At 43.9% G+C, this 144179-nt stretch overlaps 1 protein-coding gene across 1 annotated transcript; it reads right to left on the bottom strand.

Annotated features, from left to right (window-relative positions):
• Positions 1–5094: 5094 nt before the first annotated feature.
• On the bottom strand, positions 5095–115461 carry LOC122939261. The gene is made up of 6 exons (XM_044295322.1): positions 114870–115461; positions 48662–48798; positions 36511–36597; positions 34544–34621; positions 32756–32902; positions 5095–6554 (listed from the first exon to the last, which is right to left on the bottom strand). The coding sequence occupies exons 1-6, from the start codon at positions 114877–114879 to the stop codon at positions 6405–6407; spliced, it is 609 nt and encodes a 202-aa protein (XP_044151257.1). The 5' UTR covers positions 114880–115461; the 3' UTR covers positions 5095–6404.
• Between the last annotated feature and the right edge of the window lie 28718 nt (positions 115462–144179).

Genomic DNA, 144179 nt, shown 5'->3' on the forward strand with positions numbered 1-144179 from the left:
TCAGCCCCCCTCCTTTTCTATTTCATCATTTCATTGTCAATCATTGTCATTGTCAATCAAGGAGTGGAAGGGGCTGGCAGAGGAAGCAGGAGAAGCATGGGTGCACAGAACGGCTTTGGCCCTCCCTTGGTGTACTTATTTGCACTGCTCAGTTGCATATGGATGAATCTTTTTTTCCCCCCAAAATTAAGCAATGGATTATTAAGTGAAAGGTGACATTAGATTCAGCTGAGCTAGGCCTACAAGGCCTTGAGTCAGGTTTAACAAGCAAATTCCTGGGGCCAGATTCTCTTTAGGGCAATGAAGAGGCTGACTATAATCTTCTTCTTGATGGGATTAGTTACAGGAAGTCCAGAGAGATGTGAAATGATTGACTACATTATCTCCCTCCTGACATTCATGCTCAATGTAAAGTCTTGACAAATGCTGCTGTAGACCATGCAGTAGCTTAGACTATAAACAGGTTCCCCCTTTTTATTTGTTTTTTTGGAAAGCCTAGTAGGCTGAGCCTTGTTAGAAAAAAAGTTTTATGCTACAGGATTAGAAGCCTTATAAACTAAACTGTAAGAGTTTTAAGTGACTTCCAGAAAACATGTTCCATTTTGAGTCTTCTTGTCACATGAACTTTGGTTACTGTTGGCAGTAGACCATCTCCATGTGACATTGGCTTTCTCTTGCCAATTTGTAAACACAGCTGGTCATTACTATAAGAGTTTCCATGCTTCCTTGATGGTTTTTGCATCTCAGTCCAAACTACTGAGTCACCCCAGACATTGTAATAATATGAAGTAAAAAAAATGAAGTTTCTTCCAAGGAAGTCATCATGTGATTACTTGCCTCTTTTTATCATTACTGTAAGAGATAAAGATATTTCATTCCCAGAGGAAATACAATGGCTAAGCACGGAAAGACATATAATCATTGTTTAGTACATTGGACATCTACCAAATTTGAGAAAGAAAAAAAAAAACGGCAGGAGATTCCAATATCCCACACATCCGACTATATTCATCTTTGGGTTTTATTTTACCCTTTACCTACAGAAGCCTACTGGGTAAACAGGATAGTCCAAAAAATAGGTTACTAGGTGACGGTCCAAGTTATTTTACTGGGAAAATATCACATTGTAGTCCTACCTGGAGGCAGCACATTGTAAAGGCAGGAGGAGCTGAGTAAATTGGTACTGTTGTTTTGTAAAAAATAAAATAAAAATCAGTATAACTTAATTTATTCATTTAAATTCTTAAATTAATTCTGGTCAAGTGGGTGGTCTTATTAAGTAGGTTCCGTTTAAACCAAAAGCTGGACTGTACATATCACAAAAGGCCCTTATGGACCAATCATGTCAGTAGAACATGAATACTTAAAAAGACCCACCTGAAAGAATAATATCCATGTAATAGCACCATTTACATTTAATCCCTAGAATATTGGAGTTTTTTTTTATTTTTACGTTTTCATTTTTCTTCCCTGTCTTCTCAGACCCATAACTTTTTTATTTTTACGTTCAAATAGCCATATCTTTGTTCATGCTTGACCACAGCATCTAAAGGGTTAAATGTATGCAATTGGCCTCATTGCCAGTCACAGACATTAGCCCCGGGCCTCTGCTGTTTGAAAAAGCAGAAACCTGCCTGTTATGGAGCCTGCTGTGTTTGCGAGCGGGCACCTTATTTAAAACATGTACTTCCGACTTACATGTACAGTGGCTGTATTTAAGGGGTTAAAGTAACCTTAAAACATTATGTAGGTAATGAGATGTGTTGAATTAAAAAAAATTCTTACAAAGAAATTTCACTTAATTTGAGTTACAAAGTATCTTTGAAATCAATGAAAGAGGAGAAAAGGCGGAACTCTTTCTTTAACATTCATTGGAAGAAATCTCAATGATTTGAAGGGGTTTTTCAAGATGTAAAAAAAATAAAATACAGAAAGCAGTAGCGGCAGGTATAAAATACAGGAAACATCCTTATTCACCTTTTAAATGTCCCCCATTTCTGCTTGAACTTCAGCGGTCACGTGCCATTCATTATTCATGTGATCGCTGCAGCCAATCAGAGCTGTGTTTTTCCTTTCATTTTGTACCACTTTCTGCTCTCTGCCAATCTTTTAAAATCTTGTAAAACCTTTTTAGCTTACTTTCCATTTCATATAATAATAGCAATTATTAATTAGATGTGCCATTATATCCACATTTTCTGTGCAAGTATTTTTCAAAAGTTAAGATTATTAGACTCAATAGAAGTAGAGTGCCTAATCAGGCCAGCGATATCTATCAATGAGTCTGTCTATCTATCTATCTATCTATCTATCTATCTATCTATCTATCTATCTATCTCAAAGGCAAAGGACTGTTAACAAACACGTTGGTGGTTTACTTTTATTTATGACATGCAATTGTCCTTAATTATTCATTTTTAGTTGATTTCACAGTCTTCTATCTAATCTGGCCTAATGAACACTTGCTTAAAGGGGTTGTCCCACACGATATGCCATAAATGCCCAACAGAGGCAGATTCCACCTCTCTGACCCAATCTCATGAATGGGTCCCTGTCTCACTTTTCCAGAAAGAGGTGGTCTTGCATGCGCAACTCTCTTCATTCATTTCGGCGGGACATGAGAAAATCGCTTACTCAGCTATTTTCAGATCTTCCCTAGAAGTGAATGGAGATAGCCATGCAGGCACGGCCACCTCTCTATTCGCATCAGCACAAGACTGGGCCAGGTTCTTTGCATATGTCCTGCATCTGAAATTTTTTAGCGGTTTTCCCTCTACAATCTGTCGTTAATTCTATTATTTTAGATCAGGTGGGTGGAGGCTAGCTGGAATCATGTCTACCCATAGACTACACATGGATTTTCTTTGCAATTTTCTTGTGCATAAAAACAGCTAAAAACTGATATAAATATAATACTTAGTACAGTTTTGAGCCCCACCCTATAAGAAAGGCAGGACCTATTCTTTACATGCGGAGGAAAGGCAATTATTTGTTAGTGTAGGGAAATGTTCTTCACGGTAAGAGCAGTCTACATTTGGAAAGCCCTACCACAGTGCCAATTTGGCACTTATTTCACTGGTCGTGTGGCAAAGTGTATTACATGGACTAGCTACATGGACGTGAATTTTAGCACAAATTCTATTTATTGCATATCCACATAGATCACTGCTGTAGGAGATAGTATATAGTGAAGAAGGAGCGGCACTCACTTTCTTGACAGTATGGAGAAACTTTTTTTCAAAGCATAATAGCATCATCATCGTCAAGAAAGTGAGTACCGTTCCTGCTTCACTACAGGTGAAACTCGAAAAATTTGAATATTGTGCAAAAGTCCATTTATTTCAGTAATGCAAATTAAAAGGAATTGCATTAATGCAGCTTAAAATTAGAATATTGTGAAAAGGTTCAATATTCTAGGCTCAAAGTGTCACACTCTAGTCAGCTAATTAATCCATACCCCCTGAGCAAAGTTGAGACTTTGGGGTTTCATAAGCTGTAAGCCATAATCATCCAAATGATACCAAATAAAGGCTTGAAATACCTCGCTTTGCATGTAATGAGTCTATCTCATATATTAGTTTCACCTTTTAAGTTGCATTTCTGAAATAAATGAACACATTTTTTGAGTTTCACCTGTATATACTAGTGGAACGCTTTCCCTGGATGCGCGCACCATGTGCAAACTGCAGTGCCGACCCATCTTCTCCGATACTATAGGACATAGCTCATTGCTATGAAATGCAGTAGAAATTGTCTAAAATTTTGAACCCTCCTAAAACATTCATCCGTCGATCTAGTGCATCCATTATCTACTATCTGCAATCATTTTAATAAATAAGACATACTGTAAATCTGCATCATACAGTGAAATACGTACTAGCGTACGTGACTAGCATGTTTTTTTTTTTAACATTATAAAGTGTTAATGAACAACTCACAAAGCCATTAATAGTTTTCAGAGTGATTTGAGAACTATTTCACAACAAAACATCAAATATTAACCAACTTGACACTGAAGTCATTGCATACAGTTTACCTGGGTCCAGAATATTTTACTAGAGGGGGTGGCCTCACTGTACAGTATATTAAGAAGTGATGCAATTTTTTCGGATTTACTTTGTGTATAAATTCCTTAAAAAGGGGTTTCCGGGAATTTCATATGACGTATCCTAAACACAGATCATCAGTAGCTGATCATTAACGTTCCGATTCCCAGCACCCCCGTCAAACAACTGTTTGACCCCCAGCGAACTCCTCCTAGGATACCTAGCACACTGCTGTCCATTGTATAGTGACTGTGCTTGGTATTGCATCTCAATCCCATTACTTTAAAGGGCTTCTGTCACCCCACTAAAGTCTTTTTATTTTTTTTGGGGTACTTATAATCCCTATACTGCGATATATCAATACATAATGTTATTAATCATTTTGTTTCAGTAGATAATGCAAAAAACAGACTTTTATCATATGCAAATTACCTGTCTACCAGCGAGTAGGGCGGCTACTTGCTGGTAGCAGCCGCATCCTCCTCTCATAATGACGCCCCCTCCTCATGTTGATTGACAGGGCCAGCGAACGAGCTTGTTCTCTGCTGGCCCTGTCTGCATTCAAAATCTGGCGCCTGTCCCGTACCTGTCTTCAGTCGGCGCAGGCGCACTGAGGGGAGGACGCTCGCTCGGCCGCTCCATCCTCAATGCGCCGATGACGTCACAGCTACACCCGGCGCAGGCGCACTGAGGAAGCAGCAGCCGAGCGAGCATCCTCCCCTCAGTGCGCCTGCACCGACTGAAGACAGGTACGGCGCAGGCGCCAGATTTGGAATGCAGACAGGGCCAGCAGAGAACGAGCGCGTTCGCTGGCCCTGTCAATCAACATGCGGAGGGGGCGTCTTTATGAGAGGAGGATGCGGCTGCTACCAGCAAGTGGCCGCCCTACTTGTTGGTAGACAGGTAATTTGCATATGATAAAAGTCAATTTTTTGCATTATCTACTGAACCAAAATGATTAATAACATTATGTATTGATATATCGCAGTATAGGGATTATAAGTACCCCCCCCAAAAAAAAGACTTTAGTGGGGTGACAGAAGCCCTTTAATGGGACTGCTGCACAAAGGCTATGAGACCAATGGACGTGAGGTCACTGGCCGAGGAAAAGGCCGCAGTTGGTGCCAACTGTGTAAAAGAGCCAGTATCCACTTTGTATGGAGAGGGCTCAGCTCCTGAGCCTGCACCATACACCCCTTGCCCACCTGTGACAAGGAGTGTATGGAGGAACATGTGCAAAAGTGCGAATAATTACAAGCAGAGATTTTGAAAATCGAAATGAATTGATATACAAAGTACTGAAAACCTGAAAGAAAACCAGTCTTTGTTGGCCATAGCAACCAATCACACAGCAGGTTTCATTTAATATTCTGCTCTAGACAAATGAGGGCAACAAAGACAGTTTTATAATTCTGCCTCTAGTTTTATGCAATTGTCGGCACCAGCTGTTTGTATGGAGATTATTGTATAAAGGTTGCCGATCTCCTCATCTGCTGTCCTAGAATCAGCGAGTGGGGCCCGTATTTCTTCCATTCTGATATAAAACATAGCACTTTTTGGTTAAATATAGCAGAGTTGGTTTGATAATGAGTTTCCCAAATAACTATGGCAAGTCAGCAGGGGTTTTACAAATGTGCTCATTAAAGGGATTGTCTCACTTCGGCAAATGGTATTTATCATGTAAATAAAGTTAATATAAGACACTTTCTAATGTATTGTTATTATCTATATTGTCTCATTTGCTGGTTTTATTCATTTTTCCATTGCATTATAAACTTCTTGTTTCCATGGTTACAACCAGGAAAAAGCGCTATCCTATCTGCACTCCCATGGACCTGGCTACCAGATAGGCAGGCTCTTTTTCCTATAATATGCAAGCACGACCACCACTGCCATATTGCAAGGTGGTCGTAACGATGGAAACAAGAAGTGTATAATGAAAATGAATCAAGCCAGCAAAGGAGGCAGTATGGACAATCACAATACATTAGTAAGGACAGGCTCACATCACTGTTATGAATTCTGTCATTGTTGTCTATTATAACATGTTTATAACGGAAAATAACGGAATTAGTTAGATGGAATTCAAAACAGAAACTATTAGAGGCATTCCATTTTGATCCATCTTAATACAGGTTTACGGCCATTGTAACGGATCCGTTTGGTTTGCTCTATGCAGGACGGAAAAGAAAGACCTGTCAATTTGTCATCTATCATCTGGAGTTTTCGTGAAAAGAGAAATAGGTTACCATTTGTTGAAACCATGATAATCCGTAGTGATCACCCATTGTTCAGTAAAAGTTATATTTACAAGTATATTGATTTCCTTCTGAGAACCAAGTTATTTGATAAAGACCATTATGTGCAGTCAGTGGAAGCGCTGAACTCTTGCCAGCTTGCTACGTATCTTTGAAGGGTGTCATTTAGTTTGCAGATTTCCCTGCGACACTTGTGATTACGAGGAGTCTTGTGCTCTTGCGTGTGTCTTTTTCTTAGTTGTTTCTGTTTCTGGAAATTAAATGGAAAAACAGATCATTAATTTTATCTGGAGTTAAAAGTGCAAAAATGAGGAAAAGTTATTGCTGTTTTTCCATACAAACTTCAATTACACATTTTCCCCAATTTAACCACCTAACCCAGAGTCCAGTTCCTGCTCTGGGAAAAGCACTTAACTGTTCTGCCCGAGCACAGCTTGGGCAGAAAGGGAATGGGGGGGGGGGGGGGGGGGAGGTATCTGCTTTAGTTCCTCATATCTCCTGATTGGTAGCAGATAGAGACATGGCATTCCAGGCTTTCAAACAAGACCAAAATGATTAGCATTAGCACATCTTCATCAGGAGATATCACTGTTAGAATTCAAGTTGGGAATAAATGCAGCAAAACCTGCCTTTACTTACACTTTCAGCTGCATTCACTGCATCCCAAACAGTAATATCTTCCCATGTAGAGAAGATAATTCGGGTATTGTTCAAAAGCTTGTAATGTCAGCTTTTAAACAATACAAAGTCCATATCTCTAGCTGCTACCTATGCAGAGATATGAGCAGCATAAGCAGCCACTCCCTCCCCTTTGGTCTGGAGGAGGTGGGGGGCAGTGAGGGAACTGCAAGCGGAAAGACAAGATAATAAAAAACATATAGAAGTTTGACATTATCATTATTGTAGTGACCCACATACTAAAGTTATGCTAGTTATACCACACAGTGAACGCCGTAAATAAATTTCCCAAAATAATGTTAGCATTTTGTTAATCTTTCCCCCTAAAAATAAAATAATACAAGTAATTCAATACACTATATATACCCCAAAATTGTTCCTAAAAACCTACTACTAATCCTGCAAAATAAAAAAATTAGAAGAAAAAATTATAAAAAGTTAAGACTGCTGGAACATGAAGGGGGAAAATATTACTGGTCCTTAAAGTGGTTGTCTCATCATCGACAATGGGGGCATATCGCTAGGATATTCCCCCATTGTCTTATAGGTGCGGGTCCCACCGCTGGCACCTGCACCTATATCGAGAACGGAGCCCCGCAAGTGAAGGAGGGCACACTGCGCATGCACAGCCGCCCTACATTAATTTTCTATGGGGCCTGCAAAAATAGCCGAGCGCTATTTCCGTTGGCCGCATAGAAATGCATGGGGGGCGGCTGCGCATGCGGCACATGGCGTGTGCTCGAGCACGATGCTCGAATCTCCTCCCTGCACGTTTGTTGGCTGCTACGCAGCCAATAACCAAGCGAGTAAGTACTGCCACTCACTGTAATGCCATGTTGGTTACTGCCATTACAGTGATTGGCTGGCTGGAACGCGTCATCAGGTGCTATAAAGCACCTGATGACACGTAGTTCGGCTAGTTTTAGTCAGGGAGAGCTGTGCTGTAGAAGGACAGATAGTGTAGGGAATTGAATAGAATTTTTTTGTCAAGCAGGGTTGGTGTTAGAGACCCAAAAGTCCCTTTAAGGACTATTGTTGTATCTGGCAGCAATATATATTTTTTCAGAGCAACCTGCGCTAGATAACTTGCAATTGTTTATCTCCTGTGTAACGTGTGCGCAGCCAAAAAATATCAGTGACATCCAGTGTTCTTTTTCTGTAGACTGTGTTCGCTGCGGACAGTGACATTACCTGCACTACATGTCCAGTATAACATTTGCGCATCCTAAAAATATCTGTGACATCCAGTATACTTTTTCCGTAGACGCTGCGGACAGTGACATTACCTGCACTACATCTCCTATAAAACGCTTGCGCATCCTAAAAATATCTGATATTTAGTGTACTTTTTCCGTAAACGCTGCAGACAGTGACATTATCTGCGCGACATATCCTGTTTAACGTGTGCGCATACAAAAAATATCTGTGACATCCAGTGTACTTTTTCCGTAGACAGAGTCTGCTGCGGACAGTTACATTAACTGCGCTACATCTCCTGTATAACGTTTGCGCATCCCAAATATGACCATGACATTCCCTGTAATTTTTTTTTTATTACCCGTTGGTAACAGCAGCGACATTACCTGCGCTACATCTCCTGTATAATGTTTGCGCATCATAAATATCAGTGATATTCAGTTACATTTTTTCGCCGCTGCGCTACATCTCCTGTATAACTTTAGCCACTGGTGACAGCAGCGACATTACCTGCGCTACATCTCCTGTATAACGTTAGCCGCTGGTGCCAGCAGCGACATTACCTGCGCTACATCTCCTGTATAACTTTAGCCACTGGTGACAGCAGCGACATTACCTGCGCTACATCTCCTGTATAAGGTTTGCGCAGACTTCAGTAATGTGTATCAATACAATTAGCATTTGTTAGTAGAGTCTCATTCCATCTATTGACCAGCGCAGGTATGTAAATCAGATTTATTTACTTATATCTCCTGTATAACATTTGCACATCATAAATATCAGTGACATTCTCTGTAATTTTTTATTATCCCCTGGTGACAGCAGCAACATTACCTGTGCTACATCCCTTGTATAACGTTTGAACATCATTAACATCAGTGATATTCCCTGTAATTTTTTATTAGCCGCTGGGGACAGCAGCGACATTACCTGCGCTACATCTCCTGTATAACGTTTGCACATCATAAATATCAGTGACATTCAGTTTAATTTATTTGCGCATACACTTACAAAACCTGCGCTAGTGTACGTGTGACATACTTGCAAGCATATATACCAATAAATATGCAGAAGGCGAGCAGTAAGGGACGGGGAAGTGGCCGTGCTGCTGATGGTGCATGCAGAGGCTGTGGCCTTGGGCGCAGTGAAACTGTGTTTGCTGCCAGAGCACAAGAAACACACTCATCCACGATACCTAGCTTCATGTCCCAGTTTGCAGGGCGGTGCAGGACACCACTCTCGTAGTCAGACCAGTGCGGTCGGTTGGATTGCAGCAGATAATACTTCCAGTCGGTTAAGCACCACCCTGTCTTCCACGAAGTCCAGTCTCAGTAGCCAAGAGTCTGGTCAACAGAATCCTCACCCTGATCCTCCTTCCTATTAACATGGAGAGTCTTGTCAAACAAGTGATCCCACACTCGGATATTCCACCATTCCTTAATTTGGGCCTCTCGCCAAGCCCGCTTGACGAGGGACATGAGGAGATCGTGTGCACCGATGCCCAAACTCTTGAGCAATCACAGTCACAAGAAGATGACTATTGGGAACGGCAATTAGAGTTTCACGAGGTGGATGATGATGATGAGACACAGTTGCCAATAAGTCAATGGCAATTAGCGTCTAAAGAGGTTGACGATAAGGATGAGACACAGTTGTCAATAAGTGAGGTTGTTGTTAGCTCAACAAGTCAGGAGGATGACCAGAGTGAGGAAGTGGAAGAGGAGGAGGCGGTGGACGATGAAATCACTGACCCAACCTGGGAAGGTGGCAAGCCGAGCGAGAACAGCAGTACAAAGGGGGAGGGAACCACAGCACCGCAACAGGCTGAAAGAGGCAATGGGGTGGCAAAAGGGAGAAGGCGGGCCACAACAAACAGGCCCGCAACTGTTCCCCGGAGCACCCCCTTGCTGCAATCTCCCTTGCCAAGGGGTAGGTGTTCAGCAGTCTGGTGCTTTTTTTAGAAAAGTGCGGACAATAAAAGAATTGTCCTTTGCATCTGTGCCGTACCAAAATGAGCAGGGGCGTGAACACTAGCAACCTCACCACCACCAGCATGATCCACCACATGGCATCAAAGCACCCTAATAGGTCCCTCATTACTCAGTCGCCACTATTTTTCCCGGTGTGCCGTCCCCGCCTTACACCAGCATGTGTTCCGTAACATCACTTGTGACACATGGACAAGTGCTTGTGGCCAGGGACGCTACATTTCCCTGACGGCACACTGGGTGAACGTTGTGGCGGCTTTGGAGCTCGGCAAGCTCACACACATACCATCCATAAAAGATGAGCAATAAAAAGACGGACAGCACTCACCACTGCTATAGTTGATCTCTTTATTCTTCATAGAAACATAGAATGTGTCGGCAGATAAGAACCATTTTGCCCATCTAGTCTGCCCAATATACTGAATACTATGGATAGCCCCTGGCCCTAACTTATATGAAGGATGGCCTTATGCCTATCCCATGCATGCTTAAACTCCTCTGTATTTGCAGATATCACTTCTGCAGGAAGGCCATTCCATGCATCCACTACTCTCTTAGTAAAGTAATACTTCCTGATATTACTTTTAAACCTTTGCCCCTCTAATTTAAAACTATGTCCTCTTGTAGCAGTTTTTCTTCTTTTAAATATTCTCTCCTCTTTTACCTTGTTAATTCTCTTTATGTATTTAAAAGTTTCTATCATATCCCCTCTGTCTCGTCTTTCTTCCAAGCTATACATGTTAAGGTCCTTTAATCTTTCGTGGTAAATTTTGTCCTGCAATCCATGTACTACTTTAGTAGCTCTTCTCTAAACTCTCTCCAAAGTATCAATATCCTTCTGGAGATATGGTCTCCAGTACTGAGCACAATACTCCAAATGAGGTCTCACTAGTGCTCTGTAGAGCGGCCCTCTTTCTACTGGTAATTCCTCTCCCTATACACCCAAGCATTCTGCTAGAATTTCCCGCTGCTCTGTGACATTGTCTGCCTACCTTTAAGTCTTCTGAAATAATGACCCCTAAATCCCTTTCCTCAGATACTGAGGTTAGGACTGTATCACTGATTTTATATTCTGCTCTTGGGTTTTTACGCCCCAGGTGCATTATCTTGCACTTATCAACATTAATAGTTGCCAGATTTTTGACCATTCCTTTAGTTTTCCTAAATCCTTTTCCATTTGGTGTATCCCTCCAGGAACATCAACCCTGTTACAAATCTTTGTGTCATCAGCAAAAAGACACACCTTACCATCGAGGCCTTCTGCAATTTCGCTGATAAAGATATTAAACAATATGGGTCCCAGAACAGATCCCTGAGGTACCCCACTGGTAACAAGACCATAGTCTGAATTTACTCCATTGACTACAACCCTCTGTTGTCTGTCCCGCAGCCACTGCCTAATCCATTCAACAATATGGGAGTCCAAGCCCAAAGACTGCAATTTATTGATAAGCCTTCTATGTGGGACAGTATCAAAAGCCTTACTAAAGTCTAGATAAGCGATGTGTACTGCACCTCCGCCATCTATTGTTTTAGTCACCCAATCAAAAAAAATCTATAAGATGAGTTTGACATGATCTCCCTGAAGTAAATCCATGCTGTTTATCATCTTTCAATCCATGGGATTTTAGATGTTCCACAATCCTCTCCTTAAGTATGGTTTCCATTAATGTCCCCACTATTGATGTCAGGCTTACTGGCCTATAGTTGCCAGATTCCTCCCTACTACCTTTCTTGTGAATGGGCACAACGTTTGCTAATTTCCAATCTTCTGGGACGACTCCTGTTGCCAGTGATTGGTTAAATAAATCTGTTAATGGTTTTGCTAGTTCACCGCTGAGCTCTTTTAATAGCTTTCGGTGTATCCCATTAGGCCCCTGTGACTTATTTGTATTAATTTTAGACAGCTGACTTAGAACCTCTTCCTCTGTAAAGACACATGCATCAAAAGATTCATTAGTCTTCTTTCCTAACTGAGGTCCTTTTCCTTCATTTTCTTTTGTAAAAACTGAACAGAAGTATTTATTGAGGCAGTCAGCTAGTTCTTTATGTTCTTCCATATACCTTCTGTAGGGGATTAGCTCTTTCCCAGGGGTTGCAAACACAGATACGCCTCTTGTTTGGGGGTCATTCGCACAGATATCTTCAGGACACCAAGTTTCAGATCCAAACACGGTGCTTTATTGCGGCACATCCGCATGAACATAAACAATAATACAAAAATAACAAACACTTGCCCGGCTAGGCTCTAACTAAACAAATAGATGCCTGACTCACCTAAAGTGTAGCACAGTTCACACCCGTGATGAGATGCGGCTTTCTGAGCCCAACCTTCAGCCTCCCGGCTGTACGGAGCACAGTACGCCCACTGTCTCCAGATTAGTATTTCTTGTGGGGGATTGGGGCTCAATAGTCTGCCTGACTATGGCCCTGCGACCCTCCCAGGCGTCGCCGCGTCCCCCAACTCCAGGCTACCACCCAGCCTCGTGGCCCCTCAGCCTTGCCTGGCTGAGACCACTCTCACAGAGCCTCCAGGCCTCTGTCACAGTCTCTGTCCCAAGACAACACTTCCCCCTTGCTAACACCCTGGGAGGTGCTTTATGCCAGCCCTTATTGTCTCCAGCTCGCCTCACCTGTGGTGGAATGGGGGTGTGGACCGCACTATCCACCCCTTCCTTTCCTCTAAGCTGCGTGAGACCTGTCACTGTCTCACATACCCCCTCCCTTTGTTCAAGCCCGTGAGGGTGAACACCTGCATAACCAAGGGAGGCTGGTGAGAGGGCATCCACCTGGCCTGGACGTGGGGAACAGCCACCCACCCTGCTCTTTGGCTGCTCCCAATAAGAACCGGCCCAGATTGGCTTTACAGCCACACTAAGTAACACAGTGTCAGCGAGCACTAGCTGCTGCTGACACAGAAAATTACCGGTTCTTATTTCACCGAGGCCAGGACCCTCGGTGACACGTACCTTCCCCTTGTTCTGCCAGACCCACGCCAGCAGAGCTTGGTTTATCACCCAAACTAGCCTCTTGCCCAATCTAATCTGCCTAACGGCCTCATGTCTTTTCTTGGACTGCTGCCCCTCTTGACTGAACTGTTCCCAGTCATGGTCACGTCCCGACACTTTCTCCTTTGCTTTGCAGGGCTCCTTCAGCAGAGCATGCTTGCACCTACTCGCTTCTTTTACTTGCATCTGGGTCACTTCTTCCTTCTTTCCAGCAGTAGTTACCCCAGCTACAATGGTAGTTTCAGAGACCTCTGTTCCTTTAGTGGCTTTTTCCACTTTGGCAGCGGCTCCCTTTGGTTTAACTTTGGTCTCTGCAGCACCTGGGGACTTCACGTCAACCAACACATCGGCCTTAACTTTTTCAGCCTTTGTCTTCTCAAAGTCTCCAGTCTCTTTGACCGCCTTCTCACCCTTCTCGGACATGGCACCATACACTTGCCCTGTTAATGCCTCCCCCTCTTTCTCACCGAGGCAGGAGCCACCAGGGTTTTCAGCAGACTCCTCGTCTTCTGTCATTTTCTCCAGAGGCTCACCCAGGATACTGTTCTCCTTTTGGGGAGGAGTCAGGAGATACAGCCCATCGTAATAGCCCGGATCCAAAAACTGATCGTTCACCTCCTCGTACTTCTTCCCCAGCAGGCTGCTGGCTATTTGGAAGGCCTTGTAGGCAGAGGGGACGTCTTCCAGGCCTGGGCTACACGCTACCACGGGTTTGTGGTCTTCGGCATCCACATCAGCCCCATCAACTGGTTCAGCAGAAGCATCTTCCATCTTCTCTGCCACAGCCAGCACCCCAGTGCCACCATCTCCAGTCCCATTTTTAACAGGATCTGGCTTCGTGACGTCTTGCAGAGAACTCCCCTCTTCAGGCTTCTCACCTTTCACCTGCTGCTCGAGAGCACCCTTCGATTTCTCCAACTCATCTTTTAAGCTCATGAGATTTTCCGTCTCTGCTCTGAGTTGCTTGTTCAGCCTCTCCAATTCAGCACGCTCACCAAGCGCGTCTTCCAGGGCTCTAGCCAAGGAGAGGGCCTTGGTCTCCTTTTTCCAAGCATCAGTCTCTGTTTGGTCACGTTTTTCACCATATCGAGCCGAGATGTATTTCACTTCAGCTAGGAGCCAGTCGAACTTCTCCTGTTTGCAGCTGTACTGTCGTGTCAGGTCATCTATAACTGCCTGGACATGGGCCTCAGACCCTAGGCTGACGTCACTCGACTTAATTCCCATCTCGTCAGATATAACTGTCTGGTTGCTACCGGTCACAGCACATAAGTCACCTATACCGCCCGTGTCATTATTACTTCTGACCTCTAGGAGCACCGATGAGCTAATCCCCCCCTGGGACACTTCCTTAGTAACCAACCAACCCTGTGGAGACTGCATTTCCACCTCTGGTACATGCGGTACACCCTCTAACCCCATTATATTTTCCTGTACTTTCAAACACTGAGCTGGAGCTGGGCTTTGCTCCACACTATTTATATGCATGTCTTCAAACCTTTTGATTAAGTCATATAGCGCTTCATGAAACATAGCAGAGGCAGAAAATAAAGTTTCATCATCATTTACATTTTTACCACCAGGGGGCGCTTCTCCCCTGACCACAACCTGCAACGAAACAGGTATATCACTCTCACCACATATTTCATATGACATATTTTCCTTATGCATTTCCGCACTTTTGTCACCATCACTTTTCACTTGACCAGCACCATTGTTTCCAATGGTCAATATTCTTTCCCCATGCCGGTCAAAGTGCAGCTCCCTTAGATCCTCACTTAAAGGGACAGGTACAGGTTCTGCAGGAGTTTCGTCACTATCTGCAGAAGTGTCTACCTTACCCCACAGCAATAAACCGATATCACGGCCCAACACTCCCTCATGCATGAGTGTATCTGTAACATCAAGTTCACCCGTCTCTGTTCTCATTGGAGTCTCACGCTCAGTGAAAATCAGTGGACAGTCCTTATCCGCACGACTGTCCAGCATCTTTACTATTCCACCAGTCTCAGGTTTCAACATTGTGCTACCCCTTACCCGGGCCAGCATGGGATCCCGGATCCTAGTCATCCCAAAAGCAGCTTTGGTCATGGGCAACTGAGGAAACACAGAAACCTTCTCCCCTGCCGGTTTCTGCGAGGGAGCAATCACAGCAGGCTTATCCGCCTGTTCAGACACAGTTTTTTCTCTGTGTGACTTATCACCTACCGGCCCAGCAGGTAGCAACTGCCGCCTGCTCAATGTCACTGGGTCTGTTACACCCGGGAAAATCGGAACGGTCTTACCGATTGTCGTCACGGATTCGGCACTCACGGGAGATGAGGGGAGTCCAGGAATATCTCCAGCACGGTCATCACCCTTCTCCTTAATACAGTAGTTGCCACGGGAAACGCCTTGGCCTTGACTCCAGCCATTCTCCAGACAGTCACTCCATCCGCACCCTTTAAGACTTTGCGCACACGTGCAGGAAACATAGGATCTCCTGAGAGCTGCACCACTCTCCACCTCCTTTTCTTCCCGACGGTTGCCCTTGGCAACGGCATATCTTTGCTTTTTCTCCGTCGTTCCCAGCACACTGCCGACCTCTTGGAACTTTGTGCAGGGTCCATACGGCGTTAAGGACCCTCTATTCAGGGCTAGCTGCAGCTGCGCCTCCAGATTGGCCTGCCTCAGCTGCTCGGTGAGATCCTCCATCCACCCCATAGCAACAGACAGCCCAGGCACCAGAAAAATTTTCAGCGGCAAGTCCACGAACAGAGAGCCGGCCTCCAGGTGTCTCACTCTCAAGAGACAATTTCAGCATTCACAGTCTCTTTTGCATTGCAGACATTAAAGTTTCTTTCCCAGGGCTGCTGGCCCTTTAAATCCACACAGCAATTTCCTTTGCAATATAGCAGAGTTCAGCAGCACCTGCTCTTGCCGTTGCCCCTAGCAACCAGTTATCTTCTTTCAGCAGGGACGCTTGCCCGCATCCTCCACCAAATGTAGGGGATTAGCTCTTTCCCAGGGGTTGCAAACACAGATACGCCTCTTGTTTGGGGGTCATTCGCACAGATATCTTCAGGACACCAAGTTTCAGATCCAAACACGGTGCTTTATTGCGGCACATCCGCATGAACATAAACAATAATACAAAAATAACAAACACTTGCCCGGCTAGGCTCTAACTAAACAAATAGATGCCTGACTCACCTAAAGTGTAGCACAGTTCACACCCGTGATGAGATGCGGCTTTCTGAGCCCAACCTTCAGCCTCCCGGCTGTACGGAGCACAGTACGCCCACTGTCTCCAGATTAGTATTTCTTGTGGGGGATTGGGGCTCAATAGTCTGCCTGACTATGGCCCTGCGACCCTCCCAGGCGTCGCCGCGTCCCCCAACTCCAGGCTACCACCCAGCCTCGTGGCCCCTCAGCCTTGCCTGGCTGAGACCACTCTCACAGAGCCTCCAGGCCTCTGTCACAGTCTCTGTCCCAAGACAACACTTCCCCCTTGCTAACACCCTGGGAGGTGCTTTATGCCAGCCCTTATTGTCTCCAGCTCGCCTCACCTGTGGTGGAATGGGGGTGTGGACCGCACTATCCACCCCTTCCTTTCCTCTAAGCTGCGTGAGACCTGTCACTGTCTCACACTTCCTTCTTTTGTTTTTAATTCCTTGTTTTAGTTTCCCTTTTTCATTTATGTATCTGAAGAATGCCTTATCGCCTTTTTTCCCTGACTGAACAAATTTCTCTTCTGCCTGTGCTTTGGAAGCTCTTATAACTTGTTTGGCCTCTCTCTGCCTAATCTTATAAATTTGCCTGTCATCCTCGTTTTTTATTTTATTTTATAATTCCTAAATGGTATCTTTTTGTTTTTAATGATTTTGGCCACTTCTGCTGAGTACCACAGTGGTCTCTTCCTTTTTTTGCTTTTACTGACAAGCCTAATGCAATTTTCTGTTGCCTTCAATAGTGCCACTTTTAAGTAGTCCTATTTCTCCTGGACTCCAATGAAACTGTTCCAATCTGATAGGGACTCGTATACCACTAATCTAATTTTAGAAAAGTCAGTTTTTCTAAAATCTAAAACTTTAGATTTTCTGTGGTGTGACTCAGTCACTGTACTTATAGCAAACCACACTGACTGGTGATCACTAGATCCCAAGCTTTACCCTACAGTAATATCAGATACCAAATTCCCATTTGTGAATACTAAATCTAAAATGGTCTCCTTCCGGGTTGGCTCCTCAACTACTTGCTGTAGAGATAATCCCAGTAGGGAATTTAGAATATCTGTACTCCTGGAAGAACTAGCTATTTTGGTTTTCCAGTTTACATCGGGAAGTCTCCCATAATGATAACTTCCCCCTTCAATGTCATTTTAGCTATTTCCTCAACTAGTAGATCATCTAATTCTTTGACTTGGCTAGGTGGTCTATATATTACACCTACACGAGTTACCTTATGATTATCAAGCTGCAAGGTAACCCAAACTGACTCTAAAACGTTCTCGCTAACTTGTATCAAATTAGATTTTATGCTATCTTTCACATACAGGGCCACCCCTCCCCTTTCTTGCCTTCTCTGTCTTTCCTATATAGAGAGAACCCTGGTATTGTTATATCCCAGTCATTACTCCCATTTACCATTTCTCAGTAACAGCCACTAAATCTATATTCTCAGATGCCATTATAGCCTCAAGTTCATTGATCTTATTCCCTAAACTGCGAGCATTTGTAGACAAGAATCTGAGCTTGTCATTTCTTAACCTTTTTGCTACTGGCATCTTGTGGAATTGTTCCGGGGGGCAGTTGGACTACTGGATTATAACTCTTTTGCCCCCCTTTCTTAGTTTAAATGCTCCTTAGCAAATACTTGGAACTGTTCACCGAGGACATTCGTTCCCTTGCGAGAAAGATGCAAACCATCTTTCTTGTACAGTTCTTTTCCATTCCAACAAGAGCTAACATGAGACACAAAGCCAAACCCTTGGTTCAGACACCATTCACCAAGCCATACATTGAATTCCTGTCATGCTGAAGGTTATGCACAGAGAATGAAACAGTTGATGAAACCTCCCATATATCCTTTCCAAGTGTGTGAAAAGCTTCTTTCACCTTTGAAACCTTATTGCAAGCCAGATCATTTGTCCCAAGATGGAAAATAACATCCACCTCCATTTCCTGCTTTGCTTGCCTAACAATATTAAGGATCCGTCGTCTATCCCTGCTAGCGGTAGCACCAGGGAGACATCTCACAACACCATTCTCCTCAAACTTCACATCTCTTATGATGGAATCGCCCACCAACAGCTGCTTACTATCAGTCCTCACCTTCTCCTTTTTGTCTTTGGCTGCAGTCTTGCATACTTTACGCATGGGAGATGATTGTTCCTCACCCACTGTGCTTGAGCCATCCTCCATGTTGCTCTTGCACTCTGAAAGTGCTGCAAATGAATTATGGAGAGCCACAGACTGTGGGACATGTCTTCTATCCACAACTTTCAGTCTACCAGAACCTGCAGTAACCCATATTCCATTTCTAGTTGGCCTCTGTGGCAATGGCATTGCAACGTTCTCAGCCTGAGTTTGTTTAATGGTTAATTTACAAATCTCATATTTCAAAAAGGCATTTTCCTGCTGCATTATGGAGAGCTGTCTACAGATCAGACAGTATCCAAACCTCCGAAGAGTGGAACCTGAAATAAAAGCACAACAACAATTCCTGCACAGAACCAGGTCTGCCATTGTAAAGAGGGAAACAAACAAATCTTACTTGTTTAGATTGTATCCATCTCCAGATTACCTCCTGAGTATCTCCTGAATATCTCCAATGCACTTATAAAAATCTGCACTTGAAAAATTCAGCAAGCTATAATAAAGACAGATACAAAGAATAGGGCTGGGGCGTAGTTATTCTGACACAGAACGCCAAGCGGCGACGGCCGTTTCACGCTACGTCGGGCCACTGACCTAGAGGCTTCGTGTTCTATGTCACAATAAGTCCGCCCCAGCCCTATTGTTTGTACCTGTTTTTATATGAAGAATAAAGGAATTAACTACAGCAGTGGTGAGTGACGCCCGTCTGTTTTTACTCATCTTTTATGGATTTGATGCAGTGTTATTAAGGACTGAGCACCACGTACACTGCTATATAACAAGGCACATAGGTAGCCATTAACTGTGAGAGAGGCATTGAGCAGTGCCGCCCCATTTCACATTTTCTTTGGATCACACACATACCATGCCTATCCCACGTGTTCAACTTAGTGGTTCAGGAGTTTCTCAAAACCTACCCCAATTTGCCTGAGCTACTGGCGAAGGTGCACCGCGTGTGTGCCCATTTCCGAAAGTCATCTACAGCTGCCACCGGTCTTGCAACTCTGCAGCAGCACTTGCAATTGCCAGCTCACCGACTGTTGTAAAACGTGAGCACGTTCCACATGTTGGCGAGGCTTTGTGGGCAGCAGAGGACAGTTGTGGAATACCAGCTGCAACATGGTGTTTGCCTTTCAAGTCAGTTTCCGCTCTTCACAAGTGACGAGTGGGCATGGCTGTCTGACCTCTGTGAGGTTATAAGCAACTTTGAGGAATAAACACAAATGGTGAGCGGCAATGCCGCTATTATCAGCGTAACCATCCCACTTTAACGCTCGCTGCTCACAATGATGGAGGACGCTTTGCATGTGGAAGAGGTGGAAATGGGGGAAGGCAGTACACAGGGTTATAGCCAGATCACCCTCGGTTCGTCTTCTCAGCGTGAATTGGATGATGAGGGGGAGTAGGAGCAGGAGACGGTTGCCTCCGCTACAGAGGGTAGTACCCACAGCAGGTTTATTCCATCTGTTCAGAATGGATAAGCTGAAGAGGAGGAAGAGGATAAAGAGATTGAGAGTCATCCTCCCGATGAGGACAGCGAAGTCTTGTCTGTTGGGACTCTGGCACATATGGCTGACTTTTTGTTATGCTGCTTTTCCCGAGACCCTCGCGTTATACGCATTACTGGTTTTTCCCCCTTCTCGACCCCCTGCTACAAAGAGAACTTCTCATCTCTCATTTCTGTGGTGGAGAGGACTAGCAAAATGGTGCAATACCAGAAGGTCCTTGTGGAAAAATTGCTCCAAAAGTTTCCAGCTGACAACGCTGGCAGCAGAGTATGTAGTTCCTTGGGCAACCGAGGAGGGGACACAAGGGGAACACACAGCAGTTCCAACAGAGGCAAGGCAACACTGTCCAAGGCCTGGGACAGTTTCATGACACCCCGCCAGCAACCTCACCCTGGTGCGTGGCCTAGTGTCTCAAGGAGAGTAAAGTTTTGGAAGATGGCGAAGGAGTATGTAGCAGACCGTGTCAGCGTCCTCAATGATCCCTTTGTGCCTTACAACTATTGGGTGTCCAAGCTGGCGATCTACGCCTTGGACGTGCTGGCCTGCCCTGCCGCCAGCGTTTTGTCAGAGCGGGCATTTAGTGCTGCTGGGGGCATAATAACTGATAAGCGCACTGTCAACTGAAAATGCTGACAGGTTGACTCTCATCAAAATGAACAAGGCCTGGATTGCCCCTGACTTCTCTACTCCACCAGAGGAAAGCGGCTGAACGTAAAAGCACTTTAAATGTGGCTTTTATGGTGTATTGAATACACTGTATTCCCATGCACCCCTTCCACCACAAAAAAGAGTATATGGTTCAATCTTCCTTTTCTCGTCCTCCTCCTCCATCATATCAACATGCTTCTTAGGCTGCCCTCGCTTCTAATGTTTTAGAAGGTAAGCTCAGCAGCAGGCCCTCAACCATAATTTTTTGGATGGTCAGCTCAGCAGCAGGCCCTCAACCATAATTTTATTTCGATGTTCAGCTCAGCAGCAGGCCCTCAACCATAATTTTTTCGATGGTCAGCTCAGCTGCAGGCCCTCACCCTAATGATTTAGATGGTCAGATCAGCAGCAGGCCCTCGCCCCTAATGTTTTAGATGGTCACCAGCAGGCCCTTGCTCCTAATGTTTTTGAGGGTCACCAGCAATCATAATTTTTCAAGGGTGTGTATGATGCCCTCCTTTTTGCGTAATAAAGGGTGTATTTGAGTACCGCTTCCTTGTAATTTTTGGCAGCCCTTTCACTTAGTGCATAGGCTTTATGAGTGTAGGAGTCCCACTACCTGAACAATTGTACCACAATGTTAATGAGGCCCTCCTTTATGTGATATACAGGTTGTATCGGAGTGCCTCTTCCTTGTAATATTTGGCAGCACTTGCACTTTATATACAAGTAAATATACAGGAAAGAATGTTTCCTAACAACTTTTCCTCTAAAATCGATTTTATCTTTGGTTTTGTGCGTATTATTGTCAGTCTGTAAAATTGGCGTATTACTCGAACAACATCGTTCCCAGCATCGACCTGGGAGTCCAAGATGCATCCAGACATCCTCCCAATGCTGTTCCCAAACCATTTCAGTCGTGTTTCCCATAAATTTCCCCTGACTTTTTCATGTGAACCAGACACCCTCCCTTCTTCAGAGCAGGGGGTGCCTGGTTTAATGCTCGGGTTCTCCCACTGACTTCCATTGTGCTCGAGTGATGTCACATTCATCAGTTACATGACCTATTTGCAGTTCAGGCCTATTCAAGTGAATTGTCCCTGGCTGCAACTGAAAACACATCTGTAATACAATGTACCAAACAGCTGATCAGCACAGGGGGTGGAGGGTGCTATGAGCTGGACAATGATCTGATATTGATGGCCTATCCTGATTATATGCCATCAATATTGATTTCAGGGAAAACCCCTTTAAAGTGTAACGGTCATGTTTCTTCTTATACCACTGTTTTCCTTGAGCCATTAGTTACGGCTGTTTTGAACCCTACAATATGAGGATCTTCTCAAGATGGCTCCAAAACTGTTTCCCTCACTTCACGTACACACTTGCTTAAGCCAGTAGCTTCCGACCAGCCAATCATATTAAATTAATGAGAGACACGTCTCCTTACTCTGAAGCCTAATGCAGGCATGCAGTGGGAAGGAGCTGGAGACAGACAAGCCATAGTAACGGTCTTTTAAGGGAGCAGTGGAAAGGGACAGGGGACATTAATGAAACTGTTATTATAAGGTAATTACAGATCTTTTGACAATCATTGACAGACTAACTCACGTATGCATGCCTAGCTCTAATAAACGAGCAAATAAAAAAAATATGACAGTTACACTTTAACTGTGTTTATAGGTTGTAAGGTGTAAATCAGTGTTTTCAAATCTCTCACTCCATGTAACATAATAATATAGTAACATAGTTTATATGGCTGTCCATCCAGTTCAGCCTGTTATCCTGCAAGTTGATCCAGAGGAAGGCAAAAAACCCTGTGAGGTAGAAGCCAATTTTCCTCATTTTAGGGTGGGTGTAGGGTTGGGCGATATACCGGTATCACGATATACCGCGGTATTAAAAAAACGGCGATATGGCGATATCGCCGTTTCCTAAATACCGCGGTATTTCGTGACGTCATAGAAGCGGGCATGTGCGCTGACCGCTTCTAAATCCGCAGCCGCCCGCCCCAGCATGAACCGTACGGCACATTTACAGAGTACTTGTACGCTTGCGGCGGCGCTCTTATCCATTCGGCCGGCGTGAGGGAGGGAAGGAATACTGTGACTCGCATTCCCGGCACCCGACCTCTGAGAGGACTCTGTGATCCGCGCAATTAATCCCAGCGCGGTGATCACAGCGTCCTCTCAGAGGTCGGGTGCCGGGAATGTTCTTAAGTCCCTGCATTGGTGGCAGCAGTGGGCAGTTCCGATCGGAGCCCCAGCAGTGTAATGCTGGGGCTCCGATCGGTTACCATGGCAGCCAGGAAGCTACTGAAGCCCTGGCTGCTATGGTATGTTAGTGAGCGGCATTATACTCACGCGTGCCGTGGCCGCCGGGCGCTCCTTTTTCTCATAGGTCTGTGCGGCGCATTGCTAATGCTATAAGCATTAGCAATGCGCCGCACAGACAGAAGAAGGAGCGCCCGGCGGCCACGGCGCACGTGAGTATAATGCTGCTTACTAACATACCATAGCAGCCAGGGCTTCAGTAGCTTCCTGGCTGCCATGGTAACCGATCGGAGCCCCAGCATTACACTGCTGGGACTCCGATCAGAACTGCCCACTGCCACCAATGATGGGGGGACAACCCTGTGGCCTCCAAAGATTAATATTGGGGAGGGAGGAGGGGGGGCCCACTGCCACCAATGATGGGGGGGACGACCCTGTGGCCTCCAATGATTAATATTGGGGAGGGAGGAGGGGGGGCCCACTGCCACCAATGATGGGGGGACGACCCTGTGGCCTCCAATGATTAATACTGGGGAGGGAGGGGGGCCCACTGCCACCAATGATGGGAGGGGGACCCTGTGGCCACTGCCACCAATGATTAATACAATTAACGTCTCCTTGTGGCTGCCTGGCTGCCCCCATACAGTGTAACGTCTCCTTGTGGCTGCCTGGCTGCCCCTATACAGTGTAACGTCTCCTTGTGGCTGCCCCATACAGTGTAACGTCTCCTTGTGGCTGCCCCCATACAGTGTAACGTCTCCTTGTGGCTGCCCCCATACAGTGTAACGTCTCCTTGTGGCTGCCCCCATACAGTGTAACGTCTCCTTGTGGCTGCCCCCATACAGTGTAACATCTCCTTGTGGCTGCCCCCATACAGTGTAACGTCTCCTTGTGGCTGCCTGGCTGCCCCTATACAGTGTAACGTCTCCTTGTGGCTGCCCCCATACAGTGTAACGCCTCTTTGTGGCTGCCCCCATACAGTATAACGTCTCCTTGTGGCTGCCCCCATACAGTATAACGTCTCCTTGTGGCTGCCCCCATACAGTATAACGTCTCCTTGTGGCTGCCCCCATACAGTATAACGTCTCCTTGTGGCTTCCCCCATACAGTATAACGTCTCCTTGTGGCTGCCCCCATACAGTATAACGTCTCCTTGTGGCTGCCCCCATACAGTATAACGTCTCCTTGTGGCTGCCCCCATACAGTATAACGTCTCCTTGTGGCTGCCCCCATACAGTATAACGTCTCCTTGTGGCTGCCCACATACAGTGTAACGTCTCCTTGTGGCTGCCTGGCTGCCCCCATACAGTGTAACGTCTCCATGTGGCTGCCCCCATACAGTATAACGTCTCCTTGTGGCTGCCCACATACAGTGTAACGTCTCCTTGTGGCTGCCTGGCTGCCCCCATACAGTGTAACGATTCCATGTGGCTGCCCCCATACAGTGTAACGTCTCCTTGTGGCCCCAAGTGTTTTTTTCTTCTAAATGGGCATTTATCGCGATATATATCGTTATCGCGATAAATTTCTTAATATCGTTATCGTGGGTATATTTTTGATATCGTCCAACCCTGGGTGGGGGGGGGGGGGGGGGGGGGGTCCTTTCCGACTCCATTGAGGCAATGAGAATAACTCCTTGGATCAACAACCCTTATCCAGAAATCTAATAACTATAAAATAAATAAATAAATGAATAAAAATACGGTGAAAAACTGTTCCATGTCAAATGCCCTGAAACTACAAGGGGGCACTGCCTCCGACTGGAGAAGAAAAAGTTCAGGCTTCAGAAGCATCAAAACTTCTTCACTGTAAGAACGGTGAATCCGTGGAATAGACTTCCTCAGGACGTGGTACCAGCAGGAACAGTAGACAGCTGTATAAAGGGTTTAGATGAATTCTTAAAAGTAAATAACATTAATGCTTATGAAAATGTGTAGAAATCTGTGTCTCACTTCCTTCTGGGATTTGCGTCCCCATCTATCCCTTGGTTGAACTTGATGGACTTAAGGAATCTTTTTTTCAACTGTATTAACTATGTAACCTGTAATATTATTACACTACAGAAATACATCCAGACCCTTTTAGTGAGTTCTCCCTTACCCCCTCCTCAGACAGAGAGTTCCTTAGTTTCACTGCTCTTACAGTAAAGAATCCTCTTCTATGTTTGTGTACAAACCTTCTTTCCTCCAGACGCAGAGGATGTCCCCTCGTCACAGTCACAGTCCTGGGGATAAATAGATGATGGGAGAGATCTCAGTACTGACCCCTGATATATTTATACATAGTTATTAGATCTCCTCTGAGTCGTCTTTTTTCAAAAGCGAATAACCCTAATTTTGATAATCTTTCAGGGTACTGTAGTTGCCCCATTTCAGTTATTACTTTAGTTGCCCTCCTCTGAACCCTCTCCAGCTCTGCTGTGTCTGCCTTGTTCACAGGAGCCCAGAACTGTATGAAAGAAGACTGAGGGCTGGGCCCACAGGTACAGAGGGCACACAATGCCACACAGACAATGGTTCTTTCCCAGCAGTTGAGTTTATTGAACAATGTAGCGAACAAGAAGCTGAGAATATATAAAACAGATTGGTAGACAGAGAATAAACCAAAAGTAAATTTAACACTGTCTAACAATAAACAAGTAACTGTGATGTTTTCCCTAAAGTCCATTAAGCAGCCTAGCTGCACTTGTATGTTCCTGGACGAGTTCCTCATTGGGTTGCACCCTGAAGTATTGCGCAATACTATTTGTAATCCACAGGGAAATGATGTCTCTCTCTTGTAACTTTAATCCTTACTCCAGCTCCCAGTATATAACACCCTATGAGCAGCCAGTGAGATAGGACAGTGTTAATGTATGAGTCCCTTAGGACTATGCATTAGTTTGCAGCCCGTACACTGCAATGAAACTGTACTTGGAGCATTATTGTATATTGTATGTCCAAATGCCACTTCAACAGTATGGTGCAATGTGACGCGGCACTTCATCAAGCAGGTTCTTGGTGCTTTTTCTTATTTCCTGGTCCACTCCAGAACTGGATCCTACAGACACGACACTCCTGGGGTCGTCGCTAAAAACCTCCCCTTCGTGCTGTTGCCAGTCTCCACTGTGAGCTGGTCCATTCCCTTCCAGATTCAGCAGAGATGATGCCTTGTGGTTTCCAACAGCACCAAGCACAGCCTCCGTCAGGGGCTGACTGGCAACTTTTGGCCCAGGGGGCAAGTAACACGGAGAGGCCCACTGAGCCCCCCTCCTGCTTACCCATTTCCCCTGCCTCCTCCGCCCCCCCCCCCTTGACACTTTCGTCAGCCATGTAAATTACAACACAGGAAAACAAAATAAACTAAGGATGCTCCGATATATCAGCCGCCGAAACATATCAGCCGAAAATGGCATTTTTGGTATAATGCCGAAAGTGTCATTTTCTGGCTGATACAGTGTTGCATCCGTGTATTCTCTCCTCCCCGCTGGGCGCTGCTCTGTGTCTCCCCCCCCCAATGACACCTGATGATTTTTGCAGAAGAAACTGTATATTGTGGGGCACGGTATATGCTATGTGTGTATAACATAAACATATTTCATATGAAAACTTACAATTACTTGGCTTGACTGGACCCTTGGGGATCTCGGACACCTCCACACTTTGGCCGGGGGCTCGGCGGAGCTGATGTGTTTTATCCTAATGAGAAAAATATCATAATAAGGATTTGGAGAAGGGGCAGAGGGATAGCAGAGCAGGGAGAGGCTGGTGCTGCTACTAGGGGCTCATACCATGGGGGAGTAATAAAGCCCACCATAATGCCCCCTTCTCAGTAGTAATAATTCTCCTTATAATAGACAGTGCCAAAAATACACCCTTGTAATGTCCCCAGTTGAGCTAATGTCCCCATAGTGCCCCCTATAATGTGCCAGTAGCCAATAGGCCCCCCTATAATGTGCCAGTAGCCAATAGGCCCCCTATAATGTGCCAGTAGCCAATAGGCCCCCCTATAATGTGCCAGTAGCCATAGGCCCCCCTATAATGTGCCAGTAGCCATAGGCCCCCTATAATGTGCCAGTAGCCATAGCCCCCCATATAATGTGCCAGTAGCCATAGCCCCCATATAATGTGCCAGTAGCTATAGCCCCCCATATAATGTGCCAGTAGCCATAGCCCCCCCTATAATGTGCCAGTAGCCATAGGCCCCCCTATAATGTGCCAGTACCCATAGCCCCCCTATATAATGTGCCAGTAGCCATACCCCCCCATAATGTGCCAGTAGCCATAGCCCCCCTATAATGTGCCAGTAGCCAGATAGGGCCCCCCTATAATGTGCCAGTAGTCATAGCCCCCTATAATGTGCCAGTAGCCATACCCCCCCTAATGTGCCAGTAGCCATAGCCCCCCTATAATGTGCCAGTAGCCAGATAGGGCCCCCCTATAATGTGCCAGTAGCCAGATAGGGCCCCCCCCCTATAATGTGCCAGTAGTCATAGCCCCCCTATAATGTGCCAGTAGCCATATAGAGACCCCCCTATAATGTGCCAGTAGCCATATAGAGACCCCCCTATAATGTGCCAGTAGCCATATAGGGCCCCCCTATAATGTGCCAGTAACCATATAGGGCCCCCCTATAATGTGGCAGTAGCCATAGTCCCCCCTATAATGTGGCAGTAGCCATAGTCCCCCCTATAATGTGGCAGTAGCCATAGTCCCCCCTATAATGTGCCAGTAGCCCATAGGCCCCCCACTATAATGTGCCAGTAGCCAGAGAGGGCCCCCCTATAATGTGGCAGTAGCCCATAGGCCCCCCCTATAATGTGGCAGTAGCCCATAGGCCCCCCACTATAATGTTCCAGTAGCCATAAAGGGCCCCCCTATAATGTGCCAGTAGCCAGATAGGGCGGCCTATCAGTGACAGAAATGAGAAGAAGGAAAAAAAGCCAGTCAGACTTATACTTACCTCCTACCTCCAGCACCTTCACTGAAATACTCCCGTCCCGCCTCCAGCGCTGCTGTCGATGTCCTTACTTTACGGCTCAGTCAGGCGGCGCGATGACGTCATCGCGTCGCCTGCGCCGGTCCGGCGGCCTCTCTGATAGGCTGCCGGCCGCACGCCTCCCCCGCTCCCCGTCTCCCTCCGCAGGCTGCAGTCACATATCATTCCGGCCCAGCCGGCCGGGACAATGAGCTGACAGAGAGGCCCGGGGGGCAATTGCCCCCCGGCCCAGTCCGCCCCTGGCCTCCGTCTGATCACTTTCTGCTTCTAGAGGAGCCTCCTCCACTTATACAGGGAGAGTCTGATGCAATAAGTCATTTTCTAAGTGCAGTGTCAAACCTGCATATTCAGTTTGCTATCACACTTGTAAGGGTCCTAAACAGCCCATAAATTAGCTATTTTCAAACTTTGCAAACTAAATAGGTTATTAGTATTCCTCTGATAGACAGCTCCAATGTAGACTTTTATCATCTCATCATTTGCTGCCATCTACTGACCAAAGTAAGATGTTGCAGTAATTATACAATTTACAACATAGCAGAGTAATACATTTAAGGTCCCTTGCCCAACATCCTTACATGTACACAGTACATGACTAGTGATTTGTAAAGTGGAAGGACTATGTACTCATCACGGGCATCTATGCCCCTTTTATTGCAAACCATACTCTTAGGGTCCATTCACACGTCCTCAAGTGTTTTGCGGTCCACAAATTGCGGCTCTCCGGCCATGTGCGTTCCGCATTTTGCGGACCGCACATGGCCGGCACTATAATGGAAATGCCTTTTCTTGTCCATGTCTGCGGACAAGAATATAACGTGTTCTATTTTTTTGTGGGCACCGTGTGCTGTCTGTATCTTTTGTGGCTCCATTAAAAATCAATGAGTTCGCACCCGTTCCACAAAATTGAGGAACGGATGTGGAGCCATTTTTTGGACATGTGAATGGACCCTTATTGGTCTTGCCAGCAGCTCCTGACACTGGTTTCTACAGTTTAGTTTGCTGTTCACTAAAATTTCTAAGTCATTTTCCATGTCAGTGTTACCCAGTGTTTTACCATTTAGTATGTACGGGTGACTTGCATTATTCCTTCCCATGTCCATAATCTCATCTACCACTTCTCTGCCCAAGCCTCCAATCTATCAAGATCCCTCTGTAGCAGTATACTGTCCTCTTCCATGTCAATTACTTTACACAGTTTAGTGTAAAAGTTTATATTTTACTGTTCAAGTCTTCTACAAGATCATTAATAAATATAATTAAAGAGAAAAGGGCCCAATACTGACTCCTTTTGTACCCCACTAGACAGTGACCCAATCTGAGTATGTACCGTTAATAATAACCACCCTCTGTTTTCTATCATTGAGCCAGTTACTTACCCACTTACAGACGTTTTCTCCCAGTCCGAGCATTCTCATTTTATATACTAACCTTTTATGTGGTACAGTGTCAAATGCTTTGGAGAAGTCCAGATACACGACATCCATTGATTCGCCGCTGTCAATTCTAGAACTTACCTCCTCATAGAAACTGAGTAATTAAATTAATTTGACAGGACTGATCCCTCATGAAGCCATGCTGATACAGCGTTATACACTTATTTGTACTTTTTGACAAAATAAAGCAGCGCTCAACTGTGTGCACAATTTATGAAGCACTGACACGTTCAGGATTATTGTATTTGTATTTATATGTATTATATGCATTTTGAAATAATGGCAGCTGCTCTAGGTTTTGTATTTTACCCCAGTATAGCAATCACATGACACCTTATCCTTTTTAACAGGTGTGTTTGTTTTTTTTTACTTATTTTGAATATTGGCACCACATTTGCTAAGCACTAATCCTGTGGAACACTCCTTGTCAGAAAGATTATCAAAATTAGGGTTATTCACTTTTGAAAAAAGACGACTGAGAGGAGATCTAATTACTATGTATAAATATATCAGGGGTCAGTACAGAGATCTATCCCATCATCTGTTTATCCCCAGGACTGTGACTGTGACGAGGGGACATCCTCTGCGCCTGGAGGAAAGAAGGTTTGTACACAAACATAGAAGAGGATTCTTTACGGTAAGAGCAGTGAGACTATGGAACTCTCTGCCTGAGGAGGGGGTGATGGTGAGTACAATAAAGGAATTCAAGAGGGGCCTGGATGTATTTCTGGAGCGTAATAATATTACAGGCTATAGCTACTAGAGAGGGGTCGTTGGTCCAGGGAGTTATTCTGATTGCCTGATTGGAGTCGGGAAGGAATTTTTTTCCCTAAAGGGAGAAAAATTGGCATCTACCTCACATTTTTTCTTTTTTTTTGCCTTCCTCTGGATCAACTTGCAGGATAACAAACTGAACTGGATTGACAAATGCTTATTTTCAGCCTTTTAAACTATGTAACTATGTTATTATAAAATCCTTAAATATCAGAAATAAGAGTCTGTATATGAGATTATGTAAATCTCTTATTAGGTTATTATTTTATGGTCACTATTTGTACTTTGTGCAACCTGCACATCTGTTGTTCTGTCAGGTCTATTGGTTAGTAATAAGTTTAGTATGGCCATCTCTCTAGTCTTATCCTGAACCAGTTGGGAAAGGTAGTTGTCTTTAGTTATTGCCAAGAACTTTTTTCCTTTGTGAGATCCACATGTTTCAGTTTCCCAGTCTATATCTGGGAAGTTTAAGGCCCCTTATAATAATGACCTCATGATTTGCCGCTTTATCTATCTCGTTTAGTAGTAGATTATTTGTGGTGGCCCAACAGAGTACTAGAACCTCCTTTCTATTATCCATTTCCCCAATACATTTTTCTTTCACTCTAATATTATAATCACTTACTTGTATCATCAATTTAAAAATAAATAAACATCATGGGCATCACCACCTGTGAAAACGCCCGTACTATGGCCGATTCGTTGTTGTTTGGTCCCACAAAATATTCAATAAAAAGTGATCAATGACTCCCAAATGGTATCATTGGTATAATTTATCACTGATCACCCTGCAAAAAAGATTCCTAGCACTGCTTAGTACACATAAAGTGTAGTCAAAACTGTGGCAATTTTTTATTTTATTTTTATAATTCCACCCCATTAGGAATTTTACTCTCGCTTCCCACTACATTACCTTATTTTTCACCCCATAAGACACACTTTTCCCCTCAAAAAGAGGGGGGAAAGTGTCCCTGCGTCTTATGGGACGAATGCTGGCAATTTACATTGCAGACTGCGATGTATTAGTGAGGAGGGTCTGTAGTAGGCAGGGAGAGCTGCGGGGCACTGAACTCTGGCCCCGCCGCTCAGTATGTACTGTATTATACGTAGTGTTAATCATCATATCTAAACTGCGCTCCCCATGTGTACTGTACTTACCGGTACACATGTCACGCTCCTGTAGTAAGCACTAGCAGCTAGCAGGCGGGCCGGGCTGCCGTAACTCACTGAGGTCACGTGCCTGCTCCGCCTACTTTATGAATGAAGTAGGTGGAGCAGGCCTGTGACCTCAGTGAGTTGCGGCCGCCCGGCCTGCCTGCTAGCTGCTAGTGCTTACTACAGGAGCGTGACATGTGTACCGGTAAGTACAGTACACATGGGGAGCGCAGTTTAGATATGATGATTAACACTACGTATAATACAGTACATACTGAGCGGCGGGGCCAGAGTACAGTGCCTGCGCGGCCCCGCAGCTCTCCCCGCCTACTACAGACCCTCCTTAGGGATCTGTGGATGGGATAATAATGGGGGGGGGGTCTGTGGATGGCATTATGATGGGGGGGTCTGTGGATGGGACTGTTATGGGGGGATCTGTGGGTGACACATATAGCAGTGTCATCCACAGATCCACTACCCCATAACAGTGCCATCCACAGATCCCCCCCCCATCATAATGCCATCCACAGTCCCCCCCCACCATCATAATGCCATCCACAGATCCCCCCCACCATCATAATGCCATCCACAGATCCCCCCCCACCATCATAATGCCATCCACAGATTCCCCCACCATCATAATGCCATCCACAGATCCCCCCACTATCATAATGCCATCCACAGACCCCCCACCATCATAATGCCATCCACAGCTCCCCCCATAACAGTGCCATCCACAAATCCCCCACCCCATAATAGTGCATCATCCACAGATCCCCCATAATAGTGTCATGCACAGACCGCCATTAGTTCAAACCCACCAAAAGCACATTTTTTGGTTAAAAATAATTTTTTTCTTATTTTCCTCCTCAAAAACCTAGGTGCATCTTATGGGCCGGTCCGTCTTATGGGTTTAGGAAGGCTGGTAGTAAAAAACAAAAATAAAAAAAAAGAAAGTCGCCCAGTCATGAAGATTTTGAAGCAGACTGCATTTATGTCTGTAGATCATTCAGTGATACCGAATAAATCTTGCAACAATGGTTTTCAGCTTATCGCTTTCCAGTTGTTGCACACATGCAACTTCCATCATGCTGGGAGTTGTAGTTTCACCACAGTTGGTTAACCACAGGTGGCAGAATTTCACTTTATACCTTTCTGTTTTGCTGATACAATCAGTGCGCTACCTTGCTCCATAATTTGCATTACGATAGTCATACAAAGTGCACAATCCCCTGAAGACACCGGTGTTCTGACGAATCATGTCGAGAGGCATTTATACTTTTAAACTATCTTTTAGGAATATTTTTAATGTGCTTATGTAAAAGTTTGGCGTTTTGGAGTCAGATGACTAATTGTAAATATACACCCTAGTAGTATGGCATAGTCATTGGAAATTGCTGCAAAGTCCCCTATATGCTATTCTAGCTTAGGAAATATAGACTTCTTTCTCACCTTTCTTATAGGTTTGACGCAGAGATAGTCATTGTTGTGCTGTACAAGATCGTTTAGTCTACTTTTCAGTTCAGCAATTGCAGATGACTTATTGGGCTTTAGATGTCTTGTGTAGTGCCCGAGTAAGCAGCCCACGTAAAACAAGTTCTGTCAAATAGAAGAAAAAGGCAAACATAAGGTATTTACAAAGAACTGAAGATGACTGACCTGCATGGTTTCACCTTCAAGAGCTTTACTTGTCAAAACTGCTCAATGCACATACAATGCATGCACCCTGAAATCAATGATGTGATGATCCAAAATCTACAACTCTACTTTTTCGTTTTTACAGAATGCGCAATCTTTATCATTTAATTTTTAACACAGCACAGAATATAAGTAATAAAATGTGTATCAATTCAGTTAAAAGCAGAAAATGTGTGGACTGAAATCAAAGCAGTAGGAAAAACGGTCAGAATTGTCTAATTTTGGCCTTCAGAATGCAATAGATTTTTTATTATTTAATGGGCATCTGTCAGCAGATTTGTACCCATGAAACTAGATGACCTGTTACATGTGCACTTGGCAGCTGAAGACATCCATGTAGGTCCCATGTTTACATGTGCCCGCATTGCATAGGACTAACATATGAACATGGGACCAACACAGATGCCTTCAGCTATAAAGTGCACATGCAACATTTCAGCCAGTTCCATGGGTACAAATCTGATGTACTTCAAAATTCAAAAAGAAGAAAGAAAGAACATGGATCCACCATCCATATGCTATGAATTGATCTATTGCTTCTCAGCACAATTCACATTGCCTAACAGCGTAATTAATTGTACACAACACCATCATCTATATGCAAGGCCATTTGTATATGTTTTGATCAAAATGCATAAGCCTACCCACCACATCAAGGTTGCCTCTTTCCAGTGGATCCCTACTTGTAATTTGGTGCAGCACTACGTGACAACCTCTGTTGCCTCCACTCCACACCAGCTGGAGGCTTGATCCAGCAGTCCAACAGCACCCATGCTGTCATACTCAGCCCCCTTAGTACTAGGCCCCTCCAAACCACAGGCACAGCCCTGCAGCAACAACAGCAACCATGCAATTCTACTAATGGGTAAGGGTAACAGATTATGTGACAGATCATTGGTTAGATGACCTAATACACACAGATCTTTTGTTATACACACCAACTATTGGTCTGATTGAAATGATATTGATCAGTTAATCTGTTGATGTAATACAGTCCTAATGGAAAGCGCCGGGGACATCAGATTCCTTGTCCCTGTCCTGCAAAAGGGTCTTGGACCGCCACTAATCAAAAGAATGGGAGAGCTCAGTCCCCCATTGTACACATCTGAATGTTCTCACATGTGTGGTCAGCTTTTAGTTCCTCTCCGCTCTGAAGCCAATTGCTTTGCCTAAGGCTTACTATTATTCCTATTGTGTCTGCGACAACATTATTGTTTCATCTGTGACAATTTCCGTGCAGGATCAGTATGTTTGTTTTTTGCGTGTCTTATGTTTTTTACGTGTACTGTTAACTTGAAAAGGGGATTTCCAGAGCATATCTTGCAAATGGTCAGTCAAGACCACTGTTAGGACACAGGTACCATCCACATCCTCTCTGTGGTTCTCATGGATTTATAGACTTCAATGGGCATGGAACACAAAGGAGGAATTGATAATATATTTTATATACTTTGCATATGACAGAGGGAAATATACTGAAGTACAATTCACAGGCATACAATTAAATATGAAGAATGGATTCATAATAACTTTTTTCTTTACCTTGAATTGACAACAATATGTTTTATTTCTGGAATTATTGTAGCAGTTTGAGCTAAAGTTTCTTCGTGTCTCGTCTACCTAACAGGAAAAACAAAATGAAGACACTGAAGTATAGAGTTAATTAGAAAAGATTTGTTCTCTTCATGGTACTCCAAGACACTGGCAAGAAAATACCATAAAACATAATTACCTATAGCAGTGAGTGTTTGCAAGTGAAGGAAAGAGCAGCTGTTAAATACCAGACTCTAGTATTTCTTAGGAAAATACACCAGAATGTGGAAAGAAATCTGAATCTAGTCCTTTCTAGTAATCAAATTTGTATGAAATATATAAATATTTATTCTATGCAAGTCCCAGGAGTTCACCTGTTTATCCCTGTTCTACTCAAGGGCATAGCTAACAGAAAGGACAGGTGGGACACGTGCCATCGGTGCTAAGTGTGGCTAGTAGGAAAGTAATTAGAAAGTGCTGGGCACCATGCCAAGATTTTGAATGCACGCACTCACACCTCCCTACAACTTCTGCTCACAAAGTCACTTCTCCCTATAGTGTATAAAAACCAAGGAACATAAAATATGGCATGGGTAACACACAGTGATAAGGCTCTCGGTAGTAGATGTTACCTACAGCCCTATGTACAGGTAACACCACCAGGGACATTGCTAGGTATTTAGAACTGGCCTGTGCTAAGGTTACAAGCATATTGCCCCAAACTTCCAGCCAGGAACAAAGCTGTTGCTTGAGTACACTGACTCTTCTACTGCAGCTGGGCAGAAAACACTCTACATTAGCTATGGAGGTTAGGGAAACCACTGTGTGAGAGCAGGAAAGAGGAACTGGATGGATCGGAGCTGCTGAGAAAAAACACTGTCTGGTGCACCCATGCCCCTAGTCACTTCTGACTGGGACCTGATCAGCTCAGCTTCTGTAGAGGAAATATGGTAGTCTCTTCCTTTACTCCAAACAGAGCCCTTGCTCCAGTAGAGCAGCCTAGAACAGGTTCTGGTATCTGCTTGTAAGTCCTCACTGTGCTGTGCCACTGACTGACATTCTTCCCCGTTCCCCCATGCCCCTGCCCCCTCAAAAACATAGCCACTAGACAATGGCTTAGAGAAAAATTCTCCTCCCTAGACCCCAAGTGGGGCACACCCTGATTCTGGGGCTCTTGTTTGACAGTAGCTGTGATGCTTTGATTAAGGTTTTTGGATGGGTACAAGGCAGGGCTTGTAGAGTGTAATGGCCAGCATATGGTATGGGAGTCAGAAAACCAAGCCAGAAAGTTGTAGTACATCCAACTAAGGCAGTCACAATTCCAACTGTAAACAGTGCCATTCTCTCCTAGATTACGGTGTATGGATTCTGGCAAGGATGGAAGTTATGACCCTATTTCCTCCCTACCTTGCTAAAGTCTCTCTCAGTAGAATCTAGTAACACTACCTTGGAACTAAGAGCAAGGGTTTCCCAGGAACGTCTCCTACAGATTGCAACACATCCTTGGCTTGCTGGTGGCCAGATTTATTGCAAATCACACATTTATGGGCCCAGCTGGGATGCCAGCTTTGGGAACCTATTAGTGTGCAGGATCTACAGGCCCAGAAGCAACAATCTGTGGGTAAATGTGCCACAAGATAACATAGAACCAGAACCATATGCCCAACTGTATCTCATCTTGAATCCAAACTATAGGTGGCCCAACAGAGTACTAGAGCCTCCTTTCTATTGTCCATTTCCCCAATTAACTTTTCCTTTCGCGCTAATATTGTAATCACTTTCATAGTTTTCACACATGCGTCTAAAACGCAGCTTTTGCACTACACATATACACAATATGCTAAAATTGTGCCATTGCGCCTGTGTATGCCTTATGTTGTTAATATTTTATTATTATCATTACTACTGTAGGTTACAAGTAATTTGAATGCTAGTTCATCTAAATGACTTAATCTACAACCATTTTCACCGACTACCTTTGTGAAATTGTTGCATACATCCACAAACGTTGTATCTTTTCTTGTGTTGCAGCAAGAGCTAAAATTCGTCTTCAGTGAATCTTCCTAAAGGAAAGAAAAATACAACATTATATAAATGGGCGGGACAATTAGAGATGAGCGAATTTCTCAAAAATCCGATTAGTCTGGTTCGCCGAATTTTCAGAAAAAATTTGGTTCGATCCGAATTTATTTGTGGCGAATTGTGTTAAAAAAAAAGGCTATTTCCTGCCTGCAGAGAGCCTTTATAGTGGTGTAGAACACTGTGCCTGGCAGGAATACGCATAGGAAGTCTGCTGTGGTAGTGAAACAAACTGCAAGACAGTATGACATGTAGATGACAGGGGTCGCTCTTAGAATCACTGCACACTTCACTTATTTGGGCGGTTACGGGGCCAAAACTGACCAAATAATAAGTGTAAACTCAGTCTTACAGGTCAATGTTAGCGCCAGACATAAAGAACTGTGCAGAGGCCCAAGTTCCTACTATAGCGTGAAAGAGCGCACTCCTTTTACACCAATTCACTGATTCCACATAGATGTCTACAGAACCTGTTCTATTAAACGCTTATACAAGTAGAGCCCCCTGACAGAGTGGAGAGGGTGTCAGCAGTAAGTTTGTGTTGACGCCACTGATTATTTTGCCCTCCCTCTGATCTGTCGGAACAATAACCCCAAAAAACAGATCCTGTCTGTGGAGCATCCGCCTTCACTCGGTCAGTAATCCATCAGTATTGCTAAAGCCCCCCAAAAAAGGAGTGGATCCAAAAGAGAGATAACACGTGAATGGAATATTTGCATGTCCTATGTGTTTTGTACCCACTCCTGCTTTTAGCTACCAAATCATAAGCCAATTCTGATGCAAAATAGGGACCATGTCATGCAGGCCTTACAGCTGTTACATAGACAGGATCCGTTGTGCATCTCATTTTTCCTTCCTTCTGACAGATCAGAAGAAGGGTCAAATAAATGATGATGTCAGCCAGGCCAAAAGGCAAAATAGTGGCCCAGTTACGTAGTTGGGAGGGTGGGAACTAGGGATCGACCGATATAGATTTTTTAGGGCCGATACCGATACCGATAATTTGTGAACTTTCAGGCCGATAGCCGATAATTTATACCGATATTCTGGGAATTTTCATTTTTGAAAAAAAAATAAAAATTCCCACAAATCTGCTGAAAATTAATGTTTATTGTTAATGTGTATTTTATTTTTTTGTAAATCTTTCTTTTTCATTTATATTTAATATTTTGGTGTTTTTATTTTTATAACTTTTTTTTTTTTTAACTAACTTTTAGCCCCCTTAGGGACTAGAACCCTTGTCCCATTCACCCTGATAGAGATCTATCAGGGTGAATAGGAGCTCACACTGTCCCTGTTGCTGTGTGCTTTGTGCACACAGCAGCATGGAGCTTATCATGGCAGCCAGGGCTTCAATAGCGTCCTGGCTGCCATGGTAACCGATCGGAGCCCCAGCATTACACTGCTGGGGCTCCGATCGGAGGAGCAGGGGAGAGGGGATCCTGTGGGGGGGCGCACTGCGACTGGGGTGGGGGGCCCTATGCGCCACCACTGCTTAATACTGGGGGGGAGGGGGGCGCACTGCGCCACCAATGCATAATACTGGGGGGGCTTGGGGGGGCGCACTGCGCCACCAATGTCTAATACTGGGGGGCTTGGGGGGCGCACTGCGCCACCAATGTCTGATACTGGGGGGCTTGGGGGGCGCACTGCGCCACCAATGAAGCTTAATCTCTAATTTATTCATATACAGGAGGCATGAGCTGCAGGATCACATAGCCGGCTCCCGACCTCTATGACAAGTAGCTGCGATCCGCGGCACCTGAGGAGTTAACTACCGCAGATCGCAGCTACAGCTCTTAGAGGCCGGGAGCCGGCTATGTGATCCTGCAGCTCCCGCCTCCTGTATATGAATGAATGATAGATTAAGCTTCATTGGTGGCGCAGTGGCCATAGCTCCTCCCCTCCTCTTGTCCCCTGCCCTCTCATTGGCGGCAGCAGCAGGAGCAGCACAGGGGGAGGAGACACTGCTCCTTCTCCCCTGTGCTGCTGCTGAGGGAACACGGAGAGCGCTGTCAGCAGCGCGATCTGTGTTCCCCATACGCTATCGGAATATCGGCAAAATAGATGCCGATACCGATAGCGTTCAAAATCCTGAATATCGGCCGATAATATCGGTAAATCCGATAATCGGTCGATCCCTAGTGGGAACAGCATGAGAAGTCCACAGAGTGGCCCTATGACAATGTGGTGAGGTGAAAGCAGCATGAAGAGACCACAGAGTGGCCCAATGACAGTCTGGATGTGGCAGCAGCATCGGGTGGAGGCTACAGAGTGGCACAATGACAAAGTGTGGAGGTGATGGCAGCAGCATCAGTGGGAGGTCACAGGATGGCACAATGACAGTGTGGAGATGGCAGCAGCATCAGGGGGAGGTCACAGGATGGCACAATGACAGTGTGGAGGTGGCAGCAGCAGCATCAGGAGGCCACAGATTGGCACAATGACAGAGTGTGGAGGAAGTGTCAGCTGCCTCAGGAGACCACAGAGTGGCAAGGTGACATAGTGTGGAGGTGGCAGCAGCATCAGGAGACCACAGAGTAGCACGGTGACATAGTAAGGAGGTGGCAGCAGCATCAGGAGACCACATAGTGGCAAGGTGACATAGTGTGGATGTGGCAGCAGCATCAGGAGACCACGGAGTGGGATGGTTACATAGTGTGGAGGTGGCAGCAGCATCAGGAGACCACAGAGTGGCAAGGTGACATAGTATGGAGGTGGCAGCAGCATCATGAGACCACATAGTGGCAAGGTGACATAGTGTGGAGGTGGCAGCAGCATCAGGAGACCACAGAGTTGCAAGGTTACATAGTGTGGAGGTGGCAGCAGCATCAGGAGACCACAGAGTGGGGAGGTGGGTGGCAATATCAGTACCAGCTGAAGATGGTGGGTGAAATAAGGTGCACTTGGCATCAGGTGTGTGGCAGCATCAGAATAGTAGCTGAAGCAGGCAGCTAGAAGAAACCGGTCTCTTTTGTCAAAGTGTTGGAGTGACAGCATGGATGATCTAATCTGATGCATCAGGCATTGGTAGGTGGAAACAATGGCTGATCCATCCCTAATTCATCTTGACAAAGGTCAGCAGTCTCTCCACATTTTGGGTGGACAGGGGAGTTCTTCTTGGGGTAACTATGGCCCCCGCCGCACTAAACACCCGCTTTGATGCCAAACTACTGGCAGGACAGGAAAGCTTTTCCAGGGCAAACTCTGTCAGTTGCGGCCACAAATCCAGTTTGGCTGCCCAGTAGTCCAGCAAATCTTCAATGACGGCTGGCAGGGTGCACTCCAAGTATACCACCACCTGCTGGTTCAGGGTCTGCTCTATGTCTAGCTGCTGGTGAGTAGTTTTTTCACTATGCAGGTGAAGAAAGCTGCTCATCAGCGACTGTAGACTCAGGCCGTTGTTGATGGAGCTGGTACTGCAGCCGCCACCCCACCCCTCTCCAGCAGCCATGGCAGTGGAAGAACGTTTTAGAACATATAACTGCACCGCCAGTGTCGGAGTGGGGTACCTAGGGACCACCAGTAAAATTTATTTTGGGGGCCAACCGTACGTATACATTCAAATATAATAAATAATCTAACTTTTTTTTTATATGAACATAAGCTGGTTGATGTGCTGTACATTGAAAATATGTATGTAGTGTACAAAATCTAATGGGTTATGTGCCACTTGTGCAGTGGGTGGGAGACTAGGGGCCCACCGGGGGATTCCCCTGTACCCCAGTCCGAGCCTGGCACAGCTGAACAGCAAATAGGCCCTTTTTTTCCCACTTATACACGCCACAGACTGCTTTAGAACATATAACTGCACCGCTGAACGGAAAATATATTTTACTTTTGCCTATAATACACAACAAAAAGGGCTGTAATTTTTGCACTTCACCACACAACGGCTAATAAGCCCTTTTTCCCCACTAATACAAGCCATAAAATGCTTTAGAACATATAACTGCACCGCACAACGGCAAATAAGATGTAGAAATATTTCCTTGTAATAAAACCTGTTAATGGCTGTATCAAACAGCACTTGCACCCCAATAACAAGAACAGCTTGCAGGAATTACAGAGCTGTATAATGGCAATTTGGATCCCCAGTCAGTGCAGCAAGGTGTAATAGGATTGTTCCTGTTACCCAGGCTGTAACCTCCCCTACTTAACCCTGTTCAACATAAATGCTGTGGAATGATTCCTCCCTATCCTTCCCTACAGCTTGAATACTCTTTCCCTGTACTTGTAAATGTTTTTTTTTTAGCACAATCAGTCTTTCCTATCACTGTCCCTAGCACCTGCTGACGTCTCTCCCTGCACTAAGTACACTGGAAAATGGCAGAATCCAAGATGGCTGAGGCTATTTAAAGGGCTGTGACATCACAGGGGCTGGCTGGCTGATGATTGGCTGCATGCATGGCATTATGGGTTATCCCGCCTTCCCAGAGTTCCTTGCTCCATGTCCTCACACATGCAGCAGCCATTTTAGGAAAAAATGCCATTCGTTACCACGAAGCGTGAGGAAATTCGGATTCGGTGCAAATTGAATTTTTCCAGAAATTCAGATCGAATTCCACTTTGTCAACTTCAATTCGCTCATCTCTAATTGTGAGCCAAAACCAGGTGCAGGTCAAAAATACTAAACAGGTGCAGGTCTTTCCATTATACCTTATCTCTATGTAGACTTCACTACTGGTTTTGGCTCACAATAACTGATGGAAATAACTGATGTGTGAACAGGGCCTTACAGATGTTAATTATATATGCAACTATAACAGGAACATCAAGCTGTTTAGAGATAGAATAATATAGACAAACATGTTAAAGGTAAAGGCTTTCTCAACTCTCCCCTTAGCTTTCTTTGGTCCATGTTCAGTGTGGTACACACCATGGCACCAAACAGCACAGTGACTACTTTTCACCCTTTAAACAGACAGACTTATTGATTACAAGTTTGAAGACACCTGTAATGCTAAACAGAGGACACAACTTAGGGTGGGTTCACATCAGCGTTATGAATTCCGTTATTGTTTTCCGTTATAACATGGTTATAATTGAAAATAATTGAATTCAAAACAGAAACCTTTAGAGGCATTCCGTTTCGATCCATCATAACAGAGGTCTATGGGATCCTTCTGGTTTCCATTTTGCAGGACGGAAATGTCTCTAAAGGATCAAAATGGAATGCCTCTAACGGTTTCCGTTTTGAATTCAATCTTACGAATAAGGTTATTTTCCATTATAACCATGTTATAACGGAAATCAATAACGGAATTCATAACGCTGATGTGATCCTGCCCTTAGTTTAACATATCCCTATGGTCAAATTATTTTCAATCTTTTCTAGGGATACCATCTTTGTCCAGGCCAGTTTCATTACTTAGTTTTTTTTTATTATTCTGTTGAACCACAATTCAAAAGCAATGTCTGATTTCCATTAGTTGATTTTCAGTACATTTTTATTTATCATTACTTTTATCAGTTTCAAGTTATTTCAGTGACCATTGTGGGTTTTTCTTTCTTTAATGGAAGGGTACTAAAATTTTTGTCCATGTGTGTAGCTCTGTTATACACTGACGAGCAAAAGGTTAACAATGTTTGGAACTTTTGACTTTCAGGCTCCATATCTCACCATCCACTACCGCTTCGAACGTGAGACTACCATAATTTTATTGACAATCATCTTGGCTATCTCATACACAAATTGGACTTGCAACTATTTAGCATATGATTAGTTATGCAGATTCTTGGCATGTAATTGCAAAGTTACTGCTTTGCTCCTAAAATTATAATTTAACATTTTTATTATCTTGTTAGTATTTTGTAAATCTATCTTTGGCTTTTAACACTGCCTGAATCCTTCTGGCCATGCTCTCAATCATATTCAATCATGTCTTGACCGAAATCTGTTCCCAGGTCTCTTCTAAATGTTTTTAATGTTGGTGTATACTGGTCGACTCACTTGAGTACGAATACAGTTTTTTATTCAACTCTACCCACAAGTTTCTACCTCTACTTCATTGTCATTGAACTATTTATTCGCCAATCTCAACGTATGCTTCAGGTCGTTGTCCTGCTGGAACACTATGTCATCCTTTTCATACCCATAGTACTGGAGTGTACGTAGTAACTCGTCTTGTAGAATACTCACATACAGTTCAGCATTGAGACCACCATCGATTCTGGTCAAGTATCCAAAGCCTTTGGCTGTGAAACACCATATGATCAGGCTTCCTCCAAAGAACTTGACAGTTACTTTAATTTCTCGATCCATTAGACCCTTTTTCCCTTGTTTCTTTCAGACCCATTTGCACCTATCAGAGCCCAGTCTATTGAATTTTGTCTCATCGCCCCAAATCACCAGGTTCAAATCTTCTACTGTCCACTATTCGTACATTTTTTGCAAACTCAAGCCAACGCTTTTTATGACGAGGCTTGAGGCTTTTTCACCTTTTTTGGGCCACCATTCCAGACTTCTGTAATGTGCGTTGCATGGCGCTTGGATGGACGTCTGATCTCATTATTCCGAAGCATATGAGCCACCTTCACTGCCGTGTTTGTCGCACCAGAACTGATAGACCTTGTGATGAGTCAACTTGTTGACTCTGACATTTTGCCTGGACATCCACCTTATTGCTTTGGAATGGATGGACGGACTTCATTTCGTATTCTTCCAACTGTCATGGCACTCACATGATGCAGTATGGCAAGTTTCTTGGCTGACATACAGCTATCTATGAGCTGGATGATACTTTTTCTCTTTTCTTGTGAAATCTTCTTCATGGCTGCTCCTCGATTCGAACCAGTGACCTTTCGCTTGGGAATCAGCCTAATAACACACTGAACTATTAGGAAATGTGAGAACAGGTAGTAATTTGTAGTATACAAAAAGAAAATGATTGTTCGACCACCAGGAGCAAAACAGTAACAATGCAGTTCCATGATAAGAATCTGCATAACTAATTATATGCTAAATAGTTGCAAGTCCAAATAATAATGCACGAGAAGCACGAGATGATTGTCTATAAAATGTTGGTAGTCTCACGTTTGAAGTTGTAGTGGATGACGAGATATGGAGCCGGAAAGTCCAAAGTTTAAAATATTGTTACCCTTTTGCTCGACAGTGTAAATGGAAACTATTATATACAGTGGATATTAAAAGTATACACACCCCTGTTAAAATGTCAGGTTTCTGTGATGTAAAAAAAAAGATAAATCATTTCAGAACTTTTTCCACCTTTAATGTGACCTATAAACTGTACAACTCAATTGCAAAACAAACTGAAATCTTTTAGGTAGAGGGAAGAAAAAATATAAAAATAAAATGCATAAGTGTGCACAACCTTAACTCCTTAAGGACACGGCCTTATTTCACCTTAAGGACCAGGCCATTTTTTTGCAAATCTGACCAGTGTCACTTTAAGTGCTGATAACTTTAAAACGCCTTGACTTATCCAGGCCATTCTGAGATAGTTTTTTTGTCACATATTGTACTTCATGACACTGGTAAAATGAAGTAAAAAAAATTCATTTTTATTTATAAAAAAGAATACCAAATTTAGCAAAAATTTGGAGAAAATTGCAAAAAAAGTTTCAATTTCTCTACTTCTATAATACATAGTAATACCTCCAAAAATAGTTTTTACTTTACATTCCCCATATGTCTACTTCATGTTTGGATCATTTTGGGAATGATATTTTATTTTTTGGGGATGTTACAAGGCTTAGAATTTTAGAAGCAAATCTTGACATTTTTCAGAAATGTTCAAAAACCCAATTTTTAGGGACCATTTCAGGTCTGAAGTCACTTTGCAAGGCTTACATAATAGAAACCACGCAAAAATGACCCCATTCTAGAAACTACACCCCTCAAGGTATTTAAAACTGATTTTACAAACTTTGTTAACCCTTTAGGTGTTCCACAAGAATTAATGGAAAATAGAGATACAATTTCAAAATTTAACTTTTTTGGCAGATTTCCATTTTAATATTTTTTTTTTTTCAGTTACAAAGCAAGGGTTAACAGCCAAACCAAACTAAATATTTATGGCCCTGATTCTGTAGTTTACAGAAACACCCCATATGTGGTCGTAAACCGCTGTACGGGCACACAGCCGGGGGCGCAGAAGGAAAGGAATGCCATACGGTTTTTGGAAGGCAGATTTTGCTGGACTGGTTTTTTTGACACCATGTCCCATTTGAAGCCGCCCTGATGCAACCCTAGGGTAGAAACTCCGAAAAAGTGACCCCAACTAAGAAACTACACCCCTCAAGATATTCAAAACTGATTTTACTAACGTCGTTAACCCTTTAGGTATTCTACAAGAATTAATGGAAAATAGAGATACAATTTCAGAATTTCACTTTTTTGGCAGATTTTCCATTTTAATATTTTTTTTATTTTTACAAAGCAAGGGTTAACAGCGAAACAAAACTCAATATTTATAGCCCTGATTCTGTAGTTTACAGAAACACCCCATATGTGGTCGTAAACTACTGTACGGGCACACGGCAGGGTGCAGAAGGAAAGGAATTCCATACGGTTTTTGGAAGGCAGATTTTTTTTTACACCATGTCCCATTTGAAGCCCCCCTGATGCACCCCTAGAGTAGAAACCCCCAAAAATGACCCCATTTTAGAAACTACGGGATAGGGTGGAAGTTTTTTTGGTACTAGTTTAGGGTACATATGATTTTTGGTTGCTCTATATTACACTTTTTGTGAGGCAAGATAACAAGAAATAGCTGTTTTGGCACCGTTTTTATTTTTTGTTATTTACAACATTCATCTGACAGGTTAGATCATGTGGTATTTTTATAGACCAGGTTGTCACGGACACGGCGATACCTAATATGTATACTTTTTTTTATTTATGTAAGTTTTACACAATGATTTCATTTTTGAAGGAAAAAAAATTATGTTTTGGTGTTTCCATAGTCTGAGAGCCATAATTTTTTCAGTTTTTGGTCGATTACCTTGGGTAGGGTATGATTTTTGCGGGATGAGATGACGGTTTTATTGGCACTATTTTGGGGTGCGTTTGACTTTTTGATCGCTTGCTATTACACTTTTTGTGATGTAGGGGTGACAAAAAATGGTTTATTTAGCACAGTTTTTATTTTTTACGGTGTTCATCTGAGGGGTTAGGTCATGTGATATTTTTATAGAGCCGGTTGATACGGACGCGCGATACCTAATATGTATACTTTTTTTATTTATGTAAGTTTTACACAATAATATCATTTTTGAAACAAAAAAATATATCATGTTTTAGTGTCTCCATAGTCTGAGAGCCATAGTTTTTTCAGTTTTTGGGCGATTATCTTAGGTAGGGTCTCATTTTTTGCGGGATGAGATGACGGTTTGATTGGCACTATTTTGGGGTGCATATGACTTTTTGATCGCTTGCTATTACACTTTTTGTGATGTAAGGTGACAATTTTTTTTTATTTAGCACAGTTTTTATTTTTTATTTTTTACAGTGTTCATCTGAGGGGTTAGGTCATGTGATATTTTTATAATAATATAAATATAAAATATAAATATAAAGCCGGTTTATACGGACGCGGCGATACCTAATATGTATCCTTTTTTTTTTATTTAAGTTTTACACAATAACAGCTTTTTTAAAACCAAAAAAATGATGTTTTAGTGTCTCCGTATTCTGAGCCATAGTTTTTTTATTTTTTTGACGATTGTCTCAGGTAGGGGCTCATTTTTTGTGGGATGAGGTGACGGTTAGATTGGTACTATTTTGGTGGGCAAACGCCTTTTTGATCACTTGCTGTTGTACTTTTTGTGATGTAAGGTGACAAAAAAATTGTTTCTTTAGCACAGTTTTTATTGTTTACGGTGTTCATCTGAGGGGTTAGGTCATGTGATATGTTTATAGAGCCGGTCGATACGAACGCGGCGATACCTAATATGTATACTTCCCTCCCCCTATTTTTTACCAATTTTTTACTTTATTTGGGGAAAATGAAGTTTTTGTTTATTTTTACTTGAAACTTTTAATTTTGGGGGGGGGGGAAACTTTATTTTTTAAACTTTATTTTTTTCAATTATTTCTTTTGTCCCACTTTGGGACTTGAACTTTTGGGGGTCTAATCCCTTTTACAATGCATTCCAATACTTCTGTATTGGAATGCATTGGCTGTATGAGTAATACTGTGTAGATCTAGGGGGCTGGATCTCACAGGCTCTTCACCGGAAGGCAGCACAGATGCCTCAGGAAGGCATTGCGCTGCCTTCCATGCCATCGGGTCCCCCGCACAGCCCCATGGGGACCCGATGGCACAGCTGACCACCGCCGCCCGCAATAGATAAAAGCTGCAAACCGCAGGTCTGAATTGACCTGCGGTTTGCGGCGATCACCGACATGGGGGGGGGGGGGGGGTCACGGGACCCCCCCGGGCATTTAGTCGAGGTGCCTGCTCAATGATTTGAGCAGGCACTGGCTTCCGATCGCCGCAGCGGGAGCCAGTACCAGGACATAAGGGCGTACCTGTACGCCCTGTGTCCTCAAGAGATTAAACTAATACTTTGTTGAAGCACCTTTTGATTTTATTACAGCACTCAGTCTTTTTGGGTATGAGTCTATCAGCATGGCACATTTTGACTTGGCAAGATTTGCCCACTCTTCTTTGTAAAAACACTCCAAATCTGTCAGATTGCGAGGGCATCTCCTGTGCCCTCTTCAGATCACCCCACAGATTTTCAAACGGATTCAGGTCTGGGCTCTGGCTGGGCCATTCCAAAACTTTAATCTTCTTCTGGTGAAGCCATTCCTTTGTTGATTTGGATGTATGCTTTGGGTCGTTGTCATACAGAAAGATTAAGTTCCTCTTCATGTTCAGCTTTCTAGCAGAAGCCTGAAGGTTTTGTGCCAATATTGACTGGTATTTGGAACTGTTCATAATTCCCTCTAGCTTAACTAAGGCCCCAGTTCCAGCTGAAGAAAAACAGCCCCAAAGCATGATGCTTCCACCACCATGCTTCACTATGGGTATGGTGTTCTTTTTGTGATGTGCAGTGTTGTTTTGGCGCCAAACATATTTTAGAATTATGGCCAAAAAGTTCAACCTTGGTTTCATCAGACCATAACCCCTTTTCCCACATGCTTTTGGGAGACTTCAGATGTGTTTTTGCACAATGTAGCCTGGCTTGGATGTTTTTCTTCATAAGAAAAGGCTTTCGTCTTGCCACTTTACCCCATAGCCCAGACATATGAAGAATACGGGAGATTGTTTTCACATGTACCACACAGCCAGTACTTGCCAGATATTCCTGCAGATCCTTTAATGTTGCTGTAGGCCTCTTGGTAGCCTCCCAGACCAGTTTTCTTCTCGTCTTTTCATTAATTGTGGAGGGACGTCCAGTTCTTGGTAATGTCACTGTTGTGCCATATTTTCTCCACTTGATGATGACTGTCTTCACTGTGTTCCATGGTATATCTAATGCCTTGGAAATTCTTTTGTACCCTTCTCCTGACTGATACCTTTTAACAATGAGATCCCTCTGATGCTTTGGAAGCTCCCTGTGGACCATGGCTTTTGCTGTGGGATGCGACTAAGAAAATTTCAGGAAAGACCAACTAGAGCAGCTGAACTTTATTTGGGGTTAATCAGAGGCACTTTAAATGATGGCAGGTGTATGCTGACTCCTATTTAACATAATTTTGAATGTGATTGCTTAATACTGAACACAGCTACATCCCCATTTATAAGAGGGTGTGCACACTTAGCAACCACATTATTTTTATTTTTTTTGTTTTCTTCCCTCCACCTAAAAGATTTCAGTTTGTTTTTCAATTGAGTGGTACAGTTTAGAGGTCACATTAAAGGTGGAAAAAGTTCTGAAATGATTAATCTTTTTTACAGCACAGAAACCTGACATTTTAACAGGGGTGTGTAGACTTTTTATATCCACTGTATAAATGTATCCTTTCTTACCTTTGCTCTGGATTTAAATAGTTTTCCAAGATTATATAACTGATGACCTATCCTGAAATAATTTTTTATAGTAACTTGAGAAAATAACATAAACAGTTGTACATACCACATTCTCAATGATCCTTGTCAAGACAAACCGATGAGTGATCAACATTGCGGTTTTATTGTATACACAGGAATGGGAAATGGTTGTTGTCAACAATATTATAAGGAAGGGAATGGCGATACTATATTTGAGGAAAACTAAAAAGAAAGTAAAAGAAAAATAGTTCAGAAGAGTAATAATTCAGTTGTATAGCAATTTTTGTATGGAACGCAGCCACAATTTTTGCTTGCATTTATATCGGACACATTTAGGTTTATCATGCCTACACTTCAAAATTCTGGCTTCAAAAAAATTCACTTACACCACTTACTCCAGTTTTGAAATGTGGGTGGAAAAGAGAGCGTGGTTTGAGTTTCGCTCCAGATTTATCATTGAGCCTTTTTTTAAAAGTCACAAAAGAAGTTGCAGTCTCACTCCAGGAGGGCGCAGTACAGAGGCAAAATACAAGTTCTTAACTCAAAACGTCAGTGTTTATTCACACTTGAGGCAATTGCACAAAACAGCACGTAACTTTGCAGTCTTGGTGTTAATTCACACCAAGTTCATATAACACAAGTCTCCTTGCTGGCAGTTCTGCCTCCACAGCAGGCTTTAGGGGCCTGTTTCCCCAGCGTGCGGCTCTCAGCCCTCCAGCACGGCGCAAAGCCTCAAATCTCCAAAACAGAGACCTCTATGCTGAGCCCAGCTGCCTATTTAAGGACAGCCAGGTGCTGTAGGGCCCCTGCCACCTAGCCAGGAACTTACGGTCCACGGTCGGCACCAGAACCAAAACCCGATCACCCGGGTTAAAGATCCAGACCCGAGCCTGCCGATTATAGACCCGACTCTGGGCTCACTGAGCTGCCCCCATATGCTCCCTAACAAGAGGCAACACTGTCTCTATCTGATCTTGCATCTGGGTAACGTACTCAATGACAATTTTATGTGGAGTGGGTTGTTGTTCCCATGCCTCTTTGGCCACGTCCAAGAGACCGTGAGGGTGTCTGCCATATAGCAGTTCAAAGGGCGAGAACCCAGTAGAGACCTGGGGTACCTCTTGCACTGCGAACATGAGATAGGGCAGAAGGAGGTCCCACTCCTTCCCATCTTTAGACACTTCCTTTTTCAACATATTTTTTAATGTTTGGTTAAACCGTTCTACCAGACCATCCGTTTTCGGATGGTAAACGGACATCCGTAGTTGTTTTATGTGCAGCAACTTACAGAGTTCCCTCATCACCTTGGACATAAAAGGGGTCCCTTGGAGGGTCAGAACCTCTTTAGGTAGTCCTACTCGGGAAAACATCTCTATTAACTCCTTAGCTACGATTTGGCCGAGGTATGTCGCAGTGGCACCGCCTCCGGGTACCGAGTGGCGTAGTCTAGAATGACTAAGATGTGTTAATGCCCTCTGGCAGACTTCGGCACTGGGCCTATGAGGTCCATAGATATTCGGTCAAACGGTATTTTGATAATCGGGAGAGGTACTAGGGGACTACAGAAATGTGGCTGGGGGCTAGTTATCTGGCAGTTTGGGCAAGACTTACAAAACTTTTCCACTTCTTTGAATATGCTGGGCCAGTAAAACTGCTGTAGAATATGATCCTGAGTTTTCTGTAGCCCCAGGTGACCCCCGAGAACCTGTTGGTGGGCTAGATCTAACACAAACTTGCGATAAGCCTTGGGGACCACCAACTGTTCAATAGGCTCACCCTGTAGTTGGTTTACCCGATACAACATATCCTGATGAACCACAAAACGGGGGAAACACTGCCTCTGCCCCTGGTTGTTGTGGTTTACCATCTACTATTAACACATTTTCCCAAGTGCGGGATAGGGTTGGGTCTGGACATTGGGCAGTACCAAAATTATCCCTGGAGACATTGAGGTCTGCCAATTCAGGACCCAGCGGCAAGTCCTCCATGTCTCCCACCATCACACTTAGCAGGGTTGTCTCCCCCTCTTCCACCGAAGTGGCGGTCACCCCTACCGCTGGCCCTTCGGTTTTAGGTTCCTAGGGTTCTGGTCTCCCCCTGAGCCGGGCCACTCTGCTAGGGTTACCCCTGTCTCATGGGTATCAGCCAATCTCATAGTAGGCCACATCAGGCTGTAGACACTTTTGCAAGAGGTGGAGTAAGTCATAATACTGGGTCCTCGCAGGCTCAGCCGGCTTAAACCCCCAGTGATGTACCCGCTGGGCCCAGACCAACACATTCACCCCCAGTCTTGCCAAAATCTCATCCTTTACTTTTTGGTAGTCGGCCGCTTGATCGTCCGTCAAGTCGAAATACACCCGCTGGGAATCGGGTGCCAGGAATGGAGCGACGACCTCAGCCCACTGGTCTCAGCTTTTCCCTGATGGCCACTTTCTCATACATCGTCAGGTAGGTTTTGATGTCGTCTGTGGGGGTCATCTTAGGAATCGCCCCCCGGACTGCTTTCCGGGCATCGTGGACACTCTGGGTTGCTCCTGCTGTCTGCAAAGCCAGCACGTGTTGTAGCAGCAACTAGTTAGTCTCCTGCTGCTGTTTATTAGCCTCGCGTTGCTGCAGGTTTGTCTCTCGCTGCTGAAGATTAGCCTCCATGAGGGCCTTTACAACAGCCTCCATTTTGTTGTAGGGCACTGGTTGTAATACAGCTGGTTTAATACATACAACTGTGCCTGAAAAATGCAGAAACCAAAAATATCAGCGTTCACGCAAGCCTCACTGCTCTTGCCCGCATCCTCCACCAATTGTGGGGGTTCGCTCCGGTAGATAGGGTAAGTGGGAGCAGTACAGAGGCAAAATACAAGTTCTTAACTCAAACCGTCAGTGTTTATTCACACTTGAGGTAATTACACAAAACAGCATGTACCTTTGCAGTATTGGTGTTAATTCACACACAATGGAAAGTTCATATAACACAAGTCATCTTGCTGGCAGTTCTGCCTCCAGTAGTCCACAGCAGTCTTTAGGGGGCCTGTTTCCCTAGCGTGCGGCTCTCAGCCCTCCAGCACGGCACAAAGCCTCAGATCCCAAAAACAGAGATCTCTCTGCTGAGCCCAGCTGCCTATTTAAAGCCAGCCAAGTGCTGCCAAAACCCAGACTGGCACTTAAACTCCGGTATTTGACCTCACCTGGCTGGAAACCAGCCCAGCCGCACATGCTGGGAGTAAAATACCTGCCTTGCCAGACACAACCCCTCACTGTGTCAGACTGGAAAAAGACCTAAACATAGCCCTCATAGTGTGAGTCCAAATTGATAGAAGGTGGGGCAACACAAGTAGATCGGGTCAGCAATATTGTAGTGCAGCACAAAGTACCACCTCAGCAGAACTAAATACCACAGTGAAGCACTAGATACTGCCACAGAAGCTGTCCCTCTGTGGTGGAAATCAATAGCTGCACGTTCCGTCCTCCTCCAGCTGTCTCCAATTCAAAAATGGAGCCATCCCTGCCATGCCTCACTGCAGTATTGAACTTTATCACCGTCTTGAGGACAGCCATACAATTGAATTCAGGAGGACATCTGCAACTGCTGGCCAGGTACATAAGTACCTGATGCTCCCAGCATTAATTACAGTTGAGAGCAGCAGATCATTATGTACCTGGCCAGCGGCAGTGAGGAGGGCTTGGATAACCCCCTGGTCATTGGTTCCCTGGGAAATTTCCCTCTAGGGTCTATGGTCAGTCCATCCCTACTGGTCACCTTATTTTGGACCATTTACACCCTGGCACATCATACACATAGTGATTCAGGTTCTAGTGATTGGATGGGGTCCCAGTGATTTTCATGCATCACCTATTCTGTGGATAGGAGACAGATGTCATTTGTGGTAAGCCCATTTAAACAAGATGATTATACCTTACTTATTATATACCAAATATATAACAAATACACCCAGTAGATGGCAGCATCACCTGCAGATAAAGTATATGGCTGGGGTTGTCATTTTATTTGTAAGACCTGTAAGTGGAGCTCGTTATATGCACATTATAGATGTCCCTCTGTATAGCATCACTCTCCCATGACAGTGAAGCTCAGTGCACATCTACAGTAATTTCCAAGAGTATATCCCAAAAACATGTCTGAATTATGAGTTAGGAATCACTACTCTTTTGCTATAATTTAGTACATGATTTAGCAATAGCCGCTCTAGGCTATATTAGGGCTGCATTTGAGATGTGTTTGTTGGCTGGATTTAAAATTTCAAGCCCTAACCATTAGGAGTGAGTTCAAATATGGATAACATTTTTGGAATAAAAAAAAATAACTGTTGTGGGTGCGTAACCAGCCGCATGCAGTGAGAGCTCTGCAAGACTTCTATCTATTCCTCCCTGTTTGGTCTGGCTGCTATACCTCACTGGGTCTCCCACCATCACAGTGACCCTCCGCATGCGAAGAGAAACATTTTTAGCCGCTTCGGGGGCCGAATGGACACTATACCATTTGCGGCCTACCTGAGGTGGAGCCTGAGTGAATTCCCGGCCTGTAGTTTCGGCTACGCGTGGTGACGCAACTTCCATCCGGAGGGATCTCGGACTTCGACTTCGATAGTGAGCACCTTCCCCCCCTATCCCCCTCCTAGCAGCGGTTCCACCTTCCCGCAGACGCCTGCACTGTAGCAGATGGGTTTAATCCCGAACACCACGTGAGGCGACCTTCTGCTCTGCGGGCCTACTCACTTCCACTGGCGGCACATAGTCAATCTAGAGCCACCACAACCCACAGTGGCATTTGGGGGCCGCAACATTTACCACCATTTACGGACACACAGGGGCTATCCTTTTGAAGTAAGGACTTAATCTGGACTTGTTGTCTCAGACCCCTATTACCCCCCCCCCCCCTATTTGCTCTGACACAACCACCCTGAGGGGCCCTGCTCCAATTTTTTATTGGACTGTGTTTACCACAGTCTGCACCTTTCTTCCTTATTTACCAGCTTAGGGTCTTTGGCCCAATTTTTACAGCCTACCACTGGGTAACTGAAGCCTCTATGTGTGGTCTATAAGAAGGGGGGAATACATTGTTGACCCTCAGACCCTTCCTCCAGACCGTGTAACCAAACATCTATACAACTTAGTGGCCACAGCCATTGATATGGTGAAAGGGGGAAAGCCAGAAACGGCTAGCACGCCAAAACAACAAAAAACGCAACATGGCCTACAAAAGTGTCTCTGCAAAAGATCCCCCTACCCTAAACCCTCTCGAAAACAACATGCAGCTACAGCTCAGCCTGCTGACCTGGAATCATCAGATGCAGAAAGTCATGGTAGGGAAGAATTCCATGAAACGGACCCATAGCTGCGCACGACCCTTAAGACTTTGCAAAAGATCATATAAGTGGCTCTGTAGCCCATACTCTCTGAGCTTTCAGATGTTAAATAAGATGTTAGAGAAATTGGTGGTCGAGTTAAACACCTGGAAGAAAACCAGATTTCACTGATTGCCCATGAAGAGGCTACAACAGCAGCTCTACATGCATACCAGGCGCATATGAATAGTCTACTAGCCTACATAGAGGACCAGGATAATAGAGGCAGAAGGAATAATTTGAGAATAAAGGGAGTACCGGAATCTGCCACTACAATGGACGTCATGGACACCACGTACTCTATCTTGCGCCCCTTGATGCCCCAAAATATTGCTGGAGATATGGTGCTAGAACGAGCCCATAGGGCACTAAGAGCCAAGCTAAAAGATGGTGAACCACCAAGAGACTATCTGTAAGATCCTTAACTCTCACCACAGAGACACTCTATTACGAGCTGCTAGGGACGCAAAAGACTTAACCTTTGAGGGTTCACTTATGCGTTTTTCCAAGACCTATCAAAAGTCACCCTTAACAAAAGAGGGCAGCTGAAACCAATCACATATGCCCTCCAAGCAAAGGGATACCCTTACCGCTGGCTATTTCTCTTTGGCCTAGCATTTACAGTACAAGGTACTACCAAATATATTCGTTGACCTGAAGATATCATACATTTCTGCGAGACTATCGGCCTGGACCCCGCAGATATTCCTTCCTGGCTCCAGATTACTGACATCACAGAGCTTCCTAAGCTGCCTGAAGCATCCCCTTGGAAGACACCTAGGAGCCAGCACCCCCGGAAACGACTGGCAATTCCAGGGGACTGAGATGCTTGTTCGCATTGCTCAGTTAATATGTAGTCTGAGAACACCTCTTTATTCCTTTAGTTAGGAAATGTTGTTTCTCTTAAAGCATTATCTGGGGCAGATGTGGGAGGGGTGGCCTTCGTCTTAGGGCGCTGCAGCGATTATGCGGTGTCTGGGTGCGGGGACCGTCTCCCACATTGTCCTACTGTTAATTCTCATGAGGTTACACAAATTATTGCTATGTTACGGAGGGTTTCTCTGCCTCCCCCATTAATATGCCTATCAGGCAACAGGAATAGTTTGATTTGCTATTTTTTATAACCGTTTTTCTTGTTTTATTTATTTTTGCTTTACTGTACTATGTCTCCTGTTAGCGTGACTACATGGAATACGTGGGGACTTCAGAAGAGGTCCCGGATACTGTAATCCTCATAGTGCGACACATCTACCTCGCAAGAGACTCACTTCAAGAAGGGTAAAGTACCAGCACTACCTCTCTCTTATTTCTACCAATGGTTCCACTCCTGTTTTGGTGAATCCAGGTACAGGGGTGTAACCATTGCATTTAGGAAGACACTTCTATTTGTCCTGACATCCAGCTTGGTAGACCTGGAGGGCCATTATCTGTTCTTAAAGGGTATGATTGCCAATACGAAGGTAACCATAACAGGTATATATGCACCGAAATCCAACCAAATCTCTTGGTTAGTGGATACCCTTGAAAGGCTTAGTTCCAGGGGCGTAGCTATAGGGGGGGGGGGGGGGGTGCAGAGGTAGCAGTCGCTACCAGGCCCAGGAGCCTAAGGGGGCCCAAAGACCCTTGTGCCACATAAGACACTGGCATTATAGAAAGTGCATATTGGTCAATTTACACCTCTGGCTGGAGGGAAGGGGTTAGGTTAAGAATTTGGCATGAGGGGGTGCCCTTTCAATGTTTGCCTCAGGCAGCAGGAAGGCTAAGTGCTCCCCTGCCCCTTGCCAGCAAGCACTGAGGGACGGGCCCCAAGCTGAACTCTTGCACCAGGGCCCATGAGCTTTTAGCTACGCCCCTGCTTAGTTCCTTTCAAGAAGTGATTTGCATCATAGGTGGGGATATTAATGTGGCCCTAGAACCCTCTACTGACTCTTCCTCAGGGAAGCTCCACTTCTCCCAAAGAAAGCTAAGGGCTCTGAAGAGATCATTAGCTAAGCTTAAAGTTAGGGATGTGTGGCAGGCAGGTATCTCCCTCTGGCAGAGATTACACCTTTTACTCAGAGGTCCACAAATCATACCAAAAACTGGACTACCTATTTTTGACAAATTCCCACCTTCCCTCACTTCTGCGCACCTCCATAGGTAATATTGGGATCTTGGATCACGACCCCCATCACTATCACCCTGATAATGGATTCCCAAAACGGGATTTTATGTAGCATCTAAATGACTCCCTCCTCCGCAATGCCACTCAGACAGAAAATTCACAGGGTGCTCCAACAATATTTTGAAGAAAACACTTCCCCTCAAGTTTCCCCTACCATGATTTTGGAGGCCCACAAGTCAGTCAACTCAGGAGAGTTGGTGGTAAGTATTATGAAATTGGAGGGCCAACACAAATACTCCCTAGCCCAACAGACGCTTGCGAAACTTACAATATATAGAGAGAAACTGAATAAATGATTTAACATTAAAGCTTCCAGAGCCTACATGTACGCCCCCACAAGGTTTATTTTTATGGTAATAGAGGCTCAAGGCTTATGGCCCTTATGGCAAAACGGAGAAGGGAAAAGCTGTACATCAGAGAGATCAGAGACTCATCAGGAGTTATACAAACAGCTACTAAGGACTAACTGAGACCCGAGGCCATACCTGGAGACTCTGAGATTAGAAGAGAAAGCATTGATTCGTTCTTACATTTCTTACACCTACCAACACTATCCATACAACAGATATCTAGCTGAAGATCACACTTCACTCTCCTGGAACTGCAGCACGTCATTAAAGAAACTCCAACAGGAAAAAGCCCAGGCCCAGACGGTCTACCAGTGAGCTATTACAAGACTTTTACCGACACGTCCCCCCCCCCCCTTTACTAGCTTTCTCAGCTGCTGCGAATGATCATGACTTCCCTACCCAGACACTAGAAGCCCACATTACTGTGTTACCCAAAAAAGGGAAAGATGCCAGCCTATGCAGTAGGCCCATCTCACTACTGAATGTAGATGTCAAACTTTATGCCAAGCTACTGACCTTTAGGCTTCAGCCACTTCTCCCCTCCCTGATCAACCCAGAACAGGTGGGGTTTGTCAAGGTTCAAGAGGGAAAGGACAACACCCTGAGGGTTCTACACCTTATTCAGTAAGCCATGGTCAAGAAAATTCCACTTGCCTTGCTAACCACCGATGCAGAAAAGGCTTTCGACTGGATATACTGGCTATTTATGGGCAGAGTTTTGGTCAGATTTGGGCGCTCTACTGCTTCCATTCGCGTAAATGGCACATCTCGATCCGAAATGGTACACGGAAGGGGTGCTCGCTGTCCCCACTGTTTTTTGTTCCTTACTATGGAAATTCTAATACAACACATTCAACAACATCCTGACATTAAGGACATTAAGGGTGGGAAGTCATGAGCACCGTATGCAGATGATCTACTTCTCTTAACGTCCAACCCGAGTAAGTCCTTCCCTATATTGTCTAGTATATTTGACAATTTTCAAATCCTCTCCAACATTAAGATTAATACATCCAAATCAACAGCTTTAAACATTTCATGCCTGTCTAGATTAATTGATAGTGCTAAGGCTAACACTTCTTTAACATGGTCCTCTACGTCTATCAAGTATTTAGGCATACAGCTTTCCCCTTTTCCGAGCAATTGGTTTGACTTAAACTATGTACCCTTGCTTCACCAAATTGAGGAAACAGTAAAGTCATGGAAGATTCTCTACATGTCATGGCTGGGTAGGATTTATCTTTTGAAAATGCTAGTAGTTCCCAAACTGTTATACTTACTTTAGGTCTGATACATTTACCATACAAATTTTTTCTTAAAATCCGTAGCTTATTTTTGAAATGTACATGGAAAAACGCTCTCTGCAGGGTGGCGTGCGCCACACAGACCCAACCAAAATGTAAAGAGGGAGTTGGTTTCCCCGACATAGAAAAGCTGTATGGTGCAGTTCAGCTCTCCAGAGTTTTAGACTGGCACCAAACACCCTCATATTAAACTATATATTCGCATTGAAGAAGACAAGAAAGCGTTAATTTGGGCTAGGCTTGGCTTGGGAGCAGCTTACCCACAGAGATCTCAATTCTGACGAAAGTCCCACTCTTAGCCTGGGCAGAGTTACCACAGATCTCTGACTTCTAGGCTCACCCTTCCCCTCTTATGAGGTTGGGACCTGATGGGATTATCTAATCCATTTGCCAAGATGTGTAATTCTACACAAAAAGTATTGAACAAGCAGAGCCTACACGCCATGTGCCTTCCCTGCAGCGCCTCCACGCTGAGCCAAGGGGACTCCTTCAATCTTCTCACTTCCTCCTATGTGACTCTGTGACCAAGGTCATGGAATAAACCGAAAGAGACTAATCTGTCACATATACCCTAGGCATCCTTTTTTTTGCCAATCTATTTGGAGGATATTGTAAACAATAAAAAATATTTTACTTGCATCCTAATTTAAGTGTACAGAGGTATTTTGCTTACTATTGAACAAGCAAGTACTGGGTGATATACTGACGGAGGGTGTGTTCACTGATCTGCGTCTTTTGAAAGCTAAACCCTCCTGCGAAGGAGTAAATCACCTTATACACTCTCACTTATTGTCCAACTTTAGAGATCTGCCTAATAAGGGAAACTTATACAAATGCCTCTCTTGGTATGAACAACTGGCAGCTCAACAATACCCGTCCCTGAAACTGATCTCAAAGCTATATCTAGCGCTAGTAGTTTCACCAGAGGAAAGTAAACTACCCTATATATTTGCATAGGAAGCGGAATTGGATATTACACTAACCAATGAGGAGACTAAGGAGATCTATACTAAATGCTGTGGTCCTCTTGATGCATAACACTACAAGAGACCTCTTATAAACTAGTGAGTAGATGGTATAAAACCCCAGTTGCAATACATGCTATGTACCCCTCGACCCAACCCACCTGCTGGAGATGCCTCAGATACTTGGACATACACACATATATGGTGGGATTGCCAGTCAATTCGACCATTCTGGAATACAGTGGGAGAAATATTGCTTAAGGTATGCCCGGGTTCCCCAACTCTGGATCTAAAGATGCTGGCCTTGAAGATCATCCCCACCTCAGTTTCACAATTTAACCACTCTCTCTGGAAACTAATGCTGGTAACTGCAAAAGCTAGGATTCCTTTGTACTGGAAACAAGTGACTGCTCCACCTGTTTCTCACTGGATTCGCATGGTTGGGCAGGTTGCCAGACTTGAAGAGCTCAGCTCCACTAATTCTCAGTCCCACATCAGATATCGCAAGGTCTGGGCACCTTGGCTAACCTTCTCCACTGGTGTAAAGACGTACAACCTTATCTGTCTAATGTATGAGGAAGGTGTTGAGGAGGTTCAGGGCTCAAGTGTCTTTTCCCTGCACATTCTAGAAACGCTCACTTCAGAAACACGCATTCCAGAAGCGCCTTCGTCTGGCGCGCATTTGTTTACTATTGTTTAGTAGATAGATTGTCCTAATACTGCTCCAGGCCTCCAATGGGAGCAATCTTCCTTTCTGTGTTTTTGTTTCTGCCAAGACCTATTGGGGAACATGGAATATTTGTTGTCATATGTATATATTACTATGTTTTTGATGCTGTAATATATTTGGTTTTATAAAAATAAAGAGAATTGGCAAAAAAATAAAAAAAATTAAATGTTGTGCAAAATGTATGTTTTATACCAGTCTGTGCTATGTTTATGTTTTATAATGTTCTGTAATGACTGGACCAAAACATATGAAGTAATACACTTTCCATGGACTCATCCGACATATTTTTCTTATAGCAGGTTGTGCCCCTAAGCTGGTTCCTATTGTCCTTAGGAATGGTATAATGTTGGAGTTACTGATCCATGAAGCACTATCTGTATAGCCTAATACCACACCAGTAAACATAAATATCTCCCTGGTGTCTTTGGCTTCCTCTTACTTTCTTCTGCATGCCTTCTATTATCCTTGTCTTACACATCTTTATAATGCTGTGCAATACTGTGAAACGAGCAACGTCCATAACGGGAAATTATGTTTACACGCGGAGCATGTTTTCTGCAGTGGACATTCTTGTCTGAAAGAGGACAAAGGCTAGAAAAGTAAGTGGTACTAATAAAAACAGGAGAAGGAGCAATTTACAACTAAGTACCAAGACTGGGTATAAAGAAATCATATTGGACAGGCAGGGTCTCTAAGAAGCAAGCATGGCCAGAGATTCACCAATCTGCGAAAAAACGTGTCTACAAATTGTGGAAAAATTTCTGAAAAATTTACCTCAATGTAATTGGAAAGACTTTGAATATCCCACCATCTACAGTAAGCAATATCATCAAAAGATTCAGACAATCTGTAGTAATTAATTTGCGCAAAGGACAAAGTCTGTTGATCACTATTGGATGCTCATGATCTACGGGCTGTTAGGCAGCCCTGCATTAAAAACAGGCATGATTCTGTACTGGAAAGCACTTAGAGGGCTCAGGAACACTTCTAGAAAACATGGTCTGTGTACAATTCACAAATGTTAAAGCTGTCTTGCAAAGAAGAAGCCATATGCCACCATGATCCAGAACCACGGCTATTTTCTCTGGGCTGAAGCTCATTCAAAACAGACTGAGGCAAAATGGAAAACTATCCAGTGGTCAGATAAATCAAAATTAGCATCTTGTAGACTCAAGAAGAGAGGGACAATCCAGCTTGCTGTCAGTGCACAGTTCAAAAGTCGGAATCTCTGATGGTATGGGGTTACATTAATGCTCATGGCAGCGGCAGCTTACACATCTGGAAAAGCACCTATTAATGCTGAACAGTATAGAGAGGTTTTCGAACAACATACAGTATCTCACAAAAGTGAGTACACCGCTCACATTTTTGTAAATATTTTATTATATCTTTTCATGGGACAACACTCAAGATATGACACTTTGATGCAATGTTGGTGTGTCCTCAAAATAACTCAACACACAGCCATTTATGTCTAAACCACTGGCAACATAAGTGAGTACACCCCTAAGTGAAATTGGTCAAATTGTGCCCAAAGTGTCAATATTTTGTGTGGCCACCATTATTTCCCAGCACTGCCTTAACTCTCTTGGGCATGGAGTTCACTAGAGCTGCACAGGTTGCCACTGGAATGCTCTTCCACTCCTCCATGATGACATCACAGAGCTGGTGGATGTTAGAGACTTTGCACTCCTCCGCCTTCTGTTTGAGGATGCCCCACAGATGCTCAATAGTGTTTAGGTCTAGAGACATGCTTGCCACTACCTCAGTTTTTTTAGCAGGCAGTGGTTGTCTTGGAGGTGTGTTTGGGATTGTTATGTTGGAATACCGCCCTGTGGCCAAGTTTCCGAAAGGAGGGTATCGAGCTCTGTTTCAGTATGTCACAGTACATGTTGGCATTCATGGTTCCCTCAATGAACTGTAGCTCCCCATAGATGGCAGCACTCATGCAGTCCCAAACCATGACACTCCTACGACCATGCTTGACTGTAGGCAAGACACACTTGTCTTTGTACTCTTCACCTGGGCGCTGCCACACATTCTTGACACCATCTGAACCAAATAAGTTTATCTTGGTCTCATCAGACCACAGGACATAGTTCCAGTAATTCATGTCCTACGTCTGCTTGTCTTCAGCAAACAGTTTGCAGGCTTTCTTGTGCATCATCTTTAGAAGAGGCTTACTTCTGGGATGACAGTCATGCAGACCAATTTGATGCAGTGTGTGGTGTATGGTCCGAGCACTGACAGGCTGACCCCCCCCCCCCCCCCACCCCTTTAACCTCTGGAGCAATGCTGGCAGCTCTCATACAACCTCTTGATATGACGCTGAGCATATGCACTTAACTTCTTTGGTCGACCATGGCGAGGCCTGTTTTGAGTGGAAACTGTATTGTTAAACCGCTGTATGGTCTTGGCCACCGTTCTGCAGCTCAGTTTCAGGGTGTTGGCAATCTTCTTATAGCCTAGGCCATCTTTATATAGAGCAATAATTATTTTTTTCAGTTCCTCAGAGAGTTCTTTGCGATGAGGAGCCATGTTGAACTTCCAGTGACCAGTATAAGAGAGTGTGAGAGTGATAACACCAAATTAAACACACCTGCTCCCCAGTCACACCTGAGACCTTGTAACACTAACAAGTCACATGACCCCGGGGAGAGAAAATGGCTATTTGGGCGCAATTTGGCCATTTTCACTTAGGGGTGTAATCACTTTTGTTGCCAGCGGTTTAGACTAATTTGATAAAAAATATTTCACAGTAACTTAGTATCTACGTGCCCTAGGCATTCTACTAAACACATAAAACAAATATTTCAGGCATTTTACTTACTTGAATGTTGTAATATCCAGTCCAATAAAACAATGGGATGAGCTTCAAGGAGCGTTTGCAGGTAGAATGAGTTCTTGACCAGATGACCAGACACATATAAATATTTTTTATCCAATAGCATTGCAGGGCTAAACAATAGGGTCCATTGACAATGTAAATGTGGTCTTAAAAAAAAAAATTACAGTGTACCAAATTTACACTGTTATACAAGCTGTACACTGACTACTTTACATTGTATCAAAGTGTCAGATCTTCAGTGCTGCCCCATGAAAAGATATAATAAAATATTTACAAAAATGTGAGGGGTAGAATAACTTTTGGGAATGCCTTGCATTATTTCAGCAAGACAATGCTAAACCAAATACTACATCCATCACAACAGCATGGCTTTGCAGAAGAATAGTCGAGGTGCTGAAGCGGCTTGCCTGCAGTTTATTTTTTCATAAAATGGTAAAATGTCTCACTTTTAACATCAGATATATGTTCTATGATCTATTGTGAATAAAATGTGTGAGATTTGTAAATTCTTGAATTTTGTTTTTATTTACATGTATTTACATTTTACCTCAACTTTTTTGGGGCAAACATATATTCCCCAAATATCACCATTTACCAAAACTGCCTTATTGTAAAGTTATTAGCCTACCATTGAACCCTGTGGCAAATCTGATATTCAGTTGCTGTAGGTTACGTCCTGCATTGGAGCCTTGTCATGTAGGACATATGAAGCGTCTTTGTAAAGAACAAGGAAAGTGGTTAGTGTCACATGATCTGCTGATGTTAGGACACATCTCACTGCCTTAAAGGGGTTGTCCAGGTTCAGAGCTGAACCTGGACATCCCTCCATTTTCACCCCGGCAGCCCCCCTGACATGAGCATCGGAGCAGTTCATGCTCCGATGCTCTCCTTTGCCCTGCGCTAAATCGCGCAGGGCAAAGGCATTTTTCTGAGTTCCGGTGACGTACCGGGGCTCTCTATGGGGCTGACAGGAACCCGGTGACGTCACCGGCACTGATGGGCGGGATTTGGCTCTGCCCTAGCCAGTAAAACGGCTAGGGCAGAGCTAAAGCCCGCCCCTCAGAGCCGGTGACGTCACCGAACACACTGCTGGGCGGAAGTTACCGCCCGGCAGTGTGTTATTGAAAACACAAGAGCCCGTGCCCTGCGCGTACTAGCGCACGGCACGGGAGCGCATCGGAGCATGAGATGCTCCGATGCTAGGCTCAGGGGGGCTGCCGGGGTGAAAATAAGGGTATGTCCGGGTTCAGCTCTGAACCCGGACAACCCCTTTAAGGCATGATGGAATAGCAGACACATGACAAACCAGGAAGTAGGATTCAAGCATGGGGGATAAGAGAAAACTGCAAATGAGGTAAATGTGAAAAAATAAAAATATAATAAAAGGAGGAATGGGAGCTAGAGTAATTGAGGAAAATACACTTTAGAGTGAAAGGTAACTTATGGCACAACTCCTTTAATACCCTATTCTATGCTGATTGTGAGGCACCCACCTGTCATGTCCCTCCCCTTATCTACATTTAAAGGGGTTGTACCATCTAAATATATATGCCATATTGACAAGATATGCCAAGTGCACCAGAATATTTTCAAAGGTCCCATAGTAATTGGAGAAAGCTGCACATTCACAGCAGAGCCCAATTTTTTTTAGATAGGAGCAAGTCCCAGAAGTGGGAACCACAAGGCAAAACCTTTCTTTCCTCCCATACAAGTACAAAGTCTAAATTTCTGACAGTGAAAAAACTAAATACAAAACACACAAATGCCAAGTGGTACATTTTATTTTCCTTACTCAGTTGACAAGAACAATGGGGGAGATTTATCATAGATTGGCGTTTTACACCGGTCTATGAATCCCCTGTGCTGAAGGAGGATGCACCTAATGTCTGACATGTAGCACGCCTCATCCTATATAAGGTGCGGCAGTCCAAGCACCTTAACAGAAATTCATAGCAGCTCCGAGCTGCCACAGATTTCTGTCTTTATTTACTACAGATAACAGGTGTAAAGGAGGATAATCTGCCAGGGTCACTAGTCCTGCCCTCTGCACTCCACATTTTTTTACAAAAATTTTGTCACTGTGGCGTTTAAAAAGCCATAGACACAGGATTTGTCTTTTTTTTATTTTTTATGCCAGAAAACTGGAATGGGGGTTTGATAAATTCCTTTAAAAGGGGTTCTCCGGGAATTAAGAAAATTTAAATACTTAAATATAACTTTATAATAAATATATTTCCAAATACCTTTCATTATTTATTATGGCTCGTTTTGTCGGGGGAGCAATCAGGGGAAACAAAATGGCCGCTGTTCCACCAGTACACACAAAACCTGTCCTAACCACACAGGATGACAAGTTACTTCACAACACTGGGATTATGATCCTGAATACAGATGATAAGATCTTTAGCTGAATCTCTGGGGAATTTAGAGGAGACTTGAAGTACAGAGAGGATGGACAAGACAGGCTGTGGTGATATGGAGATTGCATACAAGTGCTGCAGCTCATTACCCCTACCCTCCTCTCTGTACTTCATGTCTCCTCATAATTTCCATTCCCACAGAGCTGAGAGGAGGATAAGGCAGCTCTTCAGCTCAGTGTTGTGAAACAATTCTCCTCCTGTGTGATTAGGCCAGGTTCTGTGTGTACTGGTAGGACGGTGGTCAATTTATTTCTCCTAGTGATTGCTCCGTAGATAAAACGAGCCATTATAACTAATGAAAGGTATTTGGGAATATATTTATTATAAAGTAAGATTTAAGTATTTTCATTTTCTTAATTCCCGGAGAAACCCTTTAATGTCCCTTTAATGTGCAAGACTTCTGAATGTACATGTGGATTTAGTTGGACGTGAAACAGATGATCCTGGAGTATCCCAATTGTGCAGAACCATTGAGAGAATATTTACAATACAAAGTGAAACTGAACATTCTTGGATCTATCTCACAAATAGTTTGAAAGTTTGACAAATCTGAAAACTCTGATATGGAGTTTGAGGTGTGTGTTCCGGGAAAGTGAGTCATATTCCCAAAGACCAGATGGAGTGAGTACTTATAAGAAAAAATAAAATAAAATACAAGCTTGTGTTACAGACAATGGAGTTGAACATCAGTGAAAAATAAAAGAAACATTAAACACAATGTCTCCAAGTCACATAATAAGGCAGCATTATATAAGAGATCACTACTAGGAATAAGCAAACTTGTGTTTCGGGGTCTACCATGTCAATATCCATGACTAATCACTGGCTGCACATCACTGGGTCATGTTTTGCATAGATAACATGTCACTGCTGCAGCTAGTTATTGGCTGCAGTGGTCACGTGACCCCTGTAAAAATGGATGTTTACAGAGGGGGACCTGTATTTGCAGAGCCAATGGGACAATCGAGCTGGCACACAGCAACCGGGATCATGTAGGTATGATCACCACCAAGCGTGCGGACACACTGTGGAGGTCTGTTAAAAACATCATAAAGACGAACAACCCCTTTAAGGAAGATTGAGACAATTTTTGCTACTTTTTTTTAAAAAAAACTAGCAATTTATGATTCTCACCTAAATCAGCTTGGCAGGTTAATCACGCCCACTTTCCCATCCACTTTTCAAAACTGTAAGTGAGTGGTATAAAAATGCAAAAATGTCTCAGTTTTTTGTACATAAGCCCAAAAAGTCATAAAGTGCTATTGTGTGACTTTTTGAAGCCAGACTTCTGGAGTGGAAGGCATGATAAATTCCCCTCACTGTCTCACTTGTAATTGTGCAAAGTTAGATTCTATATGTAGTAGAATTGTTTGGGACTGGCAAAGGATCTGGATCAGGGGTGTACATAAAAATCATTGGGCCCCCTAGCAAAAATCTAAATTGGGCCCCCATGTCCAGATGCCCCAGACCCAGCACTGCAGTGATTTTTCGCTGTTGGGCTCATGACAGAGCAGAACAGAAAACGTCACTAGTGCAGATGTGAACAAAGCCTAATACCTCAGCTGCTGCAGAACATCATAAAAGTGATAAAAGAACTACAAGTCTCATGACCAGGTTAGGCCTGTTTCACACTGTTAGCAGTAGTTCTAGCAAATCGTTACGGCAGAGTAGAGCCTGCTGGAGCTCTCTGGGTACAGTGGGGCCAGCGGGCACTTCAATAACCTTTAGCAATGCCGGATTCCGAGAGCTCCAGCAGACTTTTCTCTGCCAGAACAGTTTGCTGGAACTAATGTTGGCAGTGTAAAGAGGTGAAAATTACTGGCCAATAAATGGAGGGGTAAAAGAGGAAGAGAACTCCTAGCATGTCCAGGCTGTTATTATGAAACACAAGTTGACATTACAGAGAGAGGGAATAAGAGGAGAGAACAGTTCTCTGTATAGCATTACAACAAAGTTTTTGAACGAATCGACTTCGGATCTTGGCTCGAAGCCCGATGTTATTCACCAAAGGCTCGCGCGACTTCGGATTTTGCCTTGCCTGAACCACATACAGGTCTCTGTACATCATGAAAAGGGGTATTCCGGGACCTGCACCTACATCGAGAACCAATCCCTGAAAGTTTTGGAGGGAGCACCAGCGCATGCGCAGCCGCCCTCCATTAATTTCTACTGGGGCCGCCGAAAATAGCCGAATGCTGGCTCAACTATTTCCTTCAGCCCCATAAAAAAGAATGGGAGCAGTGGTCCGCTCAAGAGTGGTGCGCTCCAATTAACCTCTGTGATGAGAGGAGGTGGCCGGACCACGGAAAACCCGGGGTCCTCCGGCCACCAGCTTCCCCTGCTCCGTTCTAGTTCTCAAGTCCCAGAGGTGGGACCTGCACCTATGAGACAATGGGGGCATATCCTAAAGATATGCCCCCATTGTCTGAGATGGGAATACTCCTTTAAAACAAAGTTTTTGAATGAATCGACTTTGGATCTTGGATTTGAAGCTCGATTCGCTCACCCCTACTACCTATGTAAGTGTAATTTCCTGTACGGCCAGGCCCTTTTCCTCCACGGGCACCGGAGCAGCTGCGTGAGCTGCCTCTGTTAGAGGTACGCCACTAATGTGGATGGTTAAAAAATCTGTTAACGGTTTGTTCATTTTACTTACTGATTACAAGTCAGTGCTAGGGACTTTGGCAAATCTAAAGGCATGCCCCATTTCTAAGTCATGCCTCCTTTATGCTCTTTATGTTGGGCAGGTTAAAAACAGTACTCTACTCTTTTTATGGCAGATAGTAAACCTGCCCCATCTTATACATCACATGACAAAGCTGAGGACAGAAGGTAGTGGATAACTCATAACACTAGTCATTAGTAAAAAGATTATCTTTGCAACAATTTACATTATGTACCTTTCTAACGGGCCAGAGAATTTTAAAAAATGTGGGAGTGCTTCTTTAAGGGGGTTCTGCACTTTCATTTAACTGATGATCTATCCTCTGGATAGATCATCAACTTCTGATCGGCGGGGGTCCGACACACGCCTATCAGCCGTTTAAAAAGGCAGCGGCGCTCCAGCAGCGCTGCGGCCTTCCCACTGTTTACCGCTGTGCCGCCGGCCCACTGACGTCACGACTAGCATCAACTAGCATGGGCGGGGCTAAGCTCTGTTCACTTGAACGGCGCTTAGCCGCGCCCACGCTAGTTGATACTAGTCGTGACGTCAGTGGGCCGGTGGTAAACAGTGAGAAGGCTGCAGCGCTGCTGGACCGCCGCTGCCTTCTCAAACAGCTGATCGGCGGGGTCCTGGGTGTCGGACCCCCGCCGATCAGAAGCTGATCTATCCAGAGGATAGATCATCAGTTAAATGAAAGTGCAGAACCCCTTTAACCCCTTTGGGACACAGCCTTTTTTCACCTTAAAGACCAGGCCATTTTTTGCAAATCTGACCAGTGTCACTATAAGTGGTGATAACTTTAAAACGCTTTGACTTATCCAGGCCATTCTAAGATAGTTTTTTCGTCACATATTGTACTTCATGACACTGGTAAAATTATATAAAAAAAATATTTATTTATAAAAAATAAATAAAAATTACCAATTTTTTTTCAAAATTGCACATTTCAAAGTTTCAATTTCTCCACTTCTATAATACATAGTAATACCTCCAAAAATAGTTATTAATTTACATTCCCCATATGTCTACTTCATATTTGGATCATTTGGGGAATGATATTTTAGTTTTTGGGGATGTTACAAGGCTTAGAAGTTTAGAAGCAAATCTTAAAATTTTTCAGACATTTTCAAAAACCCAATTTTTAGGGACCAGGTCTGAAGTCACTTTACGAGGCTTACATAATAGAAACCACCCAAAAATCACCCCATTCTAGAAACTACACCCCTCAAGATATTCAAAACGTTGTTAACCCTTTAGGTGTTCCACAAGAATTATTGGAAAATAGAGATACAATTTTCAAAATTTCACTTTCAGAATTTCAATTTTTTGGCAAATTTTCCATTTTAATCAATTTTTTCCAGTAACAAAGCAAGGGTTAACAGCCAAAGAAAACTCAATATTTATGGCCCTGATTCTGTAGTTTACAGAAACACCCCATATGTGGTCGTAAACTGCTGTACGGGCACACGGCAGGGCGCAGAAGGAAAGGAATGCCATACGGTTTTTAGAAGGTAGATTTTGCTAGACAGTTTTTTTTTTACACCATGTCTCATTTGAAGCCCCCTGATGCACCCCTAGAGTAGAAACTCCAAAAAAGTAACCCCATTTTAGAAACTACGGGATAGGGTGGCAGTATTGTTGGTACTAGTTTAGGGAACATATGATTTTTAGTTGCTCTATATTACACTTTTTGTGAGGCAGGGTAACAAGAAATAGCTGTTTTGGCGCCGTTTTTATTTTTTTTTATTTACAACATTCATCTGACAGGTTAGATCATGTGATATTTTTATAGACCAGGTTGTCACGGATGCGGCGATACCTAATATGTATACTTTTTTTTATTTATGTAAGTTTTACACAATGATTTCTTTTTTTTAACAAAAAAAATGATGTTTTAGTGTTTCCATAGTCTGAGAGCCATAATTCAGTTTTTGGGCGATTACCTTGGGTAGGGTATGATTTTTGCGGGTTGAGATGACGGCTTGATTGGCACTATTTTGGGGTGCATATGACTTTTTGATCGCTTGCTATTACACTTTTTATGATTTAAGTGTCACAACCAGACAGCTGAGAAGCTCTGACAGAGGCCTTTCAGAACCTCCTCCTTGAGTTTCTGTGTTGTGGTATTCAGTTCCTCCTCTCGTTAGCCTCTCTCAGCTGTCATGTGTTGGACTAATTGCTTCCCTTTAAATTCCTCCCCAAAATGCTTTTCTGGGCGGCTTATACTTCTTCCTGGAGTGTGTGTGCATGCTGACTTTGTTCTCCTGTTTGCTACAAAGCTAAGTGTTGTACCTTTATCTGTTATTTTCTGTTTGCTGGATCCCAGGTGACCCTGACTCCCTCCGTATCTTGTGTAGGGAGCCGGTGGTCGTGTCCCCTCACTATTGTAGGGTGCTCAGGGCTTTATAGTCAAGGTTCCTGAATATGCAAACCTCCACCATTAGGATCTTTGCATAGGCTGAGCAGCCAGGGAAAGTGCCAGGTCTTCTGCAGGGGTCTCCCTTGGTTCCTTAGCTTTTGGATCCAGCGAGTCATTTATACATGTTGCTTTGCCTTGTTTCCTGTACACCGTCCGTGACAGTAAGGTGACAAAAAATGGTTTATTTAGCACAGTTTTTATTTTTATTTTTTTACGGTGTTCATCTGAGGGGTCAGGTCATGTGATATTTTTATAGAGCCGGTCGATACGGACGCGGCGATACCTAATATGTATACTTTTTTATTTATTTATGTAAGTTTTACACAATAATATCATTTTTGAAACCAAAAAAATAATCATGTTTTAGTGTCTCCATATTCTGAGAACCATAGTTTTTTCAGTTTTTGGGCGATTTTCTCAGGTAGGGGCTCACTTTTTGTGGGATGAGGTGACGGTTAGATTGGTACTATTTTGGTGAGCAAACGCCTTTTTGATCACTTGCTGTTGTCCTTTTTGTGATGTAAGGTGACAAAAAAATTGTTTATTTAGCACAGTTTTTATTTTTTATGGTGTTCATCTGAGGGGTTAGGTCATGTGATACGTTTATGGAGCCGGTCGATATGGACGCGGCGATACCTAATATGTATACTTTTTTTTCCCTAACTTTATTTGGGGAAAACGAAGTTTTTGTTTATTTTTACTTGAAACTTTTAATTTTTGGGGGGGAAAACTTTATTTTTTCACTTTATTTTTTGTCCCACTTTGAGACTTGAACTTTTGGGGGTCTAATCCCTTTACAATGCATTCCAATACTTCTGTATTAGAATGCATTGGCTGTATGAGTAATACAGGGAGTATTACTCATACAGCTTCCGGCCAGGGGGCTGGATCTCACAGGCTCGTCATCGGAAGGCAGCGCGATGCCTTCCTTAGGCATCGCGCTGCCTTCCATGCCATCGAGTCCCCCCTACAGTCCCATGGGGACCCGATGGCAGCGCCGCCCGCCGCCACCGCAATAGGTAAAGGCCGCAAACCGCAGGTCTGTATCCTTAAGTACCAGGACATCATGGCATACCTGTATGCCCTGTGTCCTGAAAGTATGTGAGCAATAATCTTTCCGCCACAGGTTAACTTTTAAGAGCCAAAACAAGGTTAAGCCCGGAGAACCGCTTTAAGTGCTAGTTTCACTATTGGAGTTGTGAAAAAGAGTCATAAATTGGAGTGAACTGTCATTCTCTCCATAATAAAAATGTCAGACAAGTAGATTCCAGCCAGAAAGAAGATACACGTCATGTACCCTTAACACCCTTTCACCTTGAAAAACACGGTGAACTAAGTATCTGGGCATATACAGCGGCGTCCAGGGATCTCACTGCACTTACTATTATCCCTGGGCACCGCTCCGTTCTCCTGTTATGTCCTCCGGTATCTTTGCTCAGTAGGTTATAGTAGGCGGAGACTTAGGACTCTTGGTTATAGTAGGCGGAGTCTGCCCTTGTTCTGCTGGGCGTCTCCTCCTCCTAGGCTGTAGCGCTGGCCAATCGCAGCGCACAGCTCACAGCCTGGGAGAAAGAAAACTTCCAGGCTGTGAGCTGTGCGCTGCGATTGGCCAGCGCTACAGCCTAGGAGGAGGAGACGCCCAGCAGAACAAGGGCAGTCTCCACCTACTATAACTTACTGAGCGAAGATACCGGAGGACATAAGGGGAGAACAGAGCGGCGCCCAGGGATAATAGTAAGTGCAGTGAGATCCCTGGGTGCCGCTGTATATGCCAGGATACTTAGTTCAAATGTTTTTCAAGGTGAAAGGTCCTCTTTAATACATACTCATTGCTTGTGTGGCAACGAGAAGTGTTTTAGGTTTAGTAACTTTTACTAATTGTTTTGTAAAATTATCACATGAAACATCAGAAAATAGGGTGCCAGATTTACAATGTAACAGCTAGTGCCATAAATCAAAGCTGCACTGCCAGGTCTATTGTGTTTCTCTGAGGGCAGCATCTAGAGGGGGAGATGTTGTGCACCAGCATATATAGTTTTCTATGATTTGACACAGTATTTCTTTATAAAATGCCTATGAGTCCTGCTGCCCACTAATAAAGAAAGCCTGTGAGTCCTGCTTCCCATCCCACTAAGGCTAGTTTCAGACTAGCGCTAGAACCTACCAGAGCCTGTGCACAGCGGTCTTCTTCTGGCAGATTCTTGGCATATTTGCAAGAATGCGGCTGTATCTCCGCCGGTCCCCATTATAGTTAACGGGGCCAGACGGAGACTTACAAACTTCTAGCAATGCCAGAATGCAAAGATAGTCTGAAACTAGCCTAATAGAGAAAGCCTGTGAGTCCTACTTACCTCTCCTCCCTACATGGGAAAATATGAATGGGGTCTTTCTCTTCCCCTTTGTCCTCCTGCGGCAGGGGCCAAAGCTGGGCATAGGGCTACTATGGTGTACCCACTCCGGCAAGCAGGAGCCCGTTTACCCCTCTTTGCCTGCCATATCTCCTACCTTCAGAAGGAGTACACAGTAGCTGGAAATCGTGAGCGCGCTGTAGTCTGACAGCACAATACACACTGGAGTGTATGGGTGTCTGGTCACGTTCCCCATAAACCACATGGTCCCGGCGCTGAGTGACCACTGTCAAGACGAGAGGAAGGTGTCTCGGGGTGCGTTCCAGAAAGCGGAAGTGCCTGGCTAAGCGGCGGCATGCTTTAAAAACGCCTGAGACTCCCACCACAATGGATATGACGGAATCCACTGGTTTACCCTCTGTGAGTTCCCCTTGGGGGAGATATGTTTCATTCTTATTATTTCTGTGTCTGGCTGATACATGTTTGCTCTTTCTTTTCTAATATTAGGAAGCAAAGCAGACAAAAGCTAAAGCTATGTCTCTGAAATGTGCTATCTGTAATAAAAGGCTCCTAGAAAATTACAAGAAGAAATTGTGCAAATCCTGCATAAGTGATATGTTAAAAGAAGAGCAACTGTCTATCCTCTCTAAAGTAAAAACATTGATTCAAGAAGAGATAAAATCATATCTGGCTTCCATAGAAGCGACCAGTCAAACTGTGGTCCCTCCTAAAAAAAACAGACTTTCTATTCCTTCCTCCTCTGACCTGGAGCTGGACGAAGAACCTTCCTTAATAGTGTTGGTCGAGCACCAAAGTGCTCAGGGTGCTCGAGTAGAACACCTCGGGATGCTCGGGTGCTCTACAGAGAACCCGAGTACAATGGAAGTCAATGGGAGAACCAGAGCATTAAACCAGGCACCCCCTGATCTGAAGAGGGGAGGGTGTCTGGTTCACAGGAATAGGTCAGAAATTGATCGAAACACCACTAAAATGGTTCGGGAACAGCATAGGGAGGATATCTGGATGCATCTTGGACTCCCAGGTCACTGCTGGGAACGATGTTGTCCGAGTCGTACGCCACTTTTACAGACTGACAATAATATGCACAAAACCGAAGATAAAATCGATTTTAGAAGAAAAAATGGTTAGGAAACATTCTTTCCTGTATATTTACTTGTATATAAAGTGCAAGTGCTGCCAAAAATTACAAGGAAGAGGCACTCCGATACAACCTGTATATCACATAAAGGAGGGCCTCATTAACATTGTGGTACAATTGTTCAGGTATTGGGACTCCTACACTCATAAAGCCTATGCACTAAGTGAAAGGGCTGCCAAAAATTACAAGGAACCAGCATTTTAATACACCCTTTATTACACATAACGGAGGGCATCATACACAGCCTTGAAAAATTATCATTGATGGCCTGCTAGTGACCCTCAAAAACTATTGGAGCAAGGGCCTGCTGATCTGAACATCTAAAACATTAGGGGTGAGGGCCTGCTGCTGAGCTAACCATCTAAAACATTATGAACAAGGGCCTGCTGGTGACCCTCTAAAACATAATGGGCGAGGGCCTGCTGGTGACCCTCTAAAACATTATGGGTGAGGGCCTGCTGGTGACCCTCTAAAACATTATGGTTAAGGGCCTGCTGGTGACCCTCTAAAACATTAGGGGTGAGGGCCTGTTGCTGAGCTGACCCTCTAAAACATTAGGAGCGAGGGCAGCCTAATAAGCAGGTTGATAAGATGGAGGAGAAGGACGAGAAAAGGGAGATTTAACCATATACCCTTTTCAGTGGTGGAAGGGGTGCATGGGAATACAGTGTATTCAATACACCATAAAAGACACATTTAGAGTGCCTTTTTGTTCAGCTGCTTTCCTCTGGCGGAGTAGAGAAGTCAGTGGCAATCCAGGCCTTGTTTATTTTTATAAGAGTCAACCGGTCAGCATTTTCAGCTGACAGGCGGATGCACATGTCAGTTATTATGCCCCCAGCAGCACTAAATACACGCTCTGACAAAACGCTGGCGGTGGGGCAGGCCAGCACCTCCAAGGCGTAGAGCGCCAATTCGTACCACGTGTCCAGCATGGACACCCAATAGTTGTAAGGCACAGAGGGATTAATGAGGACTCTGACACGGTCTGCTACGTACTCCTTCACCATCTTCCAAAATGTTTCCCTCCTTGTGACACTAGGCCGCACATCAGGTTAAGGGTGCTGGCGGGGTGTCATAAAACTGTCCCAGGCCTTGGAGAGTGTTGCCTGCTTTTGTTGGAACTGCTGTATGTTCCACTCGTATCCCCTCCTCGGTTGGCCAAGGAACTACATACTCTTCAGCCAGGGTTGTCAGCTGGAAATTTTTGAAGCAATTTTTCCACAAGGCCATTCTGGTATTGCACCATTTTGCTTGTCTTCTATACCACAGGAATGAGAGATGAGAAGTTCTCTTTGTAGCGGGGGTCGAGAAGGGTGAACAACCAGTAATCGGTGTTGGCCAAAATGTGTACAATGCGAGGGTCACGGGAAAGGCAGCCTAACATAAAGTCAGCCATGTGTGCCCAACAGACAAGACTTTGCTGTCCTCATCAGGAGGATGGCTCTCAATCTCATCATCCTCTTCCTCCTCTTCTACCCATTCACGCTAAACAGATTGAATAAAACTTCCATGGGTACTACCCTCTGTAGCGGTGGCAACCGTCTCCTGCTCCTCCTCCACCTCATCCAAATCGCGCTGAGAAGTCGAACTGAGGGTGGTATGGCTATCATCCTGTGTACTGTCTTTCCACATGCAAATCATCTGCCTTAATTGTGAGCAGTTGAGTGTTTGATTAGACACAAAAGTGGGATGGTTACGCTCATAATAGCGTTATCGCCACTCACCAGCTGTGTTGATTGCTCAAACTTGTGTAAAACCTCACAGAGGTCAGACATCAAAGCCCACTCATCGCTTGTGAAAAGTGTAAGCTGACTGGAAAGGTGGCGACTATGTTGCAGCTGGTATTCCACTACTGCCTCTGCTGCTCACAAAGCCTGGCCAACAAGTGGAATTTGGAGTTCCAGCACAAGCTCATGTCGCACAACAGTCAGTGAGCTGGCAATTGCAAGTGCTGCTGCAGCATTGCCAGACCTGTGGAAGCTGTTGATGACTTGCAGAAATGGGCACACACGCGGTGAACCTTCACCACGAACCTTCACCAGTAGCTCAGGCAAATTGGGGTAGGTTTTGCGAAACCGCTGAACCACTAGGTTGAACACGTGGTCTAGGCATTGTATGTGTGTCAGCTTGCCAAGCACCAAAGCCGCCACCAAGTTACGGCCATTATCAGACACAACCATGCCTGGTTCTAGGTTGAGTGGTGAGAGACACAGCTCAGTCTGGTCCCTTATACCCTGCCACAGCTCTGCGGCGGTGTGCTGTTTGCCACCTAATCAAATTAGTTTCAGCACGGCCTGTTGCCACTTCCCCACTGCAGTGCTACACTGCTTCCAGCTACTGACTGAAGGCTGACTGGTGCTGCAAGATGAGAATTCAGAGGTGGAAGTGGAGGAGGAAGCAGAGGAGAAGGGGGGGGTTGCAGCCACTAACGTAGGTGGTGGCGGAAACGATGATGGAAGTAGGGCCTGCAATCCTTGGCGTTGGTAGCACCTGTGCCACCCCAGGGTACGACTCGCTCCCGGCCTCCAAAACATTCACCCAGTGTGCCATCAGGGAAATGTAGCGTCTCTGGCCAAAAGCACTTGTCCATGTGTCAGTCGTTAAGTGGACATTCCCAATAACTCCGTTGGTCAGGGCACGTGTGATGTTACGAGACACATGCTGGTGTAAGGCTGGGACTGCACACCATGAAAAATATTGGAGGATGGGGACAGAGTAACACTGGAAGGCCACCGCCATTAGGCTGCGGAAAGCCTAAGTGTTCACAAGCCAACATTTCCGGGGCCAGCAATTGAGAAAGGTGCCCATTTAGTGCTATGGCCTGTGGGTGGGTGGCTGGGTATTTTCGCTTTCATTTAAAGGCCTGTATAGACATCTGTATGATGCGCAGAAGTGGATGTGTCTTGGACAGGGGATTGGTCAGCACGTAACACAGGGGAAGAGGAGGTAGTGGTTTGACCCGCAGACACTGATTGTGGACCCAGACGTTCGGTCCCCCTATTAGGGTGCTATGATGCCATGTGGAGGACCATGCTGGTGGTGGTGAGGTTGCTAGTGTTCATGCCCATGATCATTTTGGTACAGCACAGGTTGCAAATGACAATTCTTTTATCGTCCGCACTTTCCTCAAAAAAGCGTAAGATTGCAGAACACCTACCCCTTGGCAAGGGAGATTGCCGCAAGGGGGTGCTCCAGGGAACAGTTGCGGGCCTGTATCGTGTGGCCCGCCTTCTCCCTTTTGCCACCCCTCTGCCTCTTCCAGCCTTTTGTGGTGCTGCGGATCCCTCCCCCTCTGTACTGCTGTTCTTGCTCGGCTTGCCACCTTCCCAGGTTGGGTCAGTGACTTCATTGTCCACCACATCCTCTTCCACTTCCGAAAGTAAAAGGAAGACCTGGCACTCTATATTAGCAGTCAGAAATCGAGATAAAGTTGTTAAACTATTTGATTATTTATTTATGATATATTCTAAAAATAAACACAACAGCATATAAAATAGCAACACTATCTAAAATGACATGACAAGATATAACTTCGATATAATGTCCGTGACATAAAATCGCAGCAGTGAAAAATCAGCAGTGAGTGCTCATATAATCAAATAGTGTCAATAATAAAATTCAACCATAGAGAATCCGCATTCTGTAGGTGGGTTTAAGTATAAACTGTTCCTCTTATGCCGCAGTGGCAAAAAAGTGCAATAGTGCATTCGAATAGCAGCAGTAGTTAATGTCCAGCAGACCTCAGACTGTGTGCAGGTCTTTGCATATAAAATCGATATTCCACGCTATGCAGGATGAATGGCCTTAAATATTCACAACTCACAGTTGTTACTGACTTTCTGTGACAGCGCACGTAACACACGGAAGACCAGAAGGTACAGTGTGGTAACTCCTCAGGGCGGCGTCCCACCCAGGTACAGTTACTGTATATCTTTGTTACCTTAGTCTGGTCGGTGTGTGAATGCGGGCTTGATGAGTGTGTAGTATAATGGATATCAGCTGTGTTTGTCCAAACTATGCTCCCGCAGTTGGTTTATGCGCTCTCTGAGGACAAATATCGCCAGAGTTTTTTCTTTATTCCGGAGGCTTTAATTCATATCCAGGGGAGATTCTTTACCAGCATGCCAGTGCAAGGTACGGCCCATACGCGTTTCGGGGATATAACAGTAACCCCTTCCGCAGTGGTAACCTTGCAGTGTTTCCCCTCTTCCTTATATACTCTAATCCAGGTGAATGTCAAAAACAGAACTGGAATCCAACAGTCCCAAAGTTGTGTGCAAAACCCGGATTTGCCATGTTGCGGTTTTTTTGGCGTTAATTATGCGGTTTTTTCTTCTAACATTGCGTTTTTTACACCATAACTGCTTAAACATATTATAAAACATAATAGATATAAAAATAAATTTAAAATTATTATAAAATACATAAAAAACATTATTTTATTCCTCATAACAGCCATGAAGTGGGTTTTAATGGGTTACTAAATATGTATCATTTGTGTCCTTTGTGGGGGCCATTAACACATGGGGGGAACGATTTTACATATCCCCCAATGTGTTCAAAACTGGCACCTTCACAAAAATCCAAATAGTTCCCAATCTGCATTTAACCCATTAGGTACCAATGATCCAAAATCAAATATCAGTTTAGACTCCAATCTAGACATCTTCTTTATCATGTCTCCCCCCCCCCTCCAGTCTGGTTCCACTTTAGCAAGTGCCACATAGATCAGGCCGGTGGGGTCTTTATTATGACACATTTTAAAGTGTCTGGACACAGTATGATTTTCATATCCCTTTAGTATGTTGGCCACATGTTCAGAGATCCTTGTTTTTAGGAGTCTCTTAGTGCGGCCAACATATTGTTTTTTACAGGGACATGTCAGTAAATAGATGACGCTCTTACTGTTGCATGTTAAAAAAGTGTTTATTTTGTTACGAATAACTATTACTGTTCGAAATAGCCTCTACAGTTTTTTTAGGAAACTTTGTTATCTTACAGTTCGGACAAGAATTGCATCAATAAAAACCCTCTTCCACTTCCTCACTCTGGTTATCCTCCTGACTTTTTGACCTAACAACAACCTCAGTTATTGACAACTGTGTCTCATCCTCATCATCAACCTCTTGAGACACTAATTTAAATCGACTTATTGGCAACTGTGTCTCAACATCATCATCCACCTCATAAAACACTAATTGCTGTTCCCCACCGTCATCTTCTTGAGACTGTGGATGCTCAAGAGTTTGGGAATCAGGGCACAATATCTCCTCATGTCCCTCTTCAAGCGGGCTTGTCGAGAGGACCAAATCAGGGATGGGCGATAAAAAGCTCCTCGGAATATCCGAGTGTGGGATCGCTTGTTTGCCAAGACTCTCCATGGTGGGAGGAAAGAGTGCTATATAGCACCCGATGACGCGTTCTGGCCAGCCAATCACTGTAATGCCAGCCAGAGCTGGATTCTGAAGAGCTGGGACAAGAAACCAACCTCCTTAGACAGGAAAATTGTTATTCCCAGTTCTGTAAAATTAGGTCTCAATTGGTGGAAGGAAGAAAATAATCTTTGGAAAGGAGTACCTTGGCAAAAACAACCAGCAATCCAGATTATAACAGATGCAAGCAAATCAGGATGGGGCGCGAAAGTGGGCTCTTCTCTCTTTCAAGGCGTTTTCCCAAAAATTATAAGCGACCGTTCTTCAAACTACAGAGAGCTGGCAGCAGTTTGGTATACTCTGAAAAAAGCAGCCTACTTTTGTTGTCAAGGTCTTCCCAGACAACATGACAACAGTAGCCTACCTAAAACTTTAGGGGGGCACAAGGTCCTCAACCTTGGAACCCTTGGCCTTACATCTCAAAGGTTCCCAAAATCTGGAGGCAGATTTCCTAAGCAGAAAAAAAAAATACAAACCCAGGAGAATGAATAAACATAGTTCCAGCACTTCAGTTTCGTTGTGTTGCCTTCTTCTTTTTTATGGTGACCAATTTACAACATGCAGAAAAATACAAACACTCCAACACCAGTTAACGCGGTTTGGACAGTTATAACTTATGACTAAGGATGTTTTTTTAGAAATGCGTTAACTGGTGTTGGAGTGTTTAGATTTTTCTACATGTTTGGTCACCATAATAAAGAAGAAGGCAACAAAACAAAACTGAAGTGCTGGAACTACGTTTATTTCTTCTACTACAAAAGGTTTTACCTGACTTGCTCTGTGCCCAGGGGGTTAATGACTATTATCAGGTGAGCTGGAATTCAACTATAAACAACCCAAGAGAATGGTCTCTAAATCCCTTTCTATTTCAGAAGATAGTAGCAAGATGGCGTTCTCCCTTAGTAGACCTTTTTGCTTCAGGTAAAAGATTTTTGCTCCTTAAATCCAAAAGAAAATTCTCTAGCAATAGACGCCTTCTCAATAAGATGGTCTGGGACCTGGCATATGCTTTTCCTCCGTTCCTGTTAATACCTCACACGATTCAGAAAATTTCTCAGGAACCAGTTACAATAATCCTGATAACCCTTTACTGGCCCAAGAGAAGTGTGTTCCCAGCATCAAAACATGCCTCTCTAAGGACCAGTCTGTCATCCATATCCGAACATTTTCAAATTAACAGCATGAATCCTGAGGATGACATCTTAAGGCGTCAGGGCCAATCAGATAAAGTCATCAACATGCTTAAATGTAGCAGGAAGAAAGTAACATCTAAAATATACCTTAAAAATCTGGAACAAAATCTGAAGCTGGATAGGACAAGAGGTCCCAAACAGGTCTCGTCCAGCAATCCAAAAGATCTTGGATTTTCCTCAGAACGGCCTAGACCTGGGACTTAGACCCAGTATGCTTAGGGTTCAGAATTATGCTCTTAGTTCATTCTACGATTCCCCATTAGCGGACCACTGCTGGATTAAGATTTATGAGAGCCGTCTCTAGACTTAGACCAGCTCTTATTTCTCGTACTCCCCAGTGGGATCTGAATACGGTACTTAATGGGTTACAGGTTCCCCCTTCGAGCCCCTAGATCAGTGGTGGCGGACCTATGGCACAGGTGCCAGGTCGGCACTCGGAGTCCTTCTCTGTGGGCACCCGCACCTGGAAAGAGTCTATGGTGTACCAATATGCCTTAGACTTCTCCTGCATCCATCAGCACAGGGCACACTAGGAACAGCGCATTGAATGTAGGCAGGTTATCATAGCTAAATGATAAAGTACGTGGACTATATTGGATTGTAGTATTGAGGTTAAATTGTCGTGTGGGTACTTTGCGATCAATAAGTGGGTTTTGGGTTGCAGTTTGGGCACTTGGTCTCTAAAAGGTTCACAATCACTGCCCTAGATGTTTGTTCCATAAAACACCTATCTTTAAAGACGGCCTTCCTTATCGCCATAACATCAGCTAGACGTCTAGGAGAGATTCAGGCCCTATCCTCAAGAGAACCATATAACTCCATTTCCAACGACTGGGTTACCCTCAGACTAAAACCTAGTTTCCTGCCTAAAGTAATTACTAATTTCCACAGAAACCAAGAAATAATACCATCTTTCTGTTCTCATCCTAAAAATCCTAAAGAGAAAAAATTGTATTCCCTAGATGTTCGCAGATCAATCCTTCAGTACTTAGAACTACAAAAACCCTTCAGAAGGGATGATAATCTTCTTATTCAGTACGCCTGTAAAAATAAGGGTAAAAAGCTCTCAAAGGCCTCGCTAGATAGATGGCTTAGGTCCACTATCGCAGACTCGCTCCAGGACCTCCCATGTCTGGTAAAGATTAAAGCCCATTTTACACGAGCTGTAGCCTCTTCTTGGTCTGAGAAGGCCGGCGCCTCTTTGGACCAGATCTGTAAAGCGGTTACCTGGTCTAATGTTTGCACTTTTGTTAAACATTATAGGTTGGACCTTTCTGCTGGGGCTGATTTGGCCTTCGGTAGAAAAGCTCTTCAAGCAGTAGTCCCCCCCCCATAACACTAATCTGTTAGGTCTCCTTGTGGCCGTTATGGTGAATAGAAAACTGGCAATTTAAACTCTCTCTCTGTGTTCCTCTCCCTAAATAGGTCAGGGGTCAATCTCCTTGTGGCCGTCATGGTGGATTCAAGGAAACAGATTTACCAGTAAGTCTAATTCTGTTTTTTTATTTATACATATAAATTTGTCGTAATCAGTGATTAACAGCCTTCCCTGTATTAGCATGCACGTCACTGATTAGGACTGCCCACTGGATTCCAAAGACCAGAATGGACACCAGCTATAACATGGTAGCATTGAGCCTGCTGATTAAAACGGTACCTTAATCATCCAAATCTGTTACGCTATTCAAAGATATCTTAATTTTAATCAATATGCTAATTAGGACTGCAAAGCACCCCAGTTCCTCTGCTGTCCTGAGTTTGCTATGTTCCCCTTCTCCTTGACCAACAGAGCTAGGCATCATCATTGTGCCCTTGCCCTGTAATCCTACACATGCACCACTGATTCTATAATCAGCATATGAGAAGTAAGCATACCCCACCAGGCAGTATGCTTGTTTTAATAGGGTTGGTCGTGTGGCCAGGTCTTTCCTATAAGTCTATATCTGGATACGCAAGGATGTATCACAAGTAGTGCTGAATAAAGCAAATAGACTATATAGACTATATTGTTTGAGAAGGCAGCAAAGATACAAGTACGTACATTATGTTCAGGCTTTTGTGGTACACATGCACAGACAAACATTGCGCAATCTTTCCTGACTCTCCTGTTCTGCATGCTTAGCAGGCAGAGGGCAAGGTACGCACCAGGGCCCCCTACTGGTCACCAGAGGCACCGCACTATGCAATATTTCCAATGCAGCACCTCAATATAGCCAACACAACCCACTTTATTAGTCACATGTAGTAAAGACAAATAAACATGAATTAAAACTTTTTAATAAAATACAAAATTACTAATCCCGATTTCCAAAAACATCCAAGATCCCTACAAGTATTCGAATTGGTCCTTTTGCATTTTATGGCTGCACACAGTGTGGATTACATGCAGTTTTATCTGCTCTGATTTTGTGCAGAAAAACCGCAGCGTAATACAGCACCAGCAAAGTGAAAGATTTGACAAATGTCATGTGAACTTTGCTTTTCTTCCCTTCCGTGTGCAAATTGACCTGTTGTGCAGACTTTAAAATCCGCAGCATGCCAGTTGTTTGTGCGAGTCCCCACTTTCTGTAGAGGGGTTTACCCCATAGACTTCAATGAGGTTGTTAACATAAAAGGAAAATATGCGCAAAAATCCACAACAAACTGTGATAAATAGTACAGATTTATGCGGTGGTGGTGCAGATTTGATGCAGCCTTTTAGCACACAAATCTGCACCATGTGCAGCCATCTGAAAGAGTATTCCGGTTGTTTACCCTGTGGATAGGGGATTACTATTAATCGGTGGGGGTCCTGTTGCTGGGACGCTCACCAATCACGAGAACGGGGGCCCATACCCCGTGCAGCCCCGTAAAATGAACAGAATGGCCGATCGCACATGCTGCGGCTGCTCCATTAATTTCTATGGCAGTTCTGGAGATAGGTGAGCGCTGTACTCGGCCATCTCTGGGAACTCCAACAGAAATGAACAGAGCGGCCGTGAGCATGTGCAACTGACTGCTCCATTCATTTCAGGGGAGCTGTAAGGGGTATGGGCCCTTGTGATTGGTGGGGGTCCCAGCAGAAGGACCCTCACCGATCTATTAGTTATTTCCTATATTGTGGAAAGTTATGTAGAGGCGCCGGCCTAATTCTATTCCAGCTCCCTTACTGGTGTAGACTTAGATTTTTTTCTACGCCTAAAACAGGAGACAGGCCAAATGATAAATGAGGCAGGCCAAAAATTGGTGTATATCCATTCAGAAATTACCCCCTTGATCTTTTTATCCATTACCAATACTGACCTCATATTGCTAGATGGCATAGCTCACAACTTTTGAAAAGCACAAAGAGGGACAATATGCTCGGTGCGTGTAGCACACTGTGGGAATTTGTTTTATACTAGTCCACACCTCTAACTCTGCCCAAAACATAACTATACTCACCTAATCCTGTGCAGTCCCTGTAATGCTCCCACATTGTAATTATCACCCCTTTGTGCCACCACACAGTAATTATGTCAACATTGTGCCCTGTCGCAGTAGTTGTGCCCACAGTGGGGACCTCACAGTACAATAGTATTGCCCACACTTTGCCCCTTTACAGTAGTTATGCTCAAATGTGCCCCCTTAACAATAGTTATGCCCAGGCATGTGCCCCCTGCACAGTAGTTATGCCCAGATATGTGCCCCCTTTACAGTGTTTATACCCAGATATGTAGATATGTGCTCCCTGCACAGTAGCTATCACCAGATATGTTCTCCTTCATAGTAGTTATGCCCAGACATGTGCCCCCTTCACAGTAGTTATGCCCAGATATGTGCCCCCTTCACAGAAGTTATGCCCAGATATGTGCCACATTCCCAGGAAGAAAAAAAAACAAGAAGTACTCACTTAGTTCCTCCGATAATCATCACAGCTCACCCTGCGCTCCCCAGCAGCAGCAGGAAGGACACTGTTACACATCGAGCTGCTGGGCTGTGTAGGAGGAGCACAGGCTGGTTCCTGGGCCTGCACCACTCCTCTCACACAGCCCAGCAGTGGACTAGTGGGATGTCTGACCGCATCCTGCCTCCACTGCTGCTGGGAGCGTTGGCAGCTGAGCTGAATGGTGAAGTGCGGGCGGGGGGGAAGGCTCCCTGCTTCACCATTACAGGCAATTGTCTCTGCATCCTATGGACAGAGAGACACCTGAGAGCAGAATGTACCTCGGCCATTCCGGGACTGTGGGACAGCCACCCAAATCCAGGACGGTTGGGAGGTATCGGATGGGACTAAAAAACGTTGCAATAATACAGGCAGTTTTTGGTACACTTTTTTTTCCCCCCAAAGCCAGGAGTAGATCTAGAGTGAAGTGTAATTTTTCCATTATCATTTTTCTTCCTCCCCTATAGGTAAAATATTCCCAAAATACATCTGGAGTATGCTGCATTTTGAAAAGAAACTGGCACTGGGCTAAAAAAAAAAAAAAAAACACTAAAGAACCACCACAAACACAATGTGGCTGATTTATTAATGCCAGTGCTCCAAAGCAGGCAATGAACCAGAAAAGGTTCATATTAGCTGTCCAGCTTCTAAGGGAAGATAGGTTTGGTGGCATTTAAAAAAAATGGAACTGAGCATGTGTGTCCACCTCACTCAGGTGGACAGAAACATAATGAAAAGAACAAACAGCAGTTAACACTATACAGATACATTTTATTAAATTACTCAATGGCTATACAAAATTTTGAATAATATGCAATTACAAAAGTATTCAAATTCAGGTGCTAGTTTTAAATATATAGAATGTAGAATTTTTAGCGAGACAACCCATGTAAATTTTTCTTTCATCAATGTATCCTCACTTAGCAGCTAAGGCAGGTTCACACTAGCGGCAAGGAACTCCAGCAGGCTATTCCGGCGGGTGAACAGCCTGTCGGATCCGTGCTGCCGCTAGTGCACGCGTTCTGTCCGCATCTGTATGTCCTATACTTTTCCATTTTGCAGACGTTAGGACATTTCTACAGGGGCCATGCACAAGGCCAGGATCCGTGTTTTGCAGATCCATGATTTAAAGACCGCAAAACGGATACGGTCGTGTGCATGAGGCCTTAAAAAAAAAGTTTTACTGATTCTATCTTTTTATATTCTATATTACTATTTTATTACGATTATATTCCATATTACTATTAAATGGCAGTGACCTATGTAATGTATCAGTAGCATGTATCTAGCAGAAGCTTTACATGCGTCGCTGAATTCTCTGCTGCTCACATAAGATATTGCACTAGCCTACAGCATACCTCTCACTGATATATTTACACAAAAACTTGTATAACAAGAACATTCAGCCCAAGTGGCAGATACTCTGCTGTAGTGCTTTTGGTCTGTTTCTCCAACAAAGTAATTGCTGAAAGGCTAAAATCACCTAATTCTACAAATATTCTGTCAGCGACAACGTGGAAGATGACAGTGATGATGTTAGGAGTCTGCATATATTCTTAAAGGAGTTAACCCAAGAAAAGTATCCCTATGCAATTAACGCGTTTGTCCAGGTTCAGAGCTGAACCCGGACATACCCATATTTTCACCCAGGCAGCCCCCCTGATGTTGGCATCGGAGCATCTCATGCTCCAATGCACTCTCTTGCCCTATGCTAAATCGCGCAGAGCAAGGGCTCTTTTGTTTACAATAACACACTGCCGGGAGGACGCTTCCGCGCAGCAGTGTGTCTTCGGTGACGTCATTGGCTCTGATGGGCATGCTTTAGCACTGCCCTAGCCATTTTACTGACTAGGGCAGCGCTAAAGCCCGCCCATCAGTGCCGGTGACGTCACCGGGCCTCCTGGCAGCCCCATGGAGAGCCTGGTTTGTCACCGGAACTCCTGAAAATGCCTTTGCCCCGCGCGATTTAGCGCAGGGCAAAGGAGAGCATCGGAGCATGAACTGCTCCGATGCTCAAGTCAGGGGGGCTGCCTGGGTGAAAATGGAGGTATGTCCCCCTTATAACCCCTTTAATAGGGCATTTCAGTTGAAGTATTATTCCAATATACATGCAACAAAAATAGTGTACTTTTTATTTTTCATTTTTCCATTCACATTAGGGCTCATCCTTAGGGCTTATTCACATGAATGTGGTTTGGTTTCCGCATCCGAGCTGCATTTTTTGCGGACCCATTCACTTTAATGGGGCTGCAAAAGATGGGGATAGCACTCTGTGTGCTGTCCGCATCTGTTGCTCCGTTCCATGGCCCCGCAAATTATAGACCATGTCCTGTTCCTGTCCGTTTTGCGGATAAGAATAGGCATTTCTATAATAGGCCGTCCATTTTGTTCAAATTGCGGAAGGCACATGGTCGGCATCAGTGTTTTGCGTAACACGTTCAAGTGAACAAGCCCTTATTCTGCAGCTTAAGATGATTACAGAGATACCAAACTTCACTTTTTGAACTGAATTAGGGCTCATGCACATGACCGTATGTATTTTGTGGTTCGCAAAAAACGGATCCGCAAAAAATACGGATGACGTCTGTGTGCATTTCGTATTTTGTGGAATGGAACAGTTGGCTCCTAATAGAACAGTCCTATCCTTGTCCGTAATGCAGACAATAATAGGACATGTTCTATTTTTTTGTGGAACGGAAATACGGACATACGGAAACAGAATGCACACAGAGTAACTTCCGTTTTTTTTTTGCGGACCATATGTGGAACCATTCATTTCAATGGATCCGCAAAAAAACGGAAAAGGATACAGAAAGAAAATACGTTCGTGTGCATGAGCCCTTACAGAAATAAAGTAACTTTTTGATGATATTCTAATTTATTGAGATGCACTAGCAATGCACTAGGAATAGAGCCAATAGAGCCTCTGCCAATCCCTTCACTGGCTCCCTATTGCCCAGCGAATTCAGTTCAAAATACATACAAGGCCGTCCACAATCTGTCCCCTCCTTATATCTCTGAGCTACTTTCCCGATACATCCCCACACGCACTCTCCGATCCTCACAAGACCTCCTTCTCTCCTCTTATCACCTCTTCCCACAATCGCCTCCAGGATTTCTCCTGTGCATCCCCCATACTTTGGAACTCTCTTCCCCAACATATCAGACTCTCACCTACAGTGGAATCCTTCAAAAGAAACCTGAAAACCCACCTCTTTAGGACAAGCCTACAACCAGTGACCCTACTGCCTCTGTACCGCCATGACCAACTTAACCCGCACCTCCTGTGTCCTCCTCCCATACCATGTAGATTGTAAGCCCTCACGGGCAGGGCCCTCTCTCCTTCTGTACCAGTTTGTAACTCGCCTTGTTTATGCTTAGTGCAATTGTCTGTATTATGTATGTGCACCGCTTATCATATGTACAGCGCTATGGAATGAATAGCGCTTTAATAATAATAATAATAATAATAGAGAGAATTCATGTATATACATGGCTGCTCATTAAATTCGTGATAACAGATCTTCATAAAACAGTTACATGAGGTGGACCGTAGTTGAAAGCAGGGCCAATTTTAGCTTTTCTGCTGTGTCCCCCTCCCATTCAAAATCAAATGTATGAAAGCCAAGTAGGCAACTGAATATACAGGGCACATAAATATATACCAGCAGTGAATATACTGCACACACCAATATATGAAGAAAAAACCCCACAATACAACAGCACTGTGCAAACACAAATAACGTACAATAATGCCATAGTTATAGAAAATATGCTGGTGCTAATGCTATGCTTGTTTTTTTAGACCTGGGATTCTTTGCAAATACATTTTGTACAAAATGATTTGTCTGCACATAACAGGTGGTATTTAGTGTTAGGTTCCTGTCTAAGGCTTCGTTCACAGTCCTGCATGTACAACTTTTGTCTCCGCTTAAAAATCTTCTGAGCGGAAACATAACGGACCCCATTATAGTCTATGGGGTCCTAAGGGCTCCGTTTGGCATCAGTTATGTGCTTATCCGTACTTTCCGTTCTCCTGCCCCTAAACGGAGCAGGAGAACTGAAAGGCTGAACGGTGATGTGAACAAAGCCTTACAGAGATCACCTTGACGTGTATTTGCCAAGAATCTCAAGTTTACAAAATAAGCATAGCATTAGCACCAGAATATCTTCTATAACTATGGCATTATTCTACATTTTACTTGTGTGTGCAGAGTGCTGCTGCATTGTGTATTTTTTTCGCGTTTCTAGGCATGGCAGCGTGCACCTGGGATGTGCTGACTGACCCCCTTCTTTTGCAGACACACCAATATATACCAGCAGTTAATATATCAAATACACCATGTAATTCCGTGGCTCCTATGACAAGTTTTGAAGAAAGGACACAACAAAGTCTCTTCAACACTGTTTATTGCTTGTTCCAGCAGGGTCAGTCCCACAGGCTAGTGTTTGCTTCACACGTGCCTTACAGTGTGTGATCTGCAGCCTCTCAATCCACAGACACACGCTGCTTCCTGATGCTCAATTTCCAAACACAATCATGGACATCAGCTATGTATAAACCCCAGAGTGGATCGTGGGGAGTAAGCACCCACCCAACACTTTGCTTACTCCCAGTAAAAGCCAGGCCCGGATTAGCTGTTACCAGCTATACTAGGTAACAAAAGTGTCCACTATATATCTTAGTGGACACTCTAGCTTCTGGCTTCCACTCCACCAAGGCCGGGTACCTTGGTGGCACGTCTCAGGTGCACCACAGCAAACCACAATATGTATCTCCTTAATAGGTTTCTTGCACAATTCTTTAAGATACATACCGTCCTTTATATCTGAGGCCTTTCACTGCCTCACATAACCCCCCCATGTGCATATCTGTGGGGGTGAACATCTGCACCAACACATGATGCTCGTGACAGGGCATCCGCATTATCCTGCAGCTTTCCCGCTCGATGTTCCACCGAGAAATTAAAATTCTGCAAGGAAAGAAACCCTCTGGTTACCCAAGCATTTCTATTCTTGGAATTTCTCATCCAGACCAATGGTAAATGGTCCGTCACCAAGTGAAAATATCGCCCCAGCACGTAGTACCATAAGGACTCCAAGGCCCACCTGATGGCTATGCACTCCTTCTCTATAATACCTATAATACCCAATTATGCCAAGAAATGTTTTGACTTGCTTCATCGTGAGAAGTCGGGGCAAATTTTCAATGGCCTCGACTTTGTTAATTTGAGGATTGATGATCCCACGGCCAATCACATACCCCAAATAACGAGCCTTCTCTAGCCCTATGGTACACTTTAGAGGATTTGCAGTCAAGCCCGCATTTCAGAGTAAGTCCATGACTGCCTGCATATGGAACAAATGAGACTACCAGTCTCCACTGTGGATAATGATGCGTACTTCAGACGAGGTTTTAAGACTATGTCCATTAACTGCTGGAATGTGGCAGGGGCCCCATGTAACCCAAAAGGCAAAACAACATAGTGGTAAAGTCCCTCTGGTGTGACGACAAAGGCGGTCTTTTCCTTTGTTGACTCTGTCAGAGGTACCTGCCAGTAACCCTTGGTTAAATCCAGTGTCGTGAAATACTGGGCCTGGCCGGTCTTTCAATTAGCTCGTCAACTCGGGGCATTAGATAAAGATTGAACTTCGACACTTCATTTAAATTTCCGGAAATAGTTACAAAATCGTAACGATCCATCCGGCTTTGGAAACAACACAATGGGACTGGCCCACTCGCTCTTGGATTCCTCGATAACTCCTAGGCTAAGCATCTTCTGTACCGCTTCTGTAATGGCTTGTCTCCCCTTTTCCCCAAACTTCATAGGGCCCTTGCCACTTGGCCAGAAACTTGCTCTCAACAGTGGGTACAAGTACAAGAACTCTATCTCCTGGGGAAAATTTCCTGACTGTGGCCTTTCTATTATACCCACGGCTCTGAGCTGCCTGAGCCTCTACTAGATGTTCTCTCACAATGGGCATTACGGATGCAATCCGGTCCTGCATATCTGCAATGTGCTCTATTACACTTATGGGAAGTAGGCTCCTGCTCCCATGGCTCTTTGGCAATGTCCAGCAGGCCTCTGAGATGTCTGCCATATAACAGAAACCCCTGTTAAGGACTGGGGTACCTTTCAGATGGCGAACATCAAATATGGCAGCAACATATCCAAGACCTTCCCATCTTGGGATACTACCCTTTTTAACATACTCTTTAGGGTTTTATTAAACCTTTCCACACTTATTACCAGTTGGGAAGTATCTAACCTCTGTGAGCTGACCCTCTCGGGCCGTCTTTGTGGACGTTAAGGTAAGAACTTAGCATGACCCATCCCATGACAGCTGATCTTTCCTCAGATAGCTCTTGCACGTTGTGGCGCAGGTGAACTCGCCTTGTCTGAGGAAGCCGTAGAAGGCTAGGTACATGGTTGTCTTGATCAATAAACTAGTGTGCTTACTGAAGGGGTTTTTGCATAGTTTATCTGAAAGCAATCTGAACATTGACCCTGTAAATGACTGTCGTCTAGGGCGGGCCACAGCGGCCCCCTTCTGGATTCCCTTCAGTAGCATTCTAATTGGATGGGCTGAAAACAAGGAGGGTTGATTAGAATGCCGTAGATACAAATGATGTTGAATCCCAGCCAGGCATAACTTAATAGTGCTAAATGACAGCTTCTGGTGAGAGTGGCAAAATGCGGCAAAGGCCGGTAGGTAAGAGATGTTGCCCACTCCTGCCGAAGAATGGGTTCTCTTAAAATTACAGAACGAGGTCCATGCCTCCTTATATATCCTCAGGGTGTTACGGGACAGGGCTTTAGTCATAAGGGACCTGGCGGTGGCGAGATGAACCGTTAGTCCATCACTAGCTGGTCGAGCCTAGGCACTGGTGATGGTACGCGGTCTGCTTGTGGAGAGACCTGCAAAAAAAAAGTGACAAGTTACCTCTGGATAACGTATACGCAGCTACATTAACTTGCCCCCTAATGTGTTCACACTTGATGTAAAAATTGTATTGAAGCAAAACCAAACCAGTCTCCTGACGAATGACATGATCTGTGTGGAAGCTGACCTACCCTTGAGAGAATCTCGACTAGTGTCTCGTTGTCATTCAGGAAAATAACTGTCTGGTTCCTCCATAGTGGTCCCCATACCCAAGCGGCCCCCACGAGGGGGTAAATCTCGAACAATGGGGAGCACCTGGAGAAACCCTCCAAGCTCACAATCTCCGGCGGCCACCGGTCGGCAAACCAATGAGCGCCGAAGATAGCTGCAAAGCCTACTGAAGATGACGCATCTATGTGGACTACTGGGGAGCTATTTGAAACCGTCGGGATAAACAACGAGATGCCATTCCATCGTGACAGGAACTCCTCCCACATGACCAAATCCGCCATAACTTCCTGATCCAAGACTACTGGACTATCCTGATTGAGAACGTGTGGCAGCAATTTTAAGAGTCTGGAAATAAACTACCTGCCTTGGGGTATGATGAACATGGCAAAGTTAAGCATACCAAGCAGGAACTGAATATCTGATTTAGTGGTGACCCTAACTCGGGCTAGCTTACTGTATGTACCGCTTCTTTGACCCTGAGCAATTTGTCTTGAGGAAGGCTAGCTTCCATACTGCCAGTATCCAGACGAATACCAAGAAAGGTAATAGTAGTACCGGGCCCTTCCACCTTGTGTGGGGCTACAGGCACCCTGAGGTCTGCAAACACCGATTGCAGCACCTGTAGGTCCTGGGGTGTATGTTCTGGAGGTTCTATCAAGAGGAAGTCATCCACGTAGTGAATGACATGAACGACACGAAATAATTCTTGAAGGCTCCAATGTAGGGATCTGGCAAGCTGATCAAAAATCCATGGGCTGGATTTAGAGCCAAAGGTCAACTTATTAACAAATAAATCTTTGTTTAACCACTTAATCCCGTGCCATTGCCACAACTGCGGCTGGATTGGGAGTAGCTTGAAGGCGTCTGTGATGTCCGCTTTAGACAGCCAAGCTCCCTAATCCAACCCCAGTATGACCTGAATGGCTTAATCGATGGAATTTCATTGATCGTGTATTTCATTGAGACTTCTTCTGACGGGATTAGAATTAAGACTAGGTATAGGAAATGAGTGTGGGGCTGACAGGTCGTATATCAATCTTTTTTTCTTACTGAATATCCCAGTCACTACCCCAACGGGGTTAATCCTCCAACAATCAAAGGGTGGGTATTCGAAAGGCCCGATGAGATACTCCTTGTCCAACTCAGCCTAAACGAGCTGGGAAATGGCCATGGGTCTCTCGAGGTTGACAACAGGTTCTTGCACTCGTAAGTGACCTGTGGAAGAGCCAATAGCCCTGTATGGAAACCTGCGGAAAGACCATTGATAACATACTGTACCCAGTCGGCATGTGGATGGGACCCTAACAGGATACGAAGGAGACCTATGTCCACCACGCTTAGTCATGCTGGATCATAATTTTTTTATTTTTTTTTTGTAGACAAGACACGCGGGGGTGGGCTCTGAAGCATATCGCACATAAATGCAGAAGTCTACACTGGCTGTAATTGCATGCAGAGAAATTAAAATTATTGCAGATCTGAGACTTCCCTAGATACTTGATGGGGCGCCCCAACTTGTCTGGGACATTTCTGCTGACTGATGGCCCAGGAATACTACAAGCCTGCGACTGTGCTGGATTGTTGACAAATGAGCACCAGTCTGTCCTATGGGAGTAGTAGTGGCATTTAGAACCGGCAGGAGCTTTGAGGCCCGCAGAATAGTTCTGTGTCCATATTAGACCAATCCACCGTGTGTTGGAAATGAACCAACGCCGCTGCAGCTTTAGCTGAGAAGGAACGGTGATAGTCGTAAAAGGCGGACCCGCCATATTAATAGGCCAGATCCACTACTTTGAACAAATAAAGATCTAACTCCTCCCTGCATTGTGGATTAACAGAACAGACAACATCCCTGTACAGACTAAAGGCTAAGACAAACTCTGGTATGCTGAGTTTTCTATTCAACCTCACATACTTAGATTTGAGGACCACCGAGACTTCCCTACAGACTATGGTCTTGTTGTCTGGCGCCTCATGAGCTGTTATGAGTAAGGACACTAAGTTCACATCCTTGCCATCAATTATATCCTGTCGAATGTTGGCTGGAACAAAGTGGGATGGTGCGATAGGGGGTATAGAACCTGACTCACCAGCCACACTAGCCTGGAGGCTGGAAGAACCTGACGGACTCTGGCACACCAAACGGGCAGCTGTATCGCCTGCCTCGACCGACTCTAGCCTGGCCTGAAAGTTCGACATTGATGACGCCATTGGGTTGATGGCCGCGTGCAGTTGCGTAAGCGAGGTCTGAATAGTGTCCATGGACACCACCTGCGGATTTTGGACCTCCGGAACTGAAGACAGAAGGCGGAACAGTTCCGCCTTCCTTGCAGAAGCTGGAAATGGAATGCCTCTCTTGGCCAACTCTCCCATCAACTTGGGCACAGTCCATGACCTTAATAATGGTGTGGAGTCTCTTGCGGACTTTGATGCCACGCTCCTACGGGATGATGATTTATCGCCCATCAATGATTCTTGAGACATCCTCTTAAAACACAACATGATTAATGCAGAAGATGAATACCCAACACCAGCTTGTGCCATTCACCAGTATCACGGACTACTGATGTGCCAAGAACCGCCGTACCAGCACACTATACCGACCAACATGCGGAGCACCCCTTCACCGAAGTGACTGAATATGGGAAGATGTGTGCATAGAAGAATAGAATGTGACCTATGTAGCCTTGCAAGCCCCGAACGAGTGTAGACTGAGACATGATAGTGAACAAGGCATGCAGTGTAGGACCATATCCTGTAGTCGTGACAGGACTTAACGTGTCTGTAGATGTGACAGACGTATCTAATTGATGCCTGTAGTCGTGACAGGAGTTAAACGTGTCTGTAGACGTGACAGATGTATCAAATTCATGCCTGTAAACGTGACAGGACTCAATTTTTTATTTTATTTTTAATCTCTTATATATACAGTACAGACCAAAAGTTTGGACACACCTTCTCAGTCAAAGAGTTTTCTTTATTTTCATGACTATGAAAATTGTAGATTCACACTGAAAGCATCAAAACTATGAATCAACACATGTGGAATTATATACATAACAAAAAAGTGTGAAACAACTGAAAATATGTCATATTCTAAGTTCTTCAAAGTAGCCACCTTTTGCTTTGATTACTGCTTTGCACACTCTTGGCATTCTCTTGATGAGCTTCAAGAGGTAGTCACCTGAAATGGTCTTCCAACAGTCTTGAAGGAGTTCCCAGAGATGCTTAGCACTTGTTGGCCCTTTTGCCCTCACTCTGCGGTCCAGCTCACCCCAAACCATCTCAATTGGGTTCAGGTCTGGTGACTGTGGAGGCCAGGTCATCTGGCACAGCACCCCATCACTCTCCTTCATGGTCAAATAGCCCTTACACAGCCTGGAGGTGTGTTTGGGGTCATTGTCCTGAAAAATAAATGATGGTCCAACTAAACGCAAACCGGATGGAATAGCATGCCGCTGCAAGATGCTGTGGTAGCCATGCTGGTTCAGTATGCCTTCAATTTTGAATAAATCCCCAACAGTGTCACCAGCAAAGCACCCCCACACCTCCTCCTCCATGCTTCACGGTGGGAACCAGGCATGTAGAGTCCATGCGTTCACCTTTTCTGCATCGCACAAAGACACGGTGGTTGGAACCAAAGATCTAAAATTTGGACTCATCAGACGAAAGCACAGATTTCCACTGGTCTAATGTCCATTCCTTGTGTTCTTTAGCTCAAACAAGTCTCTTCTGCTTGTTGCCTGTCCTTAGCAGTGGTTTCCTAGCAGATATTCTACCATGAAGGCCTGATTCACACAGTCTCCTCTTAACAGTTGTTCTAGAGATGTATCTGCTGGTCTCCTGCGACGGTGGGGACTGTGCACTGGATTCATCCCCTGTGTACATTTCCCCATAGACATCACCCGGTCCCTGATGGCCACTGTCCCAATAGACCGCGTATGAACCCGTTACCATTGGTTTTCGATCCTCCGGATTGACATGCGCAGTGGCGTAATTGCCGCTGAGTTGGAGGCGGCTGTAATGGAGAGAACTCGCGAGTCCTGGGTGCGTTCCGGCATTCGCGTACAGGCGGTCTGTGCGCATGCGCGGGACGCGGCAGGATCTCACGTCTCATCGATAGACTTTGGCGCCTGTGCAGTATGTGCCAGGGGACGCCAACGCTGGATCGCAATATGAGATTTCGTGACGTGGTTTGTCCTTATCTTAAGTTTTTAATTGATACACATTTGTGCACAGCTGCACTTTATATGACAATCAGCGGTATTTATGTATGTAATACTGGTTTCTACATGTGATTTAAAGTTATTTTCACATTGGGTTAATACTATGATGATCTATGTATATTGATACACTTTGATGAATTTTGTAATCATGTTTTATATTGATACTTGTTGAATGTATTGTAATGAGCAATCATGTAAGGCTACTTTCACACTTGCGCTTGATCGGATCCGTTCTGAACGGATCCGATCATATTAATGCAGACGGAGGCTCCGTTCAGTACGGATCCGTCTGCATTAATAACTTAGAAAAATTTCTAAGTGCGAAAGTAGCCTGAGCGGATCCGTTCAGACTTTCAATGTAAAGTCAATGGGGGACGGATCCGCTTGAAGATTGAGCCATATGGTGTCATCTTCAAGCGGATCCGTTCCCATTGACTTACATTGTAAGTCTGGATGGATCTGCACGCCTCCGCACGGCCAGGCGGACACCTGAACGCTGCAAGCAGCGTTCAGCTGTCCGCCTGTCCGTGCGGAGGCGAGCGGAGCGGAGGCTGAACGCCGCCAGACTAATGCAGTCTGAGCGGATCCGCATCCATTCAGACTGCATCAGGGCTGGACGGAAGCGTTCTGCTCCGCTCGTGAGCTCCTTCAAACGGAGCTCACGAGCGGACAGCAGAACGCTAGTGTGAAAGTAGCCTAATCTTAATGAGATTCACCTATTTAAATATGTAGAGAGCACTGTGTTCACTAGCTTGACAAAGGCTCCATTGAGAGGGCTAAAAATGCTGCATCGTGTTTTATTTTTTTTGCGAGTCTGTGGCCGTGAACGGCTAAAGTCTAACCGAGGATATCATAGACACGTGAGAGACTTGTCCGACAGACAGACTTGCCATAACCAACTTGGTAAGTGGAATGTGAGTACACACCCACAATGCTACTGTACCTAACTACTGCTTCCTTGCTAATGTAGTGACTGAACGTACCTAAACATGTAAAACGGAGTATTAGCAACTGTACAAAACCCCCTAGTCTTAAAATCTACTCCCGTGATGCATAATAGCTTACTTTGGCCCTGATGCCATACGTGTCTACTAAGTATAGCTGCGTCTGCTGGTACGAAGCTGTGCAGCGGGTGGAGAGAAGGAGCCACGAACCTATGGACGCATATATGAAAGAAAACCTGTAGACAATTGACCAAATAATTGATAAGTAACGCACTGCTTGAGATAACCTCACTAGTTCATGAATCAGAAAAAAGAATGCAACCAAGGCCCCTCTGCGGCCAGACATAAGCCTGATGGGACTGAATATAGCCTATGTACTGCCCCGTCCTATGACGTTAAACAATACCGGATATACATATAAAACACTCCTCATCATTCTTAACCCCCCTTCTTTTTTTTTCTTTCTTTTTTTTGTAACACCTCTTTCCCCCTTTTTTTTTTCTCTTTCCCTATTTAACTACTGTAATACTGCACAACCATAACCAGGATGTATCAAGACATGACAGGCAAATGTGAGCTGTAATACCACAGGCGACCAGCAGATGGCATGCTGGGACAACCTAAGGCAGCAGAGCGCGGCCCTGAACACATGGAAGCCGCCTCTGCCGCCCGCCGAGACGTGCAGGTAACCACATGCGGCGTGTCGGTGCCGATCCCTCCCCCCCTGCCCAGAACTGAAGCCGCAAGGCCCCAATCTTACCACTGGAAGAAGTGAACGCTGGGATGTAGACACTGATGAGAGGCAGAGACCGTATACTCACGTGCGTACCGGCGCCCGGAAGTGATGCAGAAACGAGTCGCCGGTAAGGTGAGAAGGAGGCTGCGGCTTATAAGCAGTATAGCCCCGCCTCCCCTCACACAAATGCGGCAAATGCCATTTGCCTATATCAAAACGACTAACACAAAATAAGGAACTAATTATAATAATTGATTTTGGTGTCAGTTTGCATATTTAAAGAATAAGGAGCTATAGTTAAAAAAAATATATATTAAATTGTTTTGTGCAGTTTCCCCCCCAAAAAACGAAAAAAAATAATTATAAGGCCTTATCTGTCAAGTGAAAAATTGTTGCAAAAATTATTTTGGTAGTCCCAACACATAAAAAAGTTACAACCGTTCAAACCACCAGGTGCACAAAAACACAAAAAAAGTGTCTTTTCAGGCCTGCTTATTAAAGTGTTAACCAATAAGCACTTTCCCCACTAGTAAGAGAAAGTGCTTACTGGTTATTGCAGGGTGCCTGTAACTGGCAGGAGGCGGTAATAAGCAGGGAGCACGGCCTCTGCAGTGAGGGAAATCACTGATTTATGAACAAGTTCCTGCAGCGTGGCCCCTGAACCAGAAGATGCATACTTACCTGCTCCATGCCGCCCTGCCCCCGCTGCCTCCCTGCTCCATGCCGCCCTGCCCCCGCTGCCACCATCTTCCGGTTCTTGCACTCTTACACCTGTCCGTGCATGACCATGGTCACATACACCGCTCCAGTCAATGACTGGCTACAGCAGTGACACGCTGCTTGTGGCCACATCACCGCTGAAGCCAGTGATTGGCTGCAGAGGTCCATGTGACCATAGCCATGCACTGACAGGTGTAATCAGCGCCGGGAGCAGGTAAGTATAACTCTTCGGTTTCAGGGGCCATGCTGCAAGAACTTGTTAAAAATTCATTTTTAGTGGGAAATCCCTTTAACCCCTTAAGGACTCAGCCCTATTTTACCTTAAGGACTTGGCCATTTTTTGCAACTTTGACCAGTGTCACTTTATGTGGTGATAACTTTAAAACGCTTTTACTTATCCAGGCCATTCTGAGATTGTTTTTTTTGTCACATATTGTACTTCATAACACTGGTAAAATGGAGTAAAAAAAAACTCATTTTTATTTATAAAAAAATACTAAAATTACCCAAATTTGTGAAAATTTTCAAATTTCAAAGTTTCAATTTCTTTACTTCTATAATACATAGTAATACCTCCAAAATAGCTATTAGTTTACATTCCCCATATGTCTATTTCATGTTTGGATCATTTTGGGAATGACATTTTATTTTTGGGGGATGTTACAAGGCTTAGAAGTTTAGATGCAAATCTTAAAAACATTTCTGAAATTTTCAAAAACCCAATTTTTAGGGACCAGTTCAGGTCTGAAGTCACTTTGTGAGGCTTACATAATAGAAACTACCCAAAAGTGACCCCATTCTCGAAACTACACCTCTCAAGGTATTCAAAACTGATTTTACAACCATTATTAACCCTTTAGGTGTTCCCCAAGAGTTGATGACAAATGGAAATGAAATTTCTGAATTTCAATTTTTTGCCAAATTTTCAATTTTAATCTATTTTTTCCACTAACGAAGCAGGGGTTAACAGCCAAACAAAACTCTATCTTTATTGCCCTGACTCTGCGGTTTACAGAAACACCTGATATGTGGTCGTACACCACTCTACAGCCCCACGTCAGGGCGTAGAGGGAAATGAACGCAGGGTGGTTTTTGGAAGGCAGATTTCGCTGGACTGGTTTATTTACACCATGTCCCATTTGAAGCCCCCTGATGCACCCCCTAGAGTAGAAACTCCTAAAACGTGACCCCATTTTGGAAACTACGGAATAAGGTGGCAGTTTTTTTGGTACTATTTTAGGGTTGCTCTATATTACACTTTTTGTGAAGCAAAGTAACAAAAAAAAAGAAATTCTGAAATTTCATCTCCATTTGCCATTGACTCTTGTGGAACACTTAAAGGGTTTACAAAGTTTGTAAAATCAGTTTTAAATACATTGAGGGTGTAGTTTCCTAAATGGGGTCACTTTCTGGAGTTTCTACTCTAGGGGTGCATCAGGGGGGGCTTCAAATGGGACATGTTGTCAAAAAACAAGTCCAGCAAAAACTGCCTTCCAAAATCCATATGGCATTCCTTTCCTTCTGCGCCCTGCCGTGTGCCCGTACAGAGGTTTACGACCACATATGGGGTGTTTCTGTAAACTAAAGAATCAGGGCAATAAATATTGAGTTTTGTTTGGCTGTTAACCCTTGCTTTGTTACGGGAAAAAATGGATTAAAATGGAAAATTTGCCAGAAAATACCTGTTTTGGCACTGTTTTTATTTTTTATTATTTACAACGTTCATCGGACATATTAGATCATGTACTATTTTTATAGAGCAGGTTGTTACGGACGCAGGGATACCTAATATGTTTACTTTTTTAAATTTATTTAAGTTTTACACAATAATATCATTTTTGAAACAAAAAAAAACATTTTTGTGTCTCCATAGCAATAGTTTTTTTTATTTTTTGGGCGATTGTCTTAGTTAGGATCTCATTTTTTGCAGGATGAAATGGCTGTTTTAATGGTATGATTTTGGGGTACATAATACTTTTTTGATCACTTTTATTACCTTTTTTTGGAAGTAAGGTGACAAAATGATGGCTTTTTTTACACCATTTTTATTTTTTATTTTTACGTTGTTCACCTGAGGGGTTAGATCATGTGATATTTTTATAGAGCAGGTTCTTACGGACACGACAATACCTAATATGTGTACCTTTTTTTATTTATTAAGGTTTTACACAATAATATTATTTTTCAAACCAAAAAAACTTGTTTTAGTGTCTCTATAGTCTGAGAGCCATATTTTTTTTTATTTTTTGGGCCATTGTCTCATGTAGGGGCTCATTTTTTGCGGGATGAGACGACGGTTTAAATGGTACTATTTTGGCGTACATACGACTTTTTTTTATCACTTTTATTACTTTTTTAGAAGTAAGGTGAGCAAAATTTCAATTTCATCATAGTTTTTATTTTTTATGGCGTTCACCGTGTGTGATCGGGTCGTTATATAACATGCGTAGGGAATTAATTTTTTTTTATTTTTAATCAGGGATAAATGTTTTTTTTTTATTTTTACTTTTTTTCACTTTAAAAAAAATTTTTTTTTTGCCCAGACCCACTTGGTTCTTGAAGATCCAGTGGGTCTGATGTCTGTATAATACAGTACAGTATACTATACCATGGACAGCAGGATGCCTGAGAAGGTGTTCTGTTGCCATGGGAACTTTCCCCGTCTGCCACAACTAAGCAGACAGGGAAGGGGAGGGAGGCGGGCTCCCTCCCTCTGTCACCCCATCCTGTCCGGGGGCTGCAAAGGCACAGCAGCCCCCCTTCCCCCCCCCCCCCCCCGATGGAAGAGGGAGGAGGCTCCCTCCCTCTTCACCTCTTCCATACCGCGGTCCCTACGGACCGCGGCATGGAGGGGGTTAAAACGGCGGACATCTGCACAGATGTCTGCCGTTTGAATCGGAGTGTCAGCAATGAGCTGACACTCTGATTCAACCGCTCGGCCATCCTGAAAATAAACGGGGGCGGGCGGAAGATCACGCACCCGCCCCCCACACTGCCGCACACCTCCCGCCCCGCCACCCGCACCGCCCGCAATCCTCCCCTCCGCTGCGCCCGCAGGCACAAAAACACAGAGGGCTGCAGGGGGGGTTAACTTAAAAAAATATGGACACTTTGAGGTTTCTGTCACGGACCGCAGGGATCAGAAACTTGCATAAATCGCTAAAAAACGCAGGTCTGAATTGACCTGCGGTTTGTAGCGATCGGCAATGTGGGAAGGTCACAGGACCCCCCTAGGCATTGTCACAGGGTGCCTGCTGAATGATTTCAACAGGCACCCTGTTCCGATCACTGCCGGCCGTGCGGCAGTGATAAAAACTACACAGGACGTACCGGTACGCCCTGGGTCCTTAAGGACTCGGGAAACAGGGCGTACCAGTACGTCCTAAGTCCTTAAGGGGTTAAACCAGGGTGGCCGTCTGGGCCTTCCTCATGGCCAGCCAGCGAAAGTTTTTGGGGATGTATTTTGTGCTCATGGGGGCAGTATTGTGTGATGAACTGAGGGGCGGTATAATGTGCCACAATATGGTATTGCTGGCCCGGACTTCCATCAATTAGTACCCGACTACAAAACGGGGCCACTGTTAGTATTTTTCCAGGTCAATTACTGGAAACACGTCTTCATAGGGACACTCATGATAACTGGCGGTATAATCGTGCCGCACATCTCTCTGTGTGATCAGGGATGTGCTACTGATAGTCAATGTAACTAAATGAAGGAGGAATGACTGATAGCGATTATTCCTCCACAGTCACTTTATATCAGCCTGTGTACATTGCGGCCCCTTGAAATAGAGCGATGTGACAAGAGGGCCCTCAGACCAAAAAAAGGTTGTGCACCCCTGCTCTATAGGGATAGTGCATTTTAAAAGCAATCAAAATATTGCATGTTATAGTCCCCTTATGGGAATATTAAAGGGATTCTGTCACCTCGTTTTAGGTTATAGAGATGCAGATATGCACGGCTAGATCGCCGCTAGCATGTCCGCAATATACCTGTCCTATAGGGCTGTGTGTTTTTATTGTGTTTAAAAAATGATTTTAGAGATATGTAAATGAGCCTTGTAAGGTGCCCAAGGGGCTGTACTAACCTTCTTGGAGCCCAGCCACGCCCATCTGTGAAGGAGCCCAGCACCGCCTGCGTCCTCCGAATCTCCTCCTTTCGTCACAGTTAGATTGCCGTAATCTCGCGATGGGCGAGCTCGTGCATGCGCAGTTCCTTCCCTGAGGCTGATGCCAGCACACAGAACGAACACTAAACCGGCACTGCGCATGCGCGAGCTCGCGCATCGCAAGATTATGGCAATCTAACTGTGAAGAAAGGAGGAAATTCGGAGAATGCAGGCAGTGCTGGTCTCCTTCACAGGGGAGCGGTGCTGGGCACCAAGAAGGTTAGTACAGCCCCTTGGGCACCTTACAAGGCTCATTTACATATCTCTAAAAATCTTTTTTTAAACACAATAAAAGGACACAGCCCTATAGGACAGGTATATTGCGGACATGCTAGCAGGGATCTAGCCGTGCATGTCCGCAGCTCTATAAACTAAAACGAGGTGACAGAATCCCTTTAAGTGGTAAAACAAAAATAAAAAAAATAAAATAAAAAAATTCCAATAAAAAAAACATGTTTTTTTTTCCATTGAAAATACACTTTTCAATGAAAAAATAGCAACAAATATAATCTCCTCCACATGTATGGCATCACTGCATCCGTAACAATTTCAACTACACAAATATCATGTATATTAACCCCTACAGTGAACGCCATGAAAAAAATTTTGTAGAATTACTCATTTATTCTTAGTTGCCACCGAAAAAACTTAATACCAAGCGATCAAAAAGCGTAATTTACTTCAAAATGATACCAATGAAAAATACAAAGTGTCCCACAAAAATTAAGCCCTCACACAACTCCATAGAAAGAAAAATAAAAAAAAGCTATGGTTCTTGGGAAGCGGCAATGCAAAAAAAATTTCTTCCTTTTAAAAAACTGGGTTTTATTGCACAAAAGTAGTAAAGAATAAAAAATAAAAAAAATATGTACTTGGTATTGCTGTAATCAAAGAATAAATATTGTAAGGATCGCTCTCTCTCAGGGGGTTGCAGTCACAGACTTTCAGAGACAACTGGATTTAATGTCCAAACTGGTGCTTTATTGTGGCACTTCAGCACCCACACAAACATAAACATCAAAAATGAAACAAACACCTGACCATCTGGGCTCTAACTAATACACAATAGTTTCCCTGACTCACCTCAATGCACAGGGTCTCAGGCTCCAAGCCTTAGCAGGTCTGCTCATCAGACACAAGTCCATACGGGAAGAGATCAGGCTTCACATAACCTCGTGGCCCCTCAGCCACATACGGTCCAGCAGCCTCCAGGCTGTGACCACACCAGTACCCTTGGGGGGTAGAAGGTCCAGAAGTCCTCCCGACTGTGACTGTACGACTCTTTCTGTAGGCGTCACTGGGCTCTACAAAGTTCAGGCTTTTACAAAGTCTTGTTATCTCTCTCCAGACTAACACACAGAGGGTTGGTTTTATCTGTCCTTGATTACAGCAGGCCTCACTTGTGATGACCTAAGGTAAAAGACAATACCCGGACTGGAAGAGTGTGGACTGGCAGATCCCACTACCAAACCTATCCACCAGTCCAAATTAAATCCATCCCAGAACAAAATATAAACAAAACTGCTTTTCTGGATTTTATTTATCTCACCCAGCTGAGGTATCTGGGTGGGATAGACACAACTTCCAGCACTCATACTGTACACGTCACCACAATATATTGTTATTTATACCAAAAAATTAATGCCGTAAAATTTATATTGTAAAAACCCAGTGGCAATATTGCAGTTTTTTCCCCATCTCCTTCCCAGAAAGAGTCAATAAAAGTTAATCAGAAAGCTATGTGTACCCCAAACATTACACCATTAAAAACTACACCTTCTCCCTTAAAAACCAAGCCCTCATACAGCTACATAGATGAAAAATAAAAGAGTTATAGCTCTTGGAAAGCGAAGATGAAAAAAGGAAGAAAAATGCTTGGCCAGTGAAGCCCAAAACAGGCTGGTCACTAAGGGGTTAAAAGCTTTCTTACACACACACTTTTATTAGTGCTTGCCACGTCTCTCCCTATGATGAGTTCACAAATAAATGATGGCAACTGTGCAAGATGAGGCTTTTATAGGGCTGTGACATAAGAGGGAATGGTTATCTGCTGACTGGCTGGCTGCACAGCATTATGGGTCATATTGCGTTACCACAAAGTGCAAGGAAATTCCGGATGAGTGTGAAAGTTCTCCTGATTCCAGAATTGGTTAATTTTGACAAAAGTGATGTTTGGACACTGGCAGAGGACAACTTGGTCCGTTTGGGTGTCACCACGCTCCCCACAGTGCTGAAAACCGAGATGTCACTGGAGGCTGGGCAAGAAAGAAGAGAGCGTGCTATGCCAGTTCAGGTCACTGTTCCAATCAGTCTGCTCAAAAATCCATGGGGTTAGGTAACAGGGTATGAGACAGGCATTGAGATAGGAGCTTTCGGCTTGCTGACTAGCCTCAGCCTGGCAAGTGGAAAAACTGCTCCATCATGTTGAGGAAACTGAAAAGACTGCTTCTGCGGCTTCTTCCGCTTGTGGAGGGAGGGACTTAACTTTGTGGAGGGTGGAGAGGGGACTGCCTTTCAGACGTAAGCTGTGGCAAGCTGCGTACACAGTGTTTCCTGGTAATAACGTAATTTGGCCTCCCTTTCTGTGAGAGGAAAACATTCCCTTATTTTGCATTGGTACCGAGAGTCTAAAAGTATGGCTATCCAGTAATCATCAGATTGCTTGATGTCAAAGATACACCTGTCACTGCGTAAGCAAGCAAGCATACAGGTCGCCATTCTGGCCAGGGTGATGGAGGAGCCAATTCTTTCCACTGCCCCGCCCCACTGAGACAATTGGGTGTCGTGGCCGTTGTCCACCGTTATCATCTTTCTCCTCCAACTCCAAAACCTCATCCTCCTCCCCCATGGTGGTTTCTCATTGTGGGTCCCCAACTGCTACAGGGCCAACTGTTGTATGAGTGTCAGCGTCTTTTCAAAAATACATATTAGGGGGATGAGGGACAACTGCAGCATGAACGGCATGAGCTGCCAGTGCCCAATCTGGAAACAACACATGCTCCCTGCTGAAAGGGTTCACGGCTTTACGATGCTTGCACATAAGCTCGAGCAGGTACAATGTTGAATACTAGCTAGTTGAAACATTGCAGATTAAGCAGTGTATCTGCATACCATTCTGGCACTGTAAGTCCAGGAAAGCGTTCCTCACCACATGAGAATGGCTGAAAATACATTGCCAGCATCTTGAGCAAGCCAGTGCATTTTTTAAAAGGCCATGCAGGGAGCATATGTTATTTCCCCAGGTTCAGGGTGGGCCAGGATGTTGCTCTAATTGTCGCTGATTACCTTGCCCAGTTGGAGCTGGTGAGGTGACAGCCAGCAGCCAGCTGGCTGTCTGCAGCCCAACCGGTGAGGGCTCTCACAAAAGTTGTCAACAGGGAGAATCACTTAACTATCTGCCATAAGGGTGGGGTTTTCTTACTACTTTTTAGGAAAAAGGAAGGCAACCCACTAGGAAGGAACAGTAATGACTGAGAGGAGTCCACTGAAAGCCTTCTTTGGGGCTGCAAGTAGCAGGAGAAATGATACCACTGCTGTCTCTATGGCACAGTCTCGGACTCTGAAGTCACCTCTATACCATCCTACTGCAACTGAGAGGAGGAGTGAGCCATCCAGTCCACAATATCCTCCTCTTTCTCCTTAACTATAATGTTGAGCCTTTCCAAAGCCAGCAGGGACAACTACAGCCTACCACTACTACTTCTGGCCGTATAGTTGCTGCTGCTATTATCCATATTCTGGCCCTGGGTCTTTCAAATGGAAATTTTTCGGAGCCTGGGATTTTTGGGCCCTCTCAAATATTGTTGGGCACTACCCTGTGTATTGGTGTAGTAATCACATATATATGCTGCTTAATGAAACTGAACCCTACGAAGAAATAAACGAACGTGAACGGATGATTAAGGGCCAGGCCTCACGCTCAATTTCATGTTAACACTGATAGGTAGATTGCTGCTATACCTTGTGCATTGCTGCAGTAATCACGTATATATGCTGGTTTAATTAAATTGAACAAGTCCCAAAATAATATATAATTTCAACCGTGTGGAAACTAAATATACATAAACGGACAATTGAGGTCTGATCCTTAATATCTGGTTAATGCTCCCAGGTAAATTGTTACCCTGACCTGTGTACTGGTGTACTGATCACCTATATGCTGGTTTAATTATATTGAACAAGTCCCAAAAAATAAAATTTCAACTGTGTGGAAACTGAATGAATGGAAACGGACGATTGAGCCTTGATGCTCAATTTCACGTTAACACTCACAGGTAGATTGCTGCTATAACTTCAGTAATCGCATATATATGCTGCCTAATTAAACTGAACCCCCCCCAAAAAAAATATGAAATTGCAACAGTGTGGAGAAATAAATGATTGTTAACGGATGATTAAGGGGCAGGGCTCACACTCAATTTCACATCAACACTCACAGGCATATTTCTGCTATACCTTGTGTATTTCTGCAGTAATTACATAAATATGCTGGTTAATTAAATTAAACAAGTCCCCATAAAATATATTATTCATTTCCAGCTATGCAAAAACTGAATATATGGAAACGGATGATTGAGGCCTGACTCTAAATATCACCTTAACACTGCCAGGTAAATTGTGACCCTAGCCTGTGTACTGGTAAACTGATCATCTATATGCTAATTTAATTACATTGAACAAGTCACTAAAAATGACATTTCAACTGTGTGGAAACTGAATAAATGTAAACGGACAATTGAGTCTTGACGCCCAATTTCACGTTAATACTCACAGGTAGATTGCTGCCCTACTCTGTGTTTGGACACACCTTCTCATTCAAAGAGTTTTCTTTATTTTCATGACTATGAAGATTGTAGATTCACATTGAAGGCATCAAAACTATGAATTAACACATGTGGAATTATATACATAACAAAAAAGTGTGAAACAACTGACAAAATGTCATATTCTAGGTTATTCAAAGTAGCCACCTTTTGCTTTGATTACTGCTTTGCACACTCTTGGCATTCTCTTGGTGAGCTTCAAGAGGTAGTCACCTGAAATGGTTTTCACTACACAGGTGTGCTCTGTCAGGTTTAATAAGTGGAATTTCTTGCCTTATAAATGGGGTTGGGACCATCAGTTGCGTTGTGGAGAAGTCAGGTGGATACACAGCTGATAGTGCTACTGAATAGACTGTTAGAATTTGTATTTTGGCAAGAAAAAAGCAGCTAAGTAAAGAAAAACGAGTGGCCATCATTACTTTAAGAAATAACGTCAGTCAGTCCGAAAAATTGGGAAAACTTTGAAAGTGTCCCCAAGTGCAGTCACAAAAACCATCAAGCGCTACAAAGAAACTGGCTCACATGCGGACCACCCCAGGAAAGGAAGACCAAGATTCACCTCTGCTGCGGAGGATAAGTTCATCCGAGTCACCAGCCTCAGAAATCGCAGGTTAACAGCAGCTCAGATTAGAGACCAGGTCAATGCCACACAGTTCTAGCAGCAGACACATCTCTAGAACAACTGTTAAGAGGAGACTGTGTGAATCAGGCCTTCATGGTAGAATATCTGCTAGGAAACCACTGCTAAGGACAGGCAACAAGCAGAAGAGACTTGTTTGGGCTAAAGAACACAAGGAATGGACATTAGACCAGTGGAAATCTGTGCTTTGGTCTGATGAGTCCAAATTCGAGATCTTTGGCTCCAACCACCATGTCTTTGTGCGACGCAGAAAAGGTGAACGGATGGACTCTACATGCCTGGTTCCCACCGTGAAGCATGGAGGAGGAGGTGTGATGGTGTGGGGGTGCTTTGCTAGTGACACTGTTGGGGATTTATTCAAAATTGAAGGCATACTGAACCAGCATGGCTACCACAGCATCTTGCAGCGGCATGCTATTCCATCCGGTTTGCGTTTAGTTGGACCATCATTTATTTTTCAACAGGACAATGACCCCAAACACACCTCCAGGCTGTGTAAGGGCTATTTGACCATGAAGGAGAGTGATGAGGCGCTACGCCAGATGACCTGGCCTCCACAGTCACTGGACCTGAACCCAATCGAGATGGTTTGGGGTGAGCTGGACCGCAGAGTGAAGGCAAAAGGGCCAACAAGTGCTAAGCATCTCTGGGAACTCCTTCAAGACTGTTGGAAGACCATTTCAGGTGACTACCTCTTGAAGCTCAGCAAGAGAATGCCAAGAGTGTGCAAAGCAGTAATCAAAGCAAAAGGTAGCTACTTTGAAGAACCTAGAATATGACATATTTTCAGTTGTTTCACACTTTTTTGTTACGTATATAATTCCACATGTGTTAATTCATGGTTTTGATGCCTTCAGTGTGAATCTACAATTTGTGTCCAAACTTTTGGTCTGTACTGTATATATGCTGGTTAGGCCGAATGCACACGTTCGTGGTATCCCGGGCTGGATTCCTGTTCAGAGCAGGAGCGCACGGCGTCATTGGTTGCTATGACGCCGTGCGCTTCATGTCGCCGCTGCACTACAGTAATACACTATACGAGTGTATTACTGTAGTGCAGCGGCCGCATGAAGCGCACGGCGTCATAGCAACCAATGACGCCGTGCGCTCCTGCTCTGAACAGGAATCCAGTCCGGCATACCACGGACCGTTCTCGGCCGCAGAACACGGCCATGGGCATTCGGCCTTAATTAGATTGAACAATCTCCCAAAAAGTAAATAATTTAATTAGAACCATGTGCAAATGGACGATTGAGGCTTTTCACTCAATTTCACAATAACACTCACAGGTAGATTGCTGCCCTACCCTGTTCATTGCTGCAGTAATCATGTATATATGCTGGTTAATTAAATTGAACAATCAAAAAAAATTATTACAACCGTGTGAAAATGCATTTCATGGAAATGAACAATTGAGGCTTGATGCTCAATTTCATGTTAACGCTCACAGGTAGAAGTCCCTATTTAGAGACCCTCGGGATATTTTATATAATACACAAATGGTCTGTAGGACCAACAATCCATTTAGGGGTCCCTAACTGATATCTAAAATCTTATCTTTATTAAGTTCATTTATAAACATACACACATAAAGAAAAAGACCATTAAAATTATCAGAAATCAGTGAGGTATTGTGTAACTGTTTGTATTATTGCTGGTTTCTAAATTATTGCTCAATTTCACATTAACACACACAGGTAGATTTCTGCCCCTAGCCTGTGTATTGGTGAACTGATCACCTATATGCTGGTTAAATTAAACTGAACAAATCCCCAAAAATCAACCGTGTGAAATAAATGTAAACGGATGATTGAGGCTTGATGCTCAATTTCACGTTAACACGTTGCTGCTATACCTTGTGTATCGCTGCAGTAATCACGTATATTCACGAATGGTTGTTCTAAACAGCTCCATGAACTTGAGCGTGGTACTGTAATAGCATGCCACTGTTGCAACTGGTCAGCTGAAATGTCTTTGTTCCAAAATATTCCACTATCAACTTTGAGCGGTGTTATTACAAAGTAGAAGTAGGAACCACAGAAAGTGGCAGAACAGGTAAAGTTACAAAGCAAAGTTTCTGAGTGCTGAGGCACATAGAACATAATAATCGCCAAAACTCTGCTGGCTCAATAATTACAGATTTGCAAACCTCCCCTGGCATTAATATCTGCATAAAAACTTAGTTCCAGGAGCTTCATGGCATGGGTTTCCGTGTCTAAGCAGTTGCAAGCATCACCAAGAACAATGCCAAGTGTTGGAATGGTGTAACGCATGCCATTACATGACTGCATTGCTCCAATTTTAAAGTTTGGAGGAGGAGGGATAATGCTATAAGGTTTTGTTTCAGAGGTAGGCCTAAGGACCTTAGTTCCAGTGAAGAAAACTCTTAGTGCTTCAGCATACCAAGACGTTTTTAACAATTGTATACTTCCAAGTTTGTGGGGACAGTTATAGGAGAGCCCCTTTCTGTTCCAGCAGGACTGTGCCCCAGAGCATGTAGCAAGGGCCATAAAGACATGGTTGAATATAACTGGTCTGCATAGAGCCCTGACCTCAACCACATAGAACAATGTTAGGATGAACTTATGGGTTAGGGATCATGCATACAACCGTATGTATTTTGCGGTCTGCAAAAAACAGATCTGCGAAAAATACAGGTGACGTCCGTGTGCATTCCGTAGTTTGCGGAACGGAATAGCTGGCCTCTAATAAAACAGTCCAATCCTTGACCGTAATGCGGGCAATAATAGGGCCGGTTTTATTTTTCTGCGGAACGGAAATACGGAGATACGGAAATGGAATGGACACGGAGTACCTTACACAGAAAGAAAATACATTCATGTGCATTAGCCCTTATTTTGTGAAAGATCAATTTTTCCTGCATATCTATACACTTCAATACTTTTTATTTGCACAATAGTGTAAAACATCTGAATATAAACATTTCTAATATCTAAATTTCATCAAATAATAATATACAAGGTGGGCTATAATACACAGATAGCAGCCAAACGTTTTCTGGATACAATTTTGTAAATGTAATCTACAGTATACCGCAGATATAAAAAAAAAGGACATTTAAGGAGCAAAGAGGGTCAAAGAGACATGAATCAAAAGCAGGGACTGTACCTCCAAAAGAGGGACATTTGGGAGGTCTGCTTACAATTCCCCTGTATTACAGTATACACTGCACCCACATATCTACAGTTCTCCTGTATTACAGTATACACTGCACCCACATATCTACAGTTCTCCTGTATTACACTATACACTGCACCCACATATCTACAGTTCTCCTGTATTACACTATACACTGCACCCACATATCTACAGTTCTCCTGTATTACACTATACACTGCACCCACATATCTACAGTTCTCCTGTATTACACTATACACTGCACCCACATATCTACAATCCTCCCGTATTACACTATATACTGCACCCACATATCTACAATCCTCCCGTATTACACTATATACTGCACCCACATATCCACAATTCTCCTGTATTACACTATACACTGCACCCACATATCTACACTTCTCCTGTATTACACTATACACTGCACCCACATATCTACAATTCTCCCGCATTACAGTATACACTGCACCCACATTTCTACAATTCTCCTGTATTACAGTATACACTGCACCCACATATCTACACTTCTCCTGTATTACACTATACACTGCACCCACATTTCTACAATTCTCCTGCATTACAGTATACACTGCACCCACATTTCTACAATTCTCCCGCATTACAGTATACACTGCACCCACATATCTACAATTCTCCTGTATTACACTATACACTGCACCCACATATCTACAATTCTCCTGCATTACAGTATACACTGCACCCACATATCTACAATTCTCCTGTATTACACTATACACTGCACCCACATTTCTACAATTCTCCTGCATTACAGTATACACTGCACCCGCATATCTACACTTCTCCTGTATTACAACATACACTGCACCCACATATCTACAATTCTCCTGTATTACACTATACACTGCACCCACATATCTACAATTCTCCCGCATTACAGTATACACTGCACCCACATATCTACAATTATCCTGTATTACAGTATACACTGCACCCACATATCTACACTTCTCCTGTATTACAACATACACTGCACCCACATATCTACAATTCTCCTGTATTATAGTATACACTGCACCCACATATCTACAGTTCTCCTGTATTACAGTATACACTGCACCCACATATCTACAATTCTCCCGCATTACAGTATACACTGCACCCACATATCTACAATCCTCCTGCATTACAGTATACACTGCACCCACATATCTACACTTCTCCTGTATTACAACATACACTGCACACACATATCTACAATTCTCCTGTATTACACTACACACTGCACCCACATATCTACAATTCTCCCGCATTACAGTATACACTGCACCCACATATCTACAATTATCCTGTATTACACTATACACTGCACCCACATATCTGCAATTCTCCTGTATTACAGTATACACTGCACCCACATATCTACAGTTCTCCTGTATTACAGTATACATTGTACCCACATATCTACACTTCTCCTGTATTACACTATACACTGCACCCACATATCTACAATTCTCCTGTATTACACTATACACTGCACCCACATATCTGCAGTTCTCCTGTATTACACTATACACTGCACCCACATATCTACAGTTATCCTGTATTACAGTATACACTGCACCCACATATCTACAATGATCCTGTATTACAGTATACACTGCACCCACATATCTACAATTATCCTGTATTACAGTATACACTGCACCCACATATCTACACTTATCCTGTATTACACTATACACTGCACCCACATATCTACAATTATCCTGTATTACAGTATACATTGCACCCACATATCTACAATTATCCTGTATTACAGTATACACTGCACCCACATATCTACAGTTCTTCCATATTATAGTACACACTGCACCCACATATCTACAGTTCTTCCATATTATAGTACACACTGCACCCATATATCTACAATCCTCCCGTATTACACTATATACTGCACCCACATATCTACAATCCTCCCGTATTACACTATATACTGCACCCACATATCTACAGTTCTTCCATATTATAGTATACACTGCACCCACATATCTACAGTTCTGTATCTCAGAATACAAAGCACCTGCATATCTGCTGCACCCCTGTATTACACTATACACTGCACCCACATATCTACAATTATCCTGTATTACAGTATACACTGCACCCACATATCTACAGTTCTTCCATATTATAGTACACACTGCACCCACATATCTACAATTCTCCTGTATTACACTATATACTGCACCCACATATCTACACTTCTCCTGTATTACACTATACACTGCACCCACATATCTACAATTCTCCTGTATCTCAGAATACAGTGCACCCACATATCTACAATTCTCCTGTATTACACTATACACTGCACCCACATATCTGCAGTTCTCCTGTATTACACTATACACTGCACCCACATATCTACAGTTATCCTGTATTACAGTATACACTGCACCCACATATCTACAATTATCCTGTATTACAGTATACACTGCACCCACATATCTACAATTATCCTGTATTACAGTATACACTGCACCCACATATCTACAATTATCCTGTATTACAGTATACACTGCACCCACATATCTACACTTATCCTGTATTACACTATACACTGCACCCACATATCTACAATTATCCTGTATTACAGTATACATTGCACCCACATATCTACAATTATCCTGTATTACAGTATACACTGCACCCACATATCTACAGTTCTTCCATATTATAGTACACACTGCACCCACATATCTACAATCCTCCCGTATTACACTATATACTGCACCCACATATCTACAATCCTCCCGTATTACACTATATACTGCACCCACATATCTACAGTTCTTCCATATTATAGTATACACTGCACCCACATATCTACAGTTCTGTATCTCAGAATACAAAGCACCTGCATATCTGCTGCACCCCTGTATTACACTATACACTGCACCCACATATCTACAATTATCCTGTATTACAGTATACACTGCACCCACATATCTACAGTTCTTCCATATTATAGTACACACTGCACCCACATATCTACAATTCTCCTGTATTACACTATATACTGCACCCACATATCTACAATCCTCCTGTATTACACTATACACTGCACCCACATATCTACAATCCTCCTGCATTACAGTATACACTGCACCCACATATCTACACTTCTCCTGTATTACAACATACACTGCACACACATATCTACAGTTCTCCTGTATTACACTATATACTGCACCCACATATCTACAATCCTCCTGTATTACACTATACACTGCACCCACATATCTACAATCCTCCTGCATTACAGTATACACTGCACCCACATATCTACACTTCTCCTGTATTACAACATACACTGCACCCACATATCTACAATTCTCCTGTATTACAGTACACACTGCACCCACATATCTACACTTCTCCTGTATTACAGTACACACTGCACCCACATATCTACACTTCTCCTGTATTACAGTACACACTGCACCCACATATCTACAATTCTCCTGTATTACAGTACACACTGCACCCACATATCTACAGTTCTCCTGTATTACAGTACACACTGCACCCACATATCTACACTTCTCCTGTATTACAGTACACACTGCACCCACATAGCTACAATTCTCCTGTATTACACTATACACTGCACCCACATATCTACACTTCTCCTGTATTACAGTATACACTGCACCCGCATATCTACAATTCTCCTGTATTACACTATACACTGCACCCACATATCTACAGTTCTCCTGTATTACAGTATACACTGCACCCACATAGCTACAGTTCTTCCATATTATAGTATACACTGCACCCACATATCTACAGTTCTGTATCTCAGAACACAAAGCACCTGCATATCTGCTGCACCCCTGTATATCCACAGTTCTCCCACTGCACTGCACATATTATCTAGTTCGTGCCTTCGCTTATTGCACAATATGTTAATAATCAATCTGAAATCTGATTTCCCAGCAACACTAATTGATTACAATAAAGAGCAGGAGGTAAAGTTTCGATATGAAAATGTGGGAAATTCCCAGGTTTGCAAGGAATAAAAAGTCAAGGAGGAAGCGACTGTCACTTTGTGCAGCCTGCCTGAGGAGACGGAGCGGCGGTAGAGACTGGTACACCTGGCACCACAAGCCGCATCTGACACAGCAAACTACCAGTCTGCAGGGGCCACACCTGGACAGACACGAGCACTGCAGGGGCCACACCGGGACAGACACGAGCACTGCCTCTGGAGAAGATCTGAATGGGGTTGTTACTGCAGCATGTACGTGGTGGATATTTGCAAGGAGCAGTCATTTCTGCAACAACTCCTCCACCTGACAGAGCCCTGCGGACTGCAGGAGTAGAGGGCAATACCAGGGCACAGCTACTTCCATGTGGTGAGCTCTATGCCCGGGCACCACTACTTGCGAGTGGGCAGAACAAGCTGCATGCAATGCCGGGAACTATGGAAACACGCCCGCTGGCACACAGAGAAGGCTGCTTACCATTTACCATTGTCTGGAAGGTGGGTATATGAGCCGGTGGGTTGTAGTCATCTTGAGGTGTCTGGGAGAAGTGGCTGCCTCCTGGCACAGCCCATGTGAGGAGTCTAGGACTCCAGTCTGCAGCTGGGACTGTGCGAATAGCAGGACCCCGCCGACTCCATGGCCCTCCTAGGGGCTTTCCTCCTCAGCTTCCGTGTTTCCACTTTCGGTTTCAAGCATTGGAATGAATGGCCGCTGCCAGCACAGCGCTGGTGTGTCCCTTGCAGGCTGGGGTGTGATTACTGCTCTGGGAGCAGACTGGTAACCCTCCTCTGCCACTGCCTGTGTAGATGAAGTCCTAAGTTCAACGCCCTGATCTAGGCTGCCCTCTTATGACAGTGCAAGGACCTCGTGCCTGCTCCTCAGGAATTCCTCCAGGGTCAAAGTGTGGGGCTACCACCTGTCATGGTTCCTTTGCAGCACCCCTCACCCATTCATCTGAATGCACACCCTGGTTAATGCAGACTTATTTTGTTAGTCTACTTTCACACTTGCGTTTTGGCTTTCCATTTGTGAGATGCATTCGGGGCTCTCACAAGCGGTCCAAACGGATCAGTTTTGCCCTAATGCATTCCGAATGGAAAAGGATCCGCTCAGAATGCGTCAGTTCAGTTGCCTCCATTCTGCTTTGAATACGGACGTTTTGGTGTCCCGTCTGATGAAACTGAGCCAAACTGATCCGTCCTGGCACACATTGTAAGGCTACTTTCACACTGGCGTTTCGCGGATCCGTTAGAAGGATTTGAAAGACGGATTCAAACATTGATCTTTTATGCGGATCCGTTATAAGTCAATGACTTATAACGGATCCGCATAAAAGATCAATGTTTGAATCCGTCTTTGAAATCCTTCTAACGGATCCGCGAAACAATAATACAAACGGATCCATTGTGAACGGATGCAGATGGTTGTATTATCTGAACGGATCTGTCCATGACGGATCTGCACAAAACGCGAGTGTGAAAGTAGCCTTATTTGCAGTCTAGAGTCCGCTCACACTTGTGAGAAAAATATTTCCTTTAATGACTATACATTTTTATTTTACTAACGACAACTGCAATGACCGTAGCATTCTACGCGTTGGACAGAAAATCGGAAACCTGATATTTTTGCTATGGAAGTGAATGCAGAGAACAGATTGAAATGGAAAAAATATGTAGCCATTTAAAAAACCGTAAGGGCAGCGGTCAGCAACCTTTGGCGCTCCAGATGCTGTGAAACTACAACTCCCAGCACGCAAACTTTCCTTGTCTGTTCTTGTATCTCCCATATAAGTGAATGGAGCATGCTGGTAGTTGTAGTTTCAGAAGAGCTGGCGTGCTGGAGGTTGCTGGTCCCTGCCATAAGGGTATGGCCACATGCTAGTTTTGGAAGCCAAAATCGGGAGTGGATCAAAAAGAAGAGAAAGTACGCAGGACATATGCGACTTCTGTTTTTTAATTCAATCCTGGATTTGGCTTTTAAAACTGCCTGCAAAAACCTGTCAGCCGCCTCTTGCGTTTACGTTCCGTTTTTTGCTTTATGTATATGGACCATTTCAATGGATCCGGGAAAAAACGGAAGGTGCTCCGTATGCCTTTCATTTCCGTAATTCCTTTTTCCGTTCAAAGATAGAATATGTCCTATTATTGTCCGCATAACAGACAAGGATAGTCCTGTTCTATTAGGGGCCAGCTGTTCCGTTCCGCAAAAAACGGAATGCACACGGACGTCATCCGTATTTTTTGCGGACCTCAAATCACGGAAAAAGCCATACGGTCGTGTGTATGAGCCCTAAGTGTGACACGGGTGTGAGCATACACATGTTTTCTCCGTCCAGGCAGTTTCCTCCTCCCTCGCAGACACACACTTGCCGGATTGTGAGAGGCCCTTCCCCCAGCCCCGTGCGGCCTGCATGAGATCCTGTGGCTGATAGGAGATGGAGGGGGGTAGGACAGACCGTAGGATGGGACGACTGGAAGTGCATGGGTTGATGCACAGGAATTAATGATTTCTGTCTGCTCATCAGCCCAATCATCTGCTTGTTCGTGGGGCGATCTGCCTCACCTTCACACAGGGCAATTATCAGGATCCAGCGTCGGTATAAAGGTTCATCCCTTCTAACTGTCCCGATCCTAAGCCCCTCAATACTAGCACAGAGCTGCATCACCTCTCTATAAAACCTAAGGTTCTGTTCCCCCAACTTGGACACAAATCGTAGTACCGTACGCAGGGCAATTGTTTATGGCAGAATGATGGATACGTTTGCAGAACCTGAAGGACTCCGATTGTGCGACAAATCTTTCTTAGGCTGGTTTCACACGGGCGTTGCGGAAAAATGTGCGGGTGCGTTGCGGAAACACCCGCGATTTTTCCGCGCGAGTGCAAAACATTGTAATGCGTTTTGCACTCGCGTGAGAAAAATCGCGCATGTTTGGTACCCAAACCCGAACTTCTTCACAGAAGTTCGGGCTTGGGATTGATGTTCTGAAGATTCTATTATTTTCCCTTATAACATGGTTATAAGGGAAAATAATAGCATTCTGAATACAGAATGCTTAGTATAATAGCGCTGGAAGGGGTAAAAAAAAATAAAAACGTTAACTCACCTTATCCCCATGATCTTGTAGTTCCCGGTCGGTCTCTTCTTTAGCTGTGGGCTTGGGCTGAATGACCTTTGGTGATGTCAGATCACATGCTCCAATCACATGGTCCATCACCATGGTGATGGAGCATGTGATCTGACATCACCACAGGTCCTTTAGTCACAGCTAAAGAAGAGACCGACCGGGAACTAGGCGATCATGGGGATAAGGTGAGTTAACTTTTTTATTTTTTTTAACCCTTCCAGCACTATTATACTAAGCATTCTGTAGTCAGAATGCTATTATTTTCCCTTATAACCATGTTATAAGGGAAAATAATACAGTGAATAGACTGTCACCTAGAACCCATGCGTGAAAATCGCACCGCATCCGCACTTGCTTGCGGATGCTTGCGATTTTCACGCAACCCCATTCATTTCTATGGGACCTGCGTTACGTGAAAAACGCAGAATATAGAACATGCTGCGATTTTCACGCAACGCATAAGTGTTGCGTGAAAATCACCGCTCATGTGAACAGCCCCATAGAAATGAATGGGTCAGGATTCAGTGCGGGTGCAATGCGTTCAACTCACGCATCGCACCCGCACGGAAATCTCGCCCGTGTGAAAGGGGCCTTAAGGTTTCTGTTTGCTGTCAGTGAACAAAGTGAATTCCATTCACAAACAGTAGGCTGAAGCCTCGGAGTGAAAAGGCTTTGGTATACAATGGGACACATTCATGAACATTCGGAACTGCCTGCTGTCAAAACATATGCCAACTGATGGCATTTGTAAGACTGATCAGGATCCTGATCCGTCTTTCCAGTGTCATCCGGAAAAATGGATCCGGCATTTATTTTTTTCACATTTTTTTTTCAGTCTGTGCATAAGGACAGATCCGGCATTGCAGTATTTTGAATGCACTTATACATTCCTATGGGGAAAAAATGCTGGATCAGGAAAGTGTTTTTTTGGCCGGAGATAAAACCGTAGCGCGCTGCGATATTATCTCCGCCCTGATCAGTCAAAAAGACTGAACTGAAGACATCCTGATGCATCCTGAACGGGATTGCTCTCCATTCAGAATGCATGGGGATAAAACTGATCAGTTATTTTCCGGTATTGAGCCCCTAGGACGGAACTCTATGCCGGAAAAGAAAAACGCTAGTGTGAAAGTACCTTTAAGGGGAGAACCAGCAATAAATGATCTGCCGAAGTGTCCTAGAATTTTATCAGTAGATCACATTGGGGGAGTTTGTGAGCTCAGACCTGTGAGTGAATCTCTGATGCTAAAGTCCGTAGGGTTGAACGTCTGTGGAATCTGCCACAATCCAGACTACCCCTTCCATATTATTTTCATAGCTAGGAGTTAGCAGTAAAAGCCATAGTATTTGCCACTCAGCTTTACCCCAAAACATAAAAGTCCAAAACTACCGGAGATGGGATCAGGTTGTCAATTGTAAAAGTCACAAAGGAGATTTACATTTCATACCCTAAGGCCTCATGCACACGACTGTTGTTTTATTCTGTGTCCGTTGCGCAGTTTTTCGTGATTTTCTGCGGACCCCTTGACTTTCAATGGGTGTGTTGAAAACTCAGCTAATGCGCCGTTTGCAATCCGCGTCCGTGATCCGTGGTTCCAGTCCGTCCAAAAAATATAACCTGTCCTATTATTTTTGCGGAAAACTGTTCACGGACCCATTCAAGTCAATTGGACCGCTAAAAAACGCGGAGGCACACGAGATTGTCATCCGCGTCTGTTTTTTTCCTATCATTTGCATGGCAAACCTGTCAGACTTTTTTTTTACTTTCCTTTATGTCTGGTGGTCCTCCAAAAATAAAGGAAGACACACGGAAACGGATCACGGAACAACGGAACCCCATTTTGCGGAACGGAACACAACAACGGGCACCTTCACACTCTGCGGAATTTGTTGCAGAAATTTCCGCAACTGAAAATGAGTTCCATCCAGCTGAATGGGGATTGCAGAAATCCCGGCCTTCCTTCTCAAATGAGTGAAACTGATTTTCAGTTGCCAAAATTTCTTCAACAAAATCCACAGAGTGTGAAGGGACCCTAATGTTCACACAACATTTTTTGGCGCTGTCTTTCACATGACCAAAAAAACACTGAAATAAACTGCATATAAAAAAGTAACAGCATGCTCTGTCTATCTTATGCACTAATTCTCCCATTGAAATGAATGGGACGCTGAAAAACGCACCAAAAACCACACACGAAACTGCACAGGAACTGATTTTTATCAGCGCTTTTTCAAAATCCGTTATGTGAACATACCCTAAGGGTGGCTGCAAATGGTGAAGATTATTATGTAGAAAATCTCCAAGAAATCTGCCCCAAAACCACACAAAAAACCCACACACATAAATCCACACTATTTATTGCGTTTTTGGCACTTTTTTAATGCATTTTTTTAATGTGGTTTTTGGTGCAGAATTGATTTGTTTTGCCACGGATCCATTGAAAAGGGTGAAATCCACACACAAAAAACTCAACAATTGTAATGCTGCAGATTTCAAAATCCGCACGACTGGTTAATTTCTCCACAACAAAAAATGACAGTGTACATGAAATTGATCTGATCTCATCCACTTTGGGTACTTTCACACTTGCTTTGTTGGATTCCGGCAATCTGTAGGCAAACGGTTACCATTTGTAGACGGATGCGGATCATCTGGTTGTCATCCGGAAAAACGGATCAAGTATTTATCTTTTTCACATTTTTAAAAGTCTGCACATGCACAGACCGCAAAACCGGATCAGTTTTTCCAGGACACTTGGGGCCGGATACAGCATTCCAGCAAGTGTTCCGGAATTTTGTAAGGAGAAAATACTGCAGCATGCTGCGGTATTTTCTCCGTACAAAAAACGTACAGTGACTGAAGACATCCTAATGCATCCTGAACTGATTGCTCTCTATTCAGAATGCATAGGGATAAAACTGATCAGTTCTTTTCCGGTATAGAGCCCCTAGGACGGAACTCAGTCCCGGAAAAGTGTGAAAAGACCCTTTGCTGGTAGTGTATTAGGCCTCATGCACACGACAGTATTGCTTTTTCAGTGTTTTGCGGTCCGTTTTTTACGGATCCGTTCAGTTTTTTGTTTCCATTGTGTTTCCGTTTCCTTTCCGTTTTTCCGTTCCGTTTTTCCGTATGCCATATACAGTATACTGTAATTTCATAGAAAAAATTGGGCTGAGCATAACATTTTCAATAGATGGTTCAGCAAAAACGGAACGGATACGGAGGACATACGGATGCATTTCCGTATGTGTTCCATTTTTTTTGCGGACCCATTGACTTGAATGGAGCCAAGCACCGTGATTTGCGGACAAGAATAGGACATGTTCTATCTTTTCACGGCACGGAAATACTGAAATACTGAAACGGAATGCACACGGAGATACCTCAGTATTTTTTGCTGAACCATTGAAATGAATGGTTCAGTATATGTTCCGTATACTGAGCTAAAAAAACGTCCAGTATACTGAACGCAAAATACTGTCGTGTGCATGAGCCCTTACACTGAGGTTTTTCTGCACGAACGTAATCCGACTCCTGTGCAGCCACCTTTATAGGACGGCACATTTATGTTGCCTGAATTTAGCCCTTCAAATAGCAGGAAATGCGGCTAGTAGATCAGACCGCGAGTCACTTCTAGCGTGGTTTTAAAGCGTGAGATATCAGAGTAGGTGAATACTCAATGCAAGACAGATGCTAAAAGCTATATTAGAACTGATAATTCTGCAACAATTGGCAATTTTTTCAGCAATTTGTTAGTGATGTTTTTACAGAATACTTTCTGGTATAACACACTTGCCAATTTTTGTGTGGTGAGGGATTTTCATCCTTTCTAATGATATCTGTGATGTAATGAATTCCTTTGAAACGCTCAGAAAACTTCTCATGAGGCCTCATGCACACAAACGTCTTTTCTTTTCGTGTCCTTTCTGGGCTTTTTTTTTTTTAGCTGACTGTATACGGAACCATTTATTTCAATGGGTCCGCAAAAAAAACCCAGAAGTTAGTAGGAGGATAGTACTGTTCTATTAGGAGCCAGCTGTTCCATTCCGCAAAATACGGAATGCACACGGACGTCATGTGTATTTTTTGCAGATCCGTTTTTTGCAGACCACAAAATACATACGGTCGTGTGCATGAGGCCTGGCACTTTGCCCACCTGATCCGGAGCAGGACAAGAATGCTAAATGCTGGTTACTGCACACAACATACCCTGTACTGTGACGGGAGCCCATACATACTGCTTGGGTAGACAACCCAGGGCCCACAGACTATTGTACTGTCATAGATACAGCAGTAAAGTAAAAAAATAAATTAAGCTGAAAATAAAAATATTTGGTATCCACGACCATAAAAACCTGCACAATAAACATTAAACATCATTTATGATGATTGGTGTATGGTAGGTAAGAGAATATAAAAACTGTTGTAAAATTCTTGTAAACAAATGTAGTTAATTGAATCTACTAGATTTACAGATCATTCTATGTGATTATGAATATTAGTGAATCCCATGTATTTAAACAGAAATGCCAATATAGAACCGTAAGAGGTCTTGTCTTGGACGCTTAGGGCGCTGGGTTGACGCACACTGGGATAATTTTGCTATTATATTTTTTAAACTGTCTAAAATGTTGGTGAAAGAACAGGCAAAAGTAATCTTATTGGAGCGCCTGACTGTGTGTGGACAACTATCACCAAGATCAGGGGGAAAAATACATTAAAAGATTTATAAAAATGCAATAATCGTAATTCTAAGGTAAGAGCTGATAAGGAAAATATATCACATCGAAAAGGTGCCCAAGCACAATGACCGTCTCCGAACCCACTCTTCTTTTATAAACCTTTTGTTTGTTTATTTTTATCACGTCATTGTCTTTGCTCAAAATAAAAAGGACTACGGTATTTTTTCTTTTGACTAAAGGGAGGATGCCATAATATTCCATACACGTTTTGTTCAGACACATTATATAATGTAGTATTTGCCTAATATTGATGTATTATGCATTATCGAATGTTTGTGCACACCCCAAGTTTTAGGCTTTGTGGGCCCTATAACAGAACACAGTAATGCCTCATCGCCCTTTATTCATTATAATAATTGTACGTAAATTTTCACTTAAAACGTACTTTAACCCCTTCCTAGACCATTACAGAATAGTATTTCTCAAGTTCCTGCACAATGAGCTGCATATTTGTCAAGCACGATGGCAGAAGGGAGCCCCCTTAAAAGGGTGATTGCTTGTGCCAACGGTTTCATTTTGGGGCTCGGACCATCTGAGTTGATTATTCTGGTAACTATCCAATATAGGAAATAGCTTGAAAAGGGGCCCTGTCCGAAGTGTTTTGCTGCCATTTGCAATAAGTATTGAGGAGAAATTTAATCTGTATTTGTAGAAATATTTTCTGCTACGGAACTCGTTTGGATTACAGTACCTTCTTGGATTCATTCAGGAATCACATCTAATGATAGACGGTGTCAATTGTATGGTAAATATTTTTACTTTTTTTTGTTTGTTTGAACTTTTTTCCACATATTTTTCATTATAATATAATAAAATAAAAAGCAATAAAACAATGCATGGCAAAAATGCTATAAAAAAGCAATGACACTGTTTTTATTTTAGAGCATACACAGGTCCTCATAAACGATTGTCATCGATTATGGATGATACCAGAAAAGTATATATTACTTTAGTGTATGAACTGGGATTTTTATTTTAAGTTAAGTATATTTTTGTAAAACAAAAATGTATTTTTTTTCTTTACTATTTTTTAACATGACCTTTTTATCTGTTTTACTTTTTTAATCTAAAAATTGGGTTAATTTTTATTTTTAATTATAATTTGCTGATATGTACACGTCAGTACATTAGCCTGTCCTTCAGTGGACCCCCTGCTATTTGCCCATGAGAGGTATAGAATGCAATCTAAGAGGGGGCTGCCCTCAATTCTCCCTTTATATGCCACTATCAGTCTTGATCTGTGCATTCAAAGCCTTTATTAGTGGAGAGCAGAGGTTTCTTTGATCTCTGCTGTTAGAACAGGGCTGCGTGTTACACTCATTGCTCTGTTCCTAAAGGCACCAGCACAGTAGCAGTGCCCCTATGATCTACATGATGCTCACCATGAAGGTCCACTCACATGCCTGCCACTCATGATCAGCATCCTGGTCATTAGTCCTCGAGAGGTTAACAGTAGAAATGTTTTTTTCTTCTATTCAAAAGGTAACAACACCCAATAATCTGGGAATTCTGCTAATTTAGTATCATAGTATTAGAGAATGTTAGTATGAAACTAAGAATATATTTTAGAAATGTGTTAAATTGTGTTCTGTGTGATCTATCCCTGTAGAAGACCATTTTTCTCACCTATTTTGGGTGGTTGTTTTTCTGTATAGAAATATAAAGGTGCAGATTTACTAATTCGGTTTAGGCTACTTTCACACTAGCGTTCGGGTTTCCGTTCGTGAGCTCCGTTTGAAGGAGCTCACGAGCGGACCCGAACGCAGCCGTCCAGCCCTGATGCAGTCTGAATGGAGGCGGATCCGCTCAGACTGCATCAGTCTGGCGGCGTTCAGCCTCCGCTCCGCTCGCCTCCGCACGGACAGGCGGACAGCTGAACGCTGCTTGCAGCGTTCGGGTGTCCGCCTGGCCGTTCGGAGGCGTGCGGATCTGTCCAGACTTTCAATGTAAGTCAATGGGGACGGATCCGTTTGAAGATGCCACAATGTGGCTCAATCTTCAAGCGGATCCGTCCCCCATTGACTTTACATTGAAAGTCTGAACGGATCCGCGCAGGCTACTTTCGCACTTGCGCACTTGCGAATTTTTTTAAAGTTATTAATGCAGACGGATCCGTACTGAACGGAGCCTCCGTCTGCATTAATATGAGCGGATCCGTTCAGAACGGATCCGCCCGAACGCTAGTGTGAAAGTAGCCTTATTTAGACAGTGTAAACCTAAGGGATAATGTATTATGAGAGTAATCTTTCAGTCACATTTTTGTAGTGTCTGTTGTTTCTTGCAACATTTTAAAAAGTTGCAATTGATAAATCTAGCTAAAAATGTAACTTTGCCCACGAAACATCTTTGTGCCCCCTATGTAAATGCAAAGAGGCACATTTATTAAGACCGTTGTTTTAGACACCTGTCTTAATAAAGCCCCATAGCTGGCGGTGGATCCGCCGGAGTTATGAAGAGGCGCAGGCCTCTCCATAACCAGCTTCCGCTTCTTACATTTAGAACATTCTCTACACCTAAAGCAATTTTGGAGCTGGTGTGAGCGGGGCAAAGTCGTATCTGCACCTAAAATATGCCTAATTTAGGTGTGTTTCAGAATAGTAAATGACCCCCAAAATGCTGGCCATGACAAACTATAAAAAATTCTTTAGAAGTTTGTCACAATAGCTATTTCACCGACAACAAACAAAAACACTTGACTTTTGTGTTGCAGCGGTCAGTGACCAAGATCAAAGGGGATTTCCCCTACTGACTGGATCCATCGATCAGAGGTTGGGTAAGCCTTGGGAAACTAAAAAGGACTTCAGGACTGTAATTCTGCTATTACGGCACACTAATGTTGCCCTAACCTGAGTCTGTGCCATAGAGGCACAGAGCATAACGTATTAGCAATGCATAAAGGAGGGATGGATCACAGAGGATGGCTATCTGCAGATTGGGTGGCTGCACGGCATTATGGGAGAGCTCGGGTTCCTGGGCTTCTTACTTTCATAAACACTGTACTTACCACTCCCTGGTCTTCTCTGAGCCCACGCTGCACTGTCCTGACTGTGTACAGTCAGATCTGAGGTCTGACTTGACAGTCTGAATTTATATGGGGGTCTGATCTGAAGTCTGATGAAGATTAGGGGTCTAATTTGGGGGCCTGATTAAGATTGGGGGTCTGTTCTGAAGAAAAATATATTTTTCTTATTTTTCTTCTCTAAAACCTTGGTGCGTCTTATTATCAGATGCATCTTAAAAGGGAAAAATACAGTTAATTACAACGTCATAAATCTATACTATGAAACACCAACAAAAATGCAATTTCTGTCTCATAAAACTAGGCGTTATGCAGCCATGTCAATGAAATAATGAAATAGTTTAAGGAGTTTAAACATAAAGAAGCACAAACCGAAAAAATAGCTGTTGGTGCTTAAACCGCTTTTCTTTCCTGCTAGATCACTTGTCAGAGGCACAAAAAATGTCTAAAACATATAAAATGTGTTGCAGTGCACGTACGGTAGATTTCTGTTGCAAACTGACAAATTTCTAGAGCATTTTGCCTAGTAATTCTCCCCCATTGTGCATAATAATATATAGATCCCCTGAAGTAGAAATTATTTTATTCAAGGATTTATTTCCATATATGATATGTATATACATGTTCTGCGGCATTACTACTTCTTTTACTGTACTTACTCATTCTGTGTCTTTTTTTATAGATACAATGGGGCTGTCATAATTATTGATATTAGAAAATGAAGCAAAACTGAAAGAAAATGTAGCTCTCAATTTCAACAAAACTGTGTGGGCCAGATTTATCATGACTCTGACAGCTCACTCCACTTTCACATATGGCTAAAGTCAGTTTTAGCCAAGTCAGATTTATGATCGGCCCTTTAAGACTGTAATAAATGTGGTTTGACGGTAGCAGTTTATCCGTCAGTAAGCAGCTTTACGAAAGTCGCACATCTTTACGAAAAAGTCGCATAAGATGCATGGTCCGCACTGGAGTGAAATTGCGACTTTTTTGCGACTTTTTAAATAGTCACAATAGTAAATCTGTCTAGAGATTCATTTACATAAGAAAACACGCCCACTTTCAGAAAACTGGCGAGCATAGTGCAGAGCAGAAAAAAGTCGCAAATTTTTGCGCAGTTTAAGCGATTGCGCAAAAATGTGCGACTTTTTCACTCCATTATTCTGACTTGAGCTAATGATAAATCTGGCCCTGTGTGTGTAGTTGTAATTAGAGATGAGCGAATCGAAGATGACGAAGTGGAATTCGATAGGAATTTCAGGAAAAATTTGATTTGCAACTAGAGTTGTTGCGATACCAAATTTTTTATTCGGTTTCGATACCTTAAAAAAAAGTATTGCGATACTCGATACCATTCGATACCACGTGAAAAAAAATAAACCAAGAAAGCAACGTGCATTCCGCATTTTTAAAAATGGCGAATCACGCAGTTTTTATTTATTTTTTTCTGTTCCGGCATTCACCACCTAGATTTTTTTTTATATTTTAATAGTTTGGACTTTTCTGACGTGGCGATATGTAATATGTTTATTATTTATATATTTTATATGTGAAATTGGGAAAAGGGGGTGATTTATACTTCATATTTTGGTGGGGGGTTTTTAACTTTTTTTTTTTTTTTACACTTTTTATTTAATAACTATTTCCCCCCTTAGGGGCTAGAACCTGGGATCTTTCATCCCTTGTCCTATTCACCCTGATAGATCTCTATCAGGGTGAATAGGACTTCACACTGTCCCTGCTGCTCTGTGCTTTGTGCACACAGCATCAGGGATGTTACCATGGCAACCAGGGCTTCTGTAGCGTCCCGGCTGCCATGGTAACCGATCGGAGCCCCAGGCTTACACAGCTGGGGCTCCGATCAGAAGCTGCCACTGCACCACCAATGAGGGGGAGGGGAGAGGACCCTGTGCCCACTGCCACCAATGATTTTAATACTGGGGGGTTGAGAGGGGCCGGCGCACTGTGCCACCAGTGATTTTAATGGGATGGGGGGTTGAGGGGGGGCACACTGCACCACCAATGATAATTACCCCTTTATACAGGAGGCGGGTACTGGCAGATCAGCGTCAGTTAACCCCTTAGGTGCCGCACCTGAGGGGTTAACTGCCGCTGATCGCAGCTCCCTGTCAGGCTGTAGCGCTGTCCAATCGCAGAGCAGGGAGAAGGAACGCCCACTAGTAAAGCTGATGTCTCCTCCCATTGCTCCATTAGTAATCAGCAGCATGTGGAGCAGGAGAGCAGACAGTAATGGGGGACTGCGGGCGAACGGAGCGGCGCCCAGGAATAATGGTGAGTGCTGGGACATCGCTGGGCGCCGCTCTGTGTGGGAATAGTCCTATCATTGGTGGCTCAGTGCGCCCGCCCCTCTCTTCTCATTGGTGGCGCAGTGTGCCCGCCCCTCTCTTATTGGTGGCGCAGTGCGCCCGCCCCTCCCCTCTCTTCTCACTGGTGGCAGCGGCAGCAGCACAGGGGGGAGGGAGGACAGCTTCCTTCTCCCCGTGCTGCTGAGAGAACATGAGCGCACCAATAGCAGCGCGCTCATGTTCAGAGAAACTAGACTGCACAGAAGCGCAGCCCAGTATAGAAAAAACTGAAATCCCGGTATCGTATCGATACCGGGACAAAAGTATCGATTGGGTATCGAAATTTCGATACCCGCAACAACCCTATTTGCAACAAATGCAAATTTCCTCGCTCTACGTGGTAACGAATTGCCATTTTTCCTACAATGGCAGCTACACGTGTGAGGACATAGGACAAGGAACTCTGGGAAGGCGGGCTGACCCATAATGCCATGCATGCATCCAATCAGCAGCCAGCTAGCCCTGTGATGTTACAGCCCTATAAATACCCGCAGCTCTGGCATTCCAGCAATTTGTTCTTGTTAATCGGGGTGAAAGTGTTAAAAGTGTTTATTGGTCTATTGCAGTACAAAAAAATATATATTCTCAGTTCACTTCTGCAGTTATATATGTTGAAAGCATTTAGTACAGAAAGAAAAATATATACGCACTGCACTGGTGCATTTATTTCTGGCAAAAGCGTTCAGTGGCCAATTTCAGTACAGAAAAAATATATATACGCACTTCACTGTTGCAGTTATTTGTGGAGAAAGCGTTTAGTGGCCTATTTCAGTACAGAAAGAAAAATATATTCTCAGTTCACTTCAGCGGTTATATGTGTTGAAAGCGTTTAGTGGCCTATTTCAGTACAAAAAGAAAAATATATTCTCAGTTCACTTCGGCGGTTATATGTGTTGAAAGCATTTAGTGTCCTATTTCATTACAGAAAGAAAAATATATTCTCAGTTCACTTCAACGGTTATATGTGTTGAAAGCTTTTAGTGGCCTATTTCAGTACAAAAAGAAAAATATATTCTCAGTTCAGGTTATGTGTTGAAAGCATTTAGTGGCCTATTTCATTACAGAAAGAAAAATATATTCTCAGTTCACTTCAGCGGTTATATGTGTTGAAAGCGTTTAGTGGCCTATTTCAGTACAAAAAGAAAAATATATTCTCAGTTTACTTTGGCGGTTATATGCGTTATTTTATATTTCAGTACAAAAAGAAAAATATATTCTCAGTTCAATTCGACTGTTATATGTGTTGAAAGCATTTAGTGGCCTATTTCAGTACAAAAAGAAAAATATATTCTCAGTTCACTTCGGTGGTTATATGTGTTGAAAGCATGGTTAGAAGTCATCAGTGGGAGGTCAGGAGCCAAACGTTCCCAGGGTAGACCACCTGCTTCGCAGCAGCCTACCTGCCCGGGAAGTAGTGGTGCAGGGGTTCACGGAAGCAGCAGCGGAAGCAGTCAGTCAGCGCAGACTGTTGGGGGGAAAATCACCTACTCGGCCGTGTGGCAGTTTTTTGTTAAGCCGGTGGAGGAGGTTAACATGGCCATATGTAGAATATGTGAGCAGAAGGTAAAGCATAGTCAGGGTGCCCTGCTTTAACATATGCAGCGTTACCATATGTGATATCCTGATGCTACTGCCATCTCCACACTATTTCACTTTGCCACTCTGTGGTATCCTGATACTGCCATCTCCACACTATGTCACCTTGCCACTCTGTGGTATCTTCCTGATGCTGCTGCTTTCGGCACCTCCAGACTCGGTCATTGTGCCACTCTGTGGACTCCTCATACTGCTGCCACCTCCAGACTCGGTCATTGGGCCACTCTGTGGTCTTATCATGCTGCTGCCAACTCCAGACTGTGTCATTGGGCCACTCGGTGGCCTCCTCATACTGCTGACACCTCCACAATTTGTCTTTGTGACACTCTGTGGCCTCCTTATGCTGCTGCCACCTCCACAATCTCTCATCACCGTGCTACTCTGTGGCCTCTTGATGCTGCCGCCACCTCCAGACTCGGTCATTGTACCACTCGGTAGCCTCCTCATACTGCTGCCACCTCTAGACTCAGTCATTGTGCCACTCAGTGGCTTTCTCCTGAAGCTGCTGCTGCCACCTCCAGACTATGTCATTGTGCCACTCAGTAAGCTCCTCATACTGTTGCCAACTCCAGACTCGGTCATTGTGCCACTCACTGGCCTCCTCATACTGCTTCCAACTCCACAATCTCTTGTCGTTGTGGTACTCTGGCCTCCTCATGCTGCTGACACATCCACACTTTCTTTGTGCCACTCTGTGGCCTCCTCATGCTACTGCCACCTCCACAATCTCTCGTCATCATGCTACTCTGTGACCTCCTCATGCTGTTGCCACCCCTACAATCTTTCTTCGTCGTGCCACTCTGTGGTCTTCTTATGCTGCCGCTACCTCCAGACTCTGTCATTGGGCCACTCTGTGGTCTCCTCATGCTTCTTCCACCTAACCATTATATCATAGGTCCACTCTGTGGACTTCTCATGTTGTTCCCACCCTCCCCACTTCATGACTGGGCCACTATTTTACCTTATGGCCTAGATGACATCATGATTTATTTGACCTTTCTTCTGATCTGTCAGAAGGAAGAAAAAATGAGACGCACAACGGATCCTGTCTGTGTAGCAGCTGTAAGGCCTGTATGGTCCCATCAGAATTGGCTTATGATTTAGTAGCCAGAAGCAGGAATGGGTACAAAACACAGAAGACATGCAAATATTCCATTCACATGTCATCTCTGTTTTAGATCTACTCCTGTTTTTTTATTTTGACATTAGCAATACTGATGGATTATTGAGCAAATCGTGACCGAGTGAAGATGTATGCTCCACAGGCAGGATCCGTTTTTTGTGGGTTATTGTTCTGACGGATCAGAGGAAGAGCAAATTAATCAGTGACGTTAACACAAACTTACTGCTGACACCCTCTCCACTCTGTCGGGGGGCTCTACTTGTATACGCGTTTAATAGAACAGGTTCAGTAGACATCTATGTGGAATCAGCTGGCGACGGTGTAAAAATGGTTTTCAAGTTCAAATCCTGAAGTTATTCACCGAAGTCTGGCAAGACGTTGGTGATAATTTATTTGCCTTATTGGAACCCATTCATTTTAATTCTGTACGGGGACGAATTTCCGTATACCATTAAAACGAAGTTTGTAGCGAAGCGACTTCAGATATAGGATCCGGAGCACGCTTTGCTCATCCATAATTCTAATGCATTGTAGAGGGCATCAGGCCCTCAAAAGTTAATGTCCCACTGTGAGACAAAAATAAAAAGTAACATTTTTTTTATTTTTTTTAATAAAAAACAAACACCCTTTCCCTTCATCAAAAATAAATTAAAGCATAGCCATTTTTTGTCACTTTGCCCTACAAAAAATGTAGTAGTGAGTGATCAAAAAGTATAACACTTTACGACCACAATTGGGGTGTTACTGTATTCAGGAGAAAATGGGTAGCAAATAGTGAGGGGACATTCTCCTGTTATCTTTTGCGAAAAAGAAAACATTTTCTTGTAAAAAAAAATAATATACAATATTTTTCATTTTCACAGCCAAGTATTATACATTTTATGAAACGCCTTCAAAATTCTTTGGGTGGTGTACAAAATTTGTGCACTTTTTCGGGGTTTTCGCGGCCCTCCAAAAATCATATGGCGCTTCTTGTAGTTTCTAAAATGGGGTCATTAATGGATGGTTTCTATTATGGGAGCTCATCAAAATGACTTCAGAACTGAACTGGTCCTTTAACAAAATTGATTTTGGAAATTCTTAAAAAATTCTAAAATTGCTTATAAAATTCTAAGCCTTCTAAATAAAAAATAAAATTACATTACCAAAATGATGCAAACATTTTCGTTAACTTTTTGAGTTTTTTTCCTAAATAAAGGTAAAACATTTTGACTCAAATCTCTAAATGGCTTGGATAAGTAAAAGCGCTCCAAAGTTATAACCACATAAAGGGGTAAATTTGCCACTGTAGGAAGGCGCAAGGGTCCGTCGTTGACGCAAGGTATGTGTCACTGAGGTTCCTGGCCTTGGTGAAGTAAGATCCGGTATTTTCAGGTGTCAGCAGCAGCTAATGCTGATTGACACTTTGCTATTTTAGTATGGTTGTAAATTGCTGATCCGGGACGGCTCTTACTGGGAGTAGTCAAAGAGATGGGTGGGTGACTACTCCCCACGTTCCAGGGCCAGGTCTTAACTAGCCTATAAAAAACCCAGCCAGCAGTGTCAGCTGGGAGTGATTACCTCTCTCTGACAGAGGAGCTCTGGCAATCGCTGGTGTGGGAACTGAGCCCTGTGCTGGGCTGAAAAACTGAGACCTGTGTGTTGGGAGAGCAGGCCACCTAAAGCCTGCATTTTGACTGCTGGAGGCAGAACCACTGACAAGGTGACGTTATTTTGTTATGCACGAACTTTCTACTTGGTGTGAACAAACACCAACCTTACTTGTGTTTTTGTTTGACCGTATGTGTGAGTAAACACGGACATGCCTGGCAGCTGGTTTGTCCGTATCCTTCAGTGTCATTACATATAATGTAGTTTTACAATAGTGTTGAGGGGACCCTGACAATAAAATATATAGTCTTTTAGTCCTCTTCCTGAGTGGGCCCCTTCTGAGTATGGGCCCCAAAGCAGGCACTTCCCCTATAGCTACGACCCTGAGGGTAATAGTATCAGAAACATTATTTGAGGTACTGTGGATGTCACCTGTAGAGGGTTGTACATATTGGCAAGTTTTACACCTAAGCCACACTTGCAAAAACCTTGACACTCAAGACAGTTCACAGGTTTCACAGAATCAGAAATATACATGGAAGGTGCCAAAATATTACCATGGGTAATAAATCACTAACCTGGTCCAAAATATTTTTGGTAGTGAGAACTTTATCCGCTATTTTGTGATATTCTAACAAGTAAAAAGTGGAAAAAGTAATAGTCGCAGTGTCACTTTGGTATTTTTCGGACATTGATTCAGGAATTGTAGTAATGGTATAGTAATATGTTTAGCACAATCTGACATCCAAGGTTTATATCCACGTGCACACAAACAGGAGTTAGTGGTATGACATTCATTCTGAAAATCTGCAGTGTCTGAACATGCCCTAAGGGCCCGTGTATGTTCCCCAACAGGTATACTGCAAATGGTAGAGAAAGGGTGGCATCTTGTAGATGTTAATATAGTGTAACACGCAAACGGCTTGCAATAAAATTTAGTAATCACAGCACCCAAAATTATATCACCACCAGTAAGGCTTCTTTCATACGGGCGAGATTTCCGCGCGGGTGCAATGCGTGAGGTGAATGCATTGCACCCGCACTGAATCTGGACCCATTCATTTCTATGGGGCTGTGCACATGAGCGGTGATTTTCACGCATCACTTGTGCATTGCATGAAAATCGCAGCATGCTCTAGAAATAAATGGGGCTGCGTGAAAAACACAAGCATGTGCGGATGCGGTGCAATTTTCACGCATGGTTGCTAAGAGATGATCGGGATGGGGACCCAATCATTATATTATTTTACCTTATAACATGGTTATAAGGGAAAATAATAGCATTATTAATACATAATGCTTAGTAAATTAGGGCTGGAGGGGTTAAAAATATTTTTACTCACCTTAATCCACTTGTTCGCGCAGCCCGGCTTCTCTTCTTTCTTCTTCTTTGCTGTGCAGGAGGAAAATGACCTGTGGTGACGTCACTGCGCTCACCACATGGTTCGTCACATGATCCATCACCATGGTGATAGATCATGTGATGAGCGCAGTGACGTCACCACAGGTCCTTTATCCAGGTCCTGAAGAAAGAAGACAGAGGAGAAGCCGGGCTGCGCGAACAAGTGGATTAAGGTGAGTTAAATTCTTTTTAGTTTTTTTTAACCCCTCCAGCCCTAATATACTAAGCATTCTGTATTAAGAATGCTATTATTTTCCCTTATAACCATGTTATAAGGGAAAATAATACAATCTACACAACACCTAACCCAAACTTCTGTGAAGAAGATCGGGTTTGGGTACCAAACATGCCGATTTTTCTCACTCGTGTGCAAAACACATTAAAATGTTTTGCACTCGTGCAGAAAAATCGCGCATTTTCCCACGACACACCCGTATCTTATCCGGCCCTAAAACATGACACCTGTGTGAAAGAGGCCTAAGAGTTAAATCGAAAAAATGTATTTCATGGTGATGAAGAGTAAATTTCAAGCCATAGATATTATCATTAAAGGAGTTCTTACAATTATTTTTTTTTTACTGATGATCTAGCCTTAAAGGGAATCTGTCACTCGCAATTTAGCAAAAAATTATTTTCATGAATCCATGTTTAATAAAGTACCTTTTTTCCATATGTCTTGTTCTTTTTATTGTGAATCTTGTCATTTCTTCAAAAAAACTATTCTTATGATATGCAAATGAAGCTGTAAGGAGCCCAGAGGGGCGTTATTCTTTCTCCACGGTGCCCAGGAACGCCCCTCTGAAGTGCCGTGCCAGCCTAAATTTGAAAACTAACAACTCCTCCAAGTTCAGGTAAATCGCCTCCCAGAGGTGCGGCTAAGTGCTCAACACCCCCCCCCCCAGCGCCGCGCTCTGCGGCAAACACCCTGATCCTCCTCTCGCCCGCATCCGAAATCCCGCGCAGGCGCAGTGCCGGCGATTGCCTGCGCGATGATAAGAAGACTGAGGGCAACAGCGAACACGTCACTGGGATCCAGTGACGTGTTCGCTGTTGCCCTCAGTCGTCTTATCGCGCAGGCAATCGCCGGCACTGCGCCTGTGCGGGATTTCGCATGCGGGCGAGAGGAGGATCGGGGTGTTTGCGGCAGAGCGCGGCGCTGGGGGGGGGGGTGTTGAGCACTTAGCCGCGCCTCTGGGAGGCGATTTACCTGAACTTGGAGGAGTTGTTAGTTTTCAAATTTAGGCTGGCACGGCACTTCAGAGGGGCGTTCCTGGGCACCGTGGAGAAAGAATAACGCCCCTCTGGGCTCCTTACAGCTTCATTTGCATATCATAAGAATAGTTTTTTTGAAGAAATGCAAGACTCACAATAAAAAGAACAAAACATATGGAAAAAAGGTACTTTATTAAACATGGATTCATGATTTTTTTTTGCTAAATTGCTAGTGACAGATTCCCTTTAATAATGGTCTATCCAAGGTGTAGAACCCCTTTAAGATAAACTGAGGGTTGGGCGGACACCACAGGGCCTATCCAGATAAGCAAGTCCTCAATGTAGCCTCCATACCAGCCCACGTATGACAAAAAAGGATGGGTGGGTGACTGAATGCTGAGACCCCCACCATTCGCTAGAACAAGAGGACAGAGAAGCACTCACATAGATCACTCTCTGTCCTCCTGCAGCGATGAGAGAGCACTCAGTGAGCTCTTCTCCCTCACCCCGTTCCAGCTATAGGTGGGGGTCACAGTGCTCTGACCCCGCCAATCAAAACCTTTGATATATATCGCTATGACATATCAACTGTTGACACTTTAAAAATGGCAGTGCTCAATAGAAATATTAGGAAAATAAAAGTATAATACATGTGTGAAACTCTATAATAGACCAAGGATGCACAACCTGTTCTGGTCCAAGGGCTACATTGTTAGATCCAGTCCAAAGGGCCGAAATAAAACCGAAAGGGATTATGAAGATATTTATGGTATAAGACATTTATGGTATACCAAAAGTGTAGTGTATAAATGTCTGATAGGAACAGTTCTACTTCAAGGATTCCCACCTATTAGTAGAATGAGGGTCCCCTTCTCCCCTATTCACCCTTCAGAAAAGAAGAGACCATGCATGCAGGTGGCTCTCTCCTTTAGTATATGAGGGTTGCTGAAACAATTAAGTGTCACTACCCAAATAAAGTATAATTAAGGTAGCCATACTTTAGAATAGACCTACCACCCCATCTACTCCTTTCTGGAGACCCTCCCCCTCATTCTGCTGATCTATGGGAGACCCAAAGACCGCTACACAGCGCTGCATTAGTACTTGCCAATCCCTGCAATAGCGTCACCACACACATATATTAGTGCCATCCACAAGGTAAGTTCACATAGTATTCTTTGTGTCTAAGGCTACTTTCACACTGGCGTTTTGGCTTTCCGTTTGTGAGATCCGTTCAGGGCTTTCACAAGACGTCCAAAACGGATCAGTTTTGCCCTAATGCATTCCGAATGGAAAAAGATCCGCTCAGAATGCATCAGTTTGCCTCCGTTCAGTCACCATTCTGCTTTGGAGGCAGAAACAAAACGCTGTCCGACTGACCAAACTGAGCCAAACGGATCCGTCCTGGCACACAATGTAAGTCAATGGGGACGGATCCGTTTTCACTGACACAATCTGGCACAATAGAAAACGGATCCGTCCCCCATTGACTTTCAATGGTGTTCAAGACGGATCTGTCTTGGCTATGTTACAGATAATACAGACGGATCCGCACAAAACACGGATGTGAAATTAGCTTAGGTCGGCCAAAGGGATATCCAAAGACTGCAAACATTTTTAATAACCTGAAATCCCATTATCAGATGTATGGAAGAATGATTTCTCAAAACCACAGGTAAGTGATTCATAAAGCATTGCTCCGTGCACACAACTGTTTTACTGCTTCATGTACTATATTCTATTAAATAATACATTTATTTAAAAAAAAAGTGTTTTGTGTATTTTTTCATACATTTTGCCATAAAGATATTTACTTTTTTAACTTACAATATATTATCATACTTGAAATGGGTATGCTATGATTACAGTGTAAGGCCTCTTTCACACGACAGTATGTCCATTTCAGTGTTTTGCGGTCCGTTTTTCACGGATCCGTTGTACCGTTTTTTGCTTCCGTTGTGGTTCCGTTTCCGTTCCGTTGTTCCGTTCCGTTTTTCCGTATGGCATATACATATACAGTAATTACATAGAAAAAATTGGGCTGGGCATAACATTTTCAATAGATGGTTCAGAAAAAACGGAACGGAAACGGAAGACATACGGATGCATTTCCGCATGTGTTCCGTTTTTTTTGCGGACCCATTGACTTGAATGGAGCCACGGACCGTGATTTGCGGGCAATAATAGGACATGTTCTATCTTTCAACAAAACGGAAATACGGAAACGGAATGCATACGGAACACATTCCGTTTTTTTGGCGGAACCATTGAAATGAATGGTTCCGTATACGGACCGTAAAAAACGGACCGCAAAACGGAAAAAAAAACGGTAGTGTGAAAGAGGCCTAATTCATACAAATCTTTCTAACAAAGCTAGAACCAGCCCTGTACCTCACATGGATCCAGAGATCTTATTGATGTGCTAGGTTTTCTTCAGGATGGTCGCTCGGGGGCATGTCCTTCCTTCAGCAGTTCTCTCCATATAACTGTCACAGCTACCAACAGTCGATACAGCTGGTAGAAAATGATGGATGAAACTGAGCATGTGCGACCATGTTTATTCAACTCAGTAATGGATGTGCACATTTATATACAGAATAAAACGTGAAATTTTAATTAAAGGGGTATTCCCATCTCGAACATTGGGAGCATATCCCTAGGATACGCTTTCAATGTCTGAAAGGTGCAGGTCCCAACTCTGGGACAGGCAATTATCTTTAGAACAGAGCTCTCCATTAATTCCTATGGGAGTGCCGAAAATAGCCACGTGCCGCGCTCGGCTATTTTCGTCAGTCCCATTGAAATGAATAGGAAGTGCATTGCACAAGTGCAGCCACTGCTCCATTCCACTTCTATGGGGGCTGATGGAAGTAGCCGAGCTACTGGCTGGCTCTGCTATTTTCGGCTCTCCTATTGGAATAAATAGAGGGCGGACACACATGCTCGGTGTGCCCTCCTTCACTTTGCGTGCTCTATTCTAAAGATAGGTGTGGGTCCCAGAGGTGAGACTTGCACCTACCAGACATTGGGGGCATATCCTAGCGGTTTTCCCCAAATGTCGCAGCTGGAACATTTTTGTAACAGAAAGGAAATTACAAAAGTAGCTTGTTTTGCATGGTGATTGATATTAAAATACCAGTTAATGTTGAAATAAGCCCCTTTAAAATGCCAGTATTTTATGCTTGTAGGTAGCAATATACTGCCATATATACTTCTATGAAAACCAGTGCAAAAATAAACCTTGATGTAAAAAAATTATGATACAAAAGCATTCAGATTCACAACCATTTATTTAATTTTTTTACCTGTCACCTTAACTAATCCCTAATTGTTAGAAGAATAAAAAAAAAATGATAACAAAGTTACCCCTGCTGAGACCCCCAGAGATCAGATGTAGTATGTGGGGAGACCTGGCAGTAAGTTTTCAGTTTTCCTGTAGCGTCACCACAGGGAAAAGTAAGCATTAGGCCTCATGCACACGGCCGTTGTTTGGGTCCGCATCCCTGCCGCCGTTTTTGCGGCTCGGATGCGGACCCATTCACTTCAATGGGGCTGCAAAAGATGCAGACAGCGCTCCATGTGCTGTCTGCATCCGTTGCACCGTTCCGTGGCCCACAAAAAAAATATAGCATGTCCTATTCTTGTCCGTTTTGCAGACAAGAATAGGCATGTCTACAATGGGCCGCCCGTTCCGCAAATTGCGGAAGACACACGGGCGGCTTCCGTTTTTTGCGGACCGCAAAAAACAGCACAGTCGTGTGTATGTAGCCTTACACAGTGCCATTCAAATCAAGGAGTTGTCAGTGTATGGGCTTGTTCACATTACCGTGCCGTGTTTTGCGGACTCTATAGAAATGCCTATTCTTGTCCGCAAAACGGACAAGAATAAGAGATGACTTATAATTTTTGCAGGGCCACGGAATGGAGCAACGGATGGGGACAGCACACGGTGTGCTGTCCGCATCTTTTGCGTCCCCATTGAAGTGAATGGGTCCGCACCCGAGCCGCAAAAAATGCGGCTCGGATGCGGAACCAAACTGCGGTCGTGTGAATGAGCCCTAATGCAGAACATGATAGATCTTTCAAAGAGGGATGCTCTAGGTAACTGCTCTTCACTCTGGCCAAGAGATGAAGATCCTGAACAGTGGACCCCATCTTTCATCTCAGAATTGACTACCGGGGTACATGAAAATGCGCTTAAATTGTGGAAAATATCCCGACACTGAATTGATTGATAACGGAATGTAACACATTTTCTTAATCTTACATAACACTAAGAAACCAAAGTAATTTCCAAAGAGTTTTTGAAACCTCGTACTGTCCCTTGAAATCAGTGAAAGTTGGTGACTGATGTCATTATGATAGGACTGTCCAAGACAAGGAGATACAATTCCTTCATGTTCATGTCAGTCCTTTAAACGTGACCTTGCAACCAATATGAAGGAAAATAAGTGGACTACTTATGAGATGCTTGGGCTGAAGATGCCACATATAACTATTATGTGTACACTTGAGGAAAACATAATATACTACAGATGGGACAACCAAGAATTGCAGTCAATTCATAGAAACAATCAGCGTCAGACTGGCCCACTCGGGTACCACAGGATCCTCCGGTGAGCCCATGCTCTGATACAATAGTGGGCCCTAAAGGTCCAGAAGACTAGGATTTACTTATTTAAAACAAAACTTATTAGCCTTTATTTATGATATGGGGTTGGGCCCTGAGAAAAATTCCTCTGGTAGGACCAAGGAACCCCAGTCTGACCTTGGAAACAATGATGGTAAGAATTCAGGAACTGTGACTCTGATGGCCTTGTGTGTCAATAAGGTGTGTATTTCAGTAATACTAAGATATCATAAAGAGAAAAGATACAGTTTCGTTAATGATTGATATGAAGTTAGAATAATACAGTGCCCTTATGTACATGGCATTATCTATGTAGAGCACTGGCCTACATTTATTAATAATTACATTTTTGCTCCATTGTTTTTAGATATGGGAGATGGTAAAAATTCACCCTTATCCCCCAATTATCTATAGGAATAAGGGGGGGCGTGGCATGCACGCTGATGGCGCCGGTCGCATAGCGCGTCTGCTCCGGACCTAACATTTATATAGCGGCTCACAGCTACTACTCCTGTGCTATATCGCATCTTCTAGAAGCACACGCTACTGCTCCTGCCATGGGGAAAGTTAAGAGGCGTCCTGCCCCTGCTAAACTGACGGAATTCTTCGGAAAAGCGGCGTCGGCAGAGCCTGGGCAGAGAGGGACGCCATCTCCGGCCTGTACCCCGGCCTCTCGGGCGGGAACGCCGATACCACCTGCGTGCTACTCCGCAGACAAGCGCGGGTCTGAAAGGGAAGCCCTGGATCCTCCGCTACTCACAGCAGATATCATGCGCTCCATGTTGGAGAACCTGCGTGCTTCTATGAGGGAGGACATGCTGGGGCTACTGCAAGACCTCAAAGCAGACATACAGAGTATAGGGGAGCGCACTTCCCACATGGAGGCCAAGATGGCTGAATTCGCCACATCCCACAACTCTCTAATAGATGCCCATGAGGCCATGGAGGAAGATATAGCCAAACTATCGGCAAAGCTTCAAGATTTGGAAGATAGGAACAGACGGAATAACGTCAGAATCCGAGGGATCCCAGAATCTGTGGAAGCGAATGAATTAGAGCACTTTCTGCAGCAACTTATTAAAGCTGCACTGCCGGAAACTACTGAAAGAGATCTGATTATTGATCGCATCCATAGGGTGCCTAAGCCTAAGGGCCTTGATCCTTCACTCCCGCATGACACCATTGCCAGGATCCACTTCTATACCGTCAAAGACGCGTTCCTGAGAATCCTGAGGCAGAATGCGACACCTTCGGAGGAATTTAAAGGTATTGCGGTCTATGCAGACCTCTCTGCAGCTACCCTGGCGAAAAGAAGGGAGTTCGCCCAGATAACAGCAACTTTACGGGAACAGCAAATAAAGTACCGATGGGGCTTTCCGGTAAAGCTACTAGTCACTTACAATGGCGGCTTGCAGATCTTTAATACACCGCAAGGGGCGATTAAGCTGCTAAGTGAATGGGGTATCCAGTGCGATGTCAGGCGTAATGAGAAGGAGACCGCCTTGCGTCCAGACAAGATCCCTCCGGACTGGGACGTTGCTTGATAAGTGAGTTTTCCCTGTACAGGGGTAGTTGATTGACTGTTCATGTTCACCAATGTTGGTCCGCTGTAAGGAGCTGAAGCTCGTCTTCATTTTTGCCCCTTTTGGACTTGTTATTTGGGTCTATTGACCTACATTAATCTGGTCGGGCTAATTAGGCCTTAATGACCACGTCACAGTTAACGTTTATCCTTAATTTTATTTCTCCTCTGTCTTATTTTGTTTTTGTACCGGTACCGATGTATATTTTGTATGCAATTTGTGCTAAGTTCGCATATAACGTGGGGGGACCTCGCATGATTGGGGGGAGATATGAGTCAATAAGAGTTCAAATATATCAGCAATGGGGCTGAAGGTATTATCCTACAATGTGCGCGGCCTGAATTCCCCGTTCAGACGCTCGCAACTGTGGGCAGACGTATTCAAAACTAAGAGTGATGTCATCATGTTACAAGAAACGCACTTGCTGGTTAAAGATGCATTCAGATGCAAGCATAAAAACTTCCCAGTTATATTCCATTCGCATACTAGAAAAAAGAAGGCAGCGGGGGTTCTTATTGGGGTGAAGGCTACAATTAACTTTTCTCTTAAAAAATGTATTACGGACTCGGCTGGGAGGTATATTATTTTATTATGCATGCTTGACAGTAAACCGTACACTTTGGTGTCTGTTTATGCCCCCAATGTCGGGCAGGTGGCCTTCTGCAGGAGGTTGTTCAATAAGGTGGAGAACATGGCGGAGGGTGAGGTAATAATGGGTGGGGACTTTAATATACCGGTTAATGCAGCACTGGATTTTAAATCAGCACAAGGGTGCCGAAGGGCGGAGCTTCAATCCACACTTTACGAGTCTGCATTTCATGATGTATGGCGTTACCAGCACAGCAACGAGCGTGATTATACGTATATCTCTACTGCGCATCTGTCTCAGTCCCGCATTGATTATATTCTAGTCTCCAGAAGCCTCCTGCACGGGGTTACCAGGTCCGACATTGGGGATGCGACATGGTCAGATCATGCCCCAGTTAGCATTGTTATAGATGTTGGTGTTCCGGATCTGCCCAGACCGCAATGGAGGATGAATTCCTACTTGCTTAAATGTCCGGACAGGGTGAAGGGACTTGTAGATACCATGCAGGAATTCCTATTATTTAATGATCTCCCTGACACTAATGTAGACACCCTTTGGCTTACACACAAGGCATTTATGAGAGGGGTGTTATTGCAAATGGCGGCGAATGAGTGAATAGGCGCAGAAGTCAGGCAATACAAGACGCTCTTACCCGCCTAAAAAATGCGGAGCAATGTCATAAAGCCAGTAATAGTCCCAGCTCTCTAGAATCTCTGCAGGGGTGTAGGTCTGCCCTTAGAACCCTCCTCCTCTATAGACAGGAACTAGGGATGAAACGGTTAAAATCAAATTTTTATCATACTGGAGACAGAGCGGGAGCGCTGTTAGCGCGCAGATTGAAATGTAATAAAGCCGCTGCTAGGATAACAAGCCTAAAGTACAAAGATAAAATATATACGCACCCTCAGGATATAAGGGATGCTTTCGCATCGTATTACTCCTCCTTATACAATCTGCGTGTAGACGTTAACACAGTGCAACCAACTGTGGAGACGATAACATCATTTCTGGATCCCCTTAGGTTACCTAAAGTTTCGGCGACTGACATACAAGGTCTTAACAAGCCCTTCACCCCGGCAGAGATTCTAAAAGCCATTAAGTCCACTCCGTCTAACAAGGCCCCTGGTCCCTGGCTTTCCGGTGGAGTATTACAAAACGTTTCAGTTAACCTTACTCCCCTACTTAACCAAATTGTATAACTCATTTCTGCAGACGGGTAGTATTCCACCGGAAATGCTTAAGGCCACAGTAATCACTCTGCCCAAGCCAGGGAAATCTCCGGATGCTCCTGAAAACTTTAGGCCGATTTCCCTATTGAACGCTGACCTTAAACTGTTTGCGAAGTTACTTGCCACTCGTCTGAACGAGGTTTTACCAGCCCTAATTAATCAGGATCAGGTCGGCTTTGTGCCGGGAAGGCAGTGTAGGGATGGTACTAGAAAAATGATCGACCTGATCCAGATTGCTGGTTGGTCCAGGAGCCCTGCGATCTTTGTATCTCTAGACGCTGAAAAAGCGTTTGACAGAGTGCATTGGGGGTTCCTGGACCAAACCCTTAGAAAATTTGGGTTTGAAGGTCACTTTTTGCAAGCTGTCTTAGGGCTTTACACAGCACCTAGCGCCAATGTCCTGGCGTCGGGTTTCTTATCTGCCCCCTTCACGATTATTAACGGGACTAGGCAGGGGTGCCCGCTGTCACCCCTGATATTCGCACTGGTGATGGAACCCATGGCAGAGAAGATGCGCAATTGCGCGCGGATATCGGGGATCACAGCGGGGGATCATTCGCACTGCATAGGACTGTATGCTGACGATGTCATTTTGACGTTGGCTAACCCTCTGACCTCATTACCGGCTGCGCTGGAAATCCTGGATCAATATTCCTGCATCTCATACTATAAGTTAAATGTTAGTAAAACCAATGTGCTTCCCATCAATGTACCTGCCAATTTGCAACAGGATCTGAGTGATAGGTACCCTTTCAGTTGGTCATCTGAGTCGGTAAGATATTTGGGAGTGGAGCTAACCAGCTCAACAGTGGACATGATCTCGCTTAATCACAAATTACTTAGAGCAGAATTACAAAAGGATTACGCCAAATATAGCAAAGTGTTACTTTCGTGGATAGCTAGAATTAATATAGTAAAGATAATGATACTCCCTAAGATCTTGTACATATTCAGATGTATCCCATTGAAATTCCCTAGAGCTCACATTAAGAAGTTGCAGGACGACATGCTGGGGTTCATTTGGGGGGGTGCCCACCCCAGAATTGGTAAACAATCGCTATTCCCAGCTCTTCGCAAGGGGGGCCTGGGGGTTCCTGACCTCCATAAGTATTATTTGGCCAATCTACTAGACCAGTCTATGGAATGGTGGTCCCCTTCCTCGCCACATAAATGGCTACTAATAGAAGAGGTTTATGTTAAAAGGCGATCTTTGAAATCACTGTTGGCGGCATACTTATTGAAACCCTTTATTTTCCCCATGCCACTGGATACAATGCAAGCTACCATATTTGCTTGGGCTCATATGTTCAAGAATATAACACCCCTTCCTATTGTGAAAAAGCAGTTTCCTTTAGCAGTAGTGGAATACCACATCCCCACGCTTCAAATCACAGGTTGGCTGAATTGCGGAATAGATACGTTAGGGTGTATATTTGAAAAATCTGTCCTAAACTCCTTTGAGTTCCTGCACAATAACTTTAAACTACCAAACTCCGCATTTAATCATTGTATCTTCAGATACGTCACTTTCTCTCATCGCTTACAATAGACTTGGTGATAAACGTGCGAGACCCACTTAT

This window comes from Bufo gargarizans, chromosome 5 (assembly GCF_014858855.1).
Source record: "Bufo gargarizans isolate SCDJY-AF-19 chromosome 5, ASM1485885v1, whole genome shotgun sequence".
In the NCBI taxonomy this organism is placed as follows: Eukaryota; Metazoa; Chordata; class Amphibia; order Anura; family Bufonidae; genus Bufo; species Bufo gargarizans.

What these genes read in the sequence shown, in the direction of transcription:
- LOC122939261 (XM_044295322.1), bottom strand. An exon ending in TATGCAACAATTTCACAAAG is followed by an intron (nt 34,622 to 36,510) that starts GTAGTCGGTGAA and finishes TTTTCCTGTTAG; the next exon opens with GTAGACGAGACACGAAGAAA. An exon ending in CATATTGTTGTCAATTCAAG is followed by an intron (nt 32,903 to 34,543) that starts GTAAAGAAAAAA and finishes TCTATTTGACAG; the next exon opens with AACTTGTTTTACGTGGGCTG.